Consider the following 125,848-nt stretch of genomic DNA (forward strand, 5'->3'; position numbering starts at 1 on the left):
CACTATAAAGTATATAATAAATAAGAGTAAAATATATAAAGCAGTACATTATATTAATACAAAAAGAGAGGAAGAAAGAAATAATGTTTCATCAATTAATATAAATTTTGAAAAGTTGAATAAGTGAGTTATTTTATCATGAAGGGCATTTTTGACTTCACAAAAATATTAATGTGGTGGTGTCATTAACCGTCGTTTGTGAGTATGGAGGGATTTTTCTTTTTATATTAGTATAGATTTATAGTATTAGCCGTTCTGGCATGTCTTCATGCGTGCATCTAGTAAATAATCTTTCATGCTTAAAAATATATGATAAATAAAAGCAAAATATAAGAAAAACAGTACATTACATTAATAAAAAGAAATAAAGAAAAAAAATATTTTTAGGATAGTTTTTGTGGGTTCAAGTTGGTACACACCATACCCAATTTGCTACCTGACATTTTTTTTAATGAAATTTATCTTTACCCATTTTTTTCAATTTTTATAAGAATCAATTATAGATCATTTTTTAAAAATAATATATTACTTTTTTATATAAATTAGGTTAGAGATATTTAATATTTAAGTAAAATTCAATATAAAAAGGGGAGGTTTTTATCAAATATTGAAACATCAAAGAAAGTGAATGCAAAAAAATCAAAAACTGTGGAAGGAGGATGCAGATAATTCTTTTTATTTACTCTTAGAAGTAAGGGTAAATTATAATGCGCTTTTTTAAAGTTTGGTATAATTATAAATACTTTTTGTTAAAAATTATCAATATTTCTTGATTTTAACGCTCGTCTAACAATTAGCCCAATCCATTAGTTTATGTTAGATTTTCATCCACTTTTTATGGTGAATTTATCAAAATGTCTTTATGGATTATGAATTATAATTTTACTTATTCAAAAATTATTTGAAAATTTTTCTGTATTAAGTATATTATATTTTTATAATTTTTAAATTTTTTTTATCCGCATCGTCAATTTTTTTTTAAAAAATACAATAAGGGAAAATTGAAAATTCTAGATCTCCAACCAAAAATTATATATTTTCATCAAATATCAGTAATATTTATAATTTTTCTAACAATGAAGATGTATTAGTAATTATGTCAAATTCCATACGAATTTGTTGTAATTATAAATAATTCATAATTGGCATACGGTGTGTTTTATTGTCCGCGAAACCAATAAATTCTCCAGAGTTGGGAATTTCAGAACCCTTAACCGCCCGCCTTCCTGCTCAACACCAGAGCTCGAACGCCAACGGTACCGTTTTAATGGACGACTCGTCGCAACTGCAAACCTTAACCCGGAATCCATCAGAAGCCACATTTTCTTTCCCTCCGCACCGCCGCCGGCCACTCCGCAGCCGTACTTACTGCACTCTTATCGAAATTCTCTCTCACTGCCGTACCAACTTCCACCAGCATCAAACACAAGGTATTACAGAAAACTCGTTTTTGGTTTGCGGGTCTTAGTTTATTTGTTCATATCCATTTGTTATAATTCGATAGATAGAAGTTGAAGTTAGAAGAGCAGTAGTCTAAATGTGATTCTCATGTCGGCTTTTCTCGTTTCAATGGAGTGGAGATTGTGATAAATAAGAATTTGCTTGGCTTGCTGAATGAAATAAATTTAGTTGCTACGGTTTTGTGATTTTCTGATTTTTGTGAATTTTTGTTATTCACCTATATATTAAAGTAAGGTTTGTGATTTATCTGTGCATAACTGGACTTGTAATGCTGCATTAACTTTTTAACGGTGTGATTAAATTTTTTGGCCTTTGGTGAAGTTGATACTGGTGATGTGGAATCAAGACGAGTAAGTGAAGAAAACAGATCAATAGCCTGTCAAGAGGTGAATCCAATTGATGTGTTAGTCCTGATTCCTAGTAGCGAGGAGTCCAAGGATCCATTAGCTCAAGGAGCTTCTGTTGGTAAGAATAAAGAACATGTTGGTTTTAAGGATGGAGGCTTTGATGGTAAACAAGAAGCACTACCAGATTTGGATCACACAAGATTGATAACAGATTGCGTGCAAGAAGTCATTCCGGAAAATAGAAATAACATGGGGGACTTCGTGGTGGTTGAAAACCAGACAAGTGATTCTGCTATTTGGACCACCGAGGATCAAGATAATGGGAACAGTTTTCGCGATATTGTCACATTGGAACAGCTTGAAGTGGACCAGGACTTCTCTATTCAGGATTTTTCTGAAGTTCTTGATGGTTGCTTTGGCATGGATATGGCCATTGAATCATCAAAAGTGGGAGAGGACCACCAAGAGAATGTTACTATGGAGGAGAACATAAGTAAAGAAGCTGAGCATGATTTGAAGCTAAAGGAGATGGAACTGGAGAATCTCATATATAATTCAGGTGTGGTGGAGTCGCCTTGTCATATAAATGATGATGCAGAGATTGAAGAAGGGGAGATCTCTGGGGAGGCTGGTATTGCTGATGCATCACTAGATGCCTTATCCGAAAATGCAGTATCACTGGGAGAGAGAACTACAGAAATGGTCCATGGTTCTAAGGATTCTTTTGATAAAGAAGAATTCATTTGTAATTATGGAGATAGAAAGCGTGGGCGGCACGAAATGTCTGATCCCTTACTCGTCAACTTAGTGAGTAGTGACAGTAATTGTAGGGAGGTGGAAAGCAGAACAAGTGCTGGGAAGATGCAGGATTGTCATTCTCAGAGTGTCTTTAATGATAATAATATGAAGACTCAAAGAAGTGGTTCTGTAACACCTTCTGAAAATCCAACTCCATGTGGCAGAAATGTAGAAGAGAATGCTGCTGAAAATCGAACATCTGCTGCCACTGAAAAGGTATAAATGTGTGTATGACTATTCTTTATTTGTGGGCTATTATAAAACCATTGTCATTGCAACAGGATTATGTCTGCGCTCATCACAAGCTGCATCATAGTTAGGTTAATATTGCTTTTGATCTCATTGCTAAATAATTGGTATTATATAATTTTGATCTCTTTTCTTTGCCATGAATAGTATACCAAAATCATTTGAATTTTGTTGAATCCTTATGTATGTGTCTAAATCTACTTAGTGTTGAAATTCATGACCTCTAGTTAGTCCGATTATAAGAAATGCATCATTTTGGGAATTTGAACATTTATGTATTTTCAGATGATTAAGTTCTGGATGTGATTTCCCTCCTTGCTGCAGTTGAAATTTAAATTTCGAGCAAATTTTGTTTTTCATCAATTCTTTTCTTCTCTTATGAGTAAAAAGATTGTTCCAGAAATTTTGACCTTTTAGATCCAACAGTTTTGATTTGACATCCAGAAATGTGAAGGGCATGTTTCTTTCTTTTGGCGTGGGGAGGGGCGGGGGGCAAAATGGCTGGCGGTAGTATTCAATTAAATTTGTTTGGTCTTTGTAAAGGCACCTGTACCTGATATCATATGTACCATAATGTTCCCAGTGGCGGCGTGGCCATAAGCATGGCAGGAGCTAAGGAAAAAGATAATTGATGCACTTTTCTTCAACTTTTTTGGATGTCAAATATAATAAGCTATTTTTAGTTGAAATATGCTTGTTTTCGAGTAATTAAAGTATTCTAAGATTTGGAGTTTACGAACTCTACTTTTACCAGAGTTTCAAAGTATATGCTGCCTTCATAACTAGTAGAACCTGATGCCACACTTTATGCAGGACGGCAGTGCCAGCAAAAAGAAAAGGAAGCATGGTCCTTTGACCAAGGAAAGAAGAGCTAAGAAAAAGGTAATGTTGCAAAAATCTACTGGAGGAGTAAATTTTATCTTATATGATCTCTTTTATTATCGATTAAGTTAACTATGAGTGTTGGTGTTATACTTTTCCACTGGCGTGTCTTTATTAGAGAAGATAATTTGTTATATTGCATATATTATATCTATCATCTGTGGTTTCTCTAACTTCATTTTGGTTACTCAATGTTATTTTGCAGAAAAAAGAAAGAATTAAACGAGCAGAAAAGAACAGAAAACTTGGTGTCAAAAGATTAAAGCTGCAACCAGTTTTGAAGCCAAAGACAAAAGCTTATTGCCGCCACTATCTACAGGGGAGATGCCATGAGGTTGTGTGAGATCTTGAACTATGATATTATCCGTTTTACTATGTTTGCTTCATGTGTTAGTTGCTTTGATGCAATCTTCTATTGTTCCCCATACGAAGAAATGAGAATCACACACGCATAGTGCTGGAAACCGATCTTACATTTATTTTTGTTTATACAGGGTGATAAGTGCAAATTCTCCCATGATACAGTTCCCTTGACAAAGTCTAAGGTATGCTTAAGCAAGTTCTACATTATTGCTAACATATATATTTCGAAGTAAGGCATGCAAATTTGTTTTTGATTGTCTTTACATCATTTTAGTGCATATCAACTCTGTCTTTTCAAGTCAGCTTTTTTAGTTATGTGGATACCATTTGCCTCAATGATTCCCTTTAAGTTTAAGAGGAATTCAAATATTCAATGATGAAATAAGACAGTAAAGGCGCTCTACTTAATTGCACCAGCCTTAATCCTTTGAACAAGTTCATATACAAGATCCCCTTCTCAAATACACTCAAAGTTTAATGGAAGAAACATTATTATAGATCACATACATACAGAATGCTCCTGCAAGTTGTTTATTTCAAGATATATCCTTCTTGCTGTATGGACTAACTGACTTCATTGTTTGGACATACATGACACCAATCCTACTTTTCTCTTGTATGATAGGGATTGTTTCTAATGCAATTAACTTTTTGCCTACTATATTGACCATCATACTAAGAAATTCATAAAATACACTCTAACTGTGCTTTGGAAGTGGGACTTTCATTCTTTCTCTTGCATCAGAGAAACTATTAAAGCACTTTAATATCATGAAGAGAATTTTGATTGGTGGTCTGTTGGGGCTATTGTTGTTTTTCTTGAACTGAAGCACTTCACTGCTATTTAAAAGAATGCATTTTATGTGACTCAAATGACATCTATCCATCAACTAATACTGATTTATTTTCTATATACCCTCTCCTGGGGGCCAAACCCCCCCGCCCCCCCCCCCCCCAGAAAGAGAAAAAAGAGGAGGGGTAGCACTACTCATGGGTGGAGCGAAAAGGGTTTGGAAGGAAAGAGATCCAGGCTATTTTTTTTATCATACCGATCGTCTTTTACTTATCAAATTGATACTTGTTATCGTTCATTTTACTCTCTATGCAGAGAAAGAATGTCATTTTAAATTTTTATGCTAGATGCTCCCATCATGCCATTCTACATAACAGTTTGTGGTATCCTTCCTAATTTATACTGTTGCTTAGGAATATACATGTGACTCTAAAACTTATTGAACAAATAAAATTGGAACCCTGATGGTCTTTTTGTCAATTTTTGCATGATTTAGAATTTGGTACTTCTCATGGGTAGCCTCATCTAAATTATGTTGATTCGAGGATTCATGGTTTACAGCTTTGGTAACTGCTTATCTAATTGTTTTGTAGCCATGCGGTCATTTTGCTCGTCACTCTTGCATGAAAGGAGATGACTGTCCATTTGACCATCAACTCTCTAAGTACCCATGCAACAATTATGCTTCTAATGGTTTCTGCAGTAGAGGCTCTGACTGTTTGTTTTCACATGAGGTAATGTTTTGTTCTATGATTTCTAACTGTTGAAAAGTATTGTCACCTGCTACAATCTTTATAGTTCGTACACAATATGGTAACTGAATTGTGCTCATCATTCTTTTAATATTCAGATTCCGGCCAAACAGAGTTTCTCTATGGCACCTAATGTATCAAAATCTGAGTTGACATCTGCACATCATATAGTGCCTGACAAGGGAGGATCAGTTGCAATATCAAAGATGACCAAGCCTGAAGTTAAGTTCCCATCCCCACTGAATAATTCAAACTCTAGCAAGCATACAGATACCTCTGGTCAGAAGATTGATGCCAAATTCTGCTCTGTTGAGGACTCCTCTGGTAAGAGTGCAGAACTGCTCGCACCAAAACCTGTTCCAAGGCCTGCTGGGCAGGCACCCAAAGGAGTTAGCTTCCTTTTGAATGGGGGGATGCGACTTGGTGACACCAGTAAGCACAAACAGGATGGATCCTGTGTAAAAAGAAGTGATGGCGTGGATGCTGCTTCTAATACAATTCTTAAAGTGCCAGGTAGCTTTAACAAGACGAATGAGATTTTTGAGGGGTTAGCTCCACGGAAACCACGGGGAATAAATTTTCTCTCCTTTGCCCAACCTCGCGCTGATGATTCCAGTAGTAAGGCACTCCCTGACTTTATTGCGAATCGTAAAAATGAAACTGGAAAATCTGTCATAGATGATATGGTTAAAGATAAACTGACCTGGTCATTGCCAGCGAGTGTCCGAACTCTTAAAGTCAATCAGCAGATGAACCAAAATGCTAACAGTCTAGCACGGGGGCTGCCTGAAGAGATTAATGGTACTCCTCTTGGTGTTCATTTTGACACTGCATTTTCATTGGTTAAAGAGGGACCAAGTACACCAAGTATGATTCAGGACTCGACTAAAAAGCGTTTCCTTTCCTTTGGTGGGTCGTGGGATCGATCAACAGGTGGGGAGAATGTAGATTTATTTAGCCCTTTCAAGACATCGCTCTTGGCAAATTCACCAAGCTCGGTGCAGAAAGCTGTTCAATCGACATTGGCATTTGCAGCTAAGTTTGATCCTGATGTTAAAATTGGATCTTCCCTTCATCAACAGGGAAGGTAGAAATTCTCAGGTTGGTTAGTACAGCATGGAGAATTTAGGTTTTCTTATGTGGCGAACTCTGGAGTATCAAATTTTGAAGATTGGAAACAATGTCCATGTTTCTTCTTCCAGTTAGGTTCTGGGATTACCCACTTGATAGATGTGTGGTACGTGCTGGACTTAAAAAGGATATCAGTTTTACAATCACTCCACGGTTTGATGATGGTATCGAATTTTTACAATCATCAGAATTGCAGCACAACTCTATGTTGCAACAGAGTTGGCCAAATAGTGCCAGCCACTTGCCTTATTGCCTCATTGCCTCTTGGGATTCCATGAATTGGATGCATGGAATGAAGCAGAGAAGAGGATCATAACTGTCCTCAATTCTGATAATCTCCGATCTTTTGTTTATCCCACATTTGAACTCTTGTAGTTGTACACTGATGATATAGGCAAACGTTGCATATTGATTGCAGACGAGGAGTTTGAATGACTTATAAGCCCTATGGCTTTTCTTCCCTAGCAAGGGTCTTTTCAGAACAAACCGTGAAGCTCTTAGAAACCTAGAGCAAACAATATCTCGTGTAATTGGACACCAATTGGTTCACATCATGAATTATTCTTATTCTTTACATAGTTGCAGGTGCTGTAGTGGCTTTGCTACACTTCTTGAGGCAATAAGGCAAGTGGAAATGTCTATCACTACACTAGCTGCAATGTCTATTCTTTAATTTCAAGATATTGAGAGAGATAGTTTAAAGAACTACAAAAAAACATTTACTTGCTACGTATTTTTGGAACAAAAATATTCGACTCAGTTTAAAATAGAATTTACTACGTCCTTGGGAGGGATGAGCAGCAAGCAAACAAGAATATCAAAATTTTATCACAATCTTTTTAAACGTTTTCGTTGGTGCACGTATTATAAAATCAATCTCAAGTTTTGTCCTAAAATTAGTTGGGGACCAATGGGTTGCAAATAATGCGTATATATAATTCCGTACAAGATTTAAGACGACCTTTTCAATATATTCGTATTGTACACAATTTGCAACGGCATTGGAAGTGTATGGCGGTGTATTTAGTAGCCTGGATTCCGTAGAAAAGTCACTGCAAAATTTTTCTTTATTTGCAATGAATTCTGGCACATTTCGGGACTCCTTTGCCACAATTTTTGGATAAATATATTGTATAGGTGAATTTTGTACTAACTTATTGCAAAATTCATCCCAGTATCGCCATTTTTTTTGGGAAAAAAGTGCACACTTAAAATATTTATGTGCGAATGAAAACTTGCAAAGTTTGGTACGAAATTAGGAACAGAAACATCCCTCCCAAATGGATATGATTTTGTCTCACGAGTTAAATTTTTAATTTGAGACAGATAAGAGACAACGTTTGAAATGAATTAGTTTAGTCGTCCCAAACTCCGTCACAAATTATTTTAGTCATTGAGATTGAACACTTGAAATATGATGAACGATAATCCACACAAATATATAAATAAGAATCATTAAATAGTGCATGCTTTGTATTTAAATGATAATAAATGAGGTATATGTATAGTGTTACATATAATTGCAGAAAAATAATGAGGATATGCTTCATTAAGTTATTTGGTGAATAATTATGAGAATTGAATTTTAAATAATATACTCTACTTTAATAATAATAAATAACCAATAACAATGACGACATGTTTTTATAATATAATTATATGGCAATTGGATTCTATTTTCTAATATATTTAAAGTACTTGTAATGAATATAGTGCAAATATAACATTTTATAACTATAAATATGTAATAATTGTTTTATATACTTCAATTTTGCATATTATATTTAATCACAAAATATAATATTTTTTCTGAAATTAAAAATTTCAAAATTTCATTCCAGAAGTAAATCTAAGCTTAATTGATCAAAGTAATCTCATCCAAAAATTACTTTGCCTGTCCTCCTCTTTCTCAAATCCGCCGCCCCAACCACCGTCCAACAGCAAAGTAAATTGGGCCTAAAAATCTTCAACTACCCTTCTGTATTTAAATTCTAAATGAATGGATAAATATTAACTTTAACCATTATTAATAGTAGGATATAATTATTTTAAGGAATTATTACACTTCCTTCCTAAGATTTGATTTAATTACACATAAATCTCTTGTAATTTGGAAAATTACATCTAACACCTTTGAAAGTTTCCTTTCATATAACAAATAAGTTCCTCATTAGTGAAAGTTCACTCAATTTGCCGATATTAACAAATAAACTTAAAAAAAATTGATATTTACCGTTGATTGGCTTATTATTAACTTATTGTAAGTCAAATAATTTTTCTAGCTTTGAAAATATACCTTCTCAAATGCATTATCGTGTGGAGACGTATGAAGGTAATTTGATCATAAAAAAACTTGTTTGACCCATTATAAGTTAGTAATAAGTTAATTGAAAGTACATATAGATTTTTTTTGTAATTTTTTTTATTAATATTAGCAAATTTGATAAATTTTGACTAACAAATGAACTTATTTGTTAAATAAAAATAAAATTTAAAAATACTAAATATAATTTTTTAAATTACAAAAAATATACAGGCGATTAAATAAAATTTTAAGAGAGAAGAATGTAATTATACATATATTGTGGGTGGGAGAGAATTTATGGAAAGTTAAGGGAGTTGAAAATGAAATGGCAGACTTGACATTATTGGCAACTTTCACGCAACGCCGTACCTCTTTTCTCCGCCCTATGTTATTGTTTTGTCTTGTTTCTTTCAACAAACTTGTGATGCCTATCACTCCACTTGGATGTCCTATTGTCCCTTATCCATACCTCTAATCTCATATTTCTATTATTCACAATTAATCTCAATCCTACTTTTTTATATTATTTTGCTTTAGGGCTTGGATTTTAAATTAGGAGTTTCAAAGTTCGGATCTAGTTCTCGATAGATAGAGGGTTCAATTTTATATTTCGAACAGGGTATACAGTTCTTTCTTCATCCGTAAATTTGTTAATGATGATGATAAAATTACGTGTGTGTATATATATGTATCCTATAGAGGGAAACTGAGCTCCAGTTGGATGTATTAATTTTTATTTTTAAAATAGAAATTTAGAGAAAAATTTTCAAATAAGTTGGACGGTTTTTAAATTATTTGCAGCATAGAATTATAAAAAAGAAGTATAATGAAATTATTTATTCTAGACATTTTTATTTTTATTTTTTTGAGTTAGTCGATTTCAATTATTGATAATTTATATACATTAATTATAGAAAACTAATAAACAACTTGTAATATATCAATAATAAATTATTATTAAAATAGATTAATACCCACATATTAATGGAATCAGAACCATAACTTTAATTTTTTCAACTAAATTAAATCTCTGTGGAGTTAAAATCATTAATTTTAATTTCGTTGATGCAGACACAACATTAATATATTTATAGGTTAATTAATGGTTTGAGGCTATAAGTATTTATAGGTTTATCTATAACTTTGAAAAATATTTATTTTTAAAAGAATTAAGGGACTTTTTGCAAAAATTTCTACTTTTAAAAAAATAATTTTTATAGAAAAAATTGAAAGTTGTAGCAGAATCAAAAGTGGGTAGTGCTTGTAAAAAAGGTGAAAAGCAGATAAAAACTTGTAAAATAAATTTAATTCATAAAAAACTATTTTGTCCATTTGTGTTAAAAAGGTATTATCTTTTTGCTTATTATTTCAGAAAAAATCATAACATTTATTTCGATTAGTATTTTATATTTATATTTTTAAAAATATTACAAAAATATATTTTATTTAATAATAATCCCACTGAATAATATAATTATTCATTTATCATATACAATAGTTAAACTTGCATGATTACAAAAAATGATTAATTTATTAATTAATCAAATAATAATATGTCAAAAAATAATATAATTAGATGATATAACACATAAAATATAAAAAAACTTAAAATATTAAATTATTTAAAAATTCGAATATCAACTTTAAATATATAATTTTAAAAATAATAAAATTAAACTAAGATTATTATAATAAGAGTAAAGTGTAAAAAAATAAAATTAATTTATTTTATAAAAATGCCAAAGCAGCTAAAAACACCCCAAAATACTTCTAACTTTTGACTTAAAAATATTTTTATTAATCATTTTAAAAGCAAAAATTAGTATCCCTAATATTTTAAAAATATTTTTTTAGAGAGAAAAGCTGAAAAATAATTTTTCAAAAGACTGGCAAACACTCTTTCAATAAAAATTGAGATGATTATCAAATTGAATGAGATAATATTTAATTTTGGATGAGGTTAGTTCCCAATAAATATTATTTGAATAGTATAGAGAGAGAGAGGGAGACAGAGAGTTGAAGCACCGCTTTCTCTCTCATGCCCACTCTCACTCCACCTGTACCGCCACATTGCCACCGCTTGGTACAAATGTGCAGTACGTATACTGTATTCCCAACTCCAAGCACCGTTTCCCCTCGACAACTCCTCTTTCCTTACGTAACCTTTTGCCTTTTTTGTCATAAAATCTGCGTGCTATTCTCATCCCCAAAGAGAGTACTACTCTCAGAGCTAGTTAGAGTCTAGACCCTGAAGAAAATGGAGCTTGAAATGGTGAAAAATGAGCTGAAAATGGCGAGGGGTGGGGAGAATGGAGGGAAGGAAGATGAAGTTGTGGTCAGTGTCAAAGAGGAGCCCTTCTTGTTTCTTGATGAGCATGAGAATCTTGAGGTTGGTTTTAATGGCGGAGGTGGGGATGGATGGGCGGCGGAGCAGCACGCGAGGCCAATCGACGGGCTGAAAGAGATTGGGCCACCACCATTTCTGAAGAAGACGTTTGAGATGGTGGATGATCCCTATACAGACTCTATAATATCGTGGAGTCCGTCAAGAACCAGTTTCGTTGTTTGGGATCCTCACAAATTCTCCACGGATTTGCTGCCTAAACACTTCAAGCACAACAATTTCTCTAGCTTTGTTCGCCAGCTCAACACCTATGTGAGCATCTATCATTTACTTGTGTGTTTTTTGTTGTGAATTTTGGGAGTTTCTCACTGTTGGGAGATAGGGGGAAGCAATTTCCTGTTTGTGTTTTTATGTGGAAGAGTATTTGATGAGCATGATTCCTTTTCTTCAGTCCAAATTCACAGTTTTGAATTTTGATCCGAGTACATATGTTAAATATATTTCGTCTAGCTTTCTTGTATCTCCTATTGCATTTTTATTTGATGAGTTTTAGGGGATTTTTTGAAGGGGTTTGTTGATAGGAAATTTTGGGTGGTGTAGTGATTCAATTTATTGTTCTTGAGTTAAAAACTTTAATGCAACTTCGCTTTGCTTTCTTGTAAAACAAGGGTAGTTGTCTGGATTATGTATTGTTTCTGAATGTTTGAAGTTGATTGGGTTCGATCAGATATTGTGGGGGCAAATTTCAGAGCCTCGCTGTTTGATATCTCGGATTAGTTTGGTAGATGCTTCAGCCTTTTGAATTTTGGGATTTTTCTTTCGATTTCACTGTTTCCCCAATAAGATTAGAGTATGTTCAGTTGCTGTTTGTATTGTGGCTTGATTGTTTGTTTGTGAATTATAATTGATTGGGGCTCCATGATGCAATTATTTGTAGCGGTTCAGGAAGATTGATTCAGACAGATGGGAATTTGCGAATGAGGGATTTCAGCAGGGGAAGAAGCATTTGCTGAAGCACATCAAGAGGAGGAAGCAAACTTCTCAAATATTGCAGCAACAGAGGGCAGCACACTCTTGCCTGAGTTCCACCAAGAATGGAGTGGAGGCAGAGCTTGAAAAGCTGAGAAATGATCAGAGTACATTGCATACGGAAGTCCTCAAGCTAAGACAACAGCAGGAGACCACACAGCATCGTCTGGCAGCCATTAGAGAGCGTCTTCGAATAACTGAACTGAAGCAAAAGCACATGCTCTTGCTCTTGATTAAATCGTTCAAGAACCCTTTGTTTTTGCAGCACTGCCTTGAAAAAATTAGAAAGAAAAGGGCACTTACCTGTGGAGGAATCTTGAAAAAGAGAAGGTTGGCAGCTTCTGACTTAGGTGATGGCAGCTTGATGGAAGCAATGAAAACCGTCAATATCAATGAGATTGCTGATGTGAGTATTAATGATAAGAGGCTCCAATTTCAGGAAGAGCTGACAACAATACAATCAGAAATTCAGACATTGTTCTCTGATGAGTCAGGCAGCCCTGCTCAGGAGCAGAAGTACGAAAAATCCTCCGAGACAAATAGCCTCGACTCTTGCTCAGAGAGTTTCGTCTTATGGGAGAAACTGATGGAAGATGACATGATCTATGAGGACGAAGCAGCAGCATCGAAGCAACAATCTGACATCGTTTCTGAATTGGAGAATTTGATCGCCAAGCCATCAGAATGCAGCACGCAAATCAGAGGTCTGGTTGAACCGGTTGGGTGTCCAGCATACACAGCATAGTTCCCATGGTATGATTCTGCTGATGTTCATACCGTTTTTGTACTAAACGCGGAACAACAGCATATGGTGCAGGGAGGAAGACATTAGAAAGTCTTGGACTGACTGATACGGTTTTTGTTCTCCATGTAGACGAAAAACAAGGGTTTAACAGGAAAGTAGGGTTGACAAACCGAAAGGGGCGCTGCCGTTGCTTACAATTCGGCATTGTGGTTCCTGTTGTTTGTCATTGACATTGTGAATTCTCAATCTTGCTTTGTTTCTTTTCCCAGGTTTAGGTTATGTTCATTCTTCAAAGTTTCTCATCTTATGTAGATTCTTGTCTGCTGTAAATTTTACACAGTTTCTTAAGAAGTTGACAAGTTTATAAAACCGCTTGATGTTTTTTAGTTGTAGAATTGTGTTTCTTGATGTTTGTGACTTTGTTCTTTCTCTTTTAACAACATCAATGAGTAGGTACATCATCTACTTCTGTCTATCAAGTAATCAGTATTGTATCCATGCATTTGAGAATATAATTCTAAAAAAAGAATTCCAACCACTGAATTTGAAATCCATTAATAGCCAACTAAACATAGTTGAAAATTATAGATGCCATTCAAATTTAAAATCATAAAAAAAAATCCAAATTTATTTTTACTTAATTGCCGTTTAAAAAACTGACAATAGAAAACAAAAACATAAAAAAGAAAACTAACTTTTTCATCTGTATTATAATACCCAATAATAGTTACAAATATTCCTCGTTATTTAAAAAATTACAAATACTCTCCTAAAATTAACGGTCATATAACAACTAATTACAAACATGGATGAATTACAATGAGCTCTTTTATGATTTGTCGTAATTATAAATACTCATATTATTTAAAACATTACAAATATTTTCTTAAAATGAAGAGTCATATAACAAATATCTCATACAATAGATCGTTGCAAGAAGTACTTGTTAGCCATTAACTTTTAAAAAATTATTTATAATTTTTCAACAATAAAAAAATATTTGTAATCATGGTAAAAGAGCCCATTGCAATATTTTCTAAAAATTTGGTGGAGATGGGGGTGGGGGATGGTGTGATAATAGCGTTAGGCGAGGTGGTGGATGTCAAGACATAAGACGTGGCAGTAATTAGAGTCCTCATAAAAAAGTGGGGTGTGGGGGTGGGGTGGGGTGTGTATTTCCCCGACAAATGAGAATTGGGATCATCCCCTGCCTGACTGACATGACTGTCAATTTTGAACAGAAATGGGGGTTCGGTAGTCCAAATCAAAGAAAGAGCCACGCGTCTGCTCCGCTTTCCTTATAAAGTAAATGCCCCATTTCTGGAGTTAGTGTGAGTGTGACTGATGCATCAGTTTGTTGCCAGAACAAGAAAACATACAACACATCAATTCAATTATCATCATCTACTTCCCACCATTCCCATCTCATTTAAATACCCTAATTTCTTGTTTTATCCAACAATCATTACTCGATTCTAAATTTGTGGATATATGGCTGCCTACTATTTTATTCCAATTTATTCATCACTTCGTTTAATAGCTTTTTCTTTTTTATATATATATCTTGTCATTATTTTATTTAAAAAAATATTTTTAGGGTCTTACTCAAATTATACTCGAAAGTATTGAGTGGGGTTTAGGTCTTACCCGTTATTTTTTGTGTTTTTTTTATTACGAAAAAATATTAAACGAGTGGTAAATTGTAAGGTTATATATTTTTTCTACTGATATCAGTATTTTTTGTTCAAATCCTAACGGAGAGTGCCGGGTGTAAGTGGTGATTTTATGTAAGCGTAATTTGGGAATTTTTTTTTTTTTGGGAAAAGTATAATTTCTCATTTTAGGAGGGAGTTTAAGTGTAATTAATTATAAATAAATTTAGTTTTTATAATAAAAACATTTCATTAATAATAATATCATTTCAAAAATATTAAATTTATAGAAATTAAATCAACTTAATAAAATCAAGCTATTAAAATGCATAACCAACAAAAGTAGGGTAGTAAAAATTCCTAATGGAATTTCATTCCTCTTTCAGCTACTTTGCAATGTTTTGGTACTTTGCGTTCAATCGTCACAAAGAATCGACAATAGTGATAGTTGATCTCGCATATATTGGTGAGTCTAACCACATAAAAATATCACACCCATCAATCCCCAGAGTCAAAGAATACGCATAAAACTTTATGCCTAGATTGTTGAATATGATGTCTTTCGATGAGAATGTTTTTTATAATAACAATCAATATATTTTTAATTATACAGATACTTTTTCCTGCAAAATTCCACTCGAATTTTCATCAAGAGAGTTCTACTTTTAATTCTTGGTGCTTTTAATGTTGGCTTTTGGGTGCTTTTATGGATGAGAGGAACCAAAAATGGCCAACTTTCCCTTCATGGTAGCAAGACTGTTTCCCCAACCAAGGGAATTGGGTCTGACCAATCCCTAAATGGTTTCCGTAAAAGAAAAACATAATAATAAATGATCGTCTGTTATAGGATCAAAAGTGCGAATTTTTTTTTTTTAACTCCATAAAAATGTGGAACGATAAGTGCAATTTTGTCCACTCCTCAAAAGATACCGTCTTCTGTTAATTAACCAAATTGTGTATTACACATGGCTGGTTACTCACAGAATATAATGGATGTTAATTTTGGGGACCAAAAGTACCACGTTTTTTTTTCACTTTTACAGGGCTTATTTTTTTTATCTCGTAAAGTATGTATGGGACTAAAAGTGTAATTTTGTTAATTTTTAAATGAGGCAACTGCAGAGCATACTTACAATAATGGGATAATTACACTCTCCTCCCCTTAGGTTTGGTGTAATTATACATAAAACTCTTGTAATTTGAAAATTACATCTAGCATCTCTAAGGTTTGCTTGTGTCTAATAATAAATCCCTCAATTAGTCAAAATTCACTGATTTGTTGATAATAATAATAAAAAAAAAATCATTCAATTTTTTTATTATTATCAGTAAATTCGATGAATTTTGACTAATAGGGAAGACTTATTTGTTAGACGAAAGCAAACCTCATGAATGTTAGATATAAATCCCCAAATCACAGAGATTTATGTATAATTGTACTAATTATTAGGGGAGGAAAATGTAATTATCCTTACAATAATTGCTCTGCAAGGACAGTACAAAGAATTGGTCCAGAAACAACTTCAAAAATCAAAAGGTATAGAAAATCATGCCAGGGAGGATAAAATTACTTTCACTCAAAGGACTATCTCTCCCAAACAACGAAAATCAAACCCCCTACTATTTAGGAAAGAATATGAAATTTTTACTCAAATCAGATCTGATGGAATCAAATTAATTACAAAATAAGTATGATACACTTGTTATACGATTGATCATTTTTCATAAACTGTAAATCCATCCCAATTAGTATATTGCACTTACCGAATAATTGATTTAAGTTCGACCAAACTTAATTTAATTTAAAGTTTTCCAGAATAATACAGAGAACAATAATTTAAGTCAAGACCTCGCACATGATACTTCATATCACCACAATAATTTTTGTGAAAAAGTAAAATTTGTGGGGATTATGGTCTTTTTCCGGCGACGTGTATATCTTTTTTCATGAAATGATCAGTAGTGTCAAAATTAAAGAGGAGCAGAGAAAAAGATGAAAAAAAATCTGCTATGGATGTAGAAGAAAAGGTAGAATCAGATAAGGAGGAAAAGGGGAGAACGTCCTACCCTAAAATTAAGGGACAATTACCCTATTATTTCTTGAAATCTGGTATAATTATATTTAAATTTTTTATTATTTGAATAATTACGTATATTTAGTACTCCACTCATTTATTTTTATCTAACCAATCGATCTTTTTGCTAGTCAAAATTAATGAAATTTGCTTATTTTAATAAAAAAATTGAATGAAAATTCATATTTACACCTCATTAACTTATTAATCGCTTATTGCAAGTCAAACAAATTTTTTATGATAAAAAATATTCTTATAAAGGTGAAGATGTGCCTTTTTATATGCATTATTATGTGAAGAAGTATAAAAATAGTTTGATTGGAAAAAAATTTATTTGCTTTGCAATAAATGTCATCAGGAAGAGCAATATAAATAACCCTAAAATAAATTTCAAAAAACGAGATGAACTGACTCAAGATTTTGGTCTTGTATTCGAACTTGAATGAGGTGTGTGACTATAAATGGCGTGTGTAAAAAAGAAAGAACTGGGATGGGCTAAAATCATATGTATGGTATAATGATTTTTTTTTTTTTTTTGAAGGGTGGTATGATGAATTGTAAGAATTTGATTCAATATTACTACCTACACTAATTCAAGAAACATTTTGTGAGACGTTGGATTAGTTGAGATCTAAATCAGAAGAAAAGTGTAGCAACACCAATAATATTTTAATTTATTGGTTGAAGTTAAGATTTTATGAATAAATATGTGGTTTTTATTTAATTTAATTTATATTTATTGAAACTTTTATTATTATTATTTTTATTACATTAACATATTAATCAACTTGATAATTACTCAATTTATTAAGATATTCATATTATTTGTGTGATTATCAGAGTATTGATGCTATAAGTTTGACCCAACTAACATGATCAGTACATCCCAAAAATAGAGGGTAGAGATTGGCCGGAATCCGACCAATTATGACTTGGATTATGAAGAACATGGAGCATAAGTTTCACAGATTCAGAATTATGAGCAGTCTGGTGTTTGAAGTTCTGGACTGGTCCAGTTCAAACTGCAGAAAAATCTTGATGGGTTGATTCCTGGATCTTGAAAAGCCTACAGCTGCTGTCATCATCCTCAGATAATTCAACGTCGACTACATCGTCCCGAGGAACGACAACCAATGGTTCAAGCAAGACTGGCTTATGCATACGTGTGTTGGGTACGTGAGTGTTAACAAACAAAAAGAATGTTGACTAAGTCTATCATAAGCAACCTCATAAGCCTGAGGTTGCTTAATTCCAAAACTCAAACATCATGTGCAATCTAAGAGAATGTGGTTTCTTGACATACAAAAGTAGTGTTGAAGATTTTAGTAATCTATTGGGCTTTGTAGAATGTGGTTTCTTGACATACAAAATTTTCAAAACATAACAGCTCATGACATCTTTTACCATCAATCTTGTTGTTATAACTTCACCATCTTTTCCAACCCTCTTCGCTCTTCCAACAGATGTTGGAAATCCACCTTCCTTCTTCAACGATCGCCAGAATCCTTCTTGGTATGGATTGTCTCGATAAGAGCTTCAATTTCTTCCTTTGCTCGTTCAAACACACTGGGACCTTTAACTTGACTGATTGGTGTATTCTCATCAATATCATCACTCATTCCATGAGTTTCCTTATGATGTGGTTTGTGTTTGGGTGATTTCTCTTCTTTGGCCTTTAGAATAAGGTTTGGTGCCTTGACACGCTTTTCTGCCAATTCTGAAATGTACACATTCAAGGAAAAAGTTCCATTGATCAACAAACGTTCAATGTGGATAACTTGGATGTGTATAGGCAAAAAAAGTAAACACTGAGCACATGAGTTAACAAAATTTGATGGATGGAGGTCAAACTTGTTTTCAATCAGAGTGAAGGAATAAATCATGGTAAGTCTAATAGGATACGTCTTTCTCCCTTCTCACCAGTTCTAGCACAAGCATTCTCCAGAGCAATCAATAATCTCAAGTAGCCCAAATATGAAACAACACATCATAAATAAACACTCTCTTTACTCATATTTTATTCCATAAGTCTAAAACCCCTGCAAATCTTTTTGATAACCAGCAAAACAATTACTTTGACATCTTCCACCAAAGAAAATGGAACTCCACGGATTCATGCTCATCATGCATCCCAGTTTCACTTCATGCCACCAATAACCTTCAGACATTCGTTCCAGCCTACAGGCCTAGTCACACCATGCCAACTTATCTAGCAAGTGTAATCATATTCACTACATTATTACTCACTCACATTGATGCATTTAGCAATCGCAGGACTCAATGTACGAACAACATAGGCCTGTCCTCAGTCCGGACCTCTTTGGTATAGAATTTACCTCAAATTGTCTTATCAGTTTTTCAACCAATCTCTTATTTCTGCTATGTTATTCCTAAGTAACTTTTCCTATTTATAGTCTGACCTAAAAGTTCACATTCATTCCCCTGATATGCAGCAATTTTTCATAAATGAAAGTGCAAAATGAGGACTTGGTATAGATGAAGCAAACAGAACTATGAGTAAGAACGAGTGGTCGTGACTCAATGACTACACAGAATTCAGACGGAACATATCCCCTAAAGACATTAACAGAACTTGCTTTCCAGTTTGCAAATATAACGGAAAGATAATTCAAACCTGAATCTGAGTCTGACTTGTTGGATTTCAAAGAATCCTTTGCACCATTATCCCTGCAAATAATCCAATATTGTTAACAGAAATCACATTTTCACCTTCTGATTAACAAAATCAGCTCCAACGAACTCATTCATTTCCGTACCTAGTTTCACCATACAAGGGCAAACCATCACTCTTTGATTCCTTCTTGGAGTGAAATGCCTCCACAAGGGCCTCAATTTCCTCCTTTGCTCTCTCAAACACATTTGGAGCCTTCACATCACTCATTGAAGTATTCACATCAATATCATCACGTAATCCATGAGTTTCTTTGTGATGGTGTGAATGCGAGCCTGATTTCTTGGATTTCAAAGAATCCTTTGAACCATTCTCCCTGCAAATAATCCAATGTTGTTAACAGAAATCACATTCCCACCTTGTCCGATTACAAAAATGATGCATCCAACACCCTTTTTCCCTACCTTGTTTCACGATACAAGGGCGAACCATCATCCTTTGATTCCTTCTTGGCATGAAATGCCTCCACAAGGGCCTCAATTTCCTCCTTTGCTCTCTCAAACACATTCGGAGCCTTCACATCACTCATTGAAGAATTCACATCAATATCTTCACGCAATCCGTGAGTCTCTTTGTGATGGTGATGCCGATTTCTCTCATGATGCAAAACTGCCACAATCTCTTCTTTTGCTCTCTCAAACACATTGGGCTCATTCACATCTTTCCCTGCCCACCAATGACAGAACCTTAAACACCGTCTCCCTCATACTAATCCTACACGATTGCATATCCGATAAAACAAGAATGAATTTTCTGAAAAAGGGTTGGTTCATTATCCCTTTGTTTATTACATCGAAATTTCTGCGATTTGCAACCATATAAATGTACAGAAAGACATGGGTTTTAGATCAGAAAGCGACGGAGAATACCTGACAAAGAGTTTGATGAAGGGTCCGGCTTGGATTCAGCCATTAACAGGTTCTCTTGAGTTTATCTCTGTGGATTGATTACCTCTGATTTCAATCTGATTGTGTGTAGGCAATGAGTTGGAATGGAGGGTGGGAGAACAAGGAATCAAACGTTTGACAGATGCCTGGTTTGAAAAAGCTGGCGTTTTTCGACTTTGGACGGACCCCTTTTGTTTTTCAAAAGAACACGTGAGACTGTGTATTTTTTTATTTTTCTATTTTGCATTTTCCTATTAGAGCGAATATTTGTTTGTTAAATAGAATATTATGGAAATCTTTAATTCGAATTCAATTCCATTATACCCAAAGTACTGTATACCATAAGTATAAGATATTAATTATTAAATGAATTTAAGTCAAATAAGAGTAGAGCGTAAATAAGTTGAATCGAGTCCAACGTACTTTTGTTCATATTTGTTTGAGAAATCGAGCTTGAAAAATTATGTTTGAGTTTAATTTGATTAATAATCAAATTGAGCTCGAACAAGTTTAGTTAAATCAGCCATAAGTCGATCTCGAGTAAACTGATATTTTTAAAAGTATTTTATTTTTTTATTTTTTATTTTTTATAATATAATCGAGTTTAAGTCGAGCTTGATAATTTACCAAACAAAAATTTAAGTTCAAAGCCTGGGTTGTTAAATCAACGAATTGAACTGAAACGAGCTTTTATTGTTCAATCTTAAATCGATATCGAGTAATTTGATTATTTTTTTAGCGTTAATCAAGAGACCATGTGTTCAAATTTTATTACCATCCATTTATAAAATAACGGTTCCACGTGAAGGGTTTGCATAAAGAGTATTTTGTACATATTCCATATTAGGAGAGTTGCTTGCACTTTCATATAATCACCCTATCTAAATATTTAAATTGTTATATTGTAAAATCATTTAATATAATATTTATAATAATCTATAAATATTCATCTATAATAAAGTATTATTTTATATATAAATTTTATATAATATATAATATTCGTGTTTTGACTGATATCTTCTTACCAAAATTTCGATACTGCAATTCACTTATTTTTTCTCTTCTTTTTTTTTTTTTTTTTTCATTTTCGATTTGTGCCGATTTTCAGGTAATATAAAAAAATTAACACCGTCAGTTGCTTGCTTGCATTTAATATTGTAAAATTACCCGTGTCTTCAAATGTTCTTGGCTAAAGAATCGTAGCTGCCAATTTTTGTGATTTTATGTTCTTATTATTTCGGTGGATGAGAGGATCGAAATGATATTTGTCTAATTGATTTTTGCCATGGTGGGCGTGTCCGCATGGCAAGTTAACACATAATTAAAAAGTAATTTTTTATTTTGAGAGAGTGATAGTACGAAGATTGACCCGACTCTCCCACCTATGAGTAGAACTTGTCTCTTGTTCCGACTCTCTCTTTTCTAAATTTCTATAGTTAAATTTTCAAGAGGTCGAACTGTAGCACTTGGCGAAGTTCGCATGGTGCTCTAAACAACAAACTAATACACCTTTGTTTATACATAAAAATATGACTGTTTAAAAATAATTAATGCAAAAGATATAAACATACCGTATAGAATGTTTATTGTGGAAATACACCCCCAAATAGGGGATAATAAACTTAAATTTTAATTAAATTCATAAAACCTTCCTTGAGTCATATAAAACAGCATCCCAAAGTCAATAACACAGACTTCGAAACCATTGACAATCAAACTTTTTTGAATTGTATAATAGAAAGATTCGAAACTAATGACAATCGAACTTTCTGAAAACGCACAACAAAACACCCCAAAACAATGAATAAATATGAAAAGTTCCAAGAATTTTTCAAATAAAAAATAACCACATTAGTCAAAAAATTAAAGTAATAAAGTATGCTGAGAAAAAAATCCCATGAACTAATTATAACTTAACCTTCCAAGAAAATTAAGTTTCAAATCTAATAAGGTTAACACCAAAGTAGAAATAAAGTCTCTATAACATTCATATGAATTGGTAATGGAAAGACATCGTTACATAGAAATTATCTCGTCCCCCAACAATGCTCTCGCTAAAATTGAACTGAAAAATTGGCTTCTCAAAAGAAAGCAATATTTTTTGTATTGACTATTGTTCTGTGATGGATTTAGTTATAGCGAAGCAGTAAGAGAGAAAAGAGAGAAGAGGAAAAGGGGGAGGATAGAGAATGAATGAAAAATTGAGATAATTATTAAATGAGTTTAACACTTGAATGGGCTTAAAGAATTAAACATTAAGTCCGAATATAAATTTTACAAAAACAAGCTTTGTAATGTGCATCTTTGATAACATATGAATTTTGAGATTATATAATTCGAATATGATATTCTTCTAAATAATTAATTATTTTATCAAAGTATTATATATATAATTTAAAAAATTAATTATATATTTAGCGGTGCGGTTTATTTTTTGGTGGTCTTTTTTTAAATTCTAAAGTAAAACCAAATCAATAGTACGGTGCGATTTTACTCTAAATTTAGAATTATAAATTTAACAAATACATTATAAAAAACGATTTGATTCGGTTATTTAAAATTTTTTGATGAGGCCTAGTACAGGGGCTTGGAGCAAAAGGGGTAATAGAGTTTGGATGAGGCAGAGAAAACAACAGATTTAGCTAATGAGTAGAGCATGAGGGGTGGGTATATGGGCCGGTGGGGAGGCTCTTATGAGTCCTAAGCATCTAGGTTTGTCAAATAAATAAATAATACACAGCCACCTATACCCATTATTTTGCCTATTGAATCATATCCGACCCGACCTAGTCGGGCGTCCGAACATGGGTCTGTCTGATCATATCCGGTTTTACGGGTCGGGTTAGACCCGATTTTTGTTTATTTATTTATTTTCTGCAATTGAAGAGTGAACAATCAATTTTGTCAACCAAATCTGCTAGCTAGAGATATTCCAAGAAATTGTACAGTTAATAAAACCAAGCGAAACTGAACAAGTAGAGAAACAAGAATTGGGAAGATCATGATAAGACAAGAACCCTAATTTTCAAATATAGCTTCTCTCAACTTTTCAACCAATTTTAAGATTCAACATTTCCACCAATTTACCCAAAAAAAAAAGAAAAACCCAATTAAGAATTTTCGCAAATTGAAACTTATGTTTCTTTTCCTAAAGAAAATTATGAATTTTATTTAAAGAATTGAAGCTGTGGGGAGGGGCAACGATCAACCGACGAGCGGACTACAGAGGTGAATCATGAAAGTTGAGAAATAATTTAGGAAATTGGAAAAATCGACTGAAATAAATGAGTATTATTAAATATGATTATAAATATGATTTGATGTTCAAGAAAGATTTTAGATAAAAATCAGTTTCGAAACTCAGATATTGCTCAATGTTCTACCTGCGCCATTTTCCATCTCTAACTATAATCCTTAAGATCATAACATTATGCTCCAAACGATCATGCTAAAATTTGGTTTGAACCAAATTTAATGAATAAAGAATAAGCCAAAAGTACATTTTTCATCCCATAATTTAAAAAGCACTGCAATTTTAATCCCGAATTTTATGATGGAAATCAGTCTTCCTTTGGTCAAATCCAATATCTTGCTAACTAGCGAAGAAGCAAAAAGATTGAGCGAATTTTTGTGGGGAAAAAATATCTCAAACATCATACAATTCAAACAACATTGATTGTTATTATAAAAAATATACTCATTTGAAGACATCATACATATTTGACAATCTAAGTACGAGGTTTTACACATGGTTTTTTTTAATGTGGATAGACCAATTGATTTATGTGAGATGAATGTCATTATTCTCAATTTGCTTTGACAATTGAATGCGAAGGATAAGAAAATATTCGACACAATACAAACATTCATAAAAATCAACCAAAAAGAGAAAACATTTGAAATATTCTTGTGTTTAACAACATGCAGTTTGAAAAAGAAAAAGAAAAACAGCATTTTTCAATAGAAAGGAATCCACATCAAACTTACGGTGTTTTAGGTTGGGCAGGTGATTCAACTTGCTATTCCTCAACACTATAGCCGCTATCCACCTTCTTCCTCATTCGGGCACCAATATCCAAGTTTTCAACACTTTTTGTTTTGGAAATTTTAACGTTGATTCTCGAAAAAAAAAAAAAAAAGAGAAATGGAAAATTCAACACACATCTATTTTTCGTCTTTTTTGGACTTTCATTTATGAAGGGATTCACAAGTATTATATTTTTTAAAATTTTGGGACCTAATGTGTTGTCCTCGTAAAATTTGGAACTAAAAATACACTGAGGCGCAACTTATTTAGAACATATATTTAGACATACATGAAAGTAATCCATAGTAATTCTTGAAATGCTTTATGAAGTTTTTATTTTAATTACTTTCATGTATGTCTAATTAAATATATGTTCTAGCCCTTGAATCCAAATGCAACATTTCATATTCTTTCAGATCTGTTTTTTACGTTCTGATATCTGATACTTCTAAAGTTCTTAAAATTGTTGTAATTCCTCTCTTTGGAAGGTTGATTAGATTGATTTTTTTTTCTTTTCTAATTTGGAAATAATGTACACAAATATGTCTAATTAGATTGTTGCAACATTAACTGAAAAATATAAGTTTTATTTTCAAAAAATATGACTGAAAAACTTGAAAGCTATTAATATTACATTGTCATGCAAATGGTAAAAGAATTTTTCAATTAAAAAACACTATTATTCTAGAGAGAGAGAAAAAAAAAAGAGATATTACTCATAAATATCTTGAAGTAATGATCCAATTTAGGGCAGGTCCTTTTAATGATCATGACACATAATTCAAGTTTTCTAAGTTATCTTTGAATATTTTTCTAAAAATAAATGTAGCATTATTCATCTTCAATTTTCAGCAATTAATACCCCCATGCCTCTGCAAAGTTTGACACTACTAGAATAAGGGGTAGCATTCCTGCAACCATGCAATTAATTAGCCACATGGGTTTTGAATAAATATTCAAAATTATTTTTTAGGTAGATTACATCTTTATTTTTTGAATTTTATCTGATCATAATAAATATAGTCGTATTAAATTGAAAATTATAATTATTGTTTGAGGTTTGTTTCGTTTTACATGTAATTTTATCTGATGCTATTTTACTATAAAAATATAATATTAGTGACAATATATCAAGTAATATTTTTAAATTTATTAAAAATATATAAGTGATAATATTTTTTATCTTGTCACTATACAATTATTAGTGATAACAATTGCATATAAAGTTGTTATTATATATAAAAATTAGTGACATACTTAATATAGTGATGATAAGTTATTTTTATCACTATATTTTCAGTATATATGTGCTGCAAAATATATTCAATGATAATTAAATACACAATGTTTTGTCTAGTTCTTGTTATTAAAATTTTTATAAAATAATTATCACTATTAAATTTTGAAATTTATTATTGTAACAAAATAAAAATTCTGACCCTAAATATATATAATTAGTGACAATATTAAAATTATCACTGAATCTTTTATGTCGCTCTTTTTTTTGCAGTGCATGATCGAATTTTACATGTGATATTCTATTTTAAAAGAAAAAAACAACCTTATGGTGCATTTGGATTGATGGATTTGAAATTGAGGGAAGGATTTGAAAAAAGAATTTCAAATGACTTGATTTGAAAAGAATTTAAAATCCACCAATGATCAACAAAATACAGTTCAAAATTAAAATAGAAGAATTTTAAATTCTTTAAACTTGGACTTGCCCAAACAAATTCAAATAATTTATTATTAAGAATTTAAAATTCATAATTTTAAGTCTTTCGATCCAAATGCAACCTAATAGAATTTTTATTGTAATTTGACCAAATTCAGGATTAAAATATCCTTTTGACCAAATCCGTTGTATTACTTTAAAGTAAAGATTGTCGGTGATAAAGTGACGAAAACAAAACTAAAATATGACGATGTCAGAAAGATGGCTCAGAGAGATGGAAAAAAGAAACAAAACGGGTGCCAAATATTATTATCTATTTTGATTATTTTTCCTTTTTTTCTTTCTGTCGCAAAAGAACTAGTGTGTATTTATGCATTTTCATGACCGGATCAGTCACATTTTACAAACGTCAAGATTAGTAATTGTAATCTTTTGACATTTAAAAAAAAAATACATTTATATCAGGTCAGATCTTACATAATGTGAACGTAATTTTCCTCTCTTTTTTTAATATTTATTGATTTTGACATCAAAGAAAGAATATGAGTATTTAATTAACATAAGGTATCACCTATTGACATTATTAATTAATACAAGTTTGATTCTTGGAATTAATAGACATATACAAAAATTCAATTCTCCATTCCATTTCCAAGGGGCTGCTACTTTTACATACATCTTAGATGCTTCCTGTTGCCAACTTGTTCTGAATAATTTTCGTTCACATCTCTTTTATTAATCCTTTATTTGTTTGTTGTTGGGAAATTTTTATTTGTTTCAATAACAACTTGTCCTAGTTGATAATATTCAATTTAAAAATGTAAGTCCTTTGGTTGGTTCCGTTTTTTAAACTAACCAACAATTATTTTGTATATCGGGCGAGAAAGTGTTTATTGCAGCTTAAATCATTTAATAAGTAGAATTTTTTGCTCTCGCTATTTTTTATATAAATCAAAAAATATCTTAAAATAATGTCTGCAATCCAGCCGCGTCTATTTGAAAATGATGGAGTGTAATTTAGTAATTTCACAAATAAGTTGGTATACGTGGATTTTTTATACAAATATTTAGTATATTATTTCCAAATAGAGGCACTTAATCGGTAATGCTGAATCGAACTGAATTGAAGTTTCAGTAAATTAAAAGTTCGATATGCTAAAATGCTATACTAAACACGAAGTTGAATAAATCGATTTTGTTTTGGTTAGTATCAAATCTTTTTTGCTATTTGGTAATAGAAATATTTGAAAACTAGGAAAATGGTTAAAAGTAAATACTAAAACTAATAATTATATTTCTTATTTTCTTTTTTAAAATTTTTTAATAGTACAATAACAAGAATAATACAATATCGAATTTTAGAAAAGAATAATCAATCGAACATTAAATCGAATTTTTCAGTTAGGCTTCCATATAATATTGATGTTTTCGATTTTGATTCTGTTTGGTTTGTTTTTACCGATCTGTGAACATCTACTCTGTAGCTAATTACCACAGCCAGAAAATAAAAAATCATAACTAGACAATGATTATTGACCATTGTTTCAATAGGCAATGCCAAAGCATTAGATATAACCAAAAACCAAAGCAAATGTTTCTACTCGTAGTTAAAAACTATGACAACTATTTTGGTCATAGCCAAAATCATCATGAATATTAATTAATTATTATCAAGATTTAAATTTTTCATATTAATTTTTCGGGCATGGTTGGTATATTGTTTACCATAATTCTTAAGCCGTATTTAATAATAATGTAAAAAATAATCCATTATTTTTCAGTATTCTTTAATATAACTTTAAACTATTCAAAACCCAAACTAATTTTTCCAAACTTTTCAACACATACCTAAAACCAACTTAGACGAGGGCAAGAGGTTTTCTATTTATTTATATGAGTATTTGTCTTTTTCCATATGTTTTTTATTAGGGGTAAATTACATTTTGCTATACGAATTATATTTATTTTATACTTTAGCATCTAACTTTTTTGTGTGTTAACTTATTATTTTAACTTTGCGAAATTTGCACTTTACCATATATGACTGTCTTTTTGCTGATTTCTTCGCAAAAAAACATCACATGTTGTGCATATGCGAAAAATATCACATCACATAACTCTTAAATATCACATGTGCACTACATGTGATGTTTTGTTAACAAAAAACTTATGGAAAAATAATTATAAATGACAAAGTGCAAAATTTCGTAAAGTTGAGATAATAAGTCGACACAAAAAAGAATTTAGATATCAAAATATAAAAATTGTCATAGTTCAGATGACAAAATGCAATTATCCTTTTCTATTATTGAATAAGAATATAATATTATCATCAGGTAAAATGTTGACATCATTATGTACAGTTAAATATATACCTACTGACATAAACCTATAAGAGAGAAAATATATGAACGTTTATCTCTGTATTTGATCGGGGTATATCAAGAATTAAATAACACCTCACATGTGAGTTGGCCCAAATATTGTCGATTAAATTCTTATTTGTACGGATGTTTGCCGCTATAAATATTCATACAATTACAAGTGAAGATATGGTATTCTTATACTCTTGTACATGTTTATTAATGAATAGGTAATACCGTACTCAAACTCATATCCAATAAATACTCGTAACAACCCTATTTGGACCCTACTCATTGAACACTCATTTGGGTCTATGCCCTACTCATACACACAATATTTATTATAATGGGTATGGATTCCGATTTGAGTTTAATATAATAATAGTGAGTATAAGTTTGGGCAATAGTTATCATAATGGGTCTAAGTTTCGGTATTGTTCTGATAAACCTACTCTTCTTGTATCCTCATTTTTCAAAATATTATTCAAATCGAACACGAAACAACTTAACCAAGAGAGAATTTTTATTAGTACTACCAACAAACCCAAATTATGTTGTTTACCTAGGTCGAATTCTTCTCAGAATTTGATAGGACCGGCTGGTTTGATTGGTTCGACTTCATAGGGTCGAAACCAATAAGGTCAAAATCGGTGTGGACCGACCAAAATCCATGAAAATTGATCACTCAAAAATCAGTCCAAAACCTATTTTCATTTAATAAATAAAAAATTTAAATTAAAAATAAAGTATAAATTAATATACATATATAGTAGATGCACAACAAATATAATATAACTAATAACTCATGTGCTTTTAAAAGAAATTAAAAAATAATAATATATTTTATCATATTTTTTAAAGAAAAAATTTTCAAAAAATTGATATGAAATTACTTACTTTTATCTACAAGAATTATTAATAACTTAATTTTATAATTAAATTAATAAAAACTTTTTATGAATTTATTTTTGTATAGTTATTGTACTCATTTATTACTTAACTTTGAACCTGGCAAAATATAATAAAATTTAACTGTTTAATTTATTGATTATAATTAAAAGATATTTTTTTCAATTAAATTTTTTTAATTAAACTTAAAATGTGAAATTATTACAAAATAAATTCTTGAACTAAATATATATATAATATAAGAGCAGTATTGTCCATAAATTTAATTTTAAGGGGTAAACATTTCATTTGTTAGTTCGGGGGAATAAATAAAATATTAAAAAAATTTCAAAAAGACAAAGTGCATTTATCGTTCATAATTAATATATTAATTGTACATTATTAAATATTAATTATTGTTTAAAATCAAAATAATAATGAATCAAAAAATACAAAAAAAAGTGGGCTCGAACCCCAAAATTGAAATAAAAAATTAGCAAAACTCCCAAATGGGGTAGACTTGCAATTTATTTATTTTTTTAATATAAATTGGCCCCTCGTAGGAGCACTATAAATGTTACACCAACTAATTACGTGGCGGTTTACATTAGAAGAAGTGCATTAAAAAAAAAAAGAAAAAAAGAAAAAAAAGTAGTCTGGTGCTTTGAAGTGTGTAGCTTATGGTGGTCCAAATGTTGACCATTAAATGCTTGACTCTTGACCAATCAGGAGAAGTCCCAATCCCCTACTTCTCCATTAATGACCATTTTGTCAACTTGTTTGGCATTTGTGGAAAATGGTTCTAACCTAAAATAATGTTATTAAATCAACACACTTTTAATCATTACACAATTATTAAATTAAAAGCTATGATATATGTACCAAAATTTACATAATAATTTTGTACAATTATATCCTTCACCTCATAATTGCACAGCATATGCAGCAATCGAAAAATTGTATTTTTAGTCCCAAAAATTAGTCTCGTTTTTAATTTAATTTGTAATTATTTTCTCAATTATATTCCATAAGTTCGAAATTTTTTCCATCAGTCAGAATGACTTTCATTCCAATGGAGAAGTCACGGGACCATTGCCGATAACATTATTAATTTTTTTGAGAGGAATAACATCATTAATTTGATAATTATAATTAACCGAATTACAGAGTAATATTAAAGTAAAAATAATGATGACAAAAAAAATCATGAGTTGGCCCGCGAAGTTCAAACATCTTTATTTAAAAAGACATTTGCCTGAATTTATTTAAAATATTTTATACGTCCATAAATTTTATAAATTGTTATTTCTTGTAACCTTGTAATAATAAAATTAATATTAAAAGATTTTGTTAAAATAATACAAATAAATTAACATTTATAAGACATCTTTTTAAACTTGGCTCATGAAAAAGCTCGAGCTCAACAAGTTCAAGTAGAGCCTTCTTACACGTTAAATTTCAAATTTCGTAAATATTTATGTGCAAAGGATCGACATAAATTTTTGCTATATACATTTATACTTATAAGAACCCAACAACATCATAAAATGTTGAAGGATCACTTGAAATTCATAAGAGAGTTGAAGGATATTTACAAAATTACTCTAATGCTTAAATTAATAATTACTTTTTCATGTAGAGATCCCTCAAATCATCACCTAAGCTAATGCTAAACATAAAAAATAGAACAAGAGAAATCATAAGTAGATAAAAAATGTTATTAATATTATTATAAAAAACTCACAACCGCGTTTAGCAACATCGTCGTATCAATTTTTAAATATGATAATTATACTCCTAATTAGATAATTTCATAAACTAATACAAATTTTTGTCTTTTAACAAAAGTGATTCAACGTCATTTTAACACCACTCCTTCAATTCTTTTGTTTGTCGATGATACCTTAAGTTAGTTTTTTTTATTTGTTTATTTTTTTAAAAATTTCATTTGTTGGTTTACATATTTTCTTTTTATTTATTATATTTTAAAGTACAAAAAATTATTTATCATAATAAATTACATCTACTCCCTTAAAATTTGACATAATTATGAATACCCTGTCATTATTTAAGAAATTATAAATTTTCCAATCAAAATAGAAAATAATTATGTAACCCCTAACGGTGAAGTGAACATTACTATTTTATCTTTACTGAAATTTTTTAATAAACAAAAAAATATTTAAAAAATATAAAAATATTAGGGTGGGTAAATTAAATATTTCATAAGAAAAAAAAAGTTCACAAAAATATTTTAAAAAATTATAAAAAAATGTTTTAATTTACAATATAAATGAAAATTTTGGTGAGTTCAATAAAAAATTTAAATGAAAACCTAACAGAAGCTAATAGAATGAGTTTGTTATTAGACGGACGTTAAAATTAAAAAAATATTTATAACTTTTTAAATAATAAAAAAATATTTATAATTATCAAATTTAAAAAAATAATTATAATTTATTTTTATTTATTATATACATACAAGTACGACACGACATGTTGCAAAATATTATAGTTTGTCGGCAATTCTAGGAGCAATGAACCCCAAGGCATACTGTATCCATTGACGCAGTAAATTCTCTCTCCCAAAATTACAAACCAAAAGTCAAAGCATAAAGTTATACACACTCCACTTTTTGACTTTTACACACACCTTTTTTACTTTGATTCTTTCAAATAGTAATTGAGATTGTGTTTGTTATTCTCTCTCTCCACTAGCTACGAGTTTAAATTTTATATAATTAATAATTTATAGTAATAAATTACAGATGAATAATTACTATTTAAATAGACAAATACCTTATTGAACTCGAACAAGAAAAAATATGTTAATTATGAGGGAATGCAAGTGGCCTCTTACGATATTGTAAATGAACAAATTATTCTCAAAATGAAGCAATTTACCTCCTTAAACATGGAAGTAAATTGCTTTATTTTAAAAAATACAAGAGGATAAATTGCTATGATTCTTTTTATTAGGGGGTAATTTGTTCGTTTATATATCACATGGAGGTAAATTGCATTAAACCCATTATTGTAGTACTGGTTTGAACTGCATTATTTAGTTTTCTTATTTAATTTGTTTGATTGTAGTTGAGAGTACTGATTTACAGTGATTTTTTAAACCGTAATGATTATAATGTAAGAACAATCAGTTCTACTCGCATATGTCCATGACTGTGTTTTCTTATCTTGTATTTCCTTTTTTCTTTTTCTTACTGAACTAGAGATATGGATACTATAATGTGTTTTAGGTTTAAAGGTAACTCTTTTTTCCCGTAACTTAGGTTATTGGCATTTTCATTTTTTAACTTTTTAGAGTGGTATTTTTTGTTTTGTATTTTTTTAAAAATTTTACAAATTTAAGTTTTTTTTTTTTAATCGGAGTCCACTCTTCTCGCCAATAGGGATAAACACCGGCAAAAAAAAGCAATAAATTCGCAAAATTAAAAAAATACAGGACTAAAATACTATCCTATAAAATTAAAGAACGAAATGCCAAATGACCTAAGTTTAAAAAAAAAAAATTGCATGTAACGCTTTTTTTTATAACAAGTAGGAAAAATAAATAATGCTAATAATTTCCAAAAAAGTATATGAATTTTTTTAAAAAAAATTGACACATTATTGCACGCACGACCAATTAACACCCTACATAAATTTAAAAATATTACAAAATTGAATTCCATTAAAAACTAATTAAATTGAGTTCAACCCAATCGTTCCTAATTTATCCCTCATCATCATCATAATTTAAAAAATGAATAGGCCCGTGCAAGTCTGACAATCGATAGAATAAGATGATAGAAATGTAGCACCCGTGCAATTTAAATTATTATTATAATATATTTAGAATATTTTATAAGAATATATCACATTAATTCAACTTTGATATATGCTTGGAATAGAAAATATTATATTATAAAATGAAAGTTTTAATTGGGCAGCGTATATGGACTTGTCTTTATTCCAACTTTGCAACTATGAGCTGCCTCTCTTTTTATTTTTCTAAAATAATCTTGGAATCAAACTATTAAAAGATATATAGGGTAATAGGGAAGTCCCAAGGCTGCTACTTATTTATACATGAGTTGTGAGTTATTGGATTAAAATATTATAGTATTTAAAATTATATGTTGATTTTATATTCTAATAATTTATATCTTGTGTGGTTATGTTACGTGCACATTATATGGACGGAATATTCCATCATTATTTCTCGAAAATTGTAAAGTGCAACAAAATCAGAAAGTTGAGTGGAAAAGTGTAAAAAAAGAAGGTTGGGGGGCAAAATGCAAATGGCCCATTCGTGGGGGGGTCTGCATTTTACTCTCTATTTTTATAGTTTAGGAAATTGCGTCTAGTACCCCTATTGTTTGTTTTTGCTACAAATAGATCAAATTCAAAGAATTTGCTTATATCAGCAAAAGAACGGAATGAAAATCAATATTTAATCTCAATTGAGTTATTGAAGGTTAAATAAGTATTTTCTAATCAAACTATCCTTATACATTTTCACACGCTAATATATGTGATTTTACCTTTTTAAGATGGTTTAATCAGAAAAGATTGATTTGATCTTTAATAATTATGTAAGTTAATTAGAATTAAATATGAATAGTCATTCTTTTTTTTTTTCTGATATCAATAAATTATGTGAATTTTACTAACATAATGATCTGTTTGTCGGACGAAAATAAAAATAATAGATATCAACTATAATTTTCTGGTTTATAAAAAGTTTATGTATAATTACACCAAACTTCATAAGAGTGCGGTATAATTTTTTCTTAATTATATAATTACAATAACAAAATGAAGTATGCGCCTTCGAAATATCTAGGCCTAAACAAATGCTTGACTTCTGACCAAGTGAGGTTCCAATTCTCCAATTCTCAATTATTGAGTTGAGTGCATGCTGGCCGCCATTTATTTTAATAATAGTTATTGATCTATTATAACTAGCAAGTATCACACATCTTATATATATATAATTTTTAAAATTTGTTTAAAATTAAATATTTATATTAATTGTATGATTTCATTTTATAGAATAAAAAAGTACCTAATATATATTGACAAATAAAGAAACATGATGTTGGAGAATTAAAAACTAATTGATTAATTTAAATTTAACAAAACTGGCAGACCTTAATTAAGTGAGATAAGAAAAGGTACTCTTACTTAATTAAATGGTAGACCATTTACACACGATTCCCTTTTCATAAGGATTTGACAAAAATTGTTGATGTTAGGAAAAAAATATATAAATTTTCAATTTTATCTCACATTCAGTATCTCACTATAATATTTTTATATTTACAAAGGATTAATGTAATATATGAGTCAAAAGTGTGAAATTATAATAAAACATTGCTCTCAAATTATAGCCATTGAATAAAAATATTACTGACAAATATGGGATAAAATTAAAAATTTATGTAATGTTTTTGTCGACGTCGATAATTTTTTATCTTAACTCTAATGAAAGGAGATTAGGTGTAAACGAGAATTTTCGAAGGAAAACTACCATATAATACTTCTCATAGTTTTAATAGTAACAATATTTACGTAAAATTATCATTAGCAATCATAGTAATAGAATAAATCTACGTAAAACTGTCACTATAAATGACTAACAAAATATGTATAAAGACAAAATAGTGACAACAAATATAATTGTCACTATAGACGCGTCGTTAAATAAAAACTTACGCATAATTCTTATTATTATTCTTTACTTATTGTATGCTTTCAGACTCGACTTTAAAATTGTTATTTAATATTTGATCACAAATATTATTTTATTTAACTGCATATAACATAAAATTACAAAGATCACTCATATAACATGAAAATTTACAAGTCATAAACTCACTGCAGTTCACATACATAGCAAAAACAGCAACAACATTAGAACAGTGGAAGGAGACTCACAGGGAAAGAATCACCCACTGTTCATTGAACTGATGAGAAGCTGTCTGTACAAAGACATGTGCCCAAACAAACAACGACAAACCAAACCCATAACGCTGTAACTAATTTTCTTGGCGCGTTTAATTTCAGTCATGACATGACAACCTTAGATTATTCATTCATATACAAGCAGACAACGCCAAGAAGACTGTTTCAGTTGACTTTCATTAAATTTTTCCAAAATGTTAATCCAGACAAGTTTATCTCTCATTTCCAGTGTACAGCAACAAAGATTTGACAAGGGGTTGTTTGCGGGTCGGATTTTCTATTATATAATCTATTTTATATTTTTATTTTATTTAATATACACACGTCAGATGTATAAACAATTTTTCTAAATAAAATTGATGATATCTTCTTTACAAACGGGACGTGTGTACGTTAAACGGACGGAAGATAAAATATGATAAACAAGAAAATCCAACCCGGGGTTGTTTGATCTTTGATTTTTCATGGAAGCAGCGTCTTTAAAGCTTCCTTTTTTTGACCATTCTCCTTTATTTCCACACAGACACACAACCCACACTGTATCTGCATTTATATATGTATGTATGTATGCCTTGGTGTTTGAAATGCGTTTCATGGTTTCTTGCCCAAATAAAAGGTTGCGAGCTTTGAATTTCACCAAAACTCGTTGGTTTTGAAAGTGGGTAGAATTGAAATCTTTGAATCAAATTCAAACCCCCCACCTATTTCTTTTTTCTGCATTCCCATTTTCAAGAAAACGTAGAGAACCTTCTCATCAGTGTCAAATTTTTGTACGAGAAAAAAGAATTCAAATTAGTACCAACTGCAAAGCCCCTTTTACACGTATTATCCGTATTTGAAGGTCTCGTAGACTCTCATTTTCCAAAATATAATGTCTTGACTTCCAGAATCTGCAGTTAAAACCCTATAGGCATATATATATAGAGGGGAGGTGGTGTAATACTTACAAACAGATATAGTAAAGAGTGAGTTGCTTTATATTTGTTTCTGACAGCAAAAAGACTTGAAATTGAGCTGAGGTCTTCCATTTCTGGTGAGTGGTTTTGATCTAGTTTTGGGAACAAGAATTTGTCTATGGATTACAGTTTGTGTTACAGTTGAAAAGGGTTAAATTTTATACAGTTAGAGATGTTTTTTGCTGTCGAGATTTTGTACAGAACAGTGCTAACTTTGACCATCTGGTGACATGTATAGTAGTTCTGTTCCTGTTTGTTCTTGATCTTTCTTCAGAGTTTTTGGTTAAGATTTGGTCAAAAAATGAGGATTTTGCAAAAATTTTGGTAATAGCTTTTATTGTTTGTTCCATGGAATTGAAGATTGAGGGCTATGTGTCTTTTCTTTTCACGTTCACTCTGTCTGATTCCCTGTTTTAAGGTTAGTTAATAAGGTGGTCTAGAGGTAATGTTACTGATCAAAAGAGAAACTTGGTTGAGATCTTCTGTTGTAGTAATTTATGTGTATTCAAGCATTTTTTTTGTATGATTTTGTGCAGGTGGAGGCCTTAAAAGTTTATGGGATTATCACTATCGTTGCTCGTTTCAGCTTGGCAAGAAATTATAAAACACAGTCTTTACAACTTTGTGGTCAGTGTTGGATTCAGGGGTGGGAATCAGGAGATGATGACTTTAAGTGCCGACAGCTTTGGCGATTCAGAATCTGCAGCTATGACCATGAGAAGAGGGTTCAACAAGATGAGCAGGAAAAATTCAATAAAGTTGAGGAATTGCGAGCCTGTGAAGTTGGTTCTTGAAACCTCGCTTTCGTTCAAGGACTTAGTTCAAAGCATCAGAAGATCAGAATCCGATGATGGGAATGATGAGGGTCGTAATAATAAGTCGGTTTCCGTTGCTTCTCTCCCTGAGCCTGCGATTATGTTCTCTCCACGGCCCGTTAGCGAGCTTGATGCAGCTGCTGTCAAGCTTCAAAAGGTCTACAAAAGCTACCGGACCCGAAGGAACCTTGCAGATTGTGCCGTTGTTGTAGAGGAGCTATGGTTCGTTTCCCGCGACTGAATAGACGTTTTTCCTATCTCCTGTAACTCTCATCAGCTAAATTAACCGGCCTTATTTGACTGTGTACAGGTGGAAGGCCTTGGACTTTGCAGCTCTGAAACGTAGTTCTGTATCATTTTTCAATGTTGAGAAACCAGAAACTGCTGTTTCGCGGTGGGCTAGAGCACGAACCAGGGCAGCCAAGGTCAATATCAAACGACCATTTTGATGATTCTTTCAATGAATTTCTTTTCCTTTCTTCATACTTAGATCATTATAGCCACTTGGATGCTAACAGTCGATTATGTTTCAGGTCGGAAAGGGATTGTCGAAGGATGAAAAGGCTCAAAAATTGGCTCTACAGCATTGGCTTGAAGCAGTAAGTCCTGAAACCTTACACACATCAGTCAAATAAAATATCAATCAAAAGTTATCGGTTTCTTTTATCCTAGGATCGACGCGATCCTTGTTTCATGACAGAGAGGATCTGTTAAGTCTCTGGATCAATATTGAATCAAGTATACTTATGTTGAGTTTCTGATCTTGTTACTCATGCTTTTATGCTACGCTTCTCTGTAGATTGATCCACGCCATCGGTATGGACACAATTTGCACCTCTATTATGATATCTGGTTCAAGAGTGAAAGCGCGCAGCCGTTCTTTTACTGGTGAGTACCATATGAAGCCCTGTTCAAATGGGCACCTTGGGTACATTAAAAACGTCATGCCTCTAGCTTTTCGTGATCCATTACCGAGTTTTTCTTACATTATCCGTGATATGAAGGTTGGATGTGGGAGACGGAAAAGAAGTAAATCTTGAGAAGTGCCCGAGGAGCCATTTGCAACGTCAGTGCATCAAGTATCTAGGACCAGTAAGTGTACACTCACCTAGACATTCTTGCTTTTGAATTGAGCATTATCGATTTTACAAAAAACTGTGCTCGTGAACTGTGTGAAGAGGACGTTTGATTGATGTGTGCACTTCAATTGTTCTCTTTTCAACAGAACGAGAGAGAATCATATGAGGTTGTGGTTGAAAACGGCAAACTTGTGTACAAGCACAGCGGCGTCTTAGTGGATACGATCGAGGGCTCAAAGTGGATATTTGTTCTTAGTACAACGAGGGCATTGTACGTAGGACAGAAGAAAAAGGGCTTTTTCCAGCACTCGAGTTTCTTAGCTGGTGGAGCCATCACAGCTGCTGGAAGATTGGTTGCTCATGTTGGGGTTCTTGAGGTAAAATACACTTGAGAGGGATTATTACCACATTCTCAGTTCACTCCATGTTTGACTCTTGACAACTTCATCCGACTTTTACAGGCAATTTGGCCATACAGCGGTCACTATCTCCCGACAGAAGAAAACTTCAAGGAATTCATAAGCTTCCTCGAGGAGCATCGTGTTGATCTAGCAAATGTAAAGGTAATTGTACCGAAACCTTTCATTTTCCTGAGAACTAGTGTAACTATTGACTATACATAATCAAAATTTTATCCATTACCACATGTTCAAACGGACAGAGGTTCTAACAGTTTCAAAAGAGCGCAGCGTTTAGCCAGTAACTACACTAACTTTCATATTAATCCTGAAACAAAACTGTTTCCTTTTCCTTGCAGAGATGTGCAACTGATGACGACCGGCCTCCTCTCAGTAAGGACGCTAATGAGGAATCGATCCCAAGACGTACATCAGACAACAGTCTGAATCAACCACAAAGCACATCCACCAAGGACGACCCATCAACAGAACAAGAAATCACGCTGTGTGATCACAAAGATAAGCCAGTATACAACTTGGCCAAGCGTATGTCCTGCAAATGGAGCACGGGAGCTGGACCGAGGATCGGTTGTGTCAGGGAGTACCCGGCAGAACTCCAGTTCCGTGCACTCGAACAAGTTAACCTTTCGCCTCGTCTGGCCAACGCACCTTTTAGCAACTACGGCCCGATCCCATCACCACGTCCAAGCCCAAAAGTTCGACTCTCTCCCAGAGTTGCGTACATGGGGCTGCCTAGTCCAAGAACGCCTATTCCTGCAGCTAACTAAGCATTGGTAGGAGGAGGAAGAATAAACTGCAGGGATCATGCTGGAAGTAACCTGTGGGCTGAAGAGCTAACTCAAATCTTCTTTCATTGCATTAATGTCTGTAAATGGCTCATTTGCATGGCAAATCTTTTGTTTTTTTCTTTCTTGGAAGTTAGGTTCATTTTTTATTTGTTTATTTTTTGTCTTAACAGAAATTAATATTGCGAATATGTTTATAGATTTTTGCTTGTAATCCGGAAAAAAGCATATTTAATTATTAATTATTCACAAATTAAGACTTGAGTTACGAAATCCGGATTGGATTATTTTTTAATTTTATTCAATATATACATGTCATGTTTACAAAAGTTTGCATCATTTATTTTATTTAAAAAAATTATTTTATATATGCAACAGGTATGTGTTACATAAAATAGAAGATATAGTAAAATTTAGAATAGAAAATTCAGTCCGACATTTGTGGGCTCACTTGTCAAAGATGGATCATTTTTAGTCAAAATAATTGTGAGTGATTCTTTTTCCAATAACGTTGATACCCCATAGTAACCTTTGTGACCTATGATCTTTCGAGCATATCATTGTGGTAATGATCGGAGCCAAAACTACTCAAATATTCTTTGTAAAGGTAAATTATAAAAGATTTTTTTAAAATTTATCATAATTATAAATATTTTAAAAAATTATAAGTACTCTTTAGAAGCAACGATTGTTAAGTTAAACACATGCTTTCTATAATAGGTTGTCACGAGGAAGTATCTATTAAAAGACCATTTCCAATGGGATATTTATAATTTTTCAAACAACGAGGTGATATTTGTAATTAAAATAAATTTTAGGAGAGCCTTTTGTAATTTATTCTTTTTTTAAAATATATAGCACCAAAATGTATTAAATTAACTGTGATTAATTTATATTTATTTGATTTTCATAAATTAAAATTTGTCAAATTTGAAAGGGTTTTTTTTTCCTTTTTTCCTGTACATATATAGTTTAATAAAATAAAATATATAAAGCGGATTATAGTCATAATAATCTTGAAACTTAGTGAAGTTGACTTTATTTCCACTATATTTTTTAAAATAATTTTCCGTTACTTTGAACCAATGCAAGATTCCTTTGTTGATTTCATATTTGGAATTAATTGTATAATCATTATAAGAGAAATTATATATTTTAAACTATAATTCTATTTATACGGTGGGAATAAATTATAAAAACAAGTCGCAAATTTTTAACTGTAATGAAAAAGTTGGTAGTATGTGAGAAAAAAATCTTGAATTTAGAGTGTTTGAAAAAACATATTAACGTTTACAATTTTACCAAAACATTGTAGAAGTTCGTATAAGATACTTATAATTTTTGGATTTAAATCAACTTAATTTAAATAGTTAAATAATAAAAATTATAGATAAAAACACATTTATTTTATTTTTTTGAAAAAAAACTGATAAAAAATTCCATGTACTTTCCATTATTAGGTGCCTAATACACCTTTCCAAGGTGTTTACATTATTACAGTTTCATTTTTTTTATAAATTACTATTCCACTTGAATAACTCAAGCCAAATAGTTCAAGTAAACATAATATAGTTAATACAAGATTTTTTATTTTATATTTTTTGTCACCCAAATAACTGATATCAAAAAGTAAACGAGATAGATGGAAAGGGAAGAAAAGATAAAGTCATTCTACAGTGTGGGGGGCGACAGTGCCACATTCAAAATGCTGCTTTTTGTCAAAGAAAATGATGGGATTTGAAAGGGACCAGCAAAAGTTGATGAGGGGACCTGGAGTTCATTTCGATTCCCAGGACTAAGGGCTCTATTATCGTTTTCATTACTGTTCCTCAGTGTAGATTTGCTGAAAATCATGAAAACAGCAGCAGGTAGCTTAGGCCCAGCTTCGGCCGTCTTCATCCGCAATCTCAGACAGTATGTTATACCGAATTGTCATCACGACTAAGTATAAAATTCAAGAGGCAACAAGCTATTTTGAGGTAGAGAAGGGAGTGCAAGGGGATATATATCTCGTCGTGGGTCGAAATCAGTACAGCAAAAGATCCAATGAGATACTGATTTCCAAAGGGCGGATGTAGAGAAGGGAATCACATGGCTCGGAAATGAGACGGTAACATCTGTTTCTCTTTACGGGTTTTATAACTGAAACAAGATTGGAGAAATGTAGTAGTTCATGGACTACGAACGCATGAATAGAACAAAGGTAGAGGAGAACACATACATTATTATCCTTATGATCCTCCAAGAACAGAAGGCAGGACTCAAATTATAATTGACATTTGGACAGGAAAACTTTCCGAAAATGAGAGAATAATAACATTGAGGAGTTGATCGATGACTAGCATTGTACGCATGAGTGATCTATCTTAGAAAGAAACCGGCAGTGTAAGATGCTGATCTAATGAAGGGAAAAACACCTATAAACTCATATAATCAGTGAGAAGAATGAAGGATTAGCCAATGTAAACGGGGAATGTAGAAAGATAAAAGAAGTTCTCATGGAAACTTCAAGAAGTATAAATATCTTGACAACAAGCCAAGTTTTCATTAAGCAACATCACAATCCACAATGTAATACACAAAATGCTGAGAACTTGACTGCAAATAGATACTAGCACCTTTCACTGTCAACAAATTAATGAAATCCAAGCCAGGGAATATGTACATCAACAAGAATCAGGTCTTAAAAGCCGAGACCCTCTAAATTAATGTATACATTCCACTAAGCAAACGAGGCCTTCAATTGGTACAACATCAAGAAAGCCAGAGCTCGAAACTTTGGTGTGATGCTTATCAATCTACTTCTGATCATATGAATCTACGAGGTAATGAGTTCAAGTTCATATGTTCAGTGATTACACTAAGCAAATGAGGCCTTCAATTGGTAAAACGTCAAGAAAGCAAGAGCTCGAAACTTTGATTTGATGCTTGTCAATTTACTTCTGATCACATGAATCGACGAGGTAATGAGTTCAAGTTCATGTTCAATGATTATCAGATATTAATATGCAGACAGGTTAAGGAAAGTAAAGATCAACCCAACGTTCCATCACCAGAAGCATCCCACTTTCAGCATATCATTTCATCAAGAAAATTTTCATATAAAATCAAACTCAATTTATCTCAGTATGCATACACAATCACCCATCATATTCAAGTTTCTCATACAGTACACATCAATTCAATATACCACCCCATAATCAATTATCCAACAACAAAAACCTTGAATCAAGAACAACAAAAGTAGGCATCCATATAATTAAATACAATATAATTATTATACAGTAATATCAATCTGATCAATCCATCACCTATGTCCATAGACCATCAGAGAATACCTCTCTTTGAGCCACCTAAAACTTTTCTTGATTGATCCCTTCACTTTTCCTTCAACAGTGTAAGCCTTGTAGCTAGCAACCCTCTTCTTCCTCTGCAGCTCAGGATCATTAAAGCTCCAACTCTTGGAAGCCACCCCATTTGTTGACTTCCCCTTCTTGAACTTCCACTGGTCTCCGACACCACCGCCGCCGCCCGCCGGCACGATATCCATCTGCCCATTGTTCTGGGCAGAAGAAGAAGCATAGGAGGCGCTGTAGCACCTCAGATCTTGCATCCCACTTGGGTTCGAGCTGGTTTGGTAATTGGGTTCCACCCCATTATCATTGAAATGGCTACTGTAATAGCTGTAAGTATTCTCCACCGGCATTCTTTCATTGTTGTATGATTTGGATCTGAAATCCTCCATTCTCGTAGGAGTTTAAGCTTTTTCAACTCCTGTTCTTTTCAGGATTTGGGTTTTCGGTGGCTGCATCAGCTACATGTGAAGAAGAGGACGGCAGCAGGATTTGTAATATTGTTTGTGGCGTCGGTGGGGGGGTTGGTATTTACAAGGCGCTGCCACTAAAAATTCCTTGTCTTTTTCTTTTTGATTAAGAAAAAGGAAATCAATGCTGATTAAGGTTGATGTCTCGTGAATTAGTTCTAAGTTATATGTTCGATTTTTTATTAGATACGTGAGTGTTTATTTAATTTTATTTAAATATATTATAATTAATTATTTTATAATTTTTAATTATATTGATATATTAATTTAATTAATGTATCACTCAATTACATAACAATGTAATTATATAATTACTACTTCTATTTCAATATATACATACATCAATATTTATACTATATATTAAGAGAAAGCATATCTTTTATGTCTATTCTTTTCTGGTATATTTTTTATATTTAATTTATATTTTAAAAATTTTCATCTAACTTCCCTCCCCATTATCTTTCGATAGTTATTTTCTTATTTTTTTTAATTTTCTCATATAATTTTGTCACCATTTTTGACGAATTTAAAATTAATTTATTATTTGTCTATACTTTATTAAGTAATAAATATTTTATATTAAATGGTATTTACAAAAGTTGCATATACATAGGGTAAGCCTTTAATTATTAGTATCTATACTATATAAAAAGAAAATGCATTTTTTCCTCACAAACGGCAAGTACAGCGCTATAACACCAATTTTATCTTTATACCAATTATACCTATAAGTTTGATTTTTTTTATTTGTTGCTTTCTTTCTTTCTTTCTTTTTAGCCATATAATGTATTGGTTTTTATATATTTTTATTAAGTAAAATATTATTTATTATATGTACAGAGGGACGGCGTGCCACGATTATTAGTATAAGAAAATGTCTTTTCCTTTCACAAACGGGAATTATAATACCGCAACACCACTTTTATTGTTATGGAGATAGTACCCTTAAGTTGATTTTTTTTGTTTTTTCTTTCTTTCTTTATTTTTTGAAAATGTGATGTGCATATATTTATTTATTATTCATAATATATTTAAACGTGAAATATTTTTTATTATATGCACTTAGAGATAGCATATCATTATGACTAGTATATATATATATATACTAGCCGTCGTGCCACGCCGTCACTCCAAACCATGTTTTAAAATATATTATGAATAATAAAAGATATATAAACCAACATACCACATTTCCAAAAAAAAAAAAAAATAATGAAGGAAAGAAAATAAATAAATAAATTTAGGGGTATTATCAAAATAAAAATAAAATTGATGCCGTAGTATCATAATCACCATTTGTGAAAAAAAATACCTCTTCTTATATATTAATATAGATATGTGTATGTAGCATTTGGCTTTGTAATTTAGTAGGCCAAATTTATATCTCGAATGCAAATATATATATTTATATATATGTATATATATATTTTTGTATGTCGATTGACCCATTGGGTAATCATTTTTGGGATTAAATCCTATTAAAATTGCGTTTCGATAAAAGTTTAAGATTGCAGATTTCTCGCCACAATTATTTTTTTTATCTAATTACTCATTATGCTCATTAAATAATTTTAAAATTTTTATTAACCTTAAAAAATGAAGTTAGTTTGAAATTTAAATAATCAATTATGAAATTATGAATTTAAACACTTTAATCACTTTTGTATAAAATTAATTATTTCATAATCAATTATGTAATCGTAGCCGTCGGATTAGACTGAGCATTGTGTGTTCATTAAAAAACCATGCAATAGGGCAATTAATTTTTGCTAGCTAAGGAAAGCAATGTGTAACTGATTTAATAGAAAATGCTTACATACATACTCTGTTCATTAAAAAATTAGGCATAATTACATCAGCATAATGGATTCATTTATATTAAATTAACTGCAGTCGCACAATATTTTTACGTACATATGTTAAATATTTTTTACACTTTTAAAATATTTTATAAATAAATTAAAATATATAAATCAACACATCACATTTAATAAAAAAAATAAAAAAGAAAAAAAAAACTAACTTATGAATATTTTCAACGCAATAAAAAATGAATGTTGCGGTATCATAATTTGTCGTCTATAAAAAAAGGCTTTTTTTATATTTGTATAAATATGGGAGCTAATACTAAATTTAAAGGGTTAGAGTAATTACTTTTGGTTGATAAAATATATATTAGCTAAAATACCCCAAACTTATCTTTTTAATACAAAATGATATAGAAAATATTCTATTTGTGCACATTTAAGATTAATAAAAATTATTTAAGATATCCATTATTTATTTACATTTTATTTTATTTCATATAATTAGATAAAAATAATAATAAAAAACTTAAATACATACTCTTTTCGAGTGAGCTCCGATAACTAATAAATTATTTCACGTTTGATTCGATTCAATTCAAAATCTTTTACTTTATCAACGTATTATTTTCAAAACTATGTATTTAATTGATTTTGATATGTAAATATAATGATTTAATAAATGGTCTCTATCAAAATAAAAAATAAAAAGTAAAAAGTCAACTTGATTCGGGTGGAGATAAGAAATTCAATGGAATGATAATTATAAAAAAAAAAGTCAAATTCTTTTCATAAAAAGCAACAAAAACTTAAAATTGTACGATTTGAATTATTTTATAATTATTAAATTACTCCTTAATAATAAATTATATACATAAATTAGTGGTTGGTGATGGGGTAAAATTGAATTTACACCGCTTATATTTATCACTAGCATAGTACAAGAAAAATAATAAGATCAAAAGAAAAATAAAAGCAAGACAAAATAGTAACGTAATACTAGCAGAAAATAAAGATTTGATATCAAGAAGTTGAGATTACAATCCCGTCTGAATAAATGGCATATGAAGGTCGTCAGAATTGGGCACGAAGCTCAACTCTCCCAAAGAAATCGTGAACCCCAACAAAAGCATTTTTCGTAAAAAAACAAAATTCCTTCTAGAATCCTTTGAAGAGACACTCGATTCCAAAAATTTACAACCACTACAAGATAAAAAGAAGTATGAGTCATTGACAACTTTCTCAATAGTAAATAAAGTATAGGAAAGCTTTGAGGGAAAGAGTTATGTCGAGATCCCGAAAGGGTCAAAAGAAGCCCTTTATAGTATGTGAAAGAATTGAGAGTGAATTTACTAATACAAGGATTAAAATATTTAATTATTTCTAGTAGAAGAGGACAAGGAAGAAATATGAAACTTGAAGTGAAGAAAGCCGAAAAAATTGTAAAGAACCTCGAAGGAGGACGCTTTATCCGATCACCTACGCTAAGAAGGATGAAGGAAAATACGAGAGAGGGATTAAACTTGCCATCAAAGATATTGAACTCCTCATGACTCATTACTATTGTGATTAATATTCATGACGCGACAGTGGGATCCAAGTTGTGAAGCTGCTGAGTACTTAGTACTATCTACATCTAATTTATCTAAATCCCCATTAAAAAGAATATGAGAGTCATTGACCTGTTTAGAACTCGACTCCGCCGACACACCTAATGAACCAGAATGACATTCAAGCAAATTCTAATTGCTTCCATCACCTCAAATTGAAAACCCCCATCATTGAAAGAGTCAAGAAGATTTTCTCCCAATAGGATAGGTAAAGAAGAAAGGGGAGGCACGACAATAATGGTGGGAGGCGAGTGCCTCGACCCATAGCAGCCATAGGGCTGACACCGCCATTGTTTTGACGTGGCGCCATGGCCCCCCATCTCGCGACTACCTCCCGTGAATCCCCCCCCTCCACCCCCGGTTTTGACTATTAGACATTCTACTAGTTAGATATCTAATTGTTCCCTAATTTTTATTTTATTCTTTTTTGTAGAAGATTTTTTTATATTTTTATTTTTTTGAAGAAGGTTCCCCAAATCTTTTAAGCTCTCATATTCTCATAAATAATTCACAATTGGAAAAAGGAGATGAAGATGGGCAAAACACTATTTACAAGAGCTAACTCGCTTGACATGTTGAAGTACTTAAATCAAAGCAACGACTCAAATGGACAGTGGCGGGAGAATGATTAAAGTGCCATTCAGAATTTATGAGCATGGCACTTGGAATTCTAACAAGGACATAAGTTGGTAAAATCCGCGTTAAAAGGAACATGCTTATTTGAACTCCCAAATATCTCTTTTAGGAGTTGGAGGGCTGCCGATGGAGACAAGAAACTCAATCAAATAGTGATTCAAAAGGAAAGTCAAATCCTTTCCATAAGAAGCAATGAAACATCAAGATCCTACGATTTGAATTATACTAGATTACCATTGCAGTAAATTGTATCTACCAAAAAAGATTTATAATATATCACATACTTTCTTAATTTTTATCAATTCAGGAGATTTTATTCTAACAGTAAAATTAATACTTCAAAATTCAATAATTAAAATATTTGAACTTCGACAGGTAGAGTAGGGTGATCGATAAACAAATACAATCAACTTCAATGATCTCATATATAAAAAGCTAATTAAATTATGGTTGCAGCTTCCCAAGTAAGAGTCCTAGAAGCAAGCCCTAGATGCCAAATTTATTGTCCCAATTCCACAAATTATTATAAGTTTAAATGTATCAACAATTGTACACATCTTTCCTAATTGTCCGTGTCACAAAATTTGCACATCAAATTTGATGCAGAACGAGAATAATATATCACGTTTTTCTTTTTTATTAAGTTTGCAATTTTTTCTACTAAAACTGCAATTTAATTGCAATGCAACAAAAATAATAAATTTTAAATTATTATATAAGTCGACAGATATATATGTACTATTTGAATCCAAAGTTACTGCCCAATAAAATTAAAATTCTGTTGACTTAGTTGTCATCAAGAAACCATAACCATGTGGGAATCAACATACGAGAATTCAAAGTCTAATTATATGAGAATTAATATATATATATATATATATATATTATGGCGTATATTTAGTTCAACCAAACATCTTAACAAGTATTCGATCTTAACCACTAAGCCGCAATGATCGATGGTAATTTGCAATTGTAATACCACCATCAAAATAATGTATGGAAAAGACATGTGTAGCACAAAATATCTAATATTGGTGTTAGGAAAATTACATCGACATCTTTTGAAAATATGTTCAATTACATAAAGGATTTGTACAAAATTACATAAATATGTTATGAAGTTGTAGTTTATGAGCAAAGTTTTACAAGTACATTTCTTGAGGTAAATTACATCAATATTTCTCAGAGCTGCATTTGTAATTTTTAAAAGATGGAAAGTATTTCTATAATTAAATATATCCATTTCGAGTATCAATGTAATTTATCCTATCATCAATTAAATAATTTATATAATGTAAACTATGTGTGCATATGTATAAATTAATATTGATGAATTTGTTGTGCATCTTTTATTTGCATGATTGTAAACATTGGCCATAACATAATATATGTATATACACAAAAATATTATAAATATTATTTATATAAGAGACGTAATTAGACAATAAACAGTAACTTTTGTTTATTAAAGCACAACATCAACACATGCAACACTTATTTTAAATAATTTCTAAAAACAAATCATACATACATACTATCTCCAATACATACTTATTTATCTTTATTTTTATCTCTCTATTTCCAAAAAATAAAATAAAACACACAAATGAATCCAAATACTAAACTATCATATCTCATTTAAGTTGGGCCACCATGTACACTTTTTATGAACTACATATATATATTTTTATCAATTTTGTTTTTTTTTTTTGGAGAAATATATTGTACTTAATTATATGAAATTTTCTGTCAATTAAAATAAAAGATAAATTACAACACCCTTGATCGTAATTATGAATATTTTTTTATTTTTTAAAAAATTACAAATACCCGAATGATCGTCTAAGCACAATCTGTTCTGTTAGTCACCAATAGTTTTTCATATCTATCTTTTAAGATAAATTGACCAAAATTTTCTTGTAGACTATAAATTTAATTTTAGTTATTTTAAAAAAATAATTTTGTTTGACTAATTGAACAAGTTTTCAGATTTTTGCATCTATCTTATCCATTGGTTTTTTATAATTATTCAATTTTTCTTTAAAAAAATATAATAAGGATAAAATTAACAATTTCAGAATTCCATCAATACAGAATTTTTTCAAATATCAAGAGATTTAAATAATTAGGAGTATTCATAATTATTTAAAATATTAGGGGACTTCGTTGTAATTTATTCAAAAATAAAATACTCAATTTGATAATTTGTTTTTTTTGTTTTTTTGATAATTTGGTTTCATATGTTGAGAATTTAACTTTAAAATTGTCAAAAAATATTAATTTTGAAAAAGCAAAATTTAAATAATAAAGCCTTGAATTAAACATATAAACAATAAATGATAAAACACTCAAACTCTGAAGAAGGCTAAGGCTTTGTCTGCACAGAAAGAAGAGAAAAGGAAACGCAGGACAAAATCGAATTAGGGGTTAGGGCTTTCCTTTCTTCGTTTTGAATTTTCCGCATACTGATAGTCGCTGACGCCAACCAAATCCGGAACCCCAAGCCTCTAATTCCTTTCACCAGCATCGACTTCCCATCGACGGCGGCGGCGGAGGCTAGGCAGTGACGGTGCGGGTTCGATATGGATTAGTTTTTGGATATATGGATTAGCTTTCATCTGTTTTATTGTGTTATTTTGGTTTGATTGTAGTTTCAGGAGAAGAGGCCTCATTTTTTAGTGCTGTGGACGGGAGAAGCAACTGCAGTTAGCTGCCCTCGCTGCCTCTGTTTTCAGAAACAAACCGAGGCGCTGGCTCGCAAGCTTTGGATTATTGAATGTGAAACTTGAAGAGTCATTTTGGGATAATCTAGAAGGTAGCCGCTCCGTACAATTTAAAATATTTTATTTAGTTCTCGATTCCAAATTCTGGTATCCTCCTATGCGTTAATTTGTTCAAAGAGGTTGCTCAAGGATAATCTTTAGAAGATGCTTGGCTTCTATCTCCAAAATTTTGCTTTCTGCTCCACAACATACATATTTGAAGTATTGGAAAGTTTCCATAAGTATCATAAGTAAGTTTCCGTGAGGTTCCAATCTTATTTTAAGTGAGATTTAATGGACAAAAAGAAGTGATGCATATTCTACCCAGTTTTACAAATTACAATATGGAAATAGGAATATTTATATAATTTGAAGGTTTTAATTCTTAAAAGTTGGATACATGTTTCCTCATTCCCTTTGTCTTTAAGCAGAAAAAATCTTTATAAATGGTCCTTTATTTGTGAACAATTGCTAACAGAACGTGAATGATAGTGTGAAATATGGCATTGTAGAGTTATCATTTATTTGGAATAATGGTCTATGGATCCTTTTTTACCTTTTCCAGTAATCACTGATTGTTCAAGTTCGCTTATTTGCTCAAAGTTTTGGATGAACTCCTTCTCAATGTATTTTTCAACAAAAAATATAATGATAGATTGATCACTTAGAATGGAGAACTGGGTTAAAAAATCTATAATTTAATGAAGAGTTATCCCCTTCACAATTTTTCACTAGTCTTCCAAAACTTGTCCTGGATCCATCCCCCCTGATGGAGAGCGGTGTTGTAATTGTGATGATATTTTTCATGAAAATTGAATTTTAGATGACATGTGAGGTGGAGTGGGGCAATCCTATTTGTTTTACATATATGTTGAATACTTGCAAATTTTTGTGACAACAACTTTCTTTAGTTGGCAATGAAATGCTGTATGAACTATGTGTAGATCTCCTGCTACTTGAGCATATTGTTCTGGTTGTTCTCCTAGACTGTATGGTTAGTTCATTTCTTGAGCTTTAACTTATGACTTTCTTGGATCTGATAGCAGTTTTAAGGAAGACGCTTGCCCTTTGTGAAAGACAGAAATGATTTATACAGCAATTGACACATTTTATCTGACGGACGAACAACTGAAGAACTCACCTTCAAGGAAAGATGGCATCGATGAAGCCACTGAAACTACACTTAGGATCTATGGCTGTGACCTCATACAAGAGAGTGGCATATTGCTTAAGTTGTATCCTTTTCCTATGTTGTCTTCATACATACTCGTTACTAGTTGGCTTGCTTGGTTACAGGCTTCTTTATTTCTGTTATATACGAAAAGGAATCATTTCCCTTTTTTTAATTGCATTTACTACAGCAGAAGAGATTAATGTATTGATAGGAAAGATGTATAAGTTGCTTTTGCTTTATGCACGTTATGTTTCCTCTACTTCGGATCTTGCATCTCCTTAACTAAGTTATGGTCAGACCGCAAGCTGTTATGGCCACTGGTCAAGTCCTATTTCATCGTTTCTACTGCAAAAAATCATTTGCTCGATTTAATGTGAAGGTCTGTTTGCTTGCCTGTTACTTCTCATTTACCCCTTCAGACACCAGTATAGTTGTATTTCACAAATTCTTTTAGCTTCTACTGTATGGTGACTTGAGACCAGATCTGGTTTACTCGCAGAGGGTTGCTGCTAGTTGCGTTTGGCTTGCTTCAAAACTTGAGGAAAGTCCTAGGAAAGCAAGGCAGGTTCTAATTGTTTTTCACAGAATGGAATGTAGGAGGGAGAACTTACCTGTAGAGCATTTGGACACATCTTCCAAGGTTAGGCATAGATTTTACTATTGTATTCTAAGTGCCATGGTAGTTGGTTCACCATATATTGTTCTAATCATCTGGTAAATTGTTCCGTGACTTTGCCTATTACTCTTAACGCATTGGTTATATTGCCTTAGTCAGTGGTAGTGTTGCTCAACTTTAAACTAGAAGCAAGTTAAGGGCCTGAATGTCTTTTGTTCTTTAACAGAAATATGTGGATCTGAAGGCAGATTTGATCAGAACAGAAAGGCATCTTTTGAAAGAGATGGGTTTCATCTGCCATGTTGAGCATCCTCATAAATTTATTTCAAATTACTTAGCTACACTGGAAACTCCACAAGAACTAAGACAAGAAGCTTGGAATCTTGCAAATGACAGGTAATTTTTCAGGGCTAAGATACCCAAGTATGTGCATGTGGCATCTATAATCTTTTTATTTGATAATATTATGTGAGATAATATGTCTTATGCTTGTGGCTTCGTGATTTTCTTTGAGAAGTAGAGGCTAGGGCAAACAACTTAGTAGGAGATGAGATCCTTCATCTCGTTCAACCATTTCTTGCTTGGCCATGCGATATTTCCCATATAATTGGTTTTGGCTTGGATTGGGACAATCCTTTGTATATCTTTTGTTGATTATCTTCTATTCCAACTTCCCCCCCTTCTAATGAGGTTTATATTTTTTGTTGCTTACGAACAGTTTGCGCACGACCTTGTGTGTGAGATTTAAGAGTGAGGTTGTAGCCTGTGGTGTTGTATATGCTGCAGCTCGTAGATTTCAAGTACCACTACCTGAGAATCCTCCTTGGTGGAAAGCATTTGATGCAGACAAATCTGGAATTGATGAGGTTTGCAGAGTTCTTGCGCATTTGTACAGCCTTCCAAAGGCACAATATGTACCTGTATGCAAGGAAGGGGGTTCCTTTGCTACATCCAACAGATCATGGGATTCACCGCATCAGTCAATCCCAAAGGTGAATGCCGAACTTTGAGTTAATTGTTTTCTAGTTTGATGTGGCTTTCCAGTCTATTTACTTTGCCTAATTTCTGTCTTGCCACCTAACACATTGAATGGCAGGCTTGCAGCTGTCAAATTCTCACCATTACAATCCAGCCAAAAAATTGAAACGATATGCTCGTTTCTTATTAATACAGTTAGCATATTAAAAAAATTCTTCTGCTGCTTTTCTTCAGGATGGTTCATTGGCTGGACAAAATGCAAATGAAGATCCCAGCACTGCAAAGGGTTCTTCCTCTGTGTTAAATCAGGAAGCTGGTAAGGATGAACTGATTAAAGCTGCACTTGATAAATTGAAGGAATCAAAGAACAGTGATGATGAATCTAAAAATGCAATTAATGGTGGAGAGTCAAGAGAAGAGCCCGACTCAAAATTAATGTCGGATAATAAAACGGAGACCAGTGGAGAAAGGATCAAGGAGAGGGAGAGAGACAGGGAAAGAGAAAGAGATAGAGAAAAAGAGAGAAATAGGAGCAGAGACCATGAAAGAGGGCGGGAGTCTGACAGGGAACGAGGACGGGAAGACACTGAAAGGGACAGAGATAAAGTCAAGGAAAGAGGTCATCGTTCGAGGGACAAAGGAAAAGATACTGGTCAGTTGTGTACATCTTTGATGGCCGGCAATCTTTTTGCATCATATACTTTTTATATTCTTTGATTTTCACTTTACAATCTCTGTAATTTTATTCCCTTAATTGATGGCCTTATTATGCAGGACGCACAGAGAAATCCAAACATCATTCTTCTCGAGGTACAGTTTATCTTTTTGAATTTGTAATTGCTTGAGAGCTGTGAGTAGTCATGTGACAGTTAGATGCCAATTTTATCATTAGCTAATGAAAATTTCTGTGACCAGATCGTGGCTACCACAGCTCTTCTTACTCATCAAGGGAGAAAGATCGGCGCAAACATCATTCATATGCCTGAACTGATAAGGAAGTTACTTCGTTCTTTCTGAGCTATGTTGTTCTGCTCCATGAGCATCAGTCGCAGGTTGCACGGTTCAATATCAGAAAAAAGGGTTAACCACCTTAAGAAAAAGCAAATAGTTGTTTAATTACGAAGTATGTTCCTCAAGATTACTGGATGTATTCTTTCATGATTTAAGTTGAGCTCTCTGTCTTCACTTGAGGGTTCCTCAAGTGTGGATGAAATCTTGATACAGATGCTTAGATGCTCTTAGTCATGATTTAAGTTGAGTTCTATGTTTCCACTTGCGGTTCGCTTCTTCCTTGTGTGATAGTGACCACGGTGAAGTTGTTTTAATAGTTCTGGGGCATAGACATGGCTGTTGGATGTTGATGCATCTGCCTGGTCCTGACAAATATGGAAATGCTGCAAGTGAGATTGGTTTTGTTGACTGTATAACTCGATGCATAGACTTGAAACAAACCTAAATGGATGTTTAGGATTTGTTCTTTTAAATATGGAACATTATAGTAGCCAACCAGCAACACTGACAGTTATGGCGTATTCTCATGTGGATCTTGGTTCTGTGCCTGATTGTATTGTGAACGCACGTGTCTGATTAATTCTCTGGTGGATCAGATAAATGGTCTGTGGTTGTTTTACTATGATGTTTTAGGAGCTTTTGAATAATTCTTTAGGTAACTTGTCCACTGCAAAAGTCGCTCCACTGGCAGATTTATACGATGGTGAAAATAAACATCCTCTGACATTTTCTTTTGGGGGGGCGGTGATCATTAGTACCTGGAAAGAGTATTGTGCCAAATGAGAGCATTTTATACTTCTGAAGTCAGAAGGACTGAAGCCGAGAAAAGCACTTTGAAATGAGCACATTCAGTATTAAGGGGATCCGATGCAATTGAAAGATAAAGGCTTTTTTTGGATTCTTCATTTCTTTGGCAACTCTTCCTTCTGGTAAGTTTGTGCAGAAGGCTATTATGATCATCAAGAATCTTCTGCACTTGTTAATGCACAAAGAGGCTGCAAGTGTGTAAAACGACGGATACAGCACAACTTTACCTGCCAATACAAGCCTTTTTAAAGACTTACTTTTACCACATCCTGAAACATGATATTTTAAATGCAGAGCCCATGTAGAAACAAACATTTAAGATTTCTCAATTTTACATACACCCCATTAAATAATTTTCGTTAATGGTCTTAAGTCATTGCATGCACTATTTTATTTATTATATGGCCACCTTTGGACTGTTAATATCCAATTTGAGATCCAAAAACAAGTGTAGGTCGTGAAAATCAGTAAGACCGAATTCAGAAGTTAAAAAGGTGTGCAGTCTGCTACGACAAACTCTGCACAATCCCTTCCATGCTATTTGAACCTACAGGCTAAATCAGAGGCGTGCATAACAGTATCAGTGGGGTAAATTCACAATCACAAGGGTTATCCCCCTTCTTTCCCATTCCAGCTGCAAAATAATTGGTCACAAAAGCATCAAAAATTCCAAGATTGAACAGAAGCCCTCTTAAGTTGCAAGAATCGGACAACCTTCATATATATACACTAATTAGCTTTGGAGAACCGACATTTGAAAAGGCCAAAAAGGAGGGATTCAATGGATAAGCTGAATAAAGTCGGTCTCCACTAGAACAGTTTCAACTACAATATTAGTAACAGTCAGATCACTCCATCTAAAGACAATGATTCCTAGTTACACCACCACTATCAACATTCTAAGCTGAAGCATCAACTTCATTTCATAAATAATACATATTACCAGAAATAGAAGCTGGAAAAAGCTCCGAAAGGCCTCTCGGGCTTTAATGCATTCACCCAGCAAGCTGGAAAGTAGGAATCTGGCACAAAGTTACAGAGTAAGCACCTTGGAAATCTCCAAAATATTTTTTCAAACAGACCAGAGATAACACTACTCCACAGAGGCCATCCCGTTCGTGGACCTTAAGGCATGTCTGAGTTTCCAAAACCATGAATGTAGATCCTACGTACTTGTTTGAAAATTACCTGCTATTAATTTCCACCAGAGTGACAACAGTTTACACTGGAGGAATGGTAGCTCACTTTTCCTTGGAAAACACAATCTGATGGTCAACTATAGATCTTTACAGCTTCATGAGACAAATTTGGATTGTATGGACTATAAAGATTACATCAACTTGCGGTTTGCCTAACAACATTCAATCCTCTAGGTGATCTCCGGAGCTTAGACATGTCCACATTAATCCCTTCCGAATCCACAGACTTTTTTGGAGTACTCTTACCCTTAGATTCCACAGTTTTACCCTTTTCCTTGATCGATTCTGGCAGTGAACAATTTACCCCAGGATCAATATTTCTACAGCCCGTCTTTGCTTTGCCAGGGTAATACAAGTCATCAGGATTTGAAGGTAGGGAAGCAGGATCGAGTTCAAAAGAACCTATCGGCACTCCTTGTCTTTCAGAGCCGGTCATTTTGACACTAGGAACACGGTGGGAGAACTTGTACAGCTCATTGGGCTGTATCAGAAACGAGTTAGTCTCACATTGACCAACTCCCTGAAAAAGGCTCACAAATCCTGCAACTTTATCCAAATAACCAACTTTTATGCCGGTTCCTGCAACAAAATCTGAGAGCACCTCAACAACTTCATATTTGAACTGTTTATGATTCTCCGGGTTGGAGCTCCAGCTTATATCCCAGTCCCTGAAAAGAGCCCAAACTTCACCTTTTCTTGGGTATATGATTAAAGAACCTCTCTTCTTGCCTTTCTCACAACGCACTTGATGAGAAAATGATAGACGTATTGACGTTTCCTCGGTTTTGCCAAGCCTAAAACGGCCACAACCAACAGGCAACTCCTCTTCTACCCATTTCTCGTAAGCTTCATCTATAGGATCAGCTTCTAACCACGTGATGCTCAATTCAAATGGAGAAGAACATACCTTTTTCACTTTAGCATAGAATCTTGGCATGCCATCCAATGTATCATACAAAGCCCAGAATTGATTAACATCAAAACAGTTTTCATCTCGCTCCTTATCAAAATCACTAAATTCTGGATCAGGACAGTGGCACAAGCCTGCTTCTGATTTGTTACTAGAAAATGAGTCTTGGTCAGAGTCACTTTCAATCTCAACTGTATCAGCACCACTGCTCGACTTACCACCTGTTTCCACCTTCTTTCCTTTTTTATCAGAACCAGCATCCTTGCTCCGCAAGCTTTCTTCAGAATGAACACTTCCCATTACTTTACTTTCTTGCTTAGAGTAATTTATGTCAGTAGGAAAACTCTTTTGATTGTCGTGCTTTGAGTCTTCACCTTCTAAAGCATCCATTTGCTCTTTTCCATTATCCTCTTTGGTTGCTTGCTCTCTCTTGCGGGAGCTAGCAAGAGCATCCTCATCAGGTTCCTTATATGAGACATTCTGTCTTTTCCGTGAGGATCTCCGTGGATGGACATGAGTAGGATCAGGCTTCATATCAGTATCACCAGAGTTTCCTTTCATAGTCACATCTTCATCATCAGATTGACTTGACGTATCATAACTCTCACTGGACTCCACTACTATCTTCCTGCTCCTTTTCCTGCTTTTATTTTTCAGCTCTCCTTTTTCTCCATTAATAGCGTCACCATTGGATATCCCAGCTTCATTTCTACCATGCAAAGGATTGGCATTATGACTATCCGCTTCTTTGGTCTTCAAATCCCCACTGACCTGGGCAGCACTTCCAACCTGGATACCCTGAGAACCTCTCCCTGTCCTGACACCTGGCTCTGGTTGAACAGTTTTTCTGTTTGCAAATCCTTGTGCTCCTGCATTTGATGCTGAGGAGGCTTTATTATTTTGAACACCCATTTTATTTTTTCCCTGATTTGAGACCCCCTTTTCTTGAAAAGCAGCAGGCTGACTAGAGCCAGGTTTCGAAGGCACACTTTGAGGAACTGGCTGACCCATCTTGGATCCCAAGGAAACACCTTGTGCACCTATATCATAACCCACGAAGACCTTTGAGCATGTCTGGCAGCGTAAAGATTTGTTCACAAATTGTCTAAGATACTGGTACCTCACACTGCAGTATGGGCAGCATGTCCAGAACACTTCCTGCCCGAAAGAGGAGGTTGATCGAGGAGCCTGATGTTGATTCAGATTGCTAAAGCCATTAGACATGTTCTGTGCAGTGTATTGCTTCTTAACTTGAGAATTTTTGCTTGCAGGATGAGGTGGAGGATTTACTGGAGCAGATCTTACCGAAACTCTAATCTTACTGTCATATACAGATTTCTTTTTGGGGTCTGAAAGCACTGCGTTTGCTTCACAAATCAACTTAAAAGCACTCTCTGCACCAGGAAATCGATTCTTGTCAGGATGGAGAATAAGTGCTAGCCGACGATATTGTTTCTTGACCGTCAACTCATCAGCCAACTTTTCAACTTGAAGGATCCCATACCAGTCCTTTTCAGATCCCAGTAATCTAATTTGAGCTGAACAGTGAACATTACAAATGCTGAGCAGCTGGGTGATATTGTCCAGTTCTGGGTAAAGATTTTGTGCTTTCAAAGCAATCTTTAGAGCACCTTCAAAGTCGTTCTTTTCCATCTTCTTCTCAGCAATTTCCTTGGCCCGGATGGCCTCATCTTTGTTGCACTCCATTGCAAATATATCACGATGTTAAGAAGTCAGTACCCTATACAAGTAAATTGTGAATGGCGAACCAGGAAACTCTGCCTTCCCCTCCAGATTGAACCGAATATCCTAACAGTTTAAATCTGCAACCAGAGTGACGACCAAGCTCATTTAATTAAACAAAATGTTGACAATTAAGCAATAAAAAAGGTACAAGCAGCAGTCCTATGCCTAATAAAAGAAAAAAATATCAAAAGCAGCAATTTAGAACTACCTTGACGCCTGAAAAGCTGATTTACGAATAGAATTGGCCAAGCAGCACAGATTGCTTGGCCTTCAGCACAGGAACTTTCCGGCAGCTCAACAACAAAGATATGATCATAGAACCATCACTAACCAAAGCTTCTGCCACAGACCAAAAAACCTGACAAAACCAAATACAAAAACCCTTAATAGGAAAAAAAGTTAGAAGCAAACACTCAGTAGTTTCCATCTTGTAGTTCAAGCAAGCAGACATGCCTCACTCGAGAGGGCCAAGGACATGGAATAGTAAATACAATAGTTTTCTGTTCAAGCGTAAATTTTGATCCATCTCATAAAACTTATCTAATAAAAGCTTATAACATTCACATTATATTTCCCTCAAGGTGAGTTAATGAATTCCATTAATGAACGATGAACAAGCAGCAGTCAAAATCAACTTGAATTGAGAAATAGAAGTAAACCTAAGAACAATCCAAGATAGCAGAATACAACAGATTTTCACCACAAGCTGAGGCCAAATAAAGTTTTTGTCTAAAACTAAAAGTATCATACGAATACATGCATTTGTGCAAATGCGTAGTAGATCCTAGCTTTCTGATAAAAGAAAAGATCTTACCACTATATGCATTTCTACAATGTATACTAGATTCTAGGTTATTGAAGAAATTCACTGTTTATAGGATGCTAGAGCATCCTGGTCATTGTTAATATCTCATCCACACTGTGCTCCATTCATGCATAATTTTATCGCTAAATTTTATGGAGTGGTTTTATAACCTTTAATTCCCACTTTACACCACTCCTCCATACTAACTTTCCATGTACAATTTTGCCATTTCAGGGAAAACTACAATGAAATCAGCAACTTTACCATTTTCAAGACCAAAAAGATCGAATTGAGCTTGTAGAATAAACAAGAAACATGGCCTGACGAACACATACAAGGAAAGGTATAACATTCAAGACAAACCCTTTGGCCCAGCTCTAATGGATGTTAGAAAGTATGTTACCAACAAAGCAGAAGTGGCATCATTGTGAAACTTTGTGGAATAAGCATCAGAGCACGTGTAGACCATGAGAATACTTATCCGAACACCTTGAATTCTTACCATATCTGTGGTCAATGCTGACGGCAATGTTAACATGTGCCGCATGCCACACCCACAAACAGACAAAAGCCTTTTATGCTGTTAGGTTACAGTGAAATCTAAAGGTTAAGCCTATCAAATAGGCTGCAATGGGATTGCATGTACGCAAAAAGGCTAAGCAAACTCATGATTGCTGTCCAAGAAGTCTTTTCAGCTTCTCTACCCCATTTGCATGCTACAAGTTTTCCACCCATTTCTTCTTGTTCATTCTTATACTACAAATCTCATTCTTTTTTTAGTAATTGCTACTCTAGAAAGCATATGAAGAGAGAAAATCTACTCTCTCAAAAAAGATTGAAGTGTCAAAACATACCCAAAAAAATATATTAAATGTCTCTCAGACATACATGAATGGCTTGTCAAAGATGCAAGACGAAACCAAACAAGAGTCACAAGAAAAGAAAGGTCTTCCCCTCAGAAAAATGTAGGTGAAAGTAATAGAAAAAGATATTAACAGCAACAAATGTAATGCTGAACCAGAAGTGAACAATATTGAAACTCCATAAAAACGCTTAAGCATACTACCAAAAATAATGTCACATATAAACAGGATACTAATATCAAATCATATCAGCATGCAAGAGCAAATTAAACTCCTAAACTAAAGCACACTCAATCTTCCAGAAAGAGAAGAAATAGAATCTTGTTGTCCTTTCCTCCAGTTAAACCCTTGAAAGACCACCATTCAACTTTAGCATCCACAACGCTGACCGGAACCCAGAACTAACATTACAAAAACCCTAGAATGGAAGTATGAGAGTAAATGGCATAAATATCCGGAACTGGAGTCAAGTAACGAAATACATCACACAAAAATTGCACATCAAAGAAAACCCTAGAAACGAACAATACCTCTAAAACCACAAACCCATACTACAGAAAACAAAATCAAGTATTTGAATACTTAGATTCCACATATAAAAACAAAATGCAGATACAGATTAACCAATACTCCACATGCAGACAACCATATACGCACCTCAAGTCTGTGCAGAGAAGAGAGAGGAAGAGAAGTCAGAGAATGTATAGGTGGGTAAGAGAGAGGTACTTCAAAAGTGTTTCTATGGGGATTCACTGCAAAAAGAGAGGGACTGAAATGGAGGGAAAGAAATAAGAGTGAAAATTTTTGGGGGAGCAGTAGAGAAGAAAGGGGGAAGAGACCCTCAATTCCTCTGAAATTTCATTTGCCCCAAAAAGTATTTGTGAGTTTCATTGCAAGGGTGAAAAGAGGGTTTTTGTGCTCATAGGGGGGCTTGGAACAATCTAGATTTGGATTCTAATGGGCTTGGGCTTGGGCCTAGTTTGGTTAGGATGAATTGGGTTGGGTTGGCCCAATGGGCCTTGAAGTGAAACATTGTATTTATAGAGAACATTGTGAAATTTTAAAAAGATATAAGATACAACTTGATAAAAACGAGAAACAATGAAAATCAGAGAAGGTGATTTGTTATTTCTTTTTTGGTATAGGTTAATTTAGTATACATATAATGCATGACAAAGTGGTTCTTCTGCAGACTTCATTCTTAATAATATAGTATAGAGATGGATTCTTATACTGGAGAAAGTTGATTCTTCAAAGATACTTGGTACAATTAGCAAACATATAGGTAGCGTTGCTTAAAACTAAAAAGTTCAAGGAGTTAAGACTTTAAAAGGGATGTACTTAACCAATGAGGCATTTGTTTCAGTGGTAAGATGTGCCCTCATAATTCTTCACTTAGTAGAGGTCTCGGGTTTGGATCCTACGTATTTGGGTATCTCTCTAGTTACATATATATAGTAGTTTATGACTTAATGTTTTTGTTGACTTGGTTGTTTCGAACTTATTGATGTACTTATTGAATTATGAGTATTTTAATATATTGCATAATGTAATTCATAGTATCTAGAAGAAAAATCAGAATGCATTTATCATTGATGGCATGTTCATTGGTTTGAAGTTGCATTTTGACTCTCAAATATCAGGTATTAGGTCTAAAAACAATTAAATATATGGATATTTATCTTTCATTATATTAGATAATATAGTAGTTTATTGTCTTAGTTGATATCAAATTATTGATGCTCTTAGTGGAATTTTTGTTATACTTGGCAGGGTTTTGAGTATCTTACATATATGGTACATTATTGTCATTTACTGATTTGGTTGCAATAAAAATATTGATACATTTAATGGTATTATTGATTTATTTGATAGGATCATTAGCATCTTGATTTATGATATAATGTGATTAATAATTGAAAATCCATGGTCATTTAAACTCTAGAAATTCAAAGATTATCCATACCAGCAACCCAACTATTTTGGAGAATATCTAGGGAGATTAGTTCCTAGAAATCAACAATCAACTGGCTAACCACCCAGAGAAAATATGGGGGCAATGCTAGCATTATCTCTTGTATAATTGATGTACTTCTCATTCCAATTTTTTTTATTAACTTAAATCTCGAAATGCTAACTCGTCCTTCTATTCGTTTTTATGTCCTAGTTACAAATTTTTTATGTTGTAATTTGACAAGTATCATTATGTAGCAATGTAAATTATTATAACAAAGAATAGCGTTAGGTTTGACATAATTTTGCATAATTTTTCTTGAAGTAAAAGAGATGAATTATTATTGATTGAAATAAATTAATTATAATCATTCATGTCTATTAATATCTCCAAAATTAGGTCTGTCAATGGGCTAAAATTGCCCGAGCCTGGACCCATTCCATAATAATGGGTCCAATCCTAAACCAAATCCAGATCTATTAAATTAAAATGATTGGGTCTAAATTGTATAATATACCCACTTCTACCCGTTTTGACCCATTCCCAATTCTTTTCACAACTTCACATCAGCAAAGTGTTTTCTCAATCTCATCTCTCGTCAGCCTCACTCCCTCTGAGAAACCTGTCGCCGCCGCCATCTTTGTCGCTTACCTAACTTCGTCGCCCCTTACGTCATCTCCGTTGTCGCTTCAGTTTGTTACTCAATAAAGCAAGTTTGTTGCTTTGCTTGTCCCTTGGAGCAATCCTCAAGTAACTATTGGGTTTTGCTTGTAGTTTTTTGCAATTGGAGCAGATGAATTTAGGTTTCTATTTTTCCATATTGTTCAATATCTGTGATCCAATGATTTAGTGATTTTAACTTTTCTTACTTAGCCCGGGCAAAGATTGAAAATTTGCTAAGACGGAATCTTTGAAAGATACGAGCATTTATTCTTTCAGTGCCATTATGTTCGTGAGTAAATTGCAGATATTAGGAGGGCCATTCGGGTCCGATAGCCTATTCGATCGTGGCATTGCCATAGAGTGGATGTAGCTTAAAGGGAGGGGGAAGCACGTCATCAACGCTTCATACTGTGCACCGTTGGCGTCGTTGGTATATCAATTGTGGCAAGAACAGAATCAACGGATCTTTCAACCTACTAGCCGTACATATGACGTCCTTACTAGGATTGTAGTTGAAAAAATTAGACATATCATACTTAGTCACACATTCCCCTCAGTAGTTAGTACACGTACTCTTTACCGATTTTGGAAGATCCCTTGGTCTGACGGGACCTTAGCTGCTTGAACCGTGTTTTTATATTTCTCTTTTCATCTATTTATGCAATTTACTTTTATCGAAAAAAAATTACAATTAAAGCAATTGCACCTTTAAAACTGCCACCAACGACAAAATAATCAATTTTTATGATTTATTAAAAATTAGTACTGTTATTTTACAGGTGGCTAGGGGTGGGCGTCGGGTCGGGTGATTCGGGTTTTTTAGCTTCAAAAAATGTAGGTGGTCAATTTTTTAAAATGAAAGTAATTCACTCAATGTAAATCTAAAATATAAGTTGTGGACACAAATACTTAAAGCTTTACATAAATACCAAAGAAAAAAGAGTTCAATCACATCTATAAATTATCATAGATTTTTGTAAATTATTTCAGTAACAACAATAAAGTCAATGCCTCCTAAATCCTAATGCCTACAGAATGAAAAAGCAACTAGCTCAAATCACATTCTCATCCTCGAGTCCTCGACCTGTCAAGCATTAAACATACAAAGGGAAGAACTATTAGAGAAAGTCAAACAGATTAAAAATTTAATAATACACAATGAGGTTCTACCGTTCTGATACCTTGTCAAAAATTTACAAATACCAATTAGCACCATTAAATGTCAATAATTGTTGAATCAACCCCCAACTTAGTCAACTCTACAACAAAATAGAATGTAGTTAGACAAGTAAAATATATAAATAGAATACATAGAATTGAACAATAATCAAAATACAAGAAAAAAAATAAATAAGTACATTTCTCAACCACTTCAAGTTCACTCAAATCCTCCTCAATGCTAGTTGGTTTGGAGTATTTTCGTATCCAATCTTAGGTACAAATAAGCGCTTGCACTATTTTAGGAGACAAAGAGCTCCTAAAAGTGTCAAGAACACGACCACTTGTACTAAATGAAGCCTATGCTAAGTTTTTGCAATTATTAGTTATGCTCTTCTAATTCTTTTGCAGCATTTACATGATCAACTGTAGTTGAAGATAAGAACTTCACATGTAAGCTTGTCTCATTTTTTTATTATTTCACACACTCATTCTATTACCTTGTTTTTGTTAATGACATGAAGTACCTTAGCTCCCATTCAGAAATTTGTTCTTTGTTGAAGACACATCCATACTCAGTCTACAGGCCGCAGTATAAACGATAAAAATACACATACACTCGAAAATTTTCAGCAGAGAAGACGAAAGAAGAATGAAAAGCAAACAGAAAAAGGGCAACTGAGAAGAAACAGGAGATCAAAAGGGCGAACACTTCAATTTAGAGCATTTCAAGTATAATCAACAAAGACTTCAATTTGGCATTTCAACAAACACTTAACATGCATAGAAAGATAATGTAACTTCAAATAAAAATGCAAAACAAACCCAACAACTAACCAAAAATCTAATCTAATTTCACAAATATGCATCACCATTAGGTCCATTACATGATTACAAGTTTACAACTCCATTAGTCCATTATTAAAAAATTACCTAGCAAAATAGTGACGACGAACTCTATCGGCGAAGAAGGAGAAGTCGCGGTGGTGGGTCGATCGTCGGAGATCTGGTCGTCAGCGGCAGCAGTGAGAATAGGCTTGGCGCCGGCGGCAATGGAGGAAGAAGATTGTGGGGAAGAAAGAGAGAAAGAAGAGAAATAACTGAGAACCCGTTGTGAAAAGTGAAGACACAGACTATGACTTATTTCTTTATCACGATCGGGTTCTTCAGGTAGGGTTCTACAACCCGAATCCGAGCCCGACTACTCTTAGTCGGGTTACGGGTTAATCCGAACCCGTGCAAAAACCCGATATACCCGATCCGATTTATTGCTATCCGATCGAGTCGGGTCGGAATCCGAACTACCCTACCCGTTCACCCACCCCTACAGGTGGCTCCACCCAAACAGATTAGATTATCCACACCCCTATGCAAAACTCACAAACTACGGGCGACTCGTGATTTGAGAAAGTATGATTATGAACTGGTGATGCGGACTAATATAGACATGTGAACATCCCATGTTTGAGCAAGAATCACTCCTGGTATAAGTCTTTCTATTCGTCTTCTGCCTTATGTTCCTTCATGTAATATTCAGACTGAATGACTCCGATGAATCACTTGAACCCTGATACATTTTGGTGCCATGGAGCTAGACCAATGAGCTATTATACTTTCTTCAAAAGGCAGCCCACCTCCTGGTTGTAATTGCTCGATCACTTCCTTCAAAAGCAGCTAAATACGGAAAGATTCTAAATTCCAATACGAATCGATCACTTCCTTCAAAAGCAGCTAAATACGGAAAGATTCTAAATTCCAATACGAAATGTCCTTTTAGAGGTTTCAAGTAGGTTATGAAACTAGGCAGGAGTTTTTGGCACGACTTTAGTCAACTAACTATACATACGAAGTTTACCAGAAATCGATTCTAATTAAATTATCTTAAGTGTCCCCCATATTACGAAGTCTTAAGTCAGCTACCACATGCAAACATTTCAGGTTGATGTAAATTTACAAAATGTCATATATCCGTAGCAATGTAAATATACAAATTAAACCCAGTAATCACAACCCAAATGTTAAATAACCTTGACACAAAATTGCATTCCCCAACGACCTTTACAAGAAATCAGAACTTGGGAACTGAATCAGCGCACGCGGGTTAGCACTTCCATCCCACAGCTGCACAATTAGCACTTCAAACTTGGGGTTGGGGGAGGGGGTGTAGTATCATTCCTCTATAATCTGGTGAGACTTGTGTAGGGCACACATCGTCTACCTTGCACTAGCTTTTCGATTCATCAAGTCATGGTAGTACAGCAACACGCTCATAGGTTGCCCAAGGATACAGAAAAAACACCAGAACATCATATTACCCACCTGGGGAAAATAGAGAACGAGAGGCGTCTTCCAGGTCAATCATCTTGCTTAAAATAGCAGAACATGTATATAAAATACAGGCAGAAGGGTTACGGATCAATTCTAAACATAACTCATAAGCGATGTAGCATCAGGACACAAGAAAAACAGAGTAACTAATATTGCATCAGCAAATTGCAGCCTAAGTTTTCAGAAAGCATCTTGTGGGAAACACAAGAATAAATCAAGATCAAGAGACTATAAATCTACTGTACCAAATTGCTTGTAATGAAATAAAGTAACTGTCCCTCCTCAAAATGCCAACAAGTTTTTGGAACCAAGAATCATCTTTCAAAAGCTATCAAGATAGTAAAATGCAACAAGAGAAAACAAACAGCGGCAGGGCCAACTGAGAACCTTAATGGTGCTCTTGGCATAGTAGTCAGTGGCTCACGGCAAAATGGCGCCAAGAGCTCCTAGAGCCATGGCGCAAGGCGTACGGCGCGGCGCGCGCCTTTTCGAAGGATGGCGCAAATATAAGAAATAATCTAAATATTTATATAGTTAGTATTATTTTGACTAGATCAATGTATAAAGAGTTAAATAAAACGTATAAAAAACAAATTCAACATAACAAAACTTCATAAACTAAACAATACATAAAACGTTATAGTTGAATTACTCAAAAAGTCTGAAACTGAAATTTCATAGCATACTTATATCATTAAAACAAATGAAAAACAGGTAATTTTAATTTATATTATATTTAATTAAAGAAGTAAATAACATAATCATAGACTACTAGCCTACAAACAATTACATAATTAAAGCAAAACAGTAACAGTCTAAAATTAAGAAGAGAACCGAAGAAAGAAGAGGCGGGAATGAACAGGTTACTCATGCATGCAGAATATTTATTTCTGCTGAAATTCCCTTATTTAGTTTTTTTTTTTAAAATGACGGGCCAAAGCCGCCCAGCCAGCCTTCATAAAGGCGCGGCCATAGCGCGCGCCTGGGCGCCACTTGTGAAGGCACACGCCATAGGCCGCGAATGGCGCGAGGGCAGCACCTCGCGCCACGGTGCGCATTAACTACTATGGCTCTTGGTGACACATTTTACATTATCTGTATTTTATTTAGTCTAGCTGGACGTTCTCTCCTAGTAGTAAGAGTAAATTAGTTACTAACTACTGATCTGCATTGTAAAATTGATTAGCTTATAGGGTTTTTCCCCCAATCCAAGCGAGAGCTAATCTATTTAAAGTCAAAGTGATAAAACAAGCAGGAGAAGTTAAACAATAAGCAAACCAGCACGCTGCAAACATTCATAAAGGCTAACTAAAGAAGTACCAAATAAGGAGAAGTAAAGCAAAAGCCTACCATCGAGTTTTTGAACTTGTCTTGCAAGAAATTAGTCACAATTACAAGAGGAACCTGTCAGAAGAAAATGAAGGACCAATTTAGAAGTCACCCTTGACATTTTTAAACGATGAAGCAAAAGCTGACTATTGGAAATGTACGCCCTATCACTTTACATTAAACCTATGTTCCATCTAGCCAATTTTGATTAAAATGATGTTAGGCAAAGTTTTAAGACGAGATTTTCTCAAATCTCACTGTTCAACCAGAAAAGTGCTGTTAACAGCTAATTTAGTCATATCATTTCCTCCAATAAAGAATACTTGAAGTTTTGGAAAGAAAAAGGAAAAGAGAGATGAAAAAAAAATCTCTTTGTTCATGAATGTATGCACTAGGCAGAGTGGACAGACCATGTTCTGTTATAGCATTTTAGACATTAGGCCAACAATGGGACGCCATATAGCCAAACCATGTATTTCTTTGCGTTCTTATTTCTCTGTTCAGTTCTTTCATTACATCTAAGTTTCAGAACTTTCGAATAGAACTAAAATGGAAATTTCTAAATTAGAAACGAAATGTCATGAGTAAACATACAAAGAAAAAGGCATATTCAAACACCAAAATAGCAAGTGTCTTTAAACAGTGATGCCATGCCACAATGGAAACAAACTTATAACCAGCCAGAATATATCATACCTGAAACATAATACCAAGGAATGCCCAAAACTTGAATATGTGGCAAGGAACAGCAATACACAGCTGTTCGACAAACAGAACTCAAGGATCATCAAGCGGAAAAGATAAGCTCAGGCTAAAGAGTTCCCAAGTTACATGAATCTGCAACAGGAAGTACCAGAAAGGGTGATATCATACCTCATGGAAAATAGCAGACACAAAGAAGGCAACCAATACTGCAACTCCCTGCATCAGAGACCAGTGTGCATTAAAACCAAATAAATTGGATCCGAGAAAAAGAGCCAGTAAGCCAGACATCCTACCGATCATTGCTTGTAGGTCGAGGGCTAAAACAAGCTCATCTATATTATCAGAGAAAGGAACATACAAGGTCTGACCTCATTGGAGTGGCTAGTTTCTATAAGTTTATTTTAACCGTAATCCAAACTATATGAACACTCACAAATTCAAAAATATATGGAGGAGAAAGCTCCCATTTATCAGTTAATATAAGGTGGCGCCTGAATAAATAAATATAAAAGCCCCTTTGATGTTCATCCTTTTCACTTATTTAACAAAAAAGCCATTTTTTTAATATAGTAAGGTATGTAAGTAACTTTGTTTATCCTTGAGTCAAGAAATAATAAAATTGCCTTTTCACATATTAATAATGAGGTAATGCAATCAAACTCATAATAGGATTGCATCAGTGAAATATTAGAAAAGCAATTTTACAAACCGGTGACACCAATCTTGTAAGGTATGTAAGTAACTTTGTTTATCCTTGAGTCGAGAAATAATATAATTGACTTTTCACATATTAATAATGAGGTAATGCAATCAAACTCAATAGGATTGCATCAGTGAAATATTGGAAGAGCAATTTTACAAACCGGTGACACCAATCTTCTGAATATATCCCAAAAGAATGCCTACCCATCAAATGGGCCCAAAGAGCTAAAATGCTCTATGAAACTGTCTGAGACTGTGAAGTGGAGGTAGCAGCAGGGTGTAAATAAGCCAAGTTCATCTGGGTGCCTAAGAAGTTGTGGAGTTCTAGCTTGACCAAAACCTTTACAACAGAATTGAATATGATAACAATAAACATTATGTTCAAGCCCGTCAAGAAAGACTATAAAAGCCTCAATTATGACCATAAGCATTTGAATAATTCAACTGTACTATAATTGAATTGCAAAGTTGTATCTCAGGTGGAAAAGAATAGAGAGTAGACAACAGCAACCAGACTTATAAATAACCACTGAGCCTTAGGCCGATTACCACTCACGCCAGTTGAGTCTCAGCTCGAGCTAAATGGCAAGAAAAGTGAGCACTGCCCGAAACACAGAGCAGCGGCATCACCTTATAGTAATTAGGTCTACCAGAAGACGGTAATAGAAAATCAACCATCGCTTATAAGTTGCAAGTTGCAACTGTATTTAAGTAAATATCATTGACAAACGTGACTGTTCTTACCTACAATTTCTTTTGTCGAAGATTGGCAGAACACACCACAAAAAGATGGCAGCAAGAAAATATATTGGAAAAGCAGAAAGGAAAAACGTCGAAGTAATTTAATGCCGAAACTCCAGAAATTGACTAGTATCAGAAAATTGACTGCCATGAAAGTAGTCCAAAGTGTTGCAAAGAAGTTCATATTATTAACAGCTTTCTTTTTGAAAATATAAGAAAATACCTTTGGTATTCCATTGCGCAAGCACGGAAAGTATATATGACGGACCATCCATTTGTGGACAGGCTGCAAGCAATAAAAATCCTAATCAATGTAAAGTGGAAGAGCAACTACAAAAAGTAAAACTTAGAAATGACAGCAAAACCCGACAGCTATGGTTGCATCAATTTTTAGCGACTCTTTTCTTCTCCCAAACAGTGAACCAATCATTCCTCTGATCATGTCCTGTTTGATACCACACTATATGCCCCAAAGAGTAAAATGTAGCTTTCCATAAAGCAGAAATAATCGGTACTTGGGTCTGACTCCAACATCTTTAGGGTATGGACGAAGAGGAAAAAATGGTTATTTTGGATTGAATTCAACAAAATTATTCTCTTTTCAATTGCTTCATAATGCCAAAAAGTGTTAACATCCATTGGCAAAAATACAAGCACCCATCTCCAGGGAAAAGAATCCTCTTTTACAAGTTTGAACTGTCAAATCAACTGGTGAAACTTGCAACTCATTAGCAAAACATATTTTCATTTTTCTCCCCCAAATAAAAAGTAAAAACTCAAAAATCCTGTTTTCACATTTTCACATGACATTCCCAGAAAATTACAGAGTTAATCTGAACATGCAAATACTCGCCAAATTGACCTGGTACACTGGTTATCTAATCATAGATGCAACCTATAAATGTGCCAGTTTATGCTCCTATCTTGAACAAGGTGATTGTCAATCTGATGCGCCTCCTAAGGTATATAACATACAGGACGGGCAAGCTTTTTGTGCTGGCTATGGTTTTACAAGGCAGGGAGGAAGGAATCTTTTGCTATATCGTTCATTTGGAGACAACAAGCATCAAGAACAAACCGGGTTATGTGGCATGGGATTGGGTTAGCACAGAAAACTGATGGGATGAAAATAACAAAAATAAAATAGGAAAATGGCAACCAAAGTTTGGGAAGTTCAAGAAATATGGTGAGAATGGAGCAGAATACGGACAAAAGAAATCACATGTTTCTTGTGTATTGGTGTTGAATGTACTGATATGAGATCCTTTCCTAACAGAAAGCAGAGTTGCGGCTACACTTATCATAAAGACGTGAACCTTGATCAGTTTGACTATCAAATGACCAGTATTACCATATAGAGCTTAATTGGCTGTAACAAACAACATACCATAGAAGAGTTACCCACTTGCAACCTCCGCATAGCTGGGGATTTATAGATGGTCTAAGCACTTATGCTAGAAAACTGTAACACAAAGAGCACCGCAACCTTTTCTTGAGTTTTCTCAGCAACCCAGTTTCTCTTTCAGCAAACTCGACAATTACCTTCTGAAATGGTTTCAGCATTTTGCACATTGACTCACTATTTCCAATATCGCTCAGGTTTTTTCATATCCGACCAGTTTCAAAACACAGGTATCTATGTCATAGCATGTCTTATTCATACAAATACTCCAAGTGTTTTATTTAGTGAGTGGACGTAGCAGACCTAAATCAGAAGTAAGGATCAACACTCTGAATATGTTCAAACTCATCAAGTGCTGAACCTCTGAAAAGACTAAAATTGAAATTAAGTTCATTAACTGATTCTTTCTTCCCTTTTTTAGGATAGATCAAACTTTCAATAGCTTAGCTTACCATATTCCACATTCTCCAGTACTGATACAGCAGCAACCACGGTCCCATCAATGTATATTAGGAAAAACAAAAAAAAAAAAAAAAAAAAGTTAATCAGCCATGAAATGGTTTCTAATTTAAAAAGAATTAGGAACCATACGTTCTCAGCACATAATATACTACCTCCTCAACTGTCCTCGCATTCCACCAATCCTTGTAGAACTCACGATCACCAAAGCATAGAAGTTCCGCAAGTATATTTAGCCTATATCACAGCACTGCATGTAAGTATGATCAGGGCAATGCAATTACAAGGACAAAAAGGTTTGTAAATGCATATCTAGTTTGTATGTTCATAAAGAGGCCTCAGATATCAGGATAAAAAGAAAATTCTGTCAACAATTCTGATTCTATAACTAAAACCTACACCAAGAAGGTATTTTAAGAACAAGCTCGGCCAGATTAAGGCAATCACGATGATGAGAGCCAGGCTTCTGTCTAGATTTGTTGATTATAGGATTTTAAACAAAACCAGAAAAAGGCTTACCCCCAATCTCCACACAAGATGCAAACAAATTCATGTGACCGAATTAATTTTTAGAAGACCATTAGTTATATGGACAGAGAAATTGAGCTCTAAATACCATTTGCAGTTGAACTTTCTTACTTATGATGGAACCTGTAGTATTTCCAAGTACAACTGTTAGAAGTTTGTTAGGACATTTGCATATATTTTCTTATTTATTTGTGGTCGGTATTTTGTACATAGATCAGTCATATCCATATCATATTTGTATTGCTAGTAGTCCTAAGACTATATATGCAGGACTAAGTTTTCCAATAATATTCAAGCATTTCTTTTCTTCCTATTTAACATGTTATTGGGCAAGATTACAAAATATGTACTTCTACTCTAGTCCCAACACTATATATTTGGAACTGCTACTTCAATAATATTCAATCCTTTCTTTTCTTTCTATTTAACATGGTATCAGAGCGGATTATAAAATATAAAAAATATATACCATATATATTCTTTTTTAAAAAGAAAAACCATCTTCTAATAGCAACCATGCTAAACAATCCAACAACATCGAGTAGCATCGAATGCAAAATTGAATACCTAAGGTTGCACACGGAAACAAAATATACTCAAGTCATGTCAACTGTTATTGGTATAGCAACTTACTGGAAAATTGTTTGCATAAACTCATCACAGAGCCCTATTAGAGCATAAGCTATCTTTTTGCTTATACAAGTTCCATTTTTCAAGCTTCATTGTCTAGTCTCCAAACACTAATTCCAACCTGTGCTTATATGTAACACGTCTTGAGCATATATCTAGATTTGAAATCAAAACATCGACGAGTCTATATACAAACTTAATGACTAAAAAAGTTTATCCTACAATGCCTTGATCATTAATCATTATTTTTGGATTAGTTAGAGCATGATTATTCATGGTTAGTAAGGCTTTTTATCTGAATATGGAAACTATTGTAACATAATCTCCCGCGTCCTATGTCTTAAAGAATCTAAATGTCCTATGGGTTTCATGTGCCATAGCAACACCCTGAATCCCCCCAATCCCAAAATGCCGTAACTTTTCCCAAATCATCAAGCTTTTACCAACTAGATGCACATGCATTTAGCAAATAGAACTACGCAAGCAATGTTCAAGAGAATAATTTTCAAAAACACCAGGACAGATAAAAGCCATATAACGTGATAACTCCCCAGGAAACAAACAGAAAGCAAAAGAATTAATGACGCCAGAACACAAATCAAATATTCCATAAACTTGAGAAAGAGAGAACATACCACAGATGGAAAAAACAATAAAACATGCAGAGCCACACATATAGATTCGGAACTGAAAGCTTCAACACCCTCTCAATGGCATATAAAAGGTCTCCTTTTAAAGGATGTTGAGAATTTTGCACAATCGGGTTTATATACTGCATAATAAAGCAAACTATATCAATCCAAGCTCACACAAAAATAAGGTAAACCAATGTCAACAAGGAAGAAATGGGAAATCACCTGCTCTACAATAAATCCCATCAATCCTGTAAAAATTACCAGCTTAACGAGTTGGCGTACCACCCAACCCTTTCGGATGCATGCCGTACGAGGATAGCTTGGCTACAAGCAACAAAACTTGACTTAGTCGAGGTAACGCATACTTCTAAGTCACGGTCCTAAAGAATACAGAGCAATACAAAGAGCTCCTAAAACAGCTGCCACCACCACCACCACCCACCCCCCAAAACAAAAGCACACAGACGATGATTTTTTACATGTCAGTCAAATAAAAAGTGCAGCTGCTTGACAATCCAAGCACTATGCAGTTACAACAGAGATTTACATCTCCAGTTCCAAAAGGACATAATTTTGAATGAATATGCACCATCATAGTGGAACATGTGTTGCTGCCGAAGAATACGCGTACTTTCCAGAGGACAAAAGCATCAACTAAGTGCCCTGCTAGTTTTCAATCATTTGCTACTTCAACTCACTAATGACGGCATATTTCCTAGAGATTCGTACACAGACATTTAGCAGATACATGCCAAAATAGGGGTGAACGACAAGTAGAGCCAACCTGCGAAGCTCAAAATCCAGCTCAAGCTCAAATATTTTTCTTCGCGGGCTTATCAGCCTTTCTTTTCTTTTTTTGTTGGTGGGGTGAGAGGGGGACGTATTTTACATATTTATATTCAACTAATATCTCAATTACTTATTTATATAATAATATGAATGTTCACTTATGTTAATTAATATCTATCTAAAAAATTTAATCATTGATCTAGTTGTTTTAATATTTCTTTTTTGAATAATTATTTAATATAAAACATATGGCTAGTCTATTTTAGAATCACTTCTTAATCTATTATATTTTTGTGAAATTGAAAATTTGTATATATATTACTGTGTGTTAATTGTATCTAAAATTATTCTTTTGGCAAATAAAATTGAAAATATATATTTAATAAGATAATATTACTTATTATATTTATCTTGTTTACCAAGATATTTAATATGCATAACAAAATCTGAAGTACTACTTATAAATTTGTGATGAAGTTTAGTAATTGCGATAAATTATAAGGAGAATAATAGCGACAGTGATAATAATTGAAAATCAATATATATTTTCGTTGATATTATATTATACATGTTTATGATGAGATCAATTAATAGTTGGTTCACAATTTTCCTATATTATACTATATAATTAAGAAATATAATAGTTTAAATTGTTATAAGATTTTTTTTATATTCATTCACATCTGTTTTTTGAAAATATTTTTATATTATTAAATCCATTTAGAAATGTTACCTAGCTAGACAAACATCTTATATAGATGACATACTCCCAATAATTACAAAATGTTTTATATTTAGTATTTACTCATATCTTTTATATTTAGTATGCAAATATTTAAAGTTGTCCACATAATTAAATAATTTTAACATATATATATATATATATACATCTTTGTTAATATGTTACTACTAAACTAATCTTGATATAATTAAAATTATTTAAGGGTTATGTACGCTACCATTAAGCTAAATAAATGCTTTAACACTACAATTTTATCAATCATTAATAAAAATATCTAAATTGTTATATATTTAAGTATGAACAGTCATTATATGTTGTGACTTAAATTATTGGTTCTGCTAGAAAAATGAATGTTTTTGTTATTGAAGGCAACGTAAATATTTTTAATCAATTTAATTCATATCATAAAATAAGGAATTTTTAAATTTATTTTTTATAATATTAATATTAAATTTATCAAACGAGCTCAAGCTCAGATTTTTTTGTCAAGCTTAAGCCGGAATATCCAGGCTCGTCTTGAATATTTTGCCAAGCCCAGCTTGTTTGCAACCTACGTCACTAGCAAATTTCTATAGGCCTTCATAAAACATATAGGCCTATAATTTGGTTGGACTGACAATACTGGAATTTCGGAACATGGAATCCTTCTACCCAATCTCACATGTCACGAGACTGGCGATCTATGTAGCACAGCACATGTGTAAGTTCAGGGATCTGTACATGTAATGTTTGACACTACAAAATACCCTCTGGAAGCTGTTGACCAGCCATATATAAATGAACTTTTATATGATAACTGGTTACTATAGAAGGCATATTTACCTGGTAACACAATGTAGGCGCAACCATGAAGTATACGAGACTCTTAAAGCTGACGTCGTAAGAGTAGTCCACGTTCCAGTAACTGGATAAAGCTTCCCACTGAAATCATTGTCATGTAACATAACAAGGTTTGATACACAGATCACCAAAAATAAGATATAAGTTTTATTCAATTTTTAACACAACTCAAAATTCCAGGAATCAACAACTGAAAACTAGATTGAATTATGTAAAGAAAATTAATGTTTCACAAAAATTATCATTGAAAGCCTCAGGGTTTGGCTCAATGACCAAATGCCTTCCCCTTCTCCCTAATTCCTAGGAATCCGGTTTGCCAACGCCCCACACATTCAAAAGGTTATTATCTAAATGTTGGTACTAGCGAGGTTAACTGGAAAAAAATATTAAATAAATACGACAAAATGACCATATCCCTTCTCATTACCTTATCAAGTGATTTCGAAAGTACTCTCAGATCATAATTTGTATGTGCATAGGAGACCAACTTCAACCACACAATACAAGCAAAGAGCATTAAAGTGACACCCGATAGAACAGCAGAACCACACCTGTGCAGTGTCAAAATCAGGAAAATTACATAAGTCGTTCTAAACACAGCTCAAAATGGATTCATCTTACAAATAAAAAATTGCTTGATATTTTCTTCAGATCTCTTTCTTCCTATATGATTTTTCAACAATTTAATCGTCTCATGCAAGTTGTGAGATGTGAAGTGCAGAAAATAATGAAGTATATATATAGCACTCAATTCAAAATCCAATTGATTGCCACATCCCTCCTCACAGAGTTCAAAAACTCACCCCTCGTGATGAATATTTAAGCACTAATATAATAAACAAACTCATAATTAGTTCCTCCACTTTTTAAGACGTGTACTGAAATTTTCTCTAATGAGTTTTTAAACAATCAATTGTAAAATAGTCGACTGATAGTAATCAGGTCCTACTACATTTGTTTAGTTGACACATTCATTTGCTTTCTTCTTGTTATAGACAAATCAAATAGGAAACCAATAATCAACACATCAATGAAAATTCAGATGCGTGAAATGGGAACTACAGAACTAAACTTAAAGAAAACTGAATTATAACAATAAACTGCCCTTGCATTAAGAGGAAAATTTGATAGCCACAAAACAGAAAAAACTACAGTCAAAGAGTATCCCCACCCATATTAATGGAATCACCGTTTCGATAACAAGATCATTCAAAAGCCTGCCACTCCTTCCATTCGTCATGTGATTTTGCTTTTTCTTTGTCTAATTGCACTAGTTTCGTCAAGTAATAACGATAATTATTACTTCTCAATAATCAATTCTATTCTAACTTAATCAAACAGCTTATTGAGTTAAAACAAGTGACCAAATCAATCTTTTGAATTTAGACGGAAATGTATGATAAACTGCACAACAGAAAGAATATATATGCGCCTGTCTTATCTTCTTGTGGCTAACATTGAAAGGGAATTTCAAAATCTTAATCCAGATGTGTTCTCATTTTAGATAAATATTCTTATTAACATGAAAGAGTAGGGATCAGAACAGCCAACATCCGACCTGAAGCAACTAGATTAAAGTAGTCAACACATACCTAAGAATGACAACAACTGGATACAAGATTTCTGTCGTCGTTATTATAACATGAAGAAAGACTGCAACCTGCAAAATTTAATTAACCTTTGATTTCATGTGTGAAATGCCAATGAGGCCTTTAAACACAATGATCGTCATGAACGAGCTTAGCTGATATTGATAATGATAAAGACAACCAAATAAGGATGAGTGCACATCATTAATTTGAGAAGCACTTTGCAGGAAATTCGTAAATGACAGAAAATCGATTTGTTGCCCAGACAGAACAGCCAAACACATCTAAAAGAGCTAGAGCACAAAGATATGGTACATATCTAGCTAACGGAATCACGGCTTATAACCCGAAATGTAGGAAGTAGAAAGCACATTACCATACAAACAGACATGCATTCGTCCATCATCAACATCTATACCGTACCAAATGGTAACTCAATTAAACTTGATTACTAGGTACATACCTTTTTTTGCAACAGTAGGCTAACCTTCAGTACAACTCCATTTGGTAGATTAAAGACAATACTGCTATCATCACTATATGCAGCCAAATATTGGCAAAATTCATCATAACATAAGCAATGGGAAATTTTTTTGTCTTTCAGGGTCTCAAGGTTCATGTCAAGTTGTCTGATGTATCTACTCACAGCAGGACTCATACATCACACACAAACTTCGATTAGCAAAGTATATGGCCATCTATTTTACATATGTGAATAGGCTGATAGGTATAAACTTAATAAATAAAGGCAGACTCTCCACACGTGTGCCTTCAACTAAGTATTATTGAGAGTGAGTAGGCAGTTCCAGTTTCACCTTGTGAGAACCCAGAACATAAAAAGTTGCTCTTACTTACCCACTCAGATATATAGTTTTGTTGAACCGACTTCTCAACAAGAAATGCAGCAAGTGGGAAAACTGGGAGACTTAGACTGCAACAAAAGAATGTCAAGAGTTACAATTATCTAACTACTAAAATTCTGATTCTCTTAACAAACTAAAGGACAAAACAAAATGTTCCAAATCCAATTACCAACACATCAAAAGTGGCCAGTCCCTAAGTGATGTCGAACTAAACCAAAAGCCTGATTTGATTAACCAGCCATACTGCAAGTCAAGGACAAGGTTAGAGACACTGCAGAAATAAAGCCAAACACATGCCATTTACAAGTGAAGCAGTTACACGCATAAACAACAACGAATACTTCTAACTGTTAAAATTTGATAAATATGCACCATCGGTAACTGCAGATTTCTGCAGCAAAGGTATACCCACAGCAGGGTAAACAGTATAATTACATTGATATTTACAGATAGACAAAAGTATAATGCAAGTGAAAGCAGACGCACCTTCATCAAATTTTCAATGATAAGTCTACCATTTACAGCAACAAGCACCACTATACAGAGGTTGAAGAGACCTGCATGGCTCTGCAACATAACAACACTCAGTTGTAGACATAATTACTTATCTGGCAACTAACATAAATATTTCAGAAAATTAACATTCCAGATTAGGATCTTTCCAACATAACGAAATGCGAAGCCTAGATCATCGCATCCAGATTGTTTATGTAATCTGACATATACTATCTCATTCTTTTTGAGTCCAGTTACAGGGAAATTCTCACCGAAAATGGCAAAATCTTATTCAAGTATATCTCCACAAGAGCTCAAAAGTACTCTCCATAAATCCAATACTCTCCATATATGTTAAAGCGTGTGCTTGAACTCCAATTGAAAGTTGAAGGTACAGAAAGGATGTGGCAAATTTTCAATTGCCAAGCATCTTATGTGTGACGAAGAGAAGAAATGCTATCCTCATGCTACGGACAATGGCATGACTTTATTAGTGAATGTCATACCAGAATTCTGAATCTAAATTGGAACTACTGGAATAAAGCACAAAAACAAGTAGCAAGAAGAAAAATGAGTTGCTGCAAGACCTAGCAGTTTCCTCCCCGGACACAAAAGAAGAGGAGAGGAACTTCACACAAGGCCAATAACTCATACCTTATGTACTTCTAATAAGTCCTGAGGTTTTTGTTTTCGGTTATGAATGTTCTGATTACCCTCTAATTCTTAGAGGGGAAAAAAAGGGAAGAGAAGTACAGAAGCACAAACAACAGAAAGAAAGGCCAAAATCTAGTGAAAACACTACTTATATCTCAATAAGTAATTACTTTCTATGTCTAAAGGTCCATCCTCAACGTGTTGAACTCAAGATTTCTGCAAGTTGCCACTCCTTGGACAAACATAAATCACATGCCAAACCAAATAGAGAGTTGTTACAAAACACTGGATGTTTTTACTTAGCTAATTCTGAAGATAATCCTCATTACAGTTCAGTGGACTGTACAACAAGTGAGCATGTAGAATACAATTGAACAGTGCAGGATTCACCATAACTCCATAAGCATGGAATTGTTGTCTCATCCCAAATTCTTAATAACTAGTGTTGACAGTAGTATTGCACCTATCCGCGTCCAGTTGACATAAAGACCTTTCAGGAATCATGATCCCATTCAGGGGGCGAAGAAGAAAACAAGCTTTCATTTTTCTTATTGACAAAAATCTGCAAATGCACACATGAAAAAGAAAAACGTGCGCACAATGTCGTGAAGGACGAACCTGTTTAAAGATAGCATCAGAACTAAGAGGACTCTCCTTGATTTTGCGGTGAGCGGGAGCTGAAGGCCTGTACGCGAATTTGACGGCCAACGCCTCCCCTCCTTTGCCTTCACCGATTTCCCCGTTCTCCTTCCCTTTCTCCTCCTCCTTCTCCTTGACATAACTCAATCCTTCACCCGCAGATTCAGACCGCTGCTCTTCATTCAAGGATTCCACGACTCTTCCGCACAGATTTCCAGTCGAATTACCGTCATTTCTATCACTTTCAGCGCCATTGACGACGGTGTCGGCCTCCAGAGAGTTAGAATTGGAGTCGAGCAAAACCTCCGCGGCGCGCGCGCTCGGCCTGCGGCGAAGCGTACTGCGGTGGTCCCCGTCGTTGCCGGCGCTGGACGACGTGGTGTCGAAGCTCTCCGGCGAGTCCAAAATCGCCATTAAACAGAAGACGGTGAGGAGAACGAAATGAATTCCAGAAGAAGAAACAGTGGGAGATGGAATCGTTCCAGAGAGATATCGATAGAGATTTACAAATAGAAAGATTCACTCAAAATTATATGTGTGTATGTATCTATCTATATATATTATGTTTGTGAGCGAAGTTGGAGATGAAAAGGGGAGGATTAAATGATTAAGATTTAGGCGGTTGCTTAATAATGATGATTTGTATGTTACAGATCCCGCATTTTTCACCTTATTATAGTGTTTTAAGGTTTGTGCGCGTGAAAATTGAACACCAACGCACCGCTAGAAAAGCAAGAACGAGTCACTTTTAGATACCAACCTATTCTAATTATATTTAGATTTTTCTATAATTTCAAAAAAATTATATTTAATCCCTCTAATATTTAATTTTATCTAATAAATAAATTATTTCGTTAGTCAAAATTTACTAAATTTATTAATATCAACAAAAAAAATTATATTTATTACTGATTTATTATAGATAAAATAAATCATTTTACGATCAAATTGCCCTCATAGTTTTTCAAGCATCAATGCATGTCATGAGGTATATTTTCACAGTTATAAAGGTAGTTTAGTCAAAAAAAATTGTTTAACTTGCAATAAGTCAGTAATAAGTCAATCGATGATAAATATCAGTTTTTATTTATTTTTTTATTAATACCAGTAAATTCTGACTAACAGATGAACTTATTTGTTAGATAAAAATATTAAATATATTAAACGTAATTTTCCAAATCACATAAAATATATGTGTAATTGCACCAAATTTCATAAAAGACCCTAAAATAAAAGCTCATCACCTTGTTGATGAAGTAGCTGAAAAAAGGTATTATTCTTTTGCATCTTTTTATTTTTATCTGCTTACATTAAATTTATTTACCTTCAAAAATTATAGATAGCTCCCAGCAATATTTCTGCAATTTATTGATAAAATTATAAATATTAAAGTTTTTATTCAAATACTTCAAGTTTAATTTATTTTTTTACTTTATTTATTTTCAAACAATATTATTTTTGTTATTATTTAACCTACAACTCTTTCAATAATTTATTCACGTCACAAAAGTCCAAGATACTGCAAATGCCCCAATAATCATATTATTCAATATATTTTTAAAAAATATTTTATACCATGTGTGATAATATAAAAAAAAAGTTGTGAACTGTTAAAAAGGGAGCTCGTTTGATTTTGATGTCATCAACTATTACAAGTACAATTAAAATTCTATTCAACTTACCAGAATAAGAGGATTCATTAATTGGGATAATCATACCCTGACATTACACGTAAAATTTTTATGGTTGAAAAATTATACTTTTAACACTCTTGAAGTTTAATTCCATTTATAAATAAGTCCATTCGTTAGTCAACATTTATTGAATTTGTCGATATTAACAAAAATAAAAATAAATATTTTTTTATATTTACCCTCAATTGATTTTTACCAACTTATTGCAGGTCAAACAAAACTTATTCAACTACACTTTCCTTATAACAGTGAAAATATGCATTAACTCGCGAAAAAGTACGAGAGTAATTTAGTCGTAAAAAAAAATTATTTGACCTTCAATAAATTAGTAATAAATCAATCAGGTATGAGTATAGATTTGTTTATTTAATTTTTATTAATATCAACAAATTCGATAAATTTTAACTAAAGAAATGACTTATTTGTTAGACAGAGCAAACTGCAGGGATGTTAGGTGTAATTTTCCAAACAACATGAATTTACGTATAATTACATCAAATCTCAAGAGAAGAGAGTGTAATTATCCTTTATAAATTTTCAATTATGATTATTTAATTTGATTAAATCTAGTCTAGACAAAAACTTTTTCTTCTGTTTTGACTCGACTTTTAATTATTATTTTTTAAATGTATCTAAATAAATAAACTATTAATACCAAAGCAACCACCTCTCTCTCTCTCTCTCTCTCTCTCGGTAGAGTTTTAGGTAAGACAGAAAGGGACAAACAATAGTTCAATGTACGAACCATTTAAACATCATCTTTGGGTTATATTACAAGATTCTCATGAAAAACATTAATAAAGTATTAAGACACGGATTGGTGGGCCAAAAATCAAATAAATGCTTTTTGAAAAAGGGTGCAACTCAATTTGTGGTTGTGAACAAACTGTGATTAGAAAAAAGTATAGTGCTGAAATTGATTGATCTTTGTAACTATATTTTTTAATAAGCCCCACAAAAATAAAGAAATGATCAACGATGTCTTACATCGTTTAAATGTGTGTATTTATTTCATTTTATATAAATTTAAAATAATTATTTTAAAATAAATAGTAGAGCAAACTATAAAAGACTCCATTGAGGTTTGTCATAATTACACATAATCCTTCGTTATTTGAAAAATTACAAATATCTTTCTAAAATTATAAATAATGTACCAAATACTGTACCTCTCTACAATGGCCTATCACAATGAAATATTTGTAATTTTTCAAACAACGAGGGTGTATATGTAATTATGGCAAACCTTAGGGGAGCCCGTTGTAATTTACCTTAAATTACATTAACACCTCCTGATATTAGGTCTAATTACACACATATACCTGGTCAGTTAAAAAATTACAAGCACACCCTTGAGGGGTGTTAGTGCGATGTACTCAGAGAGTGATTGTGTAAAATTTCCCATTAAATAAGAAGTGTAGTGGAAATTACAATTACATCTCGATAAATATACTTGTCATTTTGCATTAAAATATGAGGTGTATTATAATTAGACATAACTTTACAAAATATTAATACAATTTACGCTTTATTTTATTATCCGTTGCGATACTAATGTGAGATGAATCCAATATATAAAAGTATAGGTCTGGCCATGTCGCAACTTCATTATCAAAACTTGAAATAAGAAATTATGATAAAATAAAAAACGAATATTCTTATAATCTAAAAGAAGGTTCTCGATTCTCTGAGATTATATTTTATTTATTTTTTGGTATAAATTCTTTATTATTAGCTTCAAATAAATTCCATCTCGAATAAAATATTCTTCGTTATTTATAGAAACTCTACAAACGATTTTTTAATTTAAAATATTAGTCCATCTCCATCACTCTGAAAAAGAAAAACTAAAATTAATCAAACAATTATTATTTTATTTATTTTTCATAATAAAAAATGAGATGACGTTCATCAACTTTTTATTTTTCTCAAAAAAAGAAAATCGTTTACGTCAGCTCTAAGAAGAGATAAGGAAAGTGTCGGTGTGCTGCCCAAACAGTTCAAATTCTTCATCCATAAGAGATTGACCCAATTTTACTAGATTTTGTACACTATAAGGAGCTATTTGTAAGTTGCGTGTATCTTTTATTATAATTTTATATGATTAATATTAGAGAAAAATTATATTTTTAGTTTTATAGGATAAATGGTTTGGTACTTTTTATCATGTATTTTTTGAAATTTTAAAATAGTTTCAAAATTAAGAAAGTTGTACAAGTAAGAGATAATTTATAAATAGTCATCTTCTATGCAACACGTACAACTTTTGCTACCCTTAAATTCTTACGGTCCTTTTTGTGACTTTTCTTACGATATACTGACTCAAAAATTGAAAGGTTATAATCGGGTCTTCCCAATGTGGTTCTACCAATTATCTGTTCAGTAAGCTTACAACTAAGAAAACTTACTCGTACACCATTTGTTAAGAGTAGCAATCACGAAAAATAAAAGTGAAATCACGTGCAATACAGTCGTGGACGTAACATCATATGACTTCATAATGAGATAAAAAATAAATCAAATAAGATCCCGTACAATACAATATCTTTAGGTTACATATGTATTAATAAAATTGAAATTGTGAATTTCAAATATCTGATAACAAATTATTTGAATTATTTTAGATAATTTTTCAATTTAAAATATTTCTAATCTTTCGACTCTACCTTTAAATTAATATTGATGAATTTTATTTTTCTTCAATATTAAATTATACTTTTTAAAAATTCGAATTTATCGATTCAAATATAGTCCTAAATTTGACTTCAAAATGACATAACATATGATTAGCCAATTGCGGGAGGTTCAATTAATGCTGAAGAAACCGATGAAAGGAGCGGTCAGATTTTTGCTATAATGGCCTGAGCTTTATATTCCTGCACCTATCGTATCAGACCGCCACTCCATTTTCAACAGATGAACCAGATCGAAAATTTAACTTCTACACCCCCAAACCCTCGATCTGCTTCGCACTATGCATGTGAAGCGCCAGCATAAACGAATTCAATTTTTTATTTTAAATTTTATTTTATTTAATCAATAGAGAAAAAAATATGCTATTTTTTGTAATACGAATAATATGTAAAAAAAAATATCAAATTACCTTCTACGATGGATTGTGTAATATCTTATTAATTTATTAGATGAAGTATTGAACTAGCGTGTGATAATTTTATCTTAAAATTACTAGCATGCCGTTAAGTTGGAAAAATATTACGAGATATCAAAATTACCCCTTAATAAAACAAAATGATTATTGTAAAAAATGCTTTTACATTTTTCTTTTCTGATTAGCAATTTTATATTTTAATTATTCTGTTTTTTTTTTTTGTTAAGTTTTCAAGACACCCCAAATAAAAATAAAATTGAGGATAAATTGGGCTTTAAAAAATTTATTCTGGGCCGTTGAGTTAGGTAATCCCACTTCATTTGATAGAATTACTATCGATCATTTATTGTCCTCGAAATCGAGTTTAATCTTATTATCCTGACTTTTTAAAAAGTAAACAAGTCACTATGATATAAGATATTAATAATAAATGATTATGATAGATTTTTTATGGATTATTCTTGTTAGAGAGTAGTACTAACTTTTTATTTACACTTTCCAATCTCATGTAAGGAAATAGTACTTCCCGTCATATATTGCTCACTTTTTGAATTAATACAGAAGGGAACGGGACCCCGAAAAGTTTCCCCAACCTTTGGGTGGTTTAATTTAGAAAAAAAAAAAAAACTATGATAGACTTAATGATCTTGTTGAAATCTAGCCACGTGATGCATAATCGAATAAGGAATGTCTTAATTTATATACATTGGTATAAAGATAGTGGTACGCGTGGAGGTAATTTGTACATCAATAAAAATATTGAACTATCCTGCAATAAATTACTTACCGATTCTAAGTTAATGGGAACTTCTTCGTTGCAGCTATCTACATCTAAGTGAAGTTTTATCTGAGAGGATGATTTTTATTTAATTGAAAGTGGGAGTGGATACCCATCTAAATATACAGAGGTACAGTGCCGGTGAAGAACAACAAATTTTAGCCACCTCAACTTTTTCAGGTAGAAAAACGCTACTAACTAATAGAAAGCACTAAAAGAGAAAAGAGCAACATGTACAATGAAGAAATCGCACTAAAAAAGAAAGAAAGTGCAAAAGTTCCGAGGATAAGTCGTGAATGCGAGAATGCGTGATGCTCTGCTGCTGCTGTGCTGCACATGAAGAAAACTGCAGCAGCAGCTCCATTTCAACAGTAACAAGGAAGGGGTGCATATAATTATTAGGTTATTGAGGTTTTCAACTCTAACTATACTTTACACGCAATTGGGGTAATAAGTAGTGGGAAGATGTTACTTGTATATGGTATGTATAAAATGGAAAAGGTTTGCAGTTTTGCCTAATACTAGGCTACCATTCTATGATGTAAGAATACGGATATAATGACACGAAAAATTTTAAAAATTTAAAATATAGTATGAACTGACAAAATTATATGAAATATATATGTGCAACATGACAAATATACAAAACTATGAAGGAAAAATTAAAATTTAATATTATGATAAAATCTAAAATAATCTTGTCTTATAAGTTATATTTAACTTCTTAATAGAAATACAGTGGCTTCAGAAATATATGTAAATAATTTATTTTAAAAATGATATAATTATCAATCTTCAATTAAAATACACAATAAAAAAATTTCTAATCATCTAAATTAATAATTCATGATGATCATCACTTATTTTTCAGTAACTTCATCCACAAATAAAACATACTCTAAATTTGTTTATTAAGCGACAATTTAAATTGATGGAGAATAGATTGAATAAAATAGAAGAGAGAGAGAGAGAGAGAGGGGATGGGAAAAAAAGAAAATATTTTAATTTTATATGATAAGTGAAGTTTTCTTTTCTCTATTCTATCCTATTTCTAATTTTTTTTAAAAATATATAAAATATCCAAATGTGTCCTAAAACGTGTCCAACATATTGTTGGGTGCTTTGGACATTGTGTCCCTTTTTTTTATTATATATTTTTTGATATACGAATGTTGTATTAAACATGTGTCGGACACTGCACAAAGTAATTTTTTGAAGTGTATATGTATTATAGGTGTCATGACATGCTGCTAGATCAAGTCGCATAGTAGGTTGGGTTGGCTAACCTAGTCCAGGACAGGATTAGCAAGCAAATAATAGTAGGTCTGTTCAAAATTGACAATATACTTAGTCGAGTTTTTAAACTTTTAATTCTCTAAAATTCATTTCTTCATGGTTTTGCTTTTAAATTTTTAATAAATTAATTTATTAATACTATTTATTTATTTAGTTATTAAAATTTATTTTAAGTCAATTTTTGACAAATTATTATCTTAGTTTATTATTGAAAGCTTCTTCTTACTGTTTAAGTTCGTTATGTGGTTTTATGAAGATTTGTTTTCTAGTTATAAATTTATTATTATTAATTTTCATTTACTTTATTATTTATTTATTTGCTATGATAATTGTAAATATAAGTAATTATTTCAAAAAATATGTTGATTTATTAAATTAAATTATATGTGGAACGTAAAAAGATAAAAAATTAAAAAAAAAATTAATAATACATCTTTAAGAGAGAATGTGATTTTTAAAACACACACACAAAAAAAAAAAGCATATTTTTTTAGGAATCATTACATTTACATCTATTTACTTTTTTTTTTTTACACAAATCATTGGCAGTCTTTAAAATAAAAAAAGGTTGCTATTGACTTTGTCAAACTTTAATATTATTTTTAAATGACATTAATGCCCTTAAGGGTGTTTCTGTAATTACTAAAAAATAGAGAGGTGTCAAAGTAATGTATATGGGAATGAATAATATGACCCATTAGATTGTTTTGTTTATATTAATTTTTAATTTAACTTAAAATTATTTTATTAGCTTTTTTAAATTGAATCTTTATATAAAATTATACTTTTTAATAGTTTTTTAATATATTTTTTTAATTTTAAATTATTTATACATAATATAAGTTAAATAATTTGTTGAATCTAAACATTTCAATTTTTTAAAATCGAACGATTGAGATTAATTGATTAGATATAATGATCAATATTTGATAAAAAAAGATCCAACGGTCATTAAAATAAGAAATAATATATATTAAGTAAGGGTATAATAGTCATTTTATAAAAAAATTAACACCGTTAGTTGGATTTAATGAAAAGGGGACAATTGAGCTGAGTTTTACAAAACACAAAGGGGTTTTAGCTTATTTTTAAAATAAAAAGGAGTTTTTAGCCGACTTTTTAAAACAAATTAGAATTTTATGCATTTTTTCCTAATTTATCCTTACAGGAAAAAAGAAATCACAACTCCCTTTTTCTTTCTCCTTTTTTTTTTTTTCTATCTCATCTCCATTTTACTATATTTTTAATCTCCTGAAGTCGCATGGAATGGGGGGTTACAAATGATAATTTAACATAATCTCGACCCTAAAATGCAAAAGACTAAAATATATTTGCAAATCCCAAATTTCTAATCTTCACTTTAAGAGGAATTAAATTGTGTAGTTGGTTTTCTGTATTCTGCTGGCATGAAGCCCTAGAGTAATTGCCAGTGTAGTAAGTGATCTCTTGCTCTGTGCTCATTCAAACTTCACTCTTGGAACCCGAAAATGTAAGTTATGATTTATATTTCTTTAAATTGCTGCTATCACTTCTACTTGTTTGTGATTGTTGCGTTTTATTGCTCCATTTTCCAGTTGTTGAGCCGAATTCTTGCTTCTGCTGTGTGTTCTCTGTCAAAAGTTTGGGTGCTGAGAGTGAGGCCCTTGTTTATTTACAGTTTTGGAAATGGCTGACAAGGATTCTTCATCTGGATCCAACAGTCAAAACCTAGATCAGGATTCTGCTGTGAACCCACTTTCCAATTTTCAGAACACCCTTGAGAACATTGTTCAGAAGTTTCAAGGCTCCAATCTGAATAACCAACAGCATAAGTTTTGGGAGACCCAGCCTGTTGGGCAATTTAAGGATGTTGGCAACTCGAGTTTGCCCGAGGGTCCTATTGAGCCGCCGACACCATTATCTGAGGTCAAACAAGAGCCCTACAACCTCCCTAGTTTGTATGAATGGACTGTCTGTGATATGGACTCTGACGAGGTCTGCAATGAGGTTTATGTTCTGTTGACAAATAATTATGTTGAGGATGATGATAACTTATTCAGGTTCAATTACTCGAAGGAGTTTCTTCGATGGGGTTTGCGTCCTCCGGGGTACTTCCGAAGTTGGCACATTGGTGTTCGTGTAAAGGCCTCCAAGAAATTGGTTGCATTTATTACTGGGATTCCAGTAAAATTAAGGGTCCGGGATGAGGTTGTCCGAATGGCTGAGGTTAACTTTCTGTGTGTTCATAAGAAGCTCAGGTCTAAGAGACTTGCTCCTGTGATGATTAAGGAAGTGACTAGGAGGATTCACTTGGAAAATATATGGCAGGCAGCTTATACTGCGGGAGTGCTTCTCCCTACGCCGATAACGACTTGCCAATACTGGCATCGGACATTGCACCCCAAGAAACTTATTGATGTTGGTTTCTCCAGGCTTGGAGAGAGGATGACAATGAGCCGTGCAATTAAACTCTATAGGCTTCCAAGTTCAACGGCAACCATTGGCTTGAGGAAGATGGAGCTCCGAGATGTTCCTGCAGTTACTCGGCTGCTAAGGAACTATTTGAGCCGGTTCGTAGTTGCTCCATTATTTGATGATGATGAAGTTGAGCACTGGCTTCTTCCACAGGAGGATGTAGTTGATAGTTATGTAGTCGAGAGTCCAGATACTCATGAAATAACCGATTTCTTCAGCTTCTATACACTTCCGTCCTCTATCCTTAATAACCCAAATTACTCGACTTTAAAAGCAGCTTATACTTTCTACAATGTCTCCACTGCAACTCCACTGCTTCAGCTGATCCAGGATGCTCTTATCATTGCAAAGCAAAAGGATTTTGATGTTTATAATGCGCTTGATATCATGGAAAATGAGCCATTTCTGAAGGAACTCAAATTTGGTCGAGGTGATGGGCAACTGTATTATTATCTGTATAATTATCGGCTGAAAGATGCTCTCCAACCATCAGAACTTGGACTCGTGCTGTTATAATTTGGCAGATCCCTTCCTCTGGAGCAATGCTTAGACCAGCAGTAGGACACCTTTTTCAGTCCCTTCATGGACTGTTCAAAGTTTTCAGTTGAATTTATGCATTCTAGTTGGCTCAACAAAGAGTTTTGGTCACTTGCGCAGGTGCATAGTTAAGGTTTCAGTTTAGCTTTGATATACTTGATCATGTCAAAAAGGTTGTGTGGAAGCAGCGCCCGCAGCGTATGTTGTGCATCTCTGAAAATTTTCATTCTGCCGAGATACTGTATACATGCACGTGTCATTGCAAAATAATCATGTTACTGAAATTGTGTACATCTATTCGCTGCAAGCAGTAGTACCTTTTGTCAAGACCTGCTTTATTGATGCTTACTGTTGTATGCGTTGAATTACTTGTATTTTATTTCCATGAATGATTTGATTTCATTTTGAGGAAGGATTGGAATGCATTTGAAATTTCCCTTGTGTATGGAAACCTGAATGAGCACTAACGACTGCAGCCTTGGGTATTTAGACGGAAACTGTTCAATAGACCTGTTCAGTGTAAACTTCATTTGTTCCCCTTGAATGTGTACTGAATCCCAAATGTGTTGTCTTGATATGTGAAAAGGAAAAATGTTTGCTATGTATTGGATCGACACATGCTATAATCATATATATTTTTGTATAAAATGCTGAGCAGGTTTGTGTTTGGAAAGTATGAACAGAATTCATATCCATCAAGCAGCTGAAAGAATTTATCAGAATCTTCTCAAGAATATTGCCCTTGAGTTCCTCTTGGTGGGCCTGGAGCAAATGTTTTCCCCAACTCTAAAAGGATTCGAGTCAGTATTCTTGAAGGAATCCTTTAGCTGCTAATCTAGGTTTCTATCTCTCTCTACTGGTCATTTGCATTATGCTTGATCTTGTAAATCCACTTGCAGCCATTGACTTATTTCCCTGTAGGCAATGAGACCAAGTCTTCTTCATTTTCTCCTGGGCATTGATTTCTTCTTGTATAGCATCTTCCACATTTGATTATGTTTTTCCTCATGAAGAAGGGTGCAATTCTATGAGACAGTTGAAATTGTAAAGGCTGAGCTTGTTCCAAACACGACTTTAGTGCCACTCTTTTGCATTTCCTAAAATGATGTCATTTTTCTTTCTACCACCAACCTTGAGAATGTGTTACTTAACATGATTCTTGTTGAAGTTGCAGGCATATAGAGGAAATAACAAAATCCTAAGAGTTTACATAGATTATGATTTCAACAAGTGGAAACTTACTAATTGAACATCGTTTCCACATACATGTTCACTTCTAACTTGTCTTTCGTACAGGATATACAGAATCTTCTAATTAGCAAACAAATAATGAAAACAGATTAAATCCACTTCATATTTCCAAGAAATAAACACTTCTATACAAATTTCTGAGAGGCGGCCATATCCTTCACAAGATGCAAAGTAGGCTGTCAGGCCATTAGCAAAATTTCACCACGTGCACCTGCCAATCAGAAGAAAGGCAGATGAATCATAATTCTTCGAGAGAATAGGTTTTTACCAAGATAAGCACAGAAGAAATGTGAGTTTGGAATGTACTTTGATCAAAACATTCCATAGCAAATTGTAGGAGTGATTCCATGTCTTCGGCCATTGTAGATACCCTTTCTGCCTCTTTCACGGATTCGGCAGCCACAAATGACTTGTTTTCAGCTTCCGCAATTTTGTAGGCAGCAGAAATTGCTGCTTCTTCCACTGTATCCCCGAGATACCCAATGCTTGGAACTGGTCTGGGCCGTGAGTCTTTCTGTCTGGCAGCAGCGGTTTTCGTGTCTAGTACTGCATCTCGTTTTATCTTATAGCAATTCTGAACCTGCGGTTGGACATTAGAAGATGACTACCCTCCAATTTCCGCATTTCAGAGATTAATTTCAGCCATTTAGAAACAAATACACAAATGGTTATTTTGCGTGGTGGTATTTGTAAAAACTAATACACTTAAAAGGTTATATTCCTAGTCCATCTTGCTGCTTCAAGTTAAACAAACCTTGTTTTTAGTTGTAGAACACTGCAAGATGCTACCCAAATAGATAATGAAGTTTATGACAGTAAAATTTAAAGAATACACATATGTGGCCATATAAAAGTCATTCTTTCTAATCCCAAACGGACCTAAGACAATGCTCAAAATAGCCAATACCACGATAAAGAGAGAAAAGCAATGAAATGCCAATTTTACACCTTAAGCTTTCAACAGGAAAAATGGAGATCCAAGTATAATTTGAAAATAAGACTAAATGTAAGACAACAAAAGGATACAAGGGCTCAGATAATTTATATTCTGTTTCAAGTATTTGAGCTGATTAGCAGGATAAGAAAAGGAATTACTTAGAATCAAATAAGGTGCTTGTTAAACATTTATCTAAAACTAAAAGGCAAGACTCAATGGGCAAACCACTCTCATAAGAAAAACAAACAGTTGTAATATGAACTGGAAACAAGTTGCCGACACAACACAACAATGAATAAATAAGTCAAAGTACAATTATGAGATGCCCAGTAATGTGAAATTTGCAATCTAAGCACTTCCACAGAGAGTACAACACCTAAATCACCTCTTTCAAGTGATTAGATACAAATTTACCTTTTCGAGTTTGTCTTGTAGCACAAGCCTCCTTAATCTAGAACTCAACACCCTTTTGAAATTTTGAGGCACCTCATGCCTTTGCTGCATGAATAGACAAATAGAAAAAGAAAATCTTTACTCTTTAAATCAAGCACAACAAGCATAAATTGAAACAATATCAAGATATTCAGCACATGAGACTGTTACTACATCAGACAGTGAATAGATAGAGAACAATGTACTGTCACATACCTATTGCATGAGCAAAACTAACAACCAAGTGACCCAACAATCAAGTGCCTAACTCCCCGCCTAAACACAGGTAGCTTTATTGAAAAAAAGAAATCAAGTGCCCGACAATGTCCATTCTCAAACATTTTCTTAGATCCAATTCCTAGAAGAACAATGAACAAATAAAATTCTTAAATTTGTATGCTCAAGCAAAAACTAACATTTTTAAATATATAATTGACAAACTAAAAGAAAAGGGGGGGGGGGGGAGGTCTGTTTGAATTGTTCTACATAGGTAGGATTGAACCTAAAAAGTTTACAAGTTCATGTTCCACATAAGGCTTCCTGGAAAATTGATAAACAAAATGTTGGCACTCAGAATTCTCAAATCACAATATAGATTAATAGAGATGCTTATATGAAAACAAGTCCAATGATTTCTGTAGAAAAGGGCAGTCAAGGAAAAGTTACAACGCCGTAAAATTTAAAGCCAACAAGAATTGAAAAGCATAAGGGAAAACATCGGGTAGAACCAGTAATACCTACAATGTTTTTTGGTCTGCTAACGTGGTAATAAATTAAAAGTAAGCCAATGTCAGGATATAAGCATCACAATTATTGTGGGTTCAGAAGCACATAGAAGATACGGTTTTAACCAAGAAAATCTATTCAGTGGAAGGACGTGTCAGCAACACACAGGTGGCATAATCTACTTCCAGGGATAATATTTGCCAACTATATGCACCTACAAACAACTTATGTAGCTTTAAATCAATTTTTAGTGTTACACTTGTGAATATCTGGAAGGGTTGCACTACCTTGAGGACACAACTTCTTTTCCACTCAAAAACGATGGTCCTCAACTTTATAAACTAATTTGTAGATTCAGACTAGATTTATCAATTGAGTATAAAAATCATTATGGTATATGTTTCACATACTTCAATAAAATTAGCAATTGCACCAGAATCTGATCCATTTGGCTCTTTAAGGGTTGACAGCGCCTCATATATCATTGCATTGTACCTGGGAACAGGCATAATGTTATGCATTAAATAAAAAAAAGAAATAAATGATAAAACTGGAGCATAAAGAAAAGGATCGAAGTAGACAAAAGGATTTTGGCATAGATGACTACACAGTTCTCAAAGAATTTTCAAGTATATGATAAGAGGTTTTTTCTTCTTCTATTTCTTCTTCCTGCTCGTTCAAGAATTTCGGGAGAACTGAACTTGTACTGACAACAGAACCAAGCAGTCAAATTCAACCATTATTTCAACTAGCTTTCCTTATTTCACAAGTGACACAGTACCTCAACCTGATATACCAGAGCAAATGGTAAAAATTCTAGAGTATGTCTATAAGTAATTTGCTACAGTACCTCGACAAGCACTAACTAAAAACATACATTAATGTGTTAGGTGCCTTTTCTTGCATGCCTATTAGTACATATGAGTTATGACGCCCGTACTCAATCAAGTCAATGAATTGTATTAGAAATCCATGTAATGCATCACCAACCCTACCTATTCACAACACGACCACAAACTTCTTAAATTCACGTAGATAGCAATCAGCATTGCACCTATCACAATGAATGATGAATAATTTTAATGACACCTAAAAATATCTCTAGCATTGTACTTTCCGCTAAATAATTAAAAATTTGAGATTAAGCAAAACACCAGGACCAATCAGAGCTTCTAGAATTAAAATGGAAAGTAACAAAACCCAATAGAAAAATGAACATACGAAGGGCAATGTAAAATGTAGTATATGAATACATCTTACTTGGCAGCATTATTTCCCTCTGGTATGGGCCTTGAAGAATCTAACATAACGACATCTGTTGACGGATCTTGGGATGATGAAGCAACGGGGGTAGAGGTCTGTGCAGTGAGCAGTGGAGTAGCAGGTGTGTCAGCAGGATTGATCTTCGCTTTTGGTGTCTTTGATTTATCTCTTGCACCTTGACCACTTGCAACACTCAAATTGCGCCATTTATCCTGAATAACGATATCATATCTTAGTATATAAACAGCCGAATTTATAAAAGAAACTGGCATCTGGGGCGATTAGAGAGATTGTTTATTAATTAACATCCATACATAGGGGCGGAGCTACTTAACAACGGACAATATTCTTTTCTGTTCGTCGAGTCAATGTAATAGCATAAGCAACAAAATCACATAACTGAACACTGAAACATGATTGGTTGTCATGTTCCACAAAATATGATACCTTTTTCTCCTGAATCTAGTATAAAACCATAACTGTGGATTATATACCCATCCACGCTGTCCAAACATTAGCTGGGGAACACAGCTGCGTAGTTCCACATATACGCTCAACCGCGCAATGTACAACTACACATAGGCAAGTACACACCGAAGAAACACCATACACAACTAACTGGAAAACTACATCCGCACACAAAAACACTCACATACCTTGAGATCAATGTTGGAGCGCGCAAAAAGAAGGTGGTTAAACTCAGGGTCTCTCTGGATATTCTTCCACTTTCCAGCGCCGTGCTTGGCCACGCCGGCCCGCAGAGCTTCCTCCTCCTCTGAGGTCCACTTCTGCTTCGGATTCCCCATCTCCGGGCCTCCACCACCGTCACCGCCTCCTCAAATAATTAATAGTTCCGCCGAACAAATCCTTGGGATATCTGGTGTGAAGGGATCCTTGTATAGTGTTGCGGCGAAGATGGTGATAAAGGGAGATTGGGATAATTTCAGGGACGTAAAGGAAAATAATGGAGGGACCGTTGAGAAAATATGAGGATGGCGAGCAGTGTCGGGCCAAAAGAGGAACCTCAACCAGGTCTTCCATCAACTGCTTTTTTTTCCCCCCCATAAAATTGATCATTGTGGCACCATGTTTATATGTATATATATAAAATAAATATTTTTTTAAATATATTATAAATAAAATTAAAATATATAAATTAGTACATTACATTAATAAAAAAATTAATATTTGATCAATTAATATAAATTTTAAAAAGATTGAATAAGTTGGTTATTTTATTATGAAAAATATTTTTTATTTCACAAAAAAATAGTGCGATGATGTCATTAACCGCGTCAGTTTTTAGTGTAAATGGACTTTTCTTTTTATATTAGTATTGATAAAATATTCCACCTAATTTTACACATTTCAATGAAAAATTATAATTTTTGTCCCACATAATAGATATTATTGTAATTTTAATCCCACATGTTAGATACTGTTACAATTTTGATCCCACATTAAGAAAAAAATTTTCCACTTTTGGTTCCAACCCATTTGAATCGCTTAAGTGAGGGATGAAAAATCACTTTTGGAATGTCAAAAGTGAACTTTTTATAATTTGAAAATCATTAGACTTTTTTAAGGGAACTATATCTGATTTTATGGCAATTACCATACAATTCATTATAAAATGGTAATTCTTCCCACTAAATTTTGCAAAAAAAAAAAAAAAAAAATCAGCTGCATAGTTATTTTTTTCAATATATATATATATATATGATATTTAATTCAATACTAATTTAAATATTCAAACTCATAAAATTTTTGGTTAAATAATATTTCGATCAATATAAATTATATTTAATAAATGGACTTATAATAATATAATTATATAAATTAATAATAATTAAAATCAAAATAAGCGTACCTATTTCGTCCGCATCAGTGTGCGTATGATGTGTGAATTAGTATGTGTGTATCATTTTTGTTTGCTTATACCCACATATATATAATATATTTGTGTGTGTATTGAAATGAGCAAAAGCAAAGCCGCGCGGATGGAGGGGGGCAGCCACGTGCTCCTCCTCCTTTGATATTATCTGTTATGATTTTGTATAAATTTCATGACTTTGTCCTAAAAAAGCACCTTTGTTAGTGAGAGGAGGCCTTGGAATTTCATACGAGTCTTACAATTTTATCCTAAAAAGACACTTTGCTATAAAAGAAGGTTATGCGGCTTATAAGTTACTCAAACTCCTCGTTTACAATCAATGTGGGATAATTGTTTGCATCATCAAACCCCGGAAGGGAGGGTTTGGGACGAATACATGACTTCACGCACACAGACAATGTCAAATACTATGACTTACGACTTAATGGTGCTCCTTTGCGTAAGGTATTGTCTGTTTTGACTTAGAATGAAAACTATAGATTTGTTGTGAAAATGTGTTAAGCTAAGGAGAAGAGGTTTTATGACTTATAAACTACTCAAATTTCTCATTTTCAATCAATATGGGACTCTTGTCTGTAAAGATTATTTTTTATCAAAGTGTTATCAAATGGAGGTATATTTAAAAACAAAATAAACTTTAAATGTGCTCATCATAATTTTCAGTCTAATATGTATGTAATTGTAAATAAGTGAAAGCTCAAGCAATCTGAACGTAACTTTTACATTTTTGTTAAACATAATGGTTGAGAGTGAGTGATATCATATCATTAATTTAATTAGAAGAAAAATAGTATATATTGAATTATATGATATCACTAGCTCTCAACCATTACTTTCATACTGTATAAGTGCAATTTCTTACTTTATCTACATAGAGAGAAAGAAATAAGTATTACTTCAACCAGGTTTCTGATAATAGACTAAAAATACATGGAAATATTCCAATTATTTGTTCCAAGCAAAGAAAACATTCTAACTTCACGTAGTTACGGTTTGCTAACTTTTCTTTCTAAGTTTTGCTAACCATAGATAAGAAAAAAAGAGTCCTGTTTTGCTAAGGTTTGCGATTTTTAGTAAAATTCATGCTTATTTCATCAATCATTTTGCATTTTTAAGCATTGAAAGTTCAATCTAAATATTAAAGAAAAGAATTTTATGCAATGGGTATATTAAATGGAATAGAAAAGCAATCAAATTTGGCACTTCATGCTCATATGTAAAACCATCGACTGCGTTATTTCCAGCTTTTGCATCCGTGGTCATTCACTACAGGGAGCTTTCATCGTGCACAAAAACATATACATAGAGTGATGATAAACATTTCTTACCGATCCAAGCCTGAAGATTGTCCAGTACAAAAGGTTCTCTTTCATACGCATCTTTAAAGGATTAGGTATGTAATTGTTCGTCACAAAATGCATCAGTCGACCTGTGTAAATTCAAGTGCATTGGCGTCTGGATCTCGTGTGAAAATCGCTGGTCTACCCGAGCGACTAAGGGTATATGGAATGCCTGAAAAGTGAACGATGAGCTTGATCTTAGAAGCCAAAGTAGTAAAATGAAATGCGAAAGATCCATATAGAGAACTCCGAAGAACAAATAAGGGAATAAATGATGAATTTGATGATTGTTTATTATAAATTACCAGCTTTATCAAGGATGTCTTTTAGTTTAGACACATCTCGAATCCCTATGCAGGCATGACGATCTCGACCACCGTGCTCTGGTCGTCCCGTTAGTGGATCAGGATTTGGAAGCTCCATCAGATGTATCATCTCAGAGCCGACCCACAACCAAGCACCCCTATATGGGAGTTTATCATGTGGCCGCGCCTCATTTATAGGTAGACCTGATTTTGGGATAAGATTTCAAGTTTTCTTCTTGATGGAAAAGGATAAAATTTGTCATCTTTTAAAGCAGAAATAAACATTACCGAGGATATTCTGGTAAAATTGCAGGGACCGTTCAAGATTCTCACACAAGATTCCAACATGGTGAACACCGACCACACCAAAATCTTCAAGAACACAACCATCTTTGTCAAAGTATGCCAAAGATAATATTGAACCTCAATACAGGTAAAAGAATTTATCTTCACCATCACTCATTATTTGTTTCCCAATCTCTTGTGACATCAAATAGTTGATCGTAGCTAGTACAGCTCAACACAAGTTCAAAAAACATGACAACAAAGTTCATGCTTAATTTCTTGAATAACTATGGTAGACCAGAAATTACCATGCGGTCTTACATGATTCCACATTAAAACTCTGAAACCATATTTTTTGTTGTAAGTGTCTTTGTCATGGCTACAAACCATATATCAACTACCCTAAAAGAAAGAGCGGAAAGACTCAATATGATCAACTTATCTTTCATATATTACCACCAATAACATATAGTGATAGATCAGTCTCTGCACAAAGGGGTATGCCAGAAATTAGATATCTCAGCAATGAGCCTTCTTAGCTTATAAAAACATGATAAAGTTGGTCACAAGCAAATCAGATGAATTAATCACGTATAACTCAGGAAAATACAATTAAAAGAATCCTTGTCTTACTTCTACCAGAGTAATGGACTACATATGCAATTTAATAGCAGATATGCTCAAATTCGTTGATACTATTGCTTCTATACACTCATGAACAAAAGGATCTGGGATTTCTAGCCAATTCATCCAAAAGATCAGGTGCATTATTCATTTATCTCAGTATCAGCAATGCACTTAATAACCACCAAGTGCAAATCCAATAGAAAATTGGTAATTCAAAAGGGAAAGATGGAAAAATGATTACCATCCCTGTCTTCAGCTGCCTCAACATTCACAGAATCCTTTGCAAGCACATCTGTCTCTGTGGATGCTTTACTTTTTATTACCGGAAACTGAACATTGTGCCGTCCATTTTTCCTAAAAAGCATATAATCTCTCTTTGACAGTGTTTTCATTACAAGAGTTCCTGCATTTCCATCATTCTAAGAAAGAGAGGTTGATTAAGGCATCCAGCATCGCATAAACATAACCAGGAAAATCGGGAGCAAACATAGTACTGCATAACACCTGTTCCAGTGAAACCATATCTTTCTTCAAAACAAACCTAAAGACTGTCTTTTTCATAAGCATGCAACCTCTTCTTATTCAACTAGCAAAATCCAGGGGAAACAGTTTCACAAGCCTACTCTAAGATGCTTCGAGCCTTTGACATGTAAAACACGACGAGAGTGCCCAATACAATAAACATTACGCACAGAGCTCAGCATTAATACCCGGGATAGGAAATAGAATCTTGCCAGTCGAAATTTAAGTAGAAAGCAGCATTCAATCCGTGGAAATGGGATCACAACGACGCATTTCACTTGTATTAGTTTATGTTTAAGAAGAAGATTAAAACTGAATGCCTCGTATCACAACCACTCTTTTAATCTGGTTCCACTGCATACATCTTCATAACTTCCTCACCATCATTGCTCTATATACTAAATTAGAAGTGAGAAAGCATCAGCAAAAAGAGACCATCACCATTCAGTTCATCACAGAAGGGGAACATCAACATTGAAACCATACCAGTTCCATGAATTCAAGCATCCAATTTTCATATTTAATAGTTTTATGAATAATCAAATACACATACTCCAGAAATCACTGAAACTTTACTGCGCCTCCTCATCAAAATAACAAAAGAAAAATAAAGAAAAATCAGCTATAAAGGGGTAATCATGAATTCAATCTTGACCTCCTGGTCGAGGAAACAGACAAAGAGAGATCGAAGAAGAACTCAACAGTAAAGCAATTATATCAAAATCTTGAAATTCCATAAAAAAACAAAACACAGAAAATTACAAGTATGAATTCACATACAGTTGCAGTACCCATATTATGTTGTTACCTTGTTAAGCGGCAAATTGAGAGGTGGGCTCAGTAGAGAAGCCATGAATGGAGCTTCACCTGTGAAAATAATTAGCGAAATTGGTTCATACTTAGGTGTATAGAAAGAGTGGTTAAAAGCCACTCAACGACAAAAACCAGTTCACGGCTGAGGACTTTGGGTGGCAGAGCACCACTGCTTCACGTCTGGGGGTCAATCTGAAAATACGGGAAAGTATAGGGAATATTGAGAACAAATGTAATTTTATTTTTAATATTAATTATGGAATTTCGGTACATAATTTTATAATTGATTATACAATTTTCATATTATAATTAAATTTCATAATTAATTTTATTTTTAAGGTTAATTAAGGAGTTTACAAATTACTTTGACGGGCATAATACACTAATTTTAAATAAAAAATAATTGTAATAGAATTGAAAACGAAAAATTATATTACCATTTGATGAAATTATATCTATACTTGAAACGCAGATTTCATATGTCTATAAAATATTACCATTTGTTTTACATCAATTCTATTTTTTATGTTAAATAGTAGTGTAAATATTTTATGTTACTATTAATATTTTAGAAGAATTTGTTTATACTTTTAAATGTTCATATAATTTTTGGTTGGATGAGCTTCTAAAATTTTTAAAAACATATTATAAGATGTTTGAAAATTTATAATATATTAAAAATATAAGACGAATTTTTTTGAAGGATATACTTATAAAATTCAAAAATAAAAATATTGACATTAAAATATAACGAAATAAATTATCAATTAAAAATCCAAAACAAATTGACTAATGCTTTAATTATAAATTAAAGTTTACAATAAATTTTCAACTTCATATATTTTTCAGAATGGATAAATTCCTCATAAGTTCATACCAAATCTGGGTTTATGCATTTTAATGGACTGATCCAAGATAAAATATAATCTTTTTTTATATTTTAGATTGGTTAATTGGGCCGATGCATTTTTTAATATTATCCATTAGGAAATTGGCCCCATCAAAATTTATAATATTGAACCTCAACAAAAGTGAACTTTGAGGTGAAATCTCAGCACATACACATAAAAAGGGAGGTTCAGAGCACAATGGTAGATACACATCAAGACATGCGGCAACGCAAACTGAAAGCAAGAATCAAACTCTTGGCTACGAAGAAGTGTAGCAATTATAATCCCAAGTTCTACATCTTTTTTGGCTATAAACCTTAAAGGGCATTGATACTAAATTTAAAAGTGATTTGTAATTTACTGTGAAAAACTTAGAGTAAATTACACACCCGCATTCAGAAACAAGCTTACAACTCTTCAATTTTAATTTGGAGAGAAAAGATCAGGGAATGTCCTTCGCTTTCAAAGATTGTAACATTTTTATTCATAAAAAGATAATTTATACATATTTTTTTGATTATTTGTAATTTTTTTGACTCACTTAAAACTTACGTGAACAAAGATATTGTGATCTTATAGGCTAGCTCCCGACTTATTTTAAAAACTCTAAGAAGCTCCTTAATTAAAAGATTATCATTACTGAAAATCTTATAAGCTTCACATTATTTATTTTATGTAAATGCTTTAAAAACAATAAAACAAAATTAACATCTTATAAACTCAAAAAGGATCTTACAAGATATATGAACTTGTAAAAGATTTGAATAAAATACAACCAAACGGTCTTTAAATGAATATTTTCTAGTTAAGGCAAAGGTCAATTAGTGTACTACTACAACCACCTCTCATGAGATTTGACATAATTACAAATATCTTTTCATTGTTTGAAAAATTATAAATACCTTCCTGATTTTGATGTCCGTTTAACAACAAGCCAAATTTCGTAGGTTTTCATCCAATTTTTATAACGAACTAATCAAAATGTCTTTTTAAATTATAAATTATGATTTTGTATATTTATGATTTCTTAAAATATTTTTATGAACTAATATTCCCTCTAAATTATTTATGTTACTCACCCTCAATTTTTTTTTATTTTTTTAAAAAAATTCAATAAAGATAAAATAATAATGTCTACTTCACGGCTTATGGACTATACAATTATTTTAAATTTTTATTTTTTTAAACATCAAATAATATTTGTAATTACCCTAGAAAGTAAAATAAAGAGAAGTAGGAAACTTCAGCAGCGCTTCTTGTGATGTGAATTGTGATGAAGACTCCATTCATTGTGTTTCAAGAGATATGCACCCCTCCCAATCCCCACCATTCTCTGATTCAAATTTCTTCCTCATTTCCTTTTGCGTTAATTACACTAGACCCCCCAAAAAATATGAAATTATATTTTGTTTATTTTTTTAAAATTATCCTTATACTCCCTCTAAAAATTCATAATTTACAACTGATCTCATTTTCTGGGGGTTTGAATAAAAAATATTGATTTTAGCAAAAAAAATATATTAAATTTGTTATTTTATTCTTTATTAATATTTTTATATAATAATTTTATATTTATAAAGAGAAAAATATAATGATGATAATCTCATAGGACAGATATATTATATTTATCTTTTCATAAGTACAAAAGTATACATAAGAAGATCAGACTAAGGACAAAATTAAAAATTTATGTAATTTTTTTTTAGCTAATGTCAGTGTTTTCGTCAAATGTAATGAAGGAAAATAGATGTAAATGTATTTTTTTAAAAAAATAAATATAAGTGTAATTTTAAAAATTATTTAAATAAAATAAAATCTTATATTTTAAAATATGATACAAGCGTAATTAGCCTTGGCCTTTCTGGTCATACTTTTCCAACCGCGTAAAACAAACTTAAAATAATTATCATCGTCCGAATCAAAACCCCCTCAACAGAACCCACCGTCCAGAATCTTCCTCCGTACCGTGTCTCACGCGTCCTCCCTTTGCATATATACATAAATCTGAAAACCAGAGCACTTGTGTTCACACCCTCGTTCAGACTTCTTTATTACTCCCTCCTTTTCAAACACTTTCACACCCCTTATTTAAATCTTCATGGAAATCTCTGCTTTCCCATTTCCAGAACACTACGACAACAACAGTAATACTACTTTCTTTCAAGATTTCGAGCCCTTTGGTTTTTTTAACACTAGAAAGCGGCCCAGAAGCGATTACAGCTTGTACGAAGATGTTGAGTACGATTCATCGCTACAGAAGTTGCTGAGACAATTGTTGGATTTCGATTGCCCGCAGGAGGAGGAGGAAGAGCAGGCCCGGAACGTGTTTTCAGGGCCGGAATCCATAATCTTGGGGGACGTGGACTGTAAGAGAAGTAATCAAAAAATTATGGATGAGAACGAACAGTATTTTGCTGATTCTGGCAATTCATCGAATGCCAAGAGGGCGCGGTCTGAGTATGGCAGTGTTGCGACGATGTCTGATGAGTCTACCAGCGCGGGGAGTGGCGGGGCGCAGCGGAGATTGTGGGTGAAAAACCGGTCGAAAGCGTGGTGGGAGCAAGTTAACAGCCCGGATTTTCCTGATGAGGAGTTCAAGAAAGCTTTTCGGATGAGCAGAGCGACGTTTGACATGATATGTGAAGAACTCGAGTCTGTTGTCACCAAGAAAGACACAATGCTGCGGCTGGCGATTCCCGTCCGCCAGCGGGTCGCCGTGTGCATATGGAGATTGGCCACCGGCGAGGCTCTCCGCGAAGTGTCCAAGCGTTTCGGGTTGGGAATCTCGACCTGCCATAAGCTGGTTCTTGAGGTTTGCACTGCAATAAGAAGCGTGATGATGCCCAAGTTCTTGCAGTGGCCGGACGACAACAAAATGACGGAAATCAAGAGGGAATTCGAGTTCTTTTCCGGGATTCCGAACGTGGGCGGATCAATGTACACCACTCACATTCCAATCATAGCTCCAAAACTCGGCGTGGCGGCTTATTTCAACAAGAGGCACACAGAGAGGAATCAAAAGACTTCTTACTCCATTACCCTTCAAGGCGTGGTTGATCCTAAGGGAATTTTCACTGACATTTGCGTCGGATGGCCTGGATCAATGAGTGATGAACAGGTGCTGGAAAAATCAGCCCTTTTCCAGAGGGCAAACAAGGGTGCACTGAAGGATGTTTGGGTCGTCGGGAATTCCCGCTACCCGTTGATGGACTGGATTTTGGTGCCATACAATCACCAAAACCTTACATGGACGCAGCACGCGTTCAACGAGAAAGTTGAGGAGGTGCAGAAGGTCGCTAAGGAGTCTTTCGCGCGGTTGAAAGGCCGGTGGAGCTGCCTCCAGAAGAGAACCGAGATGAAACTTCAGGACCTGCCGGTGGTTCTTGGGGCTTGCTGCGTTTTGCATAACATATGTGAGATGATGAACGAGGGATTGAGCCCGGAGCTGAGGTTTGAGCTGTTTGATGACGAAACGGTCGCTGAGAACGGTGTGAGATCGGCTAATGCGATGCATGCTAGAGACCAGATTGCTCACAAGCTCCTGCATCACAATCTTGCAGGCACTAGTTTCATGTATTGACAGTTGTTCGAAGATGAAAAGTTTTGTAGTGTGGTGTTAGTGATGATCTAATTCTTTCATGGCTTGCTGCAGTAGTCATGTTGGAGAATAAATTAGGGGTGGGATGTAATTTGTTAATTTATAGGTAGACATTATTTGGCTTTTCATGAAATAGATGAAAGATTTAGCTGGGTATTCTATGTTTGACTCATACGTAGAATTCTCAGTCATTTTGTATAATGTAATTTTATGACATAATACTTGAAATTCTATAATATTCTACGGATGTCCTTTCAGTACATATTGTTTATACTTTATAGGCTTATATATACAGTAAATGTACAAGATTATTTTCAATCAAATAATTTGATTTATATATATAGCTCAATTACATATATGTATAACGTAAAAATAAAGAAATATCTCCAAAACCAAATCATATAGATATCACAAAAATCACTAAAATTTTGTTGTGATTCTTTTATGATTTTATAGTTATTTGAAGAATCAATTCATAATTTTCAACATATCATATGTACAAAGATCAAGTTATTTATTTTATTGAAGAAAATATTTTATACACACAATGTATATATATTAAATAGAAAAAGAATACATAAATAATATTAATAATCGATCAAACCCGAGGTGGGTAAAATTTTTTCCTTGTTTTACAAATCCGTCTTACAATTTTGCATAGCAAGTTTAAATTGTAAATAGAACTCATAATTCGCTTGTTTGTGTAGGGAGTGTGGAGTATAATTTTACAATCTGTGTCCCAATACAAATTATAATAAAAAAACATGACAAACAATTTATTATTAGGGCAAGATTATAATTTTACAATATTTAAGCTTCTTAGTACTTATAATTGATCATCATTGTTATATAAAATATTCCAGTAAGAGAATTTGTCCGTTCATGCACATACGTTGCACCAATCACAAGATAAGTATATTACATTGTCATTATATTTTTTTAGCAAATTAGGTTCGACCGAACCCCTTTTCCAACAGTACATCAATCACACGACAAATGTGTTATATTTATTATATAATTAATTCAACTTAATCAAAGTCAATCTAATTTAAAATTCAAATCTTCGTTATATAATTGAATCAAATTTGACGAATGTAAATTAGAATTTCCCACCATTTATAACACCAACCAAAATTCTCGTGGTATCAACTTGTCCCACACTCTTTCAAAGCTTTTCCACATTGAATTGAAAGTGAGGCCTTACGATTTGTCCGTAGTACGTACGATAAAGAGATGAAGAAGATGAGTTTGTTCTTGACCAATATTGCTTGCAATTTCCCAATTATTACAGTTTTGAGAAAATTGCAATTTTAATTCTAAAATATAGAATAATTTTGTTATATTAGTCGCATACTTTTTGGAATAACCAATTATTTTTACTACTGCAATACTAGTCCCATACTTTAAAAAAATATTACAAAATCAGCCTCAAAGTCAGTCCTAAATATTACAATTTTTTTTTTACGATCACACTAATTTCATCATATTTTTCTAAATTATAGGACTAATATTAATTATTTAAAAAAATATAAAACTAATATTACAAATCATCTAATAATTCAAAACCAAAATTATAATTTCCTCTAGAGTTTCTTCTTGTCGAATTGATACGGCCATAAAAAGAAAACCTAGGACAATCAAAAACCATATGGGTCTGGATTCCGCCAGGTTAGGTTCCTAAATCCGACGACGGACAACAACAACGTCAAACCATTTGCCACGAGGCGGCATGGGATTGGGGATTGTTTGGCATATTGTGTTGCTCAACTCTTTGTCCCCAGTGTGTATAGGTTGGTGATCTGTAAGGACTTGATAGAGATTTGACTATTATATATTCTATTCATATGGTATTGTCAAATAAATTTAATGAAAAGTACAACACTTTTGCGGACTAAACTTGGAAAGGGATGATGGTAGTTGGAGATCGATCTTACGTAGTTAATTGGGAGCAGTCAAAGGTTTGTTATGTTATCTTAAACAGTGGGCTGACTTGTTGACCCGGCTGGATGTACATTTTTATGCCAGTCATTTAAGTATGGGTTCCAATTCATTGTTGACTGGGAGGGAATATGATGATGCTAAAAAGTAAAAAGATAGATATTGTTTGGGGTTAAATCATAAATACTTTTTTTTTTTATTCAAAATCGATATAAGTGGGTCGGCACTGTTTGAATTTGATGTAGGTCGCGCAAAATCTGGATCGAGTCGCTGGAATAGGTCCCAAAATTGGGTCGCTAGATCCTTCCTTTGAGCTACCTGTTAATGGATCTTGAGAACAAAGCAAACATAAAACTAGTCGAGTAGCCCTCAGCGAAGGCCCTCTGATACATAAGTTACAAATATAGGATCGAAAAGTATGAGGTCAAAAGCACAATGAAGTCGAATGAGACCAGAAAATAGAGGTGAACAGTAATAAATGTGTTTTTGAATAATCATAAATGAAAATATTTATAGTAGTACGGTACCCTCTGCTTTGTGACACGTGGCGCCGGTAAGATCTTGCCACGTCACCTCATTCAAGGGCTGCAGCAATGGTTGACTTTGGCTTGGTCAAATGGGTCCCACTTGGTCAGCTATATAACATAAAAATGTCATAAAATGCAGGGATATTTTGATAATTTAATAATTTTCCTTTGTTGGACAGAATTGATTTAATTGGGAATCGGTCATGTATCTGAGTCGATTCATATGGTAAAAACCGCTAAAAATAAAATCGGTGTGGACCGATCAAAGAATTGATAAAAATCTTGCCACATTGATTTTAACCAAGTAATTATAACGCTTGAAAATGTTTGGAGTAAATTGATTTTCAACTCAATCCAAAATCTTTGGCTCTACACATCAAAATTATACCGAATAAAATAATTTTAATTATATACTATTATATTACTTTAATTTTGACTTGAACTAGTTAAATTATTAATTACTTTTTCTATAATATAATCAAAATATATATTTTTTCTAGTCAAATAATAATCTAATAATGATTCTCGTAAAAATTACTGAAAATACAATAGGACAAATATATATGTTTGAGGCCAATTTTATCCGATTGATTAATTCAAGGAGGTCAATGTTACATTTTATTAATTTAGGGTATAATTAAAGGAATAAAGTGTATTTAACAAAAATAAATTGAAATTGTAACTGAAAATTTTGGACTCTTCCTATAATTAATTGCTTGGAGCATCAATCAACTTACCTTAAGTCTAAATTGTTAAAATGTGTATTGTAAAGAGGCATTAATAGAAAATTGACAGCTGCACCCCTAATTAAATTTTAATATTACTATGATCCACAACTTTCCTAATTACTTTCCCACTCATGAGTCTTTGATTTTTAACTATAACTCTATGATTCTATCATCAATTTTTCTTTAAAAAACAAATAAAATCTGAAATAAAGGGACAAAATCGGAAACACCCAAAGGGTTGGATGATTCAAGATGCATATAAGTCGCGTTGAATCAACTCGATTCAGTATCGAATTGATTTAATAAAAAAATTAATTTGTCCGGTCTATATCTGTTTAAGATGTTAGATGTGGCCGGTCCCTGGTCCAATGATCTAGGGCCACCTAATCATGGATTGGGTTTATTAGGATATATATATTTTTTAATAATACATATTATATAATTTTTTATTTTATTCTTTTAAATTGATTGTTCTAGTGTAATTTTTTACACTTTTAAAACTCTAAAAAAATTTATCTTTATTGTTGTACTTTTAAACTTTTAGTACATTAATTCCTAATACTCTTTGTTTATTTTTCTTCAAAGTTTATTTTAAATTGTTTTTGAATATGTTATTATTTAAGTTTATTATTATAAGTTTGTAGGTGAAATATTATTTAAATTTGATATATAATCTTAAATATCATTTTTATTATAATTTTTTGTGTAATTTAATTTATTATTTATTTATTTTTTAATAAAATCATAAGTTTGAGTAATGGTTCAATAAAATACCTCAATTTTTCATTAAAAAAGAATAAAAAAAACAAACGCTTCCGGATTTGGTCTGGACTTCGTCCAATTGGAACCAATTTAAAGACGTAAAACCACTCTAGAACTGATTATGAATAATAGTATGTTATTTTTTAATCGATTTTTTATTGGTCAGTGTAAATTTTGAACAGACGTGATCCGCGATGAGGTTTGATGGATGATTTACGATTTTATCCCTTTCACCTTCTGCAATCGTCATGCTTTTCATCCCCATTTTTATTCGGCTCTACCTAAAAAATGACTAAATTTTTATTACAATTCTCCTTACATATTCTATTTTATTTTATATATATACAATATATGTACAAAGATTATTCTAAATTTTTTTATTATAAATATAACTATGTGAAAAAAAATAAAAAATAAAAAATTCAATCCGACCCAAATCGTGGGCCCCATCTTATATTCTGCCTAGTAAGCAATATTTTATTTTATTTATTTTATTTTTGGATTTTTTGGTTTCCTGGTACAAGCGGAAGCAAATTTGCGTTTTGTATTTTCGATCCCTGTGAGTCTGAGGAACCCCCCATCCCCCAACCCCGCCGTGCTGTCGCCCGGATCTCACATTTATCACGCACATCACACACTAATTGATCCACAACACAGCACATATACATACAGACATGGCGGAGGGGAATCGGTTTTTCGCGGCGGTTGATGAGGAGAAGATGGAGGAGCAATTGGTGGAGGAGAAGCCGGGATCCAGCTTGACCCTTGAACGAGCCGCTGCGGCGAAGAAATTCATCGAGAATCATTACAAAACCCACATGAAGGGCATACAGGAACGCAGACAAAGGTTTTGTAGATCGTACATATAAGTGCTGAACATGATCATCGTGCATGCATGTATATAGACATTTTTGTTCAATTTTGGTCAAATTAAGTAATTGCTATATGCCAAGAACAATTCAAGGTTTCTTATCTTAGGAACTGTTCGGTTCAAATGCGTGGATGGGCGTGTGTGTCTCTGTGAAGGTTTAATAGAATTACACTGCCATGCATCCAGGTTGTTGATTAATTAGGGTTTATATTCTTCTATGAAGAATTAATTAGCAATATGAGCTTATATATAAATGTGGATATATACCTCACTGTTGGGATGGATCGGGAGTTGTGGGTTGTAAGTTTGATAAAACAGGTTTAGTTTGAGTTCATTTTTGTTTTAATTTTTCACTAATTTAATCTTGTCAACTTTTTACTGGACCTTTTCTTGTGTCCTTTTTGTTGAAGGGAATTATGATTTGCGAAGTAAGTTGAGCGATTGCATGAAGTATTGGAATTGTTTTAGAAATATTACCTCATTTTGGTGTACTTTTTGCAAGTTTCTTCTTGTCTTCTATGTTGGTCAATTTTTATTTTTTTATTTTTTGAGAAGATATGTTGGTCAATTTGATGTTTGTTTTGTTGATGAGGACTAGAAATATTTTATTTCTGAAAATTTTCAAGGTTTACAGAATTAATCGATAGTGATCTGTTTTAAACATTTTATGTCTGAATTACTCTTCCGCTGATTCATTTATATCAGTCATTAATCTTCCCCGAAAAAACCCTAAAATCATCCCCAACCTGTAAGAAAATAGAAATTCCATTTCTGAATGCTGTCAAGTCTTTAATTATTGGAAATAGCAACGGGAAACTCAACTATTTAGATTTTTCTTGCAGTATCTAATTAAAATAAAATACAGCTCTCTAAATGCTTCATCTGATTAGCATATTAGGTATATACTTCTGTTGTAGATTGCATTAAGCATTATAAAATATACATATATATGTTTGTGTGTATGTGCTACTTGGTCTTTTCCGCGCCTAGGAAGGATTTATGAACATAAGCTGCAAAAACTGAAGTATATATAATACCGCCTTGTGGTGGTCAAAGTGAACTAGTTAAGATGTCTATAGCATTACGTGATTTCATGCAGCTTCTATTTTCAAACTGTTGAAACAAGACTTTAACTTGAATGTACTTCTCAAGTTAAGATATGATTTTCTTTACGAAAGCAAGTAGAATATTAGATGTTGTTATTTGACGTCATCAAAACACATGCATAATTACTTGTGCAAATGCAGGCGCCAATTGCTGGAAAAGATGTTGGCTAATTCAGGTGTACCAGAGGAAGAGAGGATGGATTTTTTGAAGGATTTGGAGCGTAAAGAGACAGAATACATGCGATTGAGGCGGAACAGAATTTCTGTTGATGATTTTGAGCTTTTAGCTATAATAGGAAGAGGAGCCTTTGGGGAGGTTTCAAAAGTTTTATATTACTTTATTATGAAGTTGATATTTCCATGTTTCTTAAATACCAGTCTGTGAATATCGTTCATGATTTGTTTTTTTCAATTGTGAAAAAGAGTCTTTACTTTGAATCTTTAACGGTATTTCTTTTGATATATCTTCTAAATTGGACCTAATTAAATGTTTTAGGAAAGAAATACAAATATAAGGTGATCGAAATGGCCAACATTTATTCTTAATTGTTTAGTGGTTTGCATAAAATAAAAGCCCGAGTAGTAGAATGAAAACATCTACCTAGCTTCATTGGTCCAAGCATGTGCTGTTGCAAGAAGTTTTACTTTTATACAGATGGTTTTCCCTGTTTCAGTTTTCTATATCTGATTTTCTTCCACATGAATCCTGGATTTTTTTACTCAACGCCTTCTTGAAATGGTATCATGGAAGTTTCCTTTCTCTAGTATTTCATTTATTTTTATCTCTATTGCAGCTGGCATTATGCATCTCATAAATTACCACTTACGAGTTTGATGAGTTCCCTTATAGTATTTTGAGCTATCATTTAATTCAGTAATTTATCATTCTTATCTTCTTAATCTTGTTATGAATAACTGAATTATACATATATTTCTTTACTTTTCCAGCTAGTACTAAGTTTCTTAAAGACTGTTGTCATTCTAGATTATCAACAAATCTTGATACTAGTTTTAATGGTCGATGATGGATGTCTGGCTTTAATACTGCATAAGATGTGATTAGATTATATAAAGTTATTAACAGGCTGTTTGGTTCTTAATGGAACTCTATGACAGGTCAGGCTGTGCAGGGAGAAAGTAAGTGGCAATATATATGCAATGAAGAAGTTGAAAAAATTGGAAATGCTTAAAAGGGGACAGGTGGGATGAAATAATATCTAGATAGTTCGTGTTATTATGAAATTCACTTATCAATCCCATTCGTACCATGTGTTAGAATTCAAGTAGTCACCCTTGTTGAAGTTTGGCCTTGCATGCATGCTTTCTTGTCTATATACATAACATTAAATAACATGGTAGTGAAATTAACATTTACTTCCACTTTAATGTAGAATCCTTTTTAAGGATGATAATGCATCTTTTTTTATCCATTTCACTTGCCTACATCATATGGTACTAGCCAGGCGCCACTGTAGGTCCCATCAAATTCATTTCATATGGCAAATTAACTGTTGCAGCTTGTTCATTTTTCAACACTAAAATTTTCACACAATATTATCTCCGTCTTTTGAGAACTGGTATTATCTTGCATATCTATTACATCATGTCTATAATATTTCCTGGATATGGCAAAATTTTTGTAAACATAAATCCATAAATTTGGTTGGAAAGATGTTCACAGCTTCTGCATTTAACTTCTAAAACCTTTACAGAAAGTATTATGAACAAAAGGTTAATTACATTCTCATGTGTGTCCACACCTCTTTTAATGCTAGTTGTAAAAGATATGAAAAACACATCATGCACTTATTATTTTTCTTATATGTTTTGTTAGCTTAGTGACTAAAGCTTGATACCCGTAATGGAATGAAAAGATCAGAAGAATGCTGCTCTGGATCTTGTTCATCTGTTAAAGCACAAGATAAAATTTTAATAATTTATGACATGGCATCCAATTTACATCAGGTGAAAGATGTCACGATCTGGATTTATTTCCATTACTTCTTGTTTCTTTAGTTAGTTGTTCAGATGTTTTTTTACCCAACTTTACATCCAAACGCTAATTACTTCACTTCCGTGACAAATTGTTCATCACCACTTGCTTGGAGAAATGTTTCTTACTTAAGTATTTGTCTCTTTTATGCTGTAGGTTGAACATGTCCAAGCTGAAAGGAATCTGCTAGCTGAAGTTGCCAGTGACTACATTGTGAAACTTTACTGTTCGTTTCAAGATACAGAATACTTGTATTTAGTAATGGAATATTTACCAGGGGGTGACCTAATGACTTTGTTGATGCGAGAGGAGACCTTAACTGAAACTGTGGCAAGATTTTATATTGCACAAACTGTTCTGGCCATAGAATCCATCCACAAACACAATTACATCCACAGGTTAGTTATGAAATATTATGCTTGTGTTGAAAGGTCAACAAACTCATTTGACATAAAATGGGAACCTGGAAAGTTAGATAGCTGCTCAATGCCACATCATTTTCCACAGGGATATTAAACCTGATAACCTTCTTTTGGATAAAGACGGTCACATGAGGCTCTCTGATTTTGGTCTGTGCAAGCCTCTTGATTGCACAACTTTATCTCCTATAAATGGAAATGAGCCAACTGATGGAGAGAACTCCAGCGGATTAGCTGATGGAAATGGATGCTTCCCAGATAAAGAAGATGGAAGCCGTTGGAAGAACCCCCTTGAACAACTGCAGCATTGGCAAATCAATAGGAGGACACAGGTAACCTTCCGTTTAGATGCAGGGACTTATCCTGAAACAATGTCTATGTATATTTGTCTTTGTATATGAAAAAGATAATATCTCTCTCTGCAAGCCCATCTTAGGAACTACTTTTCTCATCACAGGCCTTTTCAACTGTTGGGACACCTGATTACATTGCTCCAGAAGTATTATTGAAGAAAGGCTATGGGGTTGAGTGTGATTGGTAGTTTCTTTGCACTGAGTATTAGTTTATTCCTCCAGGAATAAATGATACTTCCATTACCAGTACACATGCACGCATGCACATATATATCAGTTGTCAATTTGTTATACTCCCGTTCCTCATCTTCCGAAGCAGTGTAGCTTCTTTATTTCCAAATTGTAAAATTATATAAATAAATAAACTGTTATTGACTATAATAAATTAGTTGAAAGTTGTGCCCTGCATGCAGGTGGTCACTTGGTGCCATTATGTATGAAATGCTTGTTGGCTATCCCCCATTCTACTCTGATGATCCCATATCAACATGCAAAAAGGTGCGCATCTATCAATCTATTTTGATACTTGAACATGTTTTTGAATAACCTTAACCTGTCACTCCTAGGTTAGACGGCAATAAGATTTGCTGTTAGTGGATTTCCCTAAACTCTATGCATCCCCTATGTCTTGATTGGAAAGGAATTATAGCTTGTATTGAGTTTCTCAAAATCGGTGTGTTTTGCAGCAAATTTCTAGGGTTCAAAAATAGATTCTGGAAAAGGAATGCCATTAGTTTTCCTTGAGGAATGATCATCCAGACTGATTCTAAATTTAAGTGATTGATAAAAATTTCTCAGAAATTAATGGTTTAAGATCACTTAGACTGATGGTGGTTTTGGAACATAGTTTATTTGATGATTCAATAACTACCAATTGCAAGTTAAATGAAATACGTAGCAGCTTTGTTTTTTCCAGTCACAATGTCTATTATATCATTTTTGGTAGAATCTCTTTGTGTTGGGATTGGCGGCATTCTTGGCTTCTATGTGTTTCTAGTTGATACCTTTGTAGTTTCAATTCAAACAAAAATTGAGATTTGTATTTTGCTGAATGATGCAGAGTCTGAATGACACTCTTTATAGTCCTAGTGCCTTTCACCAATAACCAAAAAATTCTTCTATGGGATATATTGTGAATTTTTTTCCGTCCAGAAAAATTTAATATGCATATGAGATTCATCATTAAGTGTCTCATCTGAGTTAGATAATTACGCATATGTGGAATCACTAAGTTTAGAACTCTTACTTTCAATATAACTTCCAAATGAATTGGGCTATGGGCATTGGAGGCTACATGAGATAACCTCAAATGCCTTTAAGAAGATGTCTTTTGTAGGCAATTTAACTAGTTGTATGTGGAAGCCTTTGTAATCACATGAAGTTTGGAGTATGTAAGCACCAAATATTACCTTTCTTCCTGACTGACAAGATAGTGTTCAATCATAAAATGAAGCAGGGTGATGGGCTTGATATTTACTTTTCTTGTTTACTCAGTGAACTACTCACATATGCATTTCATTTTTGTCATATGGTTGATCTATTTTATTAATGTAATAGATTGTGCACTGGAGAAATCACCTAAGATTTCCAAGTGAATCAAGACTCACTCCACATGCGAAGGACCTAATCCGTAGGTTGCTCCGTGATGCTGGTACGAGGTTGGGCTCTCATGGGGCCGATGAAATAAAGGTATTGGTTCTAACCACAAATTTTATACATATTGCAACAATCTTATCCCTCATATTCCATTCTATTATCTTAGGCTCATCCATGGTTCAAAGACATAAAGTGGGAAAAACTTTATGAAATAGAAGCAGCATACAGGCCAGAGGTGAATGGGGAACTTGATACTCAGAATTTTATGAAATATGATGAGGTAGATTCTCATGTACTTTTGACTGTCTTTTTGAACTCTTTTAGGTTCCTTTTAGACAAAGGTGAAGTGAACATAGTGGAAGAGGGTCTATTTAAATATATGTGGATGTGTTCAAATATAAAATAGACATAGGTCAATACAATGCTTCGAATCTATAATGTGTATCTTTAGCTAGTTAAGTATGATGTTGGCATATGCCTCTTATTTCATTGTTACTTGATGTGCCACAATACTTCATATAAATCATGCAAATGTTGATTGGGTTTCTGTGAAAATATTCTCCACTATTTGAATTGGCTGGTAAGACTCCATTCAGAAGATTGACGTAATCTACTATTACATTTTCTTTAATGAACCAAACTCCACATCCCTTTCTTCTATGATCCAAGTGTTTGTGTTCTCTGATTTTTTCTTCTTTCATTGCCAATAAGCCTACATTCCACAGTGTCCCTCTTTCAATAGGCTTCTTTTCTTCATGATATATATTTTTGGAAAATCTTGTTTAAAATAACTTCAACTTTGTTTCTGCAAGCCTTCCATCAATTTAGTTTTTGTTGGACCTCCTTTATTATATGTTCCTTATGTTTGCCCTAGAGATGTGCTCTCCTTGTTTTTCATGTTAAATAGTACATTTAAACCGTGCACAACATTTACAATTTATCCTTTCCATTGTGTAATCCTATGATAAAGAAAATGTAAAATCACCTGAAGCAATTAGGTGATTTTTACATATAAGCTGTTATCAGAAGTTTTGACTGGAGATTCTTATAATCGCTAGATAACAATCTTTATTATTAGCTAGGAATGATATATTTGGAGCGAAAAAAGAATAACAAAGAAAGAAATACCGTAATGTGTACACTCCTGCAAATTCTTTCCATGTCCAAAACAAATTAAGAAAGTAACACTAACATAACCATAATGCAGAAATAGATTCTGTCAGATTATGTTGTCATGAATTCTTCGATGTGTACACTCCTGCAAATTCTTTCCACGTTTGAAACAAATTAAGAAAGTAACTTAACCATAATGAAGAAATATATTCTGTATGACTATGTTGTCATGAATTCTTTGCATACATACACACAAATTAAGAAATTAACATAAACATTTATTTGTTTTAATCCTTTATTCTATTTTCCAGTTGTGGACTTGTCTTTTTGGTTTAGAACTGACATCGCTCGGGGGTCCTATATTTGGAATGTGACAATTCACATGCTGAGTTTTGTTGCTATCTTTATGATTTTTAAGTAATTCATCAACTTGGCGGAATATTATATATCATAACTAAAAATGTTTGTATAACTACGATATTTCAGATCTGACAGTATATCTTACTTCACAAATGTTGTATCATTATTCTAGTTCACAAAGTGTTGTATCATTATTTATACTTGTATGTCATATTAGAAAATGTTTGTCTCACTACTTCCCCAATTTCGGTTGCATATTCACTATATGGTTCCGTATATATCATGTATAGCAGTATAGGAATAATGCATGTTATATGATACCTTATCCTTTTTTTCACCTTTAATATTTTTATGGGCTTTGACAAAATTGATTAATTTCTCTTTTAATCACAACATTCACTACGCATGCTTTATCTATTATTATTGGTTGTTCCTTCACTATAACTTTGGCAGAAAAATTTAGATGTCTATGAATGTTTGAAAATTCTCCTCATCTACAGTTTCTTGCATGGTTCACTCATGCATTTTTATTTCTCCTAACCTGTCTTCTTCGGCCATACCATCATACCTAAGTTTATACTTAGATCGTTCATAAAATGACTTAACATGAGAATATATGTTATTTCTTTATTGATAAAGTTGTAATTCTATTTCCACGAGAAAATGAGAGTAGATGATAACGTCAAATATTTAGATAGTCGTGTCTAGCAGTCAACTCAGCTGAAAAATTATCTATTGTGCTAGGAGCAGTAAACAATTGCTTTTGAAGAGATGTCTTTTGTTTTTTTTCACCATGTCGCTCATCTCTGAAAGCCTTATTTTCTCCCCTCTCTCTCTCTCCTTTATTTCTTTCTGTACTTTTTGTTGATATGTGAACCTTAATAATGTTTTATTTTGTGCCTTCATGTAAAGCTTTTTGATATATCTTGCACTCCTATTATCAACAATTGCTTTTGAAGAGATGTCTTTGTTTTTTTTTTCACCATGTTGCTCATCTCTGAAAGCCTCATTTTCTCCCCTCTCTCTCTCTCTCCTTTATTTCTTTTTGTACTTTTTGTTGATATGTGAACCTTAATAATGTTTTATTTTGTGCCTTCATGTAAAGCTTTTTGATATATCTTGCACTCCTATTATAGGTGGATCCCCCGCCGACAAAATCAAGTTCTGGGGCCTGGAGAAAGGTTTGTTGTTTCATTTTGATCAATTGAGAAAAAAGATTTCTAGTTTCTTTATGTTCATAATAAGTATGTCTCTGTTTGATTTAGATGTCCTGCATTTAATGAAACTCAATATGAATGTTGTTGATATTTACATGAAAATCTACGTTGGAAAGATATGAAGATAAGAGTACTATAGTTTGACTTTGGATGGTAAGCACTAAGTGCTGATCCATAGAAAGAAATCTTATTTCAATCTAAATTAGTTGGCGGATGAGGAAGAATGCAGACAAATAATAGATATTGTTCGGAAAAAGACTTAGGTCGCCCAATTTTACGGGTTTAAGTTGAGTAAGAAATAATTTGTTGTAACCTTTTATTTTTGGCTCCAAGTATGTATATTAAAAGTTATAAAAAGTAAAATTCAGAAAATTAAAGGTCTTAGGTCTACTTCATCTAAATATCTCTTGGACGGAGTTCTTCTTGTTAGTAGGGCATGAACAATCCCTCTTGCTCAGTAGTCCTAACATAGTTAACTTTGATCAAACCCACTTCATTGTTAGCCAAGTTTCACAAGTCACAACCCAAAACATTTCAATAACAATGGCATACAGTGCACAAGTTGTACCATAAATGAAAGGGGTCCAACTGATGGTAACATAAGAAGTGCAAATGTGTTCAAATGATGAAGGTATAGAAGGTTAGATATAGAACTGTGAATAGATCAAGTGTTATGTGGACAACATATGTACATGTTTCAACCATAGGAGAAAACTAAGAGCGAGACATGGTGACATTGAAATAGCATTTGAACAACATTATCTTCTAACCTTTTTGTTGAAATACAGGGACCTATATAGCACTGATTTAAATCACATAAGTTCCTTCATATGCTAATTCTTTTAATTATCATATTTCCAAATAATATATTAGTTTTGTTAGAGTCTGGAATCAACTTCTTAAGAGATTAATTCCAAAGTTTCTTTTAAAAATACTAGCAGTCCACACACATGCATCATATGCGTGAACAAACAAAAAAAATTAGGGTAAAAATACTGACATATATTAATCAATGTGTTTAATTACGTACTTTGGTCAATTTTAATACTTAGCATCAAGTGAAATGAAATAAAATAAAATAAAATATATGTACATATATCATCCAAATAAATATGTGATTCGAGATAAACAAATTTAAATATTTACAAAAACATAAAGATAACATTGTTAATAAAATTATACAACCTTTTTTTTTGCGTGCAGTGAAAGTAAAATTAAATATGTTTAAGTATATTACAAATTTTTGTACTACTCTAACTTACAGAATATTAGAATTACCTATGAGTTGACTTGCTCGATACTTGTATTGAAGGGCATTCACATGCCACATTTGGTTATGATGATCTTAATACTATAATTGTGTTTAGAAAAAATCAATTTTTTTGTAAACATAAATACATTTCCAAAAGATTAATTTTTTTTTAAGTTGATTCTATACCACTTAGATATGAGCATCATTATATCCTGTTATGCGCTTTCTAATAATAAGTCCAAACATATTTATTAGAGAAAGTGGTTTAATTATGAAGAGGTGTAGCAAAATTTGAACAATTAAAGGACTATGAAATAAAATATACCTATCACCTGCTATTAGATCATATCCTCAATTTTATATTTAATGATTATTTTAAAGATCAAATACTAAGGAAAGTGCTTTAGTTGGGCCAAAAGTGTTGCAATCATCAAGATCCACTATAGGAACTCATTTGATTTAGAGTTAGATATATTATGTACAATCCAGAGGGAGGGCGAGTTACCAAGGCTATGCATGGTAAGCAAGGGTTTTGCTTTTGGGAGGGGTGTTGGCTAGTTGGCTTGTTGGTCCTTTAGTCCTGCATCACCTGTCAGCTTATAGACCCTTAATTGATGGACTTGAGATGTGAAAGAAGATGATCTGAAAACTAAACCAAGTTATAGTTGGTGTAGCGAGTTTGACAAGATATATAATGAACTGGTCCAACAGAAAGAAAGAAGATTGATAATGTAATGTGTGTCTAATGGGAAGTGACTGTAGTGTCCTAAATCCAGTGAGAATCCAGTGAGAAACCGGTAGGAAACCAACTTAGATGACAAAACACCCAATGGACAGTCAGCACAGATAGATTCTTTTCGGCAGCAACACTGGCCGACTAGGATGTTGAGTCCTCCAATAGCAAACATTACCCTACTCATGGATCATGGATAGCGCCTGCTCATTATTTTATTCTTTAGTTAGACGTTTCCATCATATATTGTTATCAATTATGGTTTTTTCATACACCTTCTCATTTACTTGTTCCATTTATGCTATTTTGTGGCAATATAGTGGCAGTCAGTTAGAAGAATAGTTTTCCCACTGCCGTTCGAAACTTTCCTACTCCACAACAGTATATTCGTTTCCTTAGTAATATACTAATTGGCCTATGTCCCTATATTTTTACAGATGCGTAATCCAACAGATTTGAGTTTCGTTGGCTACACATACAGAAACTTTGAGCCCGTAAAAGGATTAACTAAGCCATCAGGTAAGTTGCTTTTATTTTGTCCAATCATCTAGTTGCGTATGTTATGTCAAGTAGCATCCACTCTTGCATTAGTACTTTCTTAACATTTTAATATTTCTTTCAAAATTATCAGCCATGCCAGCTGAGGTATGGGAAGACTTTTAACACTTGTCAAGCATAACAATTAGAACTCAGTATCTGATAGTTGTTGAACCAACATGCCACATGCCATGCTCTTTAGTGATCATTTTTTTCTTGTATACTTCTAATCATTATTGGTTGAGAAGTAATAACAAGATTCCTCTGTCTCTGTATCTGTCTCTCTGACACACAGATACATACGTCATCTGTTCATGCTATTTGCATGTTCAGACCTATCAGGCTGCATTTATGTGCACAGCATAGAATTATGTTTTTTTACCATTCAACACTAGTTATGTCAAATGTGAATGCTAATAAAAGTATTAGCTGGCTTTTGTTTTCTAATGCAAGTTTAACTGTATCATATGTTTAATATTTAATTAGATTAAAAGGCTTGTTATCATTGGTTACATGTATTGAACTCTGTTCATCCAGATGATGTCAGGGAGACTGAGAATAAACTGCTTAAAGAAAACAACCCAATGAGTCCAAATGTAAAAAGCTTAAAGTTGGTCTATGGATTGGGACGTAGTGCAAAATATTGACTCTATTAAGAGAATGACTCTAAAAGATTCTCACTTATCTTTTTCATGGTACTTTTCTTTACAGTTCTAGTGGTAGCAAACTGGTGAACTTTTTTCCTTTATTTTTGGAAAAATACAGAAGATCCCTTCTAAAAATGGTAATCAGCCAAATGTCACATCAAGTGATAAAGATCCATGCTTCTTTAGAAAATTTTAGGTAGCAATCAGTTTGAATACTTTGATTTAGCTTTTGCTTTATGGTGAAGAACGTTTGGTGCATTGACTTTTTTGGGTGTTGACTGTTGAGCATATCAAACCTAATAGTTTTTGTAGCAGGAGCTCTTGTCTTCCAAGTTGAACTCTGTAAGATTTGCAAAGATGTGGAGCATCATATCCATGATTCAACGACAGCTAAGTTTTGTCACCATTTAAGTCATAGGTGTTTGCACCAGTTTGTACACCATCTTTAACTAAGTTGTACAACCATACACATAGGTACCTTGTGTAAATTACAATTGGAATTTCTTAAATTGACAGCTTTCTACTAATTATTTTTCACGGAATATGAGACAATATATTGTCACTGTTCGTGGAAACACTTTACATGTTAAGACTTGTTTATGTAGTCTCTAGAACTTTCGCCTTTCCTTGTGGTGAGTTTTGTATTTTCAATATTCTATATTATCCCTTAGCTTCTTGAGCCTTGACATGCCTCGTTCCACGATTGTCCCACTTCCACCTTTGCATGTCTCTCAAATATAATGGATTTTTGGATTTTTTTGTGCTTGATAAACCCTTAAATTAATAGATTTCTGAAATAGTACTCTTGAGGTGCAATTTCAAATCAATGACTAGGCTTAGAGAGAAGCTGAAGTATCCTTTTGAACTGAAACAACAGAAATGACCTTTTGGGATAACTCCACATTATAACGATGATGAACATACAAATATATTAAACACATAGCAGTTTTCCTCAACATATTCAGAGGTGGAGTATAGGTGCACATGCCAAATGTGATTAATGCATTATCTTTGTGGCCATATTGCTTGCTGGGGCTTATATTTTGGATGTTGTAGCTGTTGCAATGGCTTGCTGGCCAACCTCCAGCTAAAGTCTTCAAAGTACTACTTTTCTTGTCCATATCCGATTGTGAATATCCTATATCTTGCACATCTCTACTATCTCACTCTTCTCAAGTATGTCCCTAGAAATCCAAATGTCCAGTTCAAAATTTATTGGTTTCCATTTGCTTCATTATTCACATAACAGATTTGTCCCATGTCTTCCACTTATATCTTACATGTACTGCTGACTATTCTACCAAAATATTAATAGATGATACATTTGTCAAAAATTGTTTGTTACCTTGCTTTCCTTGTATGTGTACTTCAGTCTCACTCTGACGAAGTTTGTTTGGAACTTCTACTCATGCAGACACCAAAGAGGGCACGTCCACTGATCAGGTGTCGATTGATTCTAGCCGAAGTTAGTTCTCCTCCATCAATTTACATGCTTTTGTCGTCTATAATTAAATGTGGAGTTTGTAAATTGACCACATACATTTATAGGTGATTCTGCAGTCGATTATTCTACATAAGACATCAATGACAGAATGGTAGGTACTTCATCAGCAGATACTATTTCTAAGCGGGACCAAAATATCTTGCACAACATCTGTTGTAACAGAAGATTATTTTATATGAATTGTTGTCAATGTTGCCTCATTTTCAGTCAAGTTGCGCTTTGTGTTTTGTATCTATTCTAAACTAAGAACTTGTCAACCTAGGAAACCTGCTAATGTAATATAGTACAGAGGAACTTAAGAATGCTGTTTGTTTTAATTGTTATTAAATACTTTAGTTGCAGCTACTCTCCATGTAGAGATGAACTCAGCAGTGTGGTTTCATGGCATTAAAACTACAGGTTATAAACCTCTTTTAGTTTGATTTATAGTAAAGATTGTATACTTTGAAGATTACCATTTTAGTTGATGTGTACAGCTCTTATCTTTACTTTTATGAGGTATTGTTTGATTAGATGATTAACATGACATTTTTATGCTGGGAGTTTGCTGTCTTATTATATTTTTTATCTACTTTATTAATTATATTGATGCTGGTAAAATTAGGCTCCCATTTTTTATAAAATTATAAATATACTTTTTAAGATAATAGTTATAATTACAATTGCATTCTCTTTTTAAAAGTAAAGCTTACACAAACAACTTTTGAAAAATTTTATACTAACATCAATTTTTTAAAAAATAAAAAGATGTTTGTATATTTTCACCAAACCATTACCCGATAAAAAATATCATATGTTTTGCGCACAATAAAAAACATATGTGACGCATTATTATATTTTGTAATTCAACTGGGCAATTGTAATTGTTTTCCTAAAAAATTATTGATCAATATTTAAATTAGTACATACAATGGTAATCGTCTTATTTCTAAAATTTGAATACTATAGCGTTTTCGAAAGTTTTGAAAAAGTGGTTTTCAACTATTGATTCTAAAAAATATTTCAGAGGTATTTTGAATGATAACTTTTACTTCTAAAATTGTTAAAGAAAGTGCTTAACCAGAATGTCCTTAATTTTTTTTAGCTGTTTTGGCTTTTTTTTTTATATATAAATAAGTCCAACTTTAATTTTTATTACTTTACCTTCGATGTAATATTCTTAATTCAATTTTACTATTTTTAATTTATTTTTTAAATTACATATTTAAAGTTGATATTGGAGCTTTAATAATTTCAATAATTAGCAATAATCAGAGTTACATTTTCACATATTTTATATTTTGGAATTTTTATATTTTATTTGCTATATCATCTAATTATATTATTCATAGATTATTTAAAAATATAAATAAAATGTCTATGATTAATTAATAAAATGATTACTTTTTTATTTCTTTTGTAATCATGCAAATTTAATTATTATATGTAACTCAACAATTATATTATGCAGTGAAAGCATTATTAGAATTGAACACTCAATTTTTCTGTTGTTTTTAAGAAATTAAATATGAAGTATATTAGTTGAAATAAAATTTATTATTTTTGTTAAAAATAATTATTATTGACAAACCACAAGTTTAAATATAAGCAAAAATAGAATTTTTTTAACACATACGATATAATAATTTTTAATTAATTAGATTTATTTTAAGAGTGATTTTTCTTGCAAATACTATCCAATTTAATATTTTTTTTATTTTTTTACTTTTTTTGCAAATACTACTCACTTTTAATTCTGATATGACTTATAATTTTTTCTACAAAAATCACTTCTCTTAAATACTATCCACTTTTAATTTTGAAACGATTGACTTTTAAAAATAAAAATTTTCACAAACACTCACTAAGACAAAACTATTTAAGATTTGATTTATGCACATAATGTGGAAAAACAAAGATATATTATTATGAAGACAGTTACTTTTTATAAATGGAACGCTCTAGAATTTACCTTTCATTTCGTTTTAGAATTCGTCTGTAAATCCATGACCTACATTTTAGAATTCATGAAGCTATATAATATTTTGTTAAAATAGATATCTTAAAATAATTATCTTATAGATGCTCGGTTCAGCCTATTCACGTTTTTTTTTTTTGAAAAAAAAATATTTTATTTAAAGTAAAATACATTGGGCTCTTATGAGGATTGCAATAATTACAAAATAGCATTGTTATTTATAAATACCCTCGTAAATTAATAATTGTTTAACAAATAGTTTATTGTGACAGTCCAATTGGGACCTTTATTAAACAACAGTTCATTCTAGCAATTTCTTTTTTGTTTCCGGAAAAAATGGTGTTTTATGTCATTGTATTACATGTATTCCTCTTTTTTTTTTTTTTTTAATTCATCTTGATATTATTTTGTTGACATTAATCTCACTTATCCTTTTTTGCTGCATCTTTCCATAAAAATGTACATTTTATTAGGGGTGGCAACAGTGTAGGTATGGAGAGGGTTGGAGTAAACTCGTGACCTACTCCGCCAAGTTCGTGACAAATTCGGGACCCATCTCGCTCCGTCCCACTACAAAACCCATCGGGGCGAGTTCACTCCGTTAGACCCTAAAATTTTTTATATAGATAAAAAAAGGGATAATTACACTCCTTTTTTTTAAGATTTGATGTAATTATATATAAATCCTTTGTGGTTTGAAAAATTGCATCTAGCACCCCCAAAATTTACCTTCGTCTAACAAATAAGCCCCCCATTGGTTAAAATTCATTGAATTTATTGATATTAACAAAAAAATTGAATGAAAAATGATATTTATCCTTAATTGACTTATTACTGACTCACTGCTGGTCAAACAATTTTTAATAAAAAACGACGAGGCAGCAACGACGCAAGACGGCAAAGCGACAACGATGCAAGACCGACAAGCTGAGCCCAAAAACGAGCGCAATTACGAGGCAACACAAGAGAAAGAAGACTTAACAGTAAAGAAAATAAAGAGAGCAAAGAGAGATGACGAGAGAGAAATAGATTGAGAGAGAGAAAAGAAGATGGTTTGAGAGAGAGAGAGAACAGAGATGGAGATTGGAGAGAGAGAGAGAATGAGATGGTGAGAGATGGGGTTTGGGGGCCGCTGCAAATGTAATGGAGAAGGGTAGGGATTAGGGCAACTTTTATATTTATCTATAATTTTTTTATTTAAAAACAAGATCAATTATATATAGCGATGGGTTTTTATGGGCCTTAAACTCGCCCTAAATTCGAGCGGATTTTAAAAATTAAGATCTAAGACCCAATTCGAATCTCATTTTCCAGAGCCGAAATATCCATCCCTAATTTGTATATTGATATGGGTCACTGGGAATTTATCTCAAGTTAAATAGTGGGACCATATGTACAAAAGTGTTGTGCATCCTAAA

The 125,848-nt window shown here is 32.9% G+C and overlaps 12 protein-coding genes and 1 long non-coding RNA gene across 20 annotated transcripts; 6 read left to right on the top strand and 7 right to left on the bottom strand.

Annotated features, from left to right (window-relative positions):
• Positions 1 to 1,173: 1,173 nt before the first annotated feature.
• On the top strand, positions 1,174 to 7,363 carry EMB1789 (CCCH-type zinc finger family protein). Its single transcript, XM_011095449.3, has 7 exons — positions 1,174 to 1,430; positions 1,783 to 2,822; positions 3,669 to 3,737; positions 3,943 to 4,071; positions 4,232 to 4,282; positions 5,487 to 5,627; positions 5,744 to 7,363. Exons 1-7 carry the CDS (start codon positions 1,268 to 1,270, stop codon positions 6,734 to 6,736), a joined length of 2,586 nt encoding a protein of 861 aa, XP_011093751.1. The 5' UTR covers positions 1,174 to 1,267; the 3' UTR covers positions 6,737 to 7,363.
• Positions 7,364 to 11,204: 3,841 nt separating this feature from the next.
• LOC110011282 (heat shock factor protein HSF30-like) lies at positions 11,205 to 13,334 on the top strand. The gene is made up of 2 exons (XM_088875887.1): positions 11,205 to 11,737; positions 12,363 to 13,334. The coding sequence occupies exons 1-2, from the start codon at positions 11,339 to 11,341 to the stop codon at positions 13,197 to 13,199; spliced, it is 1,236 nt and encodes a 411-aa protein (XP_088732013.1). The 5' UTR covers positions 11,205 to 11,338; the 3' UTR covers positions 13,200 to 13,334.
• Positions 13,335 to 18,109: 4,775 nt separating this feature from the next.
• On the bottom strand, positions 18,110 to 20,691 carry LOC105173632 (DEAD-box ATP-dependent RNA helicase). Its single transcript, XM_011095451.3, is given in 6 exon segments — positions 18,110 to 18,416; positions 18,419 to 18,643; positions 19,562 to 19,614; positions 19,704 to 19,934; positions 20,023 to 20,284; positions 20,488 to 20,691. Coding segments are annotated over 6 exon segments (1,059 nt in total). The 5' UTR covers positions 20,531 to 20,691; the 3' UTR covers positions 18,110 to 18,171.
• Positions 20,692 to 35,910: 15,219 nt separating this feature from the next.
• Positions 35,911 to 39,749, top strand: LOC105173633 (IQ domain-containing protein IQM1). The gene is made up of 9 exons (XM_011095452.3): positions 35,911 to 36,455; positions 36,915 to 37,415; positions 37,504 to 37,618; positions 37,727 to 37,792; positions 37,993 to 38,081; positions 38,198 to 38,285; positions 38,419 to 38,649; positions 38,734 to 38,835; positions 39,030 to 39,749. The coding sequence occupies exons 2-9, from the start codon at positions 36,934 to 36,936 to the stop codon at positions 39,456 to 39,458; spliced, it is 1,602 nt and encodes a 533-aa protein (XP_011093754.1). The 5' UTR covers positions 35,911 to 36,455; positions 36,915 to 36,933; the 3' UTR covers positions 39,459 to 39,749.
• A 2,807-nt stretch (positions 39,750 to 42,556) lies between these two features.
• LOC105173634 (uncharacterized) lies at positions 42,557 to 43,380 on the bottom strand. Its single transcript, XM_011095453.3, has one exon. The coding sequence runs from the start codon at positions 43,219 to 43,221 to the stop codon at positions 42,784 to 42,786; it is 438 nt and encodes a 145-aa protein (XP_011093755.1). The 5' UTR covers positions 43,222 to 43,380; the 3' UTR covers positions 42,557 to 42,783.
• A 2,713-nt stretch (positions 43,381 to 46,093) lies between these two features.
• LOC148785096 (uncharacterized) lies at positions 46,094 to 47,047 on the bottom strand. Its single transcript, XR_016062927.1, has 2 exons — positions 46,787 to 47,047; positions 46,094 to 46,307 (listed from the first exon to the last, which is right to left on the bottom strand). It is a non-coding gene; the product is annotated as an uncharacterized LOC148785096 (long non-coding RNA).
• Positions 47,048 to 49,692: 2,645 nt separating this feature from the next.
• Positions 49,693 to 54,510, top strand: RCY1 (arginine-rich cyclin 1). 3 transcript variants are annotated; one of them, XM_020698042.2, is made up of 10 exons: positions 49,693 to 49,919; positions 50,002 to 50,165; positions 51,156 to 51,347; positions 51,584 to 51,665; positions 51,786 to 51,926; positions 52,129 to 52,298; positions 52,621 to 52,894; positions 53,115 to 53,532; positions 53,655 to 53,690; positions 53,796 to 54,510. In XM_020698042.2, the coding sequence occupies exons 3-10, from the start codon at positions 51,196 to 51,198 to the stop codon at positions 53,864 to 53,866; spliced, it is 1,344 nt and encodes a 447-aa protein (XP_020553701.2). In that variant the 5' UTR covers positions 49,693 to 49,919; positions 50,002 to 50,165; positions 51,156 to 51,195; the 3' UTR covers positions 53,867 to 54,510. The 3 variants fall into 3 exon arrangements, with proteins under 3 accessions (XP_020553701.2, XP_011093757.3, XP_020553702.2); XM_011095455.3 differs by having other exon boundaries at positions 51,159 to 51,347; XM_020698043.2 differs by having other exon boundaries at positions 50,008 to 50,165; positions 51,159 to 51,347.
• Positions 54,511 to 55,394: 884 nt separating this feature from the next.
• On the bottom strand, positions 55,395 to 61,113 carry LOC105173636 (uncharacterized). Its single transcript, XM_011095456.3, has 3 exons — positions 60,879 to 61,113; positions 58,762 to 58,911; positions 55,395 to 58,630 (listed from the first exon to the last, which is right to left on the bottom strand). Exon 3 carries the CDS (start codon positions 58,512 to 58,514, stop codon positions 56,034 to 56,036), a length of 2,481 nt encoding a protein of 826 aa, XP_011093758.2. The 5' UTR covers positions 58,515 to 58,630; positions 58,762 to 58,911; positions 60,879 to 61,113; the 3' UTR covers positions 55,395 to 56,033.
• Positions 61,114 to 65,935: 4,822 nt separating this feature from the next.
• TAG1 (membrane bound O-acyl transferase (MBOAT) family protein) lies at positions 65,936 to 80,711 on the bottom strand. 2 transcript variants are annotated; one of them, NM_001304405.1, is given in 16 exon segments: positions 65,936 to 66,315; positions 67,675 to 67,728; positions 68,350 to 68,412; positions 68,527 to 68,574; positions 70,025 to 70,087; positions 71,656 to 71,676; positions 71,818 to 71,899; positions 73,456 to 73,592; positions 73,678 to 73,779; positions 75,809 to 75,907; positions 76,254 to 76,377; positions 77,419 to 77,486; positions 78,271 to 78,346; positions 78,448 to 78,521; positions 78,765 to 78,845; positions 80,046 to 80,597. In NM_001304405.1, coding segments are annotated over 16 exon segments (1,632 nt in total). In that variant the 5' UTR covers positions 80,481 to 80,597; the 3' UTR covers positions 65,936 to 66,210.
• A 7,566-nt stretch (positions 80,712 to 88,277) lies between these two features.
• On the top strand, positions 88,278 to 90,346 carry LOC105173638 (glycylpeptide N-tetradecanoyltransferase 1). 2 transcript variants are annotated; one of them, XM_011095459.3, is made up of 2 exons: positions 88,278 to 88,432; positions 88,518 to 90,346. In XM_011095459.3, exon 2 carries the CDS (start codon positions 88,609 to 88,611, stop codon positions 89,911 to 89,913), a length of 1,305 nt encoding a protein of 434 aa, XP_011093761.2. In that variant the 5' UTR covers positions 88,278 to 88,432; positions 88,518 to 88,608; the 3' UTR covers positions 89,914 to 90,346. The 2 variants fall into 2 exon arrangements, with proteins under 2 accessions (XP_011093761.2, XP_011093762.2); XM_011095460.3 differs by having other exon boundaries at positions 88,284 to 88,432; positions 88,601 to 90,346.
• A 776-nt stretch (positions 90,347 to 91,122) lies between these two features.
• On the bottom strand, positions 91,123 to 95,615 carry LOC105173639 (telomere repeat-binding factor 4). Its single transcript, XM_011095461.3, has 6 exons — positions 95,200 to 95,615; positions 94,541 to 94,755; positions 93,691 to 93,775; positions 92,537 to 92,620; positions 91,492 to 91,765; positions 91,123 to 91,396 (listed from the first exon to the last, which is right to left on the bottom strand). Exons 1-6 carry the CDS (start codon positions 95,347 to 95,349, stop codon positions 91,365 to 91,367), a joined length of 840 nt encoding a protein of 279 aa, XP_011093763.1. The 5' UTR covers positions 95,350 to 95,615; the 3' UTR covers positions 91,123 to 91,364.
• A 2,035-nt stretch (positions 95,616 to 97,650) lies between these two features.
• Positions 97,651 to 100,494, bottom strand: LOC105173640 (Lactoylglutathione lyase / glyoxalase I family protein). Of its 2 annotated transcripts, none has more exons than XM_011095462.3 (5): positions 100,325 to 100,494; positions 99,236 to 99,413; positions 98,371 to 98,454; positions 98,083 to 98,286; positions 97,651 to 97,949 (listed from the first exon to the last, which is right to left on the bottom strand). In XM_011095462.3, the coding sequence occupies exons 1-5, from the start codon at positions 100,367 to 100,369 to the stop codon at positions 97,858 to 97,860; spliced, it is 603 nt and encodes a 200-aa protein (XP_011093764.2). In that variant the 5' UTR covers positions 100,370 to 100,494; the 3' UTR covers positions 97,651 to 97,857. The 2 variants fall into 2 exon arrangements, with proteins under 2 accessions (XP_011093764.2, XP_088731563.1); XM_088875437.1 differs by having other exon boundaries at positions 99,236 to 99,397; positions 100,325 to 100,478.
• Positions 100,495 to 109,267: 8,773 nt separating this feature from the next.
• LOC105173643 (uncharacterized) lies at positions 109,268 to 122,814 on the top strand. Of its 3 annotated transcripts, none has more exons than XM_088875581.1 (14): positions 109,268 to 109,619; positions 110,891 to 111,065; positions 111,866 to 111,949; positions 112,899 to 113,140; positions 113,250 to 113,493; positions 113,619 to 113,698; positions 113,928 to 114,012; positions 115,072 to 115,203; positions 115,277 to 115,390; positions 117,720 to 117,764; positions 120,223 to 120,304; positions 121,282 to 121,358; positions 122,384 to 122,434; positions 122,518 to 122,814. In XM_088875581.1, the coding sequence occupies exons 1-14, from the start codon at positions 109,447 to 109,449 to the stop codon at positions 122,566 to 122,568; spliced, it is 1,635 nt and encodes a 544-aa protein (XP_088731707.1). In that variant the 5' UTR covers positions 109,268 to 109,446; the 3' UTR covers positions 122,569 to 122,814. The 3 variants fall into 3 exon arrangements, with proteins under 3 accessions (XP_088731707.1, XP_088731708.1, XP_011093769.2); XM_088875582.1 differs by having other exon boundaries at positions 121,285 to 121,358; XM_011095467.3 differs by lacking the exon at positions 121,282 to 121,358.
• The last annotated feature ends 3,034 nt before the right edge of the window (positions 122,815 to 125,848 follow it).

Source organism: Sesamum indicum, linkage group LG11 (genome assembly GCF_026168435.1).
Source record: "Sesamum indicum cultivar Baizhima isolate 11 linkage group LG11, ASM2616843v1, whole genome shotgun sequence".
Taxonomy (NCBI): Eukaryota; Viridiplantae; Streptophyta; class Magnoliopsida; order Lamiales; family Pedaliaceae; genus Sesamum; species Sesamum indicum.

What these genes read in the sequence shown, in the direction of transcription:
- EMB1789 (XM_011095449.3), top strand. Translation starts at nt 1,268, where the DNA reads ATGGACGACTCGTCGCAACTGCAAACCTTAACCCGGAATCCATCAGAA. An exon ending in AAAGAAGAGCTAAGAAAAAG is followed by an intron (nt 3,738 to 3,942) that starts GTAATGTTGCAA and finishes GTTATTTTGCAG; the next exon opens with AAAAAAGAAAGAATTAAACG. An exon ending in TACAGGGGAGATGCCATGAG is followed by an intron (nt 4,072 to 4,231) that starts GTTGTGTGAGAT and finishes TTGTTTATACAG; the next exon opens with GGTGATAAGTGCAAATTCTC.
- LOC110011282 (XM_088875887.1), top strand. Translation starts at nt 11,339, where the DNA reads ATGGAGCTTGAAATGGTGAAAAATGAGCTGAAAATGGCGAGGGGTGGG. An exon ending in TTCGCCAGCTCAACACCTAT is followed by an intron (nt 11,738 to 12,362) that starts GTGAGCATCTAT and finishes AATTATTTGTAG; the next exon opens with CGGTTCAGGAAGATTGATTC.
- LOC105173633 (XM_011095452.3), top strand. Translation starts at nt 36,934, where the DNA reads ATGGGATTATCACTATCGTTGCTCGTTTCAGCTTGGCAAGAAATTATA. An exon ending in GTTGTTGTAGAGGAGCTATG is followed by an intron (nt 37,416 to 37,503) that starts GTTCGTTTCCCG and finishes GACTGTGTACAG; the next exon opens with GTGGAAGGCCTTGGACTTTG. An exon ending in TACAGCATTGGCTTGAAGCA is followed by an intron (nt 37,793 to 37,992) that starts GTAAGTCCTGAA and finishes GCTTCTCTGTAG; the next exon opens with ATTGATCCACGCCATCGGTA.
- LOC105173634 (XM_011095453.3), bottom strand. Translation starts at nt 43,221, where the DNA reads ATGGAGGATTTCAGATCCAAATCATACAACAATGAAAGAATGCCGGTG.
- RCY1 (XM_020698042.2), top strand. Translation starts at nt 51,196, where the DNA reads ATGATTTATACAGCAATTGACACATTTTATCTGACGGACGAACAACTG. An exon ending in AGTGGCATATTGCTTAAGTT is followed by an intron (nt 51,348 to 51,583) that starts GTATCCTTTTCC and finishes AGTTATGGTCAG; the next exon opens with ACCGCAAGCTGTTATGGCCA. An exon ending in CAAACATCATTCTTCTCGAG is followed by an intron (nt 53,691 to 53,795) that starts GTACAGTTTATC and finishes TTCTGTGACCAG; the next exon opens with ATCGTGGCTACCACAGCTCT.
- LOC105173636 (XM_011095456.3), bottom strand. Translation starts at nt 58,514, where the DNA reads ATGGAGTGCAACAAAGATGAGGCCATCCGGGCCAAGGAAATTGCTGAG.
- LOC105173638 (XM_011095459.3), top strand. Translation starts at nt 88,609, where the DNA reads ATGGCTGACAAGGATTCTTCATCTGGATCCAACAGTCAAAACCTAGAT.
- LOC105173639 (XM_011095461.3), bottom strand. Translation starts at nt 95,349, where the DNA reads ATGGGGAATCCGAAGCAGAAGTGGACCTCAGAGGAGGAGGAAGCTCTG. An exon ending in GAGGGAAATAATGCTGCCAA is followed by an intron (nt 93,776 to 94,540) that starts GTAAGATGTATT and finishes GCCTGTTCCCAG; the next exon opens with GTACAATGCAATGATATATG. An exon ending in TATGGAATGTTTTGATCAAA is followed by an intron (nt 91,397 to 91,491) that starts GTACATTCCAAA and finishes TCTGATTGGCAG; the next exon opens with GTGCACGTGGTGAAATTTTG.
- LOC105173640 (XM_011095462.3), bottom strand. Translation starts at nt 100,369, where the DNA reads ATGGCTTCTCTACTGAGCCCACCTCTCAATTTGCCGCTTAACAAG. An exon ending in TCAATTTGCCGCTTAACAAG is followed by an intron (nt 99,414 to 100,324) that starts GTAACAACATAA and finishes TCTCTTTCTTAG; the next exon opens with AATGATGGAAATGCAGGAAC. An exon ending in AGACATCCTTGATAAAGCTG is followed by an intron (nt 97,950 to 98,082) that starts GTAATTTATAAT and finishes TTCACTTTTCAG; the next exon opens with GCATTCCATATACCCTTAGT.
- LOC105173643 (XM_088875581.1), top strand. Translation starts at nt 109,447, where the DNA reads ATGGCGGAGGGGAATCGGTTTTTCGCGGCGGTTGATGAGGAGAAGATG. An exon ending in AAATGCTTAAAAGGGGACAG is followed by an intron (nt 111,950 to 112,898) that starts GTGGGATGAAAT and finishes TTTATGCTGTAG; the next exon opens with GTTGAACATGTCCAAGCTGA. An exon ending in AAATCAATAGGAGGACACAG is followed by an intron (nt 113,494 to 113,618) that starts GTAACCTTCCGT and finishes TTCTCATCACAG; the next exon opens with GCCTTTTCAACTGTTGGGAC.